Below are 144179 nucleotides of genomic sequence, written 5' to 3' on the forward strand. Positions count from 1 at the left end.
ATTGTCACAAGAAAACTCCTATCAGGGGCTATTACAAAACCACTTTATTTTTATGTGCAATGCAAAAAAAAGTGTTGGTTTTTTGTTACTGTGCTTTTTTGCAACATTTTTTTCATATTAGTCAGATTGGCTATCACAACTCATTTCCATATCCTACTGCCAAACTCATCAATTTCTGTTCCCAACCTTTAGACACTTGTTTTTCCACCTTTTCACTAAAAGAAACATCCCTTGTGCATTTGTGCATATTTTTTAATTTTTAGAATAACAGCAACAGAAAAATAAAGAACATGGATATGTCATTTCCCTTTTCTTTTTACTACTGCTTAGCCTTCTCTTCTGGTGGTGCCCTCCCAGACGAATATTGACAATCAGCTAGATGACCACTGTACAATGGATTCTAGCCCAGAACCATAATCTCATATGGGATTTCCTACTATACTCAAAACAGACTTACAAAGATAGAAACTTTTACTTTTCTATCTCCCCTCAAGGCAAATGTAATGTTATTCCTAACGCAACATTGCACACACACACACACACACACATATATATACACACACACACATATACACACACATATATTATATATATACACCCACAACCACAGATATTTGACTATTGTGTATCTGATATCTCTCTTTTAGGAGAATAAAGAGATAATTTAACGTGTCACTTCCATTTGATGCAATAGTGATACCTTATTTGATACGTAATGATTTCCCAATAACCTATTATCCAAACTGTGGGTGAGACAGCAATTTAATATTTATCTTTAATGAAAGATCATTGTGAGGGTTTATTGAATTTCAGAAGAAGAAAATACCTAAACCTCTTATGTGAATGTACTAGATGGCTGTATGTATTTCCTTTTGCCCTCAGGTCTCTAGTTATAGATCCTAGGAATTCAATGTTGGCCACATACCTCTCTCAACTCATAATATCCACAATGGAAAGGAGGAATATGATATGGGTGAAGTTTGAAAATGGGGACATCATGCCACCTTGATTATGAATGGTCAAGTGATCTGTAGCTGGTATGGGTCCCAGGGTGACCAGTGCTTGGCAAGTGCACAGTCCCCTGAGGTCTGTGAGGGCTCAACATAGAGGCTGTGGGAGCAGGTTGCTTATTCAGGCATGTAAGCCTAAAAGCATGGACCATGTATATTTAGACTAATGTATATTCAGTACCATTAGACACCTCATACCTGAGTCAAAGAGCTCAATAGACAGCTATTGAATGAATGAATGAAAAATGTCTTGGCATGTCTGACGAAATGGCGGAGCAGATGCCACAGAAATCTGAGTGGTTAAGATATTAAAGAAGCTTCTGGGAGCTAAGATGTGTTCAGAGAAGAGAGAAGACTGTTCCTCTGCCTGTTCTATTGACACATGCTAGAGAAAATTACATAATGATACAGAAGTAGTGTTACTATAGATTCCTGGTCTCCAGTATCAACAGAAACCCCAGTTCTACCGAAGTGTTAAGGATTCTGGGTCTGGGTTCACATACTCTCCAGTGGCTCTTTCAAACCTTCCCTACCTTCCTCAAGCCTTCTGCCCACCTCTTTCAGGTCACTTTGTACAGAAAGCCTTGCTGCAACATTATAGACAAAATGGACAGCATCTGAACAAAAGAAATAATCTGATATGCCTGATGTCCCGTGTAGAAATGTGTCAAATGGGAGAGTTATCTTTCTCTGTGCAAGTCTAATTTTAATGCTCTTCGTATTCCACCACTTCAAGGAATTGAGGCCTTCCATTATCTCTCTTTAAAAAATTTTTTTTTAAAGTTTTGTTGAAACTCTTTATTGAAACTTTTATTGTAATAATAAACTGTATATATTTAATATACATATTTAATATACATATTTTGACATATCTACACCTGTGAAACCATTACCACAATCAAGAAAGTAAACATATCCATCACCCTCAAACATTTTCTTGTTTTCTACTATGAACCCTCACCCCAACACCTGCCACAATGGGCAACCATTGATCTGCTTTCTGTCACTATAGATTAGTTTGCATTTTCTAGAGTTTTACATAATGATTATCATACAAGTATTCTTTTGGGGGAGCTGGCTTTATATATTTATCTATTGATGGGCATTTGTTTTCAGTTTTGGGCTATTACCAATAAAGATGCTATGAAAATACTTGTATAAGTCTGTGTGAGCATATATTTCTTTTATTTTGAGTAAATATCTAGGAGTAAAGGGAATGAATCATATTCACTATATGGTGTGTATGTTTAACTTTTAAAGAAACTACCCTGCTTTCTCCCAAAGTAGTTATACTATTTTACATTCTCATAAACAATGTAGTAGAGTTCCAGTTGCTACACATCCTTGCCAACACTTGGAATGGTCAGTCTTGTTATTTTTAGCCGTTCACACAGGTGTGTAATGATATCTCATTGTAGTTTTAATTTGCATTTTTCTAATGACTAACGAATATTTTTCCTATGTTTATTTGACATCATTGTATCTTTTTTGGTGAAGTCCCTGCTCATTCTCTTGTCCATTTTTATCAGGTTATTTACTTATTTCATTTTGAGAATTCTTTATATATTATGGATACAAGCCCTTTATCACTTGTGTGATTTGCAAATATTTTTTCCCAGCCTGGGATTGTCCTTTCATTTTCTTAACAGAGTCTTTCAAAGAACAAAAGTTCTTCATTTGGGGCCAGAAGCAGTGACTCACACTTGTAATCCTAGCACTCTTGGAGGCCGAGGTGGGAGAATTGCTTGAGCTCAGAAGTTCAAGACCAGTCTGAGTGAGAGTGAGACCCTGTCTCTACAAATAATAGAAAAATTAGCCTTGTGTGGTGGTGCGTGCCTGTAGTCCCACCTACTCAGGAGGCTGAGGCAGGAGGATTGCTTGAGCCCAGGAGTCTGAGGTTGCAGTGAGCTATGTCGATGACACTGCACTCTAGCCTAGGTGACAGAGTAAGACTCTATCTCAAAAAAAAAATTCTTAATTTTGATGATGTCCATTTTATCAATTTTTTTCTTTTATGGAATTTGGTTTTGGTGTCATATGTAAAAAATCTTTGCCTAACCCAAGCTTACAAAGATTGTCTCCTAAAAGTTTTTCAGATTATGTTTTAGGTTAGGTCTATGATTCATTTTGAGTTAACTTTTATAGATGAATCAAGTTTCAATTTTTTGCATATGGGTATTTAATTTTTCCAGTAGCATTTGCTGAAAAGACTATCCTTTCTCCTTTGAATAGTCTTTGCACTTTTGCTGAAAATTAATTGACCACCACATGTTTGTAGATTTACTTTTGAACCCTCTATTCCTTTTATTTGTCTATTTATCTATATTAATGCCAATACCACACTGTCTTGATCACTGTTTTCCATGCCAGTCATGTCACAGACCACTTGCCAACCTACGAATCAGTTTTCCTTGTATCAGTTACCCATATGTTGTCCAGTCAGCTACAGCTGAGAGCTGGGGTGAGTAGGCTTGCAGAGCACAAAGCAGGGCTGCTGAGGACTACTCCATGCAGGCTGACAGCGGGGAAGTTTCGTTTAACACACGCTATGGTTATGCAGGCACCAGCTCTATACTGACAACAGCCTACTGTTCTCTCTGTGTCCAGTTTTACCTTCTTCAGTACATTGGATATCTTTCTGAAATGCAAATTTGATCACATAATTTCCTTTTAAAAATCCATCACTAATTTCTCATTGCCTTTAGGATAAAGTCCAAGTTTCTTGTCCTTATCGATCCAACTTCTGCTTCTCCTTCCAGTTTCATTTCTTAGCACTCCCCACACACTTCTCCGTGCTATACTGTAGCCGTGTGAATTACTTACCGTTCCTCAAACATACCGTATTCTCTTGTTCTTATTAGACTTTTTTTATGTTTCTCCATCTGCAAAGAATTCCTTTCCCTCTTCTCTTTCGTCTCAGCTAGCTTTTAAAAGTCTTTTAGGTCTTGGCTTAGATATAACACCAATTCAATTCCACAAATGTTTACTAAGCAACTAAGATGATCTAAGAACAGCACTGTGAGTAAGGAACAACTGATGAACAAGACTAACATGGGCCTTGTTCTCAGGTAGTGTATAATCTAGAGGAGGAGGTGGACATTAAGCAAGTAATTACAGTAAAGTCCACATGTACAGTCATAGAAAATAGCATATAGTGAAATTATGTTCCTTGATAATATAAAACCAATCATAATACATCTGACCATCGATCCTGTCCTGGTTCCCATTTTCAAATGTGGTGGGCTAAAGTTCTTATCTTGGAGGGGAAGGCAAAGTGAAACAGAAGAAGTGGGACTCTGGATTCCCCAAATTCTCCCAACCCAATCTTCCTGGATTAGGCAGATTAAATGGGTGTCAAGAAACCTGGAGATTCCTGGAATGAGTGCTACCATTCTGGAATTTCCAGCTAGTCACAGAACCTGGAATCAGCCCCAGTCCATTCAAGTTGGAGAAGTCAAGCACCAGCAGACTGCTCCACACACTAGCTGAGACCAAGATCACTTCAGCCATTTCATTAGCCTCATAATAATGGGCTTTGTAATTTGTAAAATTGAATTTTTGGACCCCATTTGCTCAGTTATAGTGGGTTTACTGTACACATGGGGTGAATGTAACAAAAGGGGAAGCATAGAGTGCTACATGAATGTGAAGTGAGGGGGTGAAGGAAAGACTCTCTCAGGGAGGGATATTTAACTGCAACTTGAAGAGTGAGTAGGAATTAGCCCAGGTGAAGGAGTGGTAGGATGGTTCCAGGTAGAAAGAGCCTCTTCCAGGAGCCATCCCTAGTGCCCTAGACTGGGTTAGGTCCTACCCCTTGGTGTTCCCAAGGTCTTGCTGGGTGTTTACGCCTATCCTACACTTATCGCATGTATCACAATGATCTTTTTCTCTGTTTATCTCCTTCCATTAGACTGTAAGCTTGTTGAGGATAGGGACTGAGTACTTAGGGCCCAATAGTCAATCAATTCCCTCTGTGAGAAGTAGGGAAGAGAAATTAGAGAAAGATCCTCACTGGGCAGAGGAATTGAGAAAGGTAACCCTCTGTGCAGAAGAATTAGAAATAGGCTGATGCAGGCTCATGGGTACAAGGATTACTTCACAAGGAAGGGCACCTTTGTGGGAAGAAAATGGCACCCTCTCCTATGAATGGATTCAGCCTCCATTCACCTGCTTGCTACCTATATAAAATGCACAAATTCCACAACTGTATGTAGTGGCCTTATGGATTTTTTCACTGTAGTATCTGCTGTGACTAGGATAGGGTCTGACATGTAGTAAATATTTACAAAATAGCCCATAAAAATAGAAGCTTAGACTAGCAACCCCAGTAATGGCTTAGTACCATGTGTATTCCAGATTGTCAACTATGGATATAGAGGTGCCTGGCAAAATATGGTGGTCCCATGTGAGAGGCAGTTGTTTACAGCAGAAGGCTCACCCATAGCCATTGCAGATAGCTTGCCAGATCAAGGAAGGAACAAGGTAGCTAGTAGCATCTGTTCCTGAGTACAGATGCGAATCCCTTAAGAGACTGCCAGGCTTTTAAGGGTCCTACAGCAAAAAGTGGTGACAAAACCCAGTGAAGTCTGGGTTACTTCAGAAGCAAAGAATGCGCTTGTAGCTGAACTATCCTCCTACGTTCTATATCCCTTACTTAGCTCAATTACGATAGCCTGATCAGAGTATGAATTGAGGAGAGTAAACCTTGACAACATAATATGAGTAATGATGTAGTGAAGCAACTACTAAAGTTTATGAAAGTCAATTCACCAAAACAGGGTTGGGAGAGTTTTAAAAAATGTCAGGCTGTTATTGTATTCCATTGATTCTAAGATATCACTGAAAGGTGTGTCTTTATTTCATAAACCCCTAAGAAAGAAAAAACCGCCAATTACAAAGTATGATTTATAAGACACTACTTGATTTCAGAGATGTTACAACATTTTTTTAAAAGTGCCATAGAATTAATGAAATATCAATTACAAATACTTTTTTTTGTGGTATGTTATATATCTTTAAGGAAAATAAGTTATTTATTATCCTGATGAGAACAGACTAACAGTTCAAGTTCCCATGACAGGTACATCTTCATGGAAGAGTACAGTTTGCTATCAAAGTTTCATGACACCATCTGTTGAGATCATATTCATCTAATTCTATGCTCATCAAACAAGTAATTTATTTGGTGTTCCTACACCCTTCTCTACAGGGAGGGAATGTCTGCCTGAGTATTCCATTACGCTTGGCAGTGAAATTTACTGTAAATTAGTATGTTTGCATGTGATTTATCCATTAGTCTCTCATACATTTCATTGCTCTGAACTTGACCAACTCTGGTTCAATTGATTCTCAACCTGTGAAGCTAACAGCCAAACCCTGGAGGAAAATGACTCCAGATTATCATCATCACTAGGTGAGGAACTAGTTGAGCAATAAGCTGACTTTTCTTTGTCAACTATAATATACAAATGGCACATGTGACTTTTGATCTATTCCACTATGAGATATTTGAGAGCTGAGTGTGTTCTGTTTACCTTTGCATTCTCCAAGGGGCCCAGCACAATGATATGCTGATGAGTAGAACAGTAAATGTGTTCCTAAGTATTAGATATAATTTTTACTAAATATGTGTATACTAAACCTATTTTGTACCATGTATTATGTGTTTTTGTTTTAACTTTGATTTTGAGATCTGTATTATCTATTTCCTCATCTCCCCCGTTCCCTGGTAAATCGACGGTTGATTGTATATTTTTGTCTAGTTTGTTCATTGAACTACAAAGGCTCCTGATTCATTCAACACTATTTATTGAATATCTGCAAGGAACTGTCTTATTCATCTTGTTTCTGACAGTGCCTAGCACAGTGCCTTGCATAGAGTAAGCAATCAGTGAATGTTGATCGAATTGAATGGAATTATTTATTGCATACCTGCTATGTGTAAGGCTCTGTGTTGGGGTCAGGGTGGGAAAAGAATAAATATAAAACTTGATTTCTGTTTACTTCTTCATCTCTCTCTGCTTCAAACAGCCTCCCTACCCCCATTCCAATGAACAAACATATTGAACTACTTGCCAGTTCCACAAAAATGACCTGCCTTACAGTTTCGGTACCAAAAGGTGGGCCCAAAACTAGTGAGATCCTAAGCAAAATCCAAAACTTGATTGACTTCATTACTAGGATAGTAGATTAACTAATGTTTCTTTTTTTCTTTTTGCCTGGAATTAATAACATCAGAATGAGGAAAACTATTCATTTTTATTATTATTTAACAATGAATTCCATTTTTTGACTAGGTTGTTTGAGACCACAGCTTGCTTAATATCTTTTATTAGGTAATTCTATTCACTGGGACTAACTAATGGATTCAAACACTGTGCTAATATGGTCAGATTTTAACATCTTAACAGTAGCCATGTCTTGCTTTTCCTTCCTTTTCTTCTTTTAAAATATACTTCATCAGGTGTATTCATCAAAGCATCATTTTATTCACAGTGAGTAGATGTGCTTTGTGAATTTTCTCCCAGGGTCAAATTGTTCTCTGCATCTTGATTTTTATTCTCAACTGCAATTTCCTTTTAATGTCTTTGAATGTTTTGACATTGAGCCACATAACTGGTCCTTGGATTTTCCCAGTTGCCTGCATTTTTTTTTTCATCTTTTTGCATTACCTTTTTCAAGCTTTGTTACTGTTTTCTCCCACTCATGGACAGTTTTTGAAATCTATTTTGTTTATAAACAGTTTCATCAACTATTACTACTTCTACTATTATAACTGCTATTATTACTAATTCTACAGAATTACAGTTCAATTGCCAAGTTCTGGTGCACAAAACAGCTTCATTGGTGAGGCAAGTTCCCTATCACCGAGGCTGAGTTCTGAGTGATTCTATCTGCTTGGGGTATGATGTGTCTGCACATCAGTCAGCGGTGTACATTCACAACAGTTATTTGTCGGTAACTCTTTTTGTAGTGATATATATAATGTGAGAATTTCCACAGTGCACAATATTTTTATTTGTTCTGAGTCCAATCATAAACTGAGAACGTCAAATTTTAATGGATTCTGCAAAAGAAATGATCCAAAGGGGACCCCCCCATTGGCTGCAAATATATACACATTTATATTTTATTGTTTACCTGTTTGTGTAAACGAAGAAGGAAGATTTGCATTTTGAAAGATTCCAAAGAAATGTGTGACTTTAAGAGGTTTTACTCAATCACTCTTTGCCTCATTTAGGTTGTAATGAAATTGAATCAGTTGGAATAATGCCTAGTACATAGTAAGCACTCAAAAGTGTCAGCTATTATTATTAGGTAAGGAAGCAATTACTGTAAGTATTTAGTCAAATAACCGTTGCTTGGAACCCACATTTGGTGACGATGAAGGCACCATTTTACAAGAAAAAGAATGTTTCTCATTCTTGTCAAATAAATGCAATTATGGTGTATTCTTCTAAATGCCAATAACATCTTGAGGGTTTGGAGGAGCACAGTTTATGATAGTTGCTCAACTATTGAAAATTCTTTTATTTTTTTAATTTTTTGATGAGTAAACAGAGGTTCAGAGAAGCCAAAGAACTTATTGAGGCAGAACTAGTAGATTCCTCAGGAACTTTGGGTTCATCTTACACATGTCAGCAGCTTCTGGTGTGCTCAGTTCAAAAGCAAAAGGATTAGCCCCTAATCATAGTTTCGCTGCCCTCAGGATCCTGTGACGAATGCTTATTAAGAAAATTTCCAGAACCCTCTTGGGACCTATTGATTTGCTGAAGGGTTAACCAGCATCTCAATTGTTTCTTATATAACTTTAATTTGTAGAACCACGACATATTCAGTAATGCAGGGAGAAAGTATTCTCACAGAATCAAACTGGAGCAAACCCAGGTCACCTTTTAGGATAGGCTGTCCGAGTAATGGAGACGCCACATTTGATGCTTTCCCTGGCCATCAAGCATCTCCCAATAATTGGTCCCCTTAAGATCCTAAAGTCTTCTGCCATTACTCCACAGTTGTGACTGGTAAATATTGCATTTTTTAGCTGTTTTCCTCAACAGTTGGAATATAAAAGATTTTGGCACCCCAGTGATTGTGGAAATCCAACATGGGCCTGCTCCACCTTAAAGGGCCTAGGCATGTTTAGTGTTTGGGTCCTGCAGAGTTTGGGCACCACCATATTTGGAGCGTGCCTACTTTGGGGCGGGAACCTCCTTGGGAGAGATTAGGTCAGCGCTGGGGGAGGTGACCTTGTTTGGTTTCTGGCACCCGAGAACAGTGGAGCACTGTTTCCGCTGCCCCCGTTTGTTTAATACGCCCAGACGCGCCTCCAGCGCGAGGCTGCCCAAGACCTCCTCGCTGGCCACCCCACGGCCCGCGGTCCGGCGGAGGCGGGAAAGCAGCGCGCCTGCGCCGTGGGAACCGGGGCCGGAGGCGAAAAGCGGGGAGCGGAGGGGGGCTGTTGGAGCTGAGTAGCGTACAGAGCGGCGTGTGACGCGGGGACGCCGCGCACTCCCAACGTCGCCCCGGTTTGACGCACACGGCACCAAACTGTGAGTTTCGGGGGTAATTTGGTCGGATTTGCTGGTACCTGAGTGGGTTTCGGGCCTCTGGGCTGTGGCGGCGGCGGGACTGAGGGTGGCGTTAGAACTTGGGGGACCCGGCCTCCGGCGCTTGGGCCCGGGGAGCTACGCCCTAGGCTGGGTCCCAACCATCCAAAAGGACGCATTTTGCCGCACAGGCTAAGATGGCGGCGGCGGCCGAGGAGGCGGAGTTGGTGCTACACAAGGAGCCCGGGCCCCGGGTTCGGGGAGGCGGCGGCCGCGGCGGTCGCGGGGGGCCGCGGAGCCTGAGGTGAGCGGCGGCGGCCGCCGCGGGGCGGGACTCGGCGGGGGGACTGGGGAGGGGGGGCTTTCCGCCGCGGCGTCTGAGGATCCGGTGGCGGACACAAAGGGGCTGAGCTGGGCAGTCGACTTGGGGGTTTTGTTTAGTCACATGAAGCTGAGCAGCCACTTAGCAGTAGGGGGAAGGGGCCGAGATCAGGCGGCTTGGGGAGTCTGGCGGTCGCCATTGCAATGCACTGAGTAACGGGGCGGTCCGAGAGCAGTCACCAAGCCCTCTCGTCTAGGCTGCTCGGTCTCGGCGAGGAGCGCCGGCTCTGGCATGCACTGTACACACCCCTCCCCTTACTTGGGACAGGACCGCAGAACCCTCCCCTCCCCCTGTTCTGCAAGATCTTATACCGCTAGGTGCCTGCGAAGTAACCGCAAGAGGTAAAGCGCTGGAAGTGTTTGGGTTGCCAAGGGCTTGGTGGGTGTCCAGCTAAAGCTTTTTGCTTCTTCAGGTCCGATCCCTGGCCTTTGTGTCCCTGGGAGCTTAACCTCTGCCAGAGGAAAACAGGTGTGCTCCACTTCTCCCGTGAACCTGAAGATGCGTTGCCTCAGACCCTTCTCAGTGATTGGAAACTTAGGTGGTGGAGCTAAAGGTTTCTTGAGACTTCCACAGACGACTGTCTTGTTGGGATCCATCTATGGTTTAGCAGCGTTAGTGGAAAAGTTTTCTTGAACTGTTTAAGTACTATTGACTTAAATATAATTGTTACGAAACTTTAATATTTAGACTTAGGATTTTATGTGATCATGAAACTCAACAAGGGGATAAGCACAATTGGGAGCCTGAATGATGGTCCTGTTTTGTACACAAGTCAGTGATTTCACCAGAAATAACCAAAACACCTTCAGTCCTGACTAATGCCACGCTGTTGCATCTGGATGATAGACTAGATTTGCTTTAATCATGTATTCCCTCCCTGCAGTAGTTTGCTTTACACGTTTTGGTCCCACAAGAAGGAAAGCATTTCAAAAAATAGACAACTAAAGTTCCTCAAAGAAAACGAAATGCTGTTTGCCTTTAGTGCCGTTTGTAAGTATCCAGGGAACTTGATGGCAGCAACATTGCATTTTGGTAGGTTTGCCATGAAAAAAGTAATTTTTATAATGAGGTTATAATTTAGCTTAGACATTTTAATAGGTGAAATATGAAGGCTTCATTAGTATTAATGTAGTGGTATGTATATTGCTGTTAAAAATCATGGTGTGTTAGAATTTCTAACAATTTAAAGTTATGCTGCTGCACTTAACATCATACTTTGTGTTGGTATTAACTCAGTATACAAGATTTTGAAGCAGCTAGTATAAGATTTTGAAGCAGCTAATGTTTTGTGTTTGCCATTAACAGCGGAATTACTTGATTGAAGGGATATTCAGGTGCATTTAGATCACTCTATTTAGATCTCTGTGTTCGTCGAATTGGAATTTGAACTTTCCAACATTACTTAAAACTTTCATTTTCCTTGTTTCTTTTCACATATATATTTTCCCCCTTTTAGCTTCTAATAGAAAACAATCTTGTATTAATGAATAGGAGCTATATTAACATTAGCATACTGTATTCCTGGATCATACAGTTTCACAGTGGAAAGAATCTCGAAGAACAACTACCCTTAACCCGTCTTTTAAAATATTTGGAGGAAAAGATGATTAAGTTAGTGGCATAACGGAAAATTGTCTTTTAGCTTTTACTCCATTGCTGTTTTTATTTTTCATATTGCTAGGATGATGAGGTGAATATCGGCAATTAATAATGATTAAAAAAGGAAAACAAAGGAGTGTTATTGAGAATACTTGTTAATTAAATATTATTATATTCATGAGAGCATCTGTGACAGTAAGTTAAAAACTTTTGTTTAATGTTATATGGTGACTTAGTTTTTTTTTTTTTTTGAGACAGAGTCTTGGTCTGTTGCCCGGGCTAGAGTGAGTGCCGTGGTGTCAGCCTAGCTCACAGCAACCTCAAACTCCTGGGCTCAAGCAATTCTTCTGCCTCAGCCTCCCGACTAGCTGGGACTACAGCCATGTGCCACCATGCCCGGCTAATTTTTTCTATATTTATTTTTTTAGCTGTCCATATAGTTTTTTTCTATTTTTAGTAGAGACGGGGTCTCGCTCTTGCTCAGGCTGGTCTCGAACTCCTGAGCTCACACAATCCGCCCAACTCGGCCTCCCAAGTGCTAGGATTACAGGTGTGAGCCACCGCGCCTGGCTGGTGACTTAGTTTTTAAAGTGACTTTCAGTGAAACATTCATACACAAATACAGACATTTCAGATAATTTCAGAGCAGTGTTGCTTTTGAATTTTGAGATTTTTCCAAAAGCTATCTTTGACCCAGAAATTGAAAAGTTAAAAAAAACAACAAATAGATACTTGATAAACTTCTTGGAAAGTTTGAAATAACTGCCAATTATTGCCAGTTATTACATAAGAAAAGAAATGAGGTACATGCTGAAAACCAACAAGCTAGTGCCTTTTTTTTTGTAATAGTGTTTTGGTTGGGTAAATGAACATGCCACTCAGAATGTTTCTTTTGTTTAAAAGAACTTTTTAAGACTAACTACTACTACTACTAGGTAGATCTGTATATTCTATTAGGAAATTCAGTAAGTAGTAAAATCATTTATGGTGGGATCCTACCAGTGATCTTTAACTTCTTTGGATGTCAAATTTAGCAACAAGTTAAATGGTTTTAAGGTTTTAAAGTTTTTGTGGGTCATTTAAGGTGCTTTTAGATTATTGAATTTTCTAAGAAATTATAAGCTATTTCATAATTTTCAACACTATGTAGGTGAGTGGATTTAATTCACTTTAGTTTTGTGATAATTAGGGTTACTTTCAGGTTATTTGTAGTTATAAAGTGAGTCTGTCACTTGCATCCCTCAAACATTTTCCAGTTTTAATTTGTCATTCATGTTATAAGAGGGAGAGTTTGGTTGAATTGAGACTGTAATGGGTAGCAGGAGGGGAAAAGGAAAACTCAAGGAGAGTCGTAGAAGTGATAGGGATAACTGCAATTTAGAGAAAGGTCAAGTCCATCTTTCTGTCAATATGCTATTATTAATACTTGTTTAGGGTTACTTATTTAGACTCTTAGGATGTGATTTTGGAAGGAAAAGAGTGAATTTTATTCTTGTGGGAATGCTTTTTATTTAGATCTTTAGGCAGTTACAGCTTGCGGCAAATGTAGAAATTGCCTTGTTGAATTATCTAGCCCTAATTTTGCAAAGCACTAATTTTAGCAGTCCTTTAAAAAAAGTGTTTTTTACATTTTTTAAGTTGATAGATAGCCTTGCAAAATATGAGAATGAAGAATGGATGCTATAATACTTAAGATACATATTTAAATTAGTTTTAAGTGTTTTTCCATTTATTGGTTATTAATCCCTTTAGTATACAGAATGTTTTGTACATGGAGAATCTATAAATATTGAACAAAATTATGAGATATAGGATTGACTGAAGTAGGTCTAGAAGTGGTGTTTTTGTTGCAGATTTATTAGAGGGAAATAGCTGTTTTGATAGTGCAAGCTATTTACACCATTGAGTTTTGAGGGACTTGAGAATGATCAAACTGATTCTAGCACTAGCTCACCCTGCTGGTTGGCTAAAGTATTTCTCCTCTTCACACTCTTGGAGAAAAAAAAAAAACCAAACATAAAACCAAACATAAAGATCACATGAGACCTAGAAGGTAGTAGAACACCAAAAAATACAGTTAAGTTTTTCTTCAGGGAGATGGAGTTCCCATGAAAAAAGTGCTTTTCCTCTTCTCTAAGGTCTCAGTTGCTCCACCCTTTAATTTTTTCTTAGATCTGCCAAAGTTAACTGGAATTACCATCCTTTTGGAACTTAACTAGGATTTCTTACGTGATTATGGAGAGTTAGTATGTTTTTGTTCTTTTAAATTCAAGATAAGAAATCCTTTGGCAATTGAGAAATACTAGGAAGAAAAACAGAAAGTCCTGTGAGATAACTTTCCCAGAGGAAAAAATCAGAGGATATCAAGAGGAAGAGGAGGAAGAAACTGCCAGGGCAGAAGCTATAGCAGTGCACACTTCTCTTGGATGGGAGAAAATGAGACTGGATTAAGGTTAGCAGTTAAGAGATTTCCTTTCTACTTTCCCTCTACTGATCTTTGCTCTGCTACTTCTGTCTGCAAGATGTAGCCTTCTCATTTCATTTGAGATTCTTGGAACTGAGATCTTACAAATAAAGGTTTAGATAAGTGATTTTTTTCCCTTGAAATTTAATTCTGTTAGTCTAGATTGTGGAAGAATTGAAGTTGGTTAGAGTGATAAATACAGATTTTATATATTAAGCATTTTGGTATGTAGATCATTCATTTAAATTGAAAATACAGCTTTAAAAAAACTTTTTATACAGACTCTAGAAATGTAAATATGTTATGAGCCAAAGAGACAATTGAAAATTAAAACACCTAATAAAGTGTTATGATTAAAGTACTTTACAGTTTTCAAAGCATGTTTATCTGTAGTCTATCAATTATTTTCCTAATTTCTAAAAAAGATTAATATTTTAATCCTTTCTTGGTGTTTATCATTTTAATTGTAAGTATCTTTTTCATTAGTTTCATGATGAAGATGTTAAATATAGTCATGCGCTACATAATTAGGTCAACAATGGACTGCATATACAATGGTGGTCCCATGAGATTATAATACCATATTTTTACTGTACCTTTTCTATGTTTGGATGCCCAAATACTTACCATTGTGTTACAGTTTCCTATGCATTCAGTCCAGTAACATGCTGTACAGGAGCATGCTATAGCCTAGGAGCAGCAATAGGCTATACCATGTACCATACATGTATAGTAAGCTATACCATGTAGGTTTGTGTAAGTACATTCTATGATATTTGCACAACTACCATATCACCTAATGATGTTATTTCTCAGAATGTATCCCCATGGTTAAGTGATACTTGACTATATAACTTAACTATATATACTTTCAGAGCACTGTTTATTGGGGAGGGGAGTTGATCCCCAGTTTATTGTTTAATGGTTTTTGATGGTAGATAGAAGTCTTGACAAATTTGCATTTTGCTTCCTACTGACTCACTGAATATTTTACACATGTGTATATGTACACACACATAGAATTACAGTTGCATTTGTAATTATGCATATATAAAGAGGCAGGATAGGATAAGGTTTAAAAGTGTAAGCCTTCAAGTAAAACTGGCAGGGTTCTAATTTAGCTGTGTGAGCACCATGCAAGTAGATTTAATAATAATTACCATTTTCATAGAGGTTTAGGGTTTACATTACATAATTCACATAAAGTCTATAGCTTTCTGGCATACAGTGAATGCTGGGAAAGTGTTATCTGTTAGAATAAGAATACTTATTACCATTGTTTAATTCTTTCAATGATAACTTGAAATTTTCACCTGTGAGTGATTTGGAGTTGTATACTTTTGCTAATGTCCATTTTTAGGCCATGTTTATAAAAACAAGGTTGTTATGAAGGAAGTGAGAGGCAGTTATCAAAATGTACCTTCTCTTATTCTAGCAGCAAAACGTTATAACCAGGTTAAATATTTCAGGAATGCATTCCCTGTTACGACTGTCAGCTGATGAGTAGATGCACTTGGGAATGAGTGCATTTTGGTGAAGTTATTTCCCAACCAAGTGCGTTGGTTTGTCTTCATTACAATACCCTGAATTTCTTCACTCTCCTTTAAATTTTTGACTGTGAGGGTGATGTTGACCATTAGTAGAGAGAAGAGGGTAAGTGGCTATATGTATTTATATGTACTGTACATACAAATCCTAGATGAGAGTGAGAAGTGGCTATCATAGTAGCAAGGTTGAGGGGGAGAATGTGATCTTTTCCTTGGATGAGTCAGGGGAATTTCCCCAAACAGCATTTCCTTTTGCTGTTTTTCTCTCTACACTTTATTTTGTATATGTCTTTGCTGGTATAGTGTTAAAGTTATCATTTCCCTCTTTAATTTTCTTTTTACCACCTACTTCCTTCCACCACAAACACAAATTTTAAATGTTTAGACAAAATTGTAAAAGGCAGCTAGTAAAAATACTTTTAAGTTCACATGAGGAGGGGTGCTAGTGTGAAAATTAGAAGTTTTTCATTTATGCTTGAAAAGTATTTTCAGCAGTTTGAAAAATGAAGGGGAGGAAAGTCACCATAATCCTATCATCATTATATAATCATTGGTATTAAAGGGAAGGGAGATGACACTGATATTAATTAAGCATCTGTATGCCCCTTTTAATAATCCTGTGATGTATATATTCCCATTTTACATGTGAGGAAACAAACTGAGATTTAGGTCATATAGATTATATAGATAGTAAGTAATGGAACAGCCAGGTTTAAACCGTAGCATATCTTGAGAACAGTCTAGAGATGAGACCTTTCTATTCTGCCTTCCTGTCCTTCTTGTATGTGTTTCTTTTTACTTAGTTATAATTTTGTAAGTTTTATCTCCTGGTTTTAAAACTGAACATTATAAAAACATTTTTCTGCCTACCCTTATTTCAGGTGGTGTCTTATTACCCACATTGTCTATTCATACTACCATATAAAGGCTCTTTGTCTTGTCTGCTGGACATTGGTACAGTGCTATTGGTCAAAATGGAAGCCTTTTCTTTACTGAGTGACTAAGATGAAAAAAATCAAGCTCAATTGGAACTAATACTCTGTGGTTGCAGTCTCCAAACCCTGGGTGCAGATCAGTACCAGTCTGTGGCCTGTGAGAAACCGGGCCACACAATAGGAAGTGAGCAGCAGGCCAGTGAGTGAAGCTTCATCTGTATTTACAGCCGCTCCCTGTTGCTCACATCACCATATAAGCTCGGCCTCCTGTCAGATCAGCAGAGGGATTAGCTTCGCACAGGAGCACCAACGGCACATGCAAGGGATCTAGGTTGCATGCTCCTTATGAGAATCTAATGCCTGATCTGAAATGGAGCTGAGGTGGTAGTGCTAGCCCTGGCGAGCGGCTACAAATACAGATTATCATTAGCAGAGAGGTTTGACTGCACAACAAATGCAATGTGTTTGAATCATCCCAAAACTGCCTCCCCTCCCCCATGAAAGCAGTCCCTGGTGCCAAAAAGGTTGAGGACCACTGCTGTATGGGATTAGGATTGCTACAAGTTTAATTATGCCATCTATCCTTTCTGGTGGGACATTTAACACAAAATTGAATATAAGTAAAATGTAGATGACATTCAGTTTATGACCATCTGAAAATAACTTTTCCCATATTTTTATACTTTGAAATGCCTTAAGCTTCCTTATTAAAAATCTTAAAATGATATTAAAATTAAGTGGGCACTTAAATCCTAGTTACTATTAGTAATTTCTAATATAATATTTAATTTATAAAAGAAAAAAATCACTTAATATTGAATCCTTACACTCTCATTGGGAAGATGACATTTGTAAAGAGAATTTGTGGGACATAGTAACTATAGTTATTATTGTATACTTGAAAAGTATGAAGAATGTGTATTTTAAGTGTTCACAGCACAAAAAAATGATAAGTATGTGAGATAATACATATGTTAATTAGCTTGATTTAGCCATTTCACCGTGTATACACATTTTAAAACATGTTTTACATCATAAATGTATAGAGTTTTTATTTATCAATAAGAAAATAAAAAAGTAATTGGATGGCATTTATAGATTGTATAGATCAGCATTGCCCAGTAGAAATATAAGTTGAGCCACAAAGGTAATTTTAAATTTTCTGTAGCCACATCAAAAAAATAAATAGGTAAAATTTTATTAATATATTTTGTTTAACCCATTATATCCAAAAATTATTTCAGCGTGTGAACATGATTGAAATATTTTACATATTTCTTATTTTCCATACCAGAGTCTTCAAAATCTGGTAGTATTACATACTTAAATCACATCATAATTCAGACTAGCCAGACTTCAGGTACTGTGTAGCCACATATGGTTACTGTATAGGACAGTTGCAGGTATAGATAGTAAGTCCTGTAGGGGTATGGAGAAAGAATAAAGTAGAAATTGAACTGAACCTTAAAGGATGGCTGAGCAAAGAGAATGCTTGAGAAGGATATTCTTGTAAAGAAATGATGGGAATTACAGCAGGAGATATAATTTGAAACTAGGTGTTAATAATAGAGTGGCTGGAATCCACTTTAGGGAATTTGATTTATTGGGGTGGAGTAAGAGAGAGAGATTATATATTGGAGGATGACTAATTCATGTCTTGTATATGAGTACTTGATGAATATTGAATTTACAGGAGAATGAATATGACATAGAATACAAAAAAATGCTGGCAAAAATATACTAACAAAGCCTTATGGGTCTTCAAAGGTGAAAGAATTCCATTTAGGGAATATTAATGTTCTGTGATTAGCAATATGATGGAGATTGGTAAAAAAAGGATGAAAATTGAGAAAAGTTTTTTAGATTTGGCCATTATTGATGACTTGTTTTTAAACATTTTATTTAGGGATAATTTACATATAGTGAAGTGTACAAATCTTATGAAACTTGATGAATTTTAACACATAAGTACACCCAGGTAACTTCTATCCAGATCAAGATACAAAACATTTTCTGGACTGTAAAAGGTGCCTTGCGCCCTTCCTATTAATTCCCCCTTGCAGAAGTAACCACTGCTCTGACCTCTATCACCATAAATTAGTTTTGCTTGTTTTTGAACTTGCTTATGGCATATTTGTCCTCCTTTGCAAGGGCAGTGAGAATTGATGCTTGAATCTGTCTCTCTTTTCTGTCCTTGTTTGGCATTGTCCTATGAATTTGGAAGTAAATCAAATGATAGTTGGTACTGTGGTCCTTCTTGGTCCTTCTTTTTTGCAGTGTGGTTTATGCCAAGATCAGAGAGGTGCTTCTTAGTGTTCTTCATTAATAGTATCCCTTTAAAAGTTTTATGACTTGAAAATTTGTTGAGAATGCAGAGATTTGAATTGCCTTCACAGATAACATAGTTGTCTGGCTCGCTTTCATTACAGTATTCTCTAGGCATATACCCAAGAAGTAGGTGGAAGAGGTCTTGGATTGCATCCTTATATAGATGCCTTTGGAGCCTTTTTAATAGTAGCTTCCAGGCATTATGTAAGTTTAGCGGTCAGGCATTTCAGGTTGCTTAATACGGTATTTGGATATTTCTGATTGTGATTGTAGAGGTAGAAATAAATAGGTATACTTCTGTTTATAGGTATACTTCTGTATGCAGGTATTTACCTCTCAACCAGAAAGATTTTGATATTTGTTCATGTATACATAACTAGAATGTTACTTTATGGACAGTTGTACAAAAGTTTGGTGACTAAAGCCCATGAAGGAGACTTTATAAACTGAAACCTAAAATAGAATTATTGAGTATGATTTTTACTTCCAGTTGAATCAGTTTTTTTTCAAATGGAATTAATAGTTACTGCATTATTTTTCATGAGTACCTTATATAGTATAACAATATTAAATTGGCACTTTTGGGAGAAAGAATTTTTTTCTGAAATATGTACTATAATAAATTTGTAAAAAGTATGTAATAACAAAAATATGTGTCTTCACATTCTAGTATACCTAGTTTTGAGGAATGGATATGTTTTATAAATTGAAGACATGAAAAGACTTTCTCATTAACATTTAGATTTTGAATTCTTTTGAGTTTATGAATGAAAATATTTACTCTATATAGAGAAGTTTTATCTTTTGGGATTTGTGATAAGTTTGTCTAATATATTCTTGCTCCAAGGATTTTAATAGTTGTCTTGAATAATAAAATATAAATAATAAAAATTAAAAAATAATAAATCCTCATGTATGAACTTTGTTGTAGCTTTTGTGAGGTATACAAGGCTGAAACAAAATTGGTTAGATTAGGCATTGAAAAAGTATATGTTTATTAGCTCCAAAATATTAAGACTTACACATAGCTTTTTAGGCTAGATTTAGAAAATCAAAAGTATGAAACAATTAGAATGTTTTTAATTACAGCTTTAAGAACAGATTTCTGTGTGTAGAAAAAATACATTCAAGGGTATGTTCTGTGTATTTATGTTTTGGCAAAAATGAATGTTATATTTGAATTTAGTTTTGGGAGATTTGATTTTTTTCATTCAGAAAAATCTTATTTGTATGGTGGTATTTTTCCCAATCTTGTTTTGACTGGGTTAGTTATTATACAGCATTCACTTAATATCTCATTAGAGGTAGCAGTGCACATACAGAGAGCACAGGTTATGGTTCTTGCTCCAGAGAGCTCATGATCTAAGACACAATTTGAAGAGTACTTAATTATGAAATACTTGAGTTACTGAACTGACATAAAATATGGTCTATAATAAGGTTAGATTAATTAACAAAGCTTTTTGGCAACATAATTTTTTTACATAGATTTTTAAAGAAGTGTGTATAGATTGGTAGAAAGGGAAGGGAATATCAGCTAGGGAGAAGAGCGTGTCAGAATGAATAGAGATGGGAATTATGGAATGAAAGCATTTTCCTTATTTAAAGTAGAGTCTATTTTAAATGAATGGTATGATTGGAGAAGAGATTGAAGTGAGGAAGGCTAGTTAGAAGTATTGTCTTGGTAAGTGAGGCAAGGATATATTAAGAGTAAGGATGAGTAGTTTTATTTCATTTTAATTTTTTTATTTGTACAAATTTATGGGGTACATATGCAGTTTTGTTACATGCATAGATTGTGTAGTAGTCAAGTCAGGCCTTTTAGGGTATTTATCACCCAAATGATGTACATTGTGCTCACTAACTAATTTTTCATCGTCTATCCTCCTCCCACCCCCTCACCCTGCTGAGTCTCCATTGTCTATCATTCTACTCTCTATGTCCATATGTACTCATATTTTAGCACCCGCATATGAGTAAGAACATACAATATTTGACTTTCTCTGCTTGGCTTGTTTGACTTGATATAATGCTCGCTATCTCTATGTTGGTGCAAAAGACATGATTTCGTTCTTTTTATGGTTGAATAGTATTCCTTTGTGTATGTATACTGCGTTTCCTTTATCCATTCATCCATTAATGGACTTGTAGGTTGATTGCATATCTTTGCTATTGTGAATAGTGCTGCAATAAACATACAAGTATCTTTTTAACATGATATTGATTTCTTTTCCTTTGGGTAGATACCTAGTAGTAGGATTGCTGGATCTAATGGTAGTTCTATTTTTATCTTAGAAAAATCTCCATACTGTTTTCCATAGAGGTTGTACTAATTTACATTTTCACCAACAGTGTATAAGATTTCCCTTTTCTCCACATCGTTGCCAACATCTGTTATTGTTTGTCATTTTAGTAGTAGCCATTCTGACTGAGGTAAGATGATATCTTACTGTGGCTTTAACTCACATTTCTATGATATTTAATAATTTTGAGCATTTTTCATATATTTGTTGGCCATTTGTATGTCTTCTTTTGAGAAGTGTCTATTCATGTCCTTTGTTCACTTTCTAATGGGATTGTGGACTTTTTTATTGAATTGTTTGAGTTGCTTATATATTCTGGATATTAGTCAGTCCATTGTCTGATGAATAGTTTGTAAATATATTCTCCCATTCTATAGATTGTGCTTTTGAGGTATTACTCATAAATTCTTTGCCTAGACCAATGTCCAAACAAGTTTTCCCTGGGTTTTCTTATAGTTTTTTTATAGTTTCAGGCCTACATTTAAGTCTTTAATCCATCTTGAGTTTTTTTTTTTTTTTAAGAGACAGGGTCTTGCTGTTGCCTAGGCTTTGTCAAAGATCAGTTGGCTGTAAATATGTGGCTTTATTTTTGGGTTCTCTCTTCTGTTTCACTGATCTATGTGTCTGTTTTTATACCAGTACCATGCTGTTTTGGTTACTATAAACTTGTAATATAATATGAAGTCAGGTAATGTGATACCTCCAGCTTTGTTCCTTTTGCTTATGATTGATTGCTTTGGCTATTCAGGCTATTTTTTGGTTTCATTGTTTTTTAGGATTGTTTTTTCTAATTCTTTGAAAAATGACATTGGTATTTTGGTGGAGATTGAATCTGTATATTGCTTTGGGGTAGTATTTTCATTTTAATTACAATTCTTCTGATCCATGAGTATGGGATGTTTTTCCATTTGTATCATCTACAATTTCTTTCATTAGTGACTTACAGTTTTCTTTGTAGAGATCTTTTATATCCTTAGTTTAATTTATTCCTAAGTATTTTATTATTTTTTGTAGCTATTGTAAATGAGATTGCTTCTTGATTTCTTTCCCAGCTAGATTGTTATTGTTGTATAAACACACTACTAATTTTTGTACATTGATTTTTGCATCCTGCAGCCTGTACTGAATATATTTATCAAATCTAAGAGTTTTTTGATGGTATTGTTAGATTTTTCTAGGTATAAGATTATATCCTCAGTAAACAGGGATAATTTGACTTCTTCTTTTCCAATTGGATGACTTTTATTTATTTCTCTTGTCTGATTGCTCTATGTATGACTTCTGTTATGTTCAATAAGCGTGGTAGAAATGGGCATCCTTGTTTTAGTTCTTAGAGGAAAAGCTTTCAACTTTTCCTTATTCAGTATGATATGTTAGCTGTGGGTTTGTCTTGTATGGTCTTTATTATGTGGAGGTATGTTCCTTATGTGCCTAGTTTGTTGAGAGTTTTAATCATAAAGGGATGTTGAATTTTATCAGATATTTTTCTACATCTATTGAGATGATCGCGTGATTTTTGTCCTTCTGTTGATGTGTTGTATCACGTTTATTGATTTAAGAATGTTGAACCATCCTCGCATCCTTGGTATAAAACCCCCTTGATCATGGTGTATTATCTTTTTGAGTTGCTGTTGGATTTGGTTTGCTAGTACTTTGTTGAGGACTTTTATGTCTGTGCTCATCAGGGATCTTGGTCTGTAGTTTTCTTTTTTGTTGTGTCCTTTCCTGGTTTTGGTATCTGGGTGATGCTGGCCTCTTAGAATGAGTTAGGGAGAATTTCCTCCTCCTCTATTTTTTGTAACAGTTTCAGGAGGAATGGTATTAGAAATTCTTTGTATGTTTGGTAGAATTCAGCTGTAAATTCATCTGGTCTTGGGCTTTTTCTTTGTTGAAGACTTTATATTACTGATTCAATCTAGCTGCCTGTTATTGGTCTGTTAAGGTTTTTTACTTCTTCCCAATTCAATCACAGGAGGTTGTATGTTTCCAAGAATTTATTCATTTTGTCTAGTTTGGGTCTAGTTTATCCATTTTTGTCTAGTTTGTGGGTGTGTGGTTGTTTTTAATAGTTTCTGATGATGTTTTGTATTTCTGTGGTATTCATTCATTTCTAATTTTATTTGGATCTTCTCTCTTCTTGGTTACTCTAACTAGTGGTTTATCAATTTTATTTATCTTTTTCAAGAACCAACTTTTCATTGATCCTTTGTGTTGTTTTTAAATCTCTTTTCATTTATTAATAGTTCTACTCTGATCTTTGTTATTTCTTCTGTTAATTTTGGGTTTGGTTTGTTCTTGCTTTTCTAATTAATAGAAGTGTGTTGTTAGGTTGTTAATTTGTAATCTTTCTACTTTTTTTAGGTAGGCATGTAATGCTGTAAACTTCCCTCTTAGCATTGCTTTTGCTATATACCACAGGTTTTGATGTGTTTTCCATTTTCATTTATTTCAAAAGATTTTTTAATTTTTGTCTTAATTTCTTCATTGAGCCAGTGGTTATTCAAGAACATGTTGTTTAGTTTCCATGTATTTGTATAGTTTCCAGAGTTCCTCTTGATATTGATTTCTGGTTTTATTCCACTGTGGTCTGAGAAGACACTTGATAATTTCAGTTTCTAAAAATTTGCTGAGACTTGTTTTGTGGCCTAATATATGGTCTATCTTAGAGAATGTTCTGTGTGATGATGAAAAGAATGTATATTCTGCAGTTGGGTAGCATATTTTGTAAATGTCTGTTATATCCATTTGGTCTAAAATCCATTAAGCTCAGTGTTTCTTTGTTAATACTCTGTTCTGATGATCTGTTTATTGCTGTGAGGGGTGTTGAAGTCGCCCACTATTAGTGTATTACTGTTTATCTCTCTTTAGATCTATTAATATTTGTTTTATGAATCTGGGTGCTCCAGTGTTGATGCGTATATATATTTAGAATTGTTGTATCTTCTTGCTGAATTGATCCCTTTACATAATGAGCTTCTTTGTCTTTTTTTTATTTTAAACTATTTAGCTGTAAGTGTGGTTTGTCTCAGTATAGATACTCCTGCTGTACTTGCTTTTAGTTTCCATTTGCGTGGAATATCTTTTCAACTCCTTTACTTTGACTGTATTTGTCTTTAAAGGTAAGGTGAGTTCTTGTAAGCAGCATATAGTTGGGTCATGTTTTTTATCCATTCAGCCCATTTGTATCTTTTAAGTGGAGCATTTAATCCATTTACGTTCAAGGTTAATATTGATGTGTGAGGTTTTGTTCCTGTCATATTGTTAGTTGTTTTTATAGTTGTTTTATGAATTCTTTGTTTTTTTTTCTGTTTGTCTGTATGGTTTGGTGGAATTCTGTAGTGATGCAATTTGATTCCTTTTTCTTTTTCCTTTGTGAGATTGCTTTACCAGTGAATTTTATACTTTTATGTGCTCTAATGATGATGAATGTTATTCTTTTGCTTCCAAGTTTAGGACTCCTGGAGCATATCCTGTAGTGCCAGTCAAGTGGTGACTAATTCCCTTGGCATTTACTTGTCTGGGGAAAAAGTTTATTTCTCCTTCATGTATGAAGGGTAATATTGCTGGATATAATATTCTTTGCTGTCAATTCTTGTCTTTCAGCACTTTGACTATGTCATCCCATTCTCTTCTGTCTGTAAAATTTCTACTGAGAAGTCCACTGTTAGTCTGATGGGGTTTCAGACCCTTTTCTCTTGCTGATTTTACAATTCACTCTTCATTTTGACTTTAGATAGCCTGATTATAATGTGCCATGGTGAAGTCTTTTTTGCACTGTATTTGCCTGGGGATTAGTTAGCCTCCTGTGTCTGGATGTCTAACTCTCTTGGTAGACTTGGGAAGTTTTTATGTATTATTTCATTAAATAGGTTTTCTATACCCTTTGATCTCTTCTTACTCTTGAGAAGTTTGATAATTTATAAATTCAGTCACTTTATGTTGTCCCAAAAGTCTCTATGGTTTGTTCCTTCTTTTTAATTCTTTTTTTGTTTATTTTTATCTGACTGGATCATTTCAAAAGTCCTATCTTTAAGTTCTGAAATTTTTCCTTCTGCTTGGTCTAGTTTGTTGTTGAAATTTCCAAATGTATTTTGTAATTCATTGAATTTTTCAGTTCCAGAATTTGTGTATTTTTTAAAGATATCTATCTATCTATCTATCTCCTTGGCAAATTTCTTATTCATATCTTGATTTTCTGAGTTCTTTGTATTGGTTTTCAGATTTCTCTTGTATCTCACTGAGCTTCTTTAAAATCAATATTTTGAATTTTTTTATCTAGGATTTCAAGGATTTCTTTTAGGTTAAGGTCTATTGCTGGAGAATTAATGTGCTCCTTTGAGGGTGTCATATTACCTTGCCTTTTCATGGTTTCTGTGTGTTTACCTTGATTTCTGCACATGTGGTACAACTGTTGCTACTTTGTAGTTTTGAGTTTACCTTCCTTGTGTGAGGACTTTTTTCTAAAGATGTGACTATTACATTGATTGGGAAGGTCCCTTTGGCTTTGCTTCTGGGTGTGTGCAGTAATGAAGAATGCTGTATGATTTCTTTGGCTATAAACAGTGTTAGTGGTATCTGTGGTTCCCTCAGTGTGTTAAGGTGCTGTTATTGGTGGAGGCTGTGGTGAAGTTGTGCTGGGGCCTGGCATGTAATATGGGCCTGTCTTCAGGTTTGAGTGATAGCTTTGGTTGGCTAAGCATGTCTATACTTGTGCCCTGAGGCAGCATATGTTGGCACCTGTATTGGCAGTTCCAGGCAGGCCGATTCTTAGGCTTCTGCGTGGCATTCTCAAGTGCTGGTTATAGTAGCATGTCCCAGGCAGGTGAGTGGGCTCTTGAGCTCCTGAGCTGCAGGCGTGGCATGGGTAAAGAGGATAGCAGTGATAGTGAAATGCTCCTCTGGGTCCGAATCACTGTGTGCTTGTGTTGGCAGTGGTTGCAATGGTTTGTACATGCCAGCCTGTAGGCCAGTAGGTGGCACTTGCAGTTAGGAGCCAACTGAAGTGGTAGCTGTAGGGTGTTTGTGTCCACCTCAGCCCCCAGGAGGAGTACGTGGGTGTCCTGGGTGGCAAATTGGGTTGTGGAACCAAAGTGGATAGTTTTAAAATAAATTATGTCAAATATTGTGGCTCCTAAGTTTGTAGAACAGAGCTAAAATAAAATGAAACAATTTTATCTTCTGGTATTCAAAATAAATTTACTTGGATATCCAGTTTGTCTATGCATTATTAACACTAATTGAGGTACATCTGCCTTTATTAAAAAAACTGACTTGAGATTTTTACTGTTACATTTGGTTAGAAAACTACATAAAACCCAAGAAAGTTACGCTACACTAACTTTCCTAATTGCTGGTACTTCGGAGTAATTGCTGGTACTTCGAAGTAAAAAGTGTTTGAGATGAATGGTGAGAAGAGCTTATAATAGTAATGCTGAATTTTTAATTATAATAGTACTGTTTAGCCTTGGTTTAAGAAACATGCTAATTTGTATAGGTGCTGGTAGGAAGATAGGCGATAATAAAAATTAATAATCTGGACTACCAGTGTTTATATATTTTATACAAATACATTTGTATGAAGTTATTTGTTTTAAAATTTAGGAATATTTGGAAATACTCCACTTCTTTTTTTTTTTTTTTTTTTTTTTTTGAGACAGAGTCTCGCTTTGTTGCCCGGGCTAGAGTGAGTGCCGTGGCGTCAGCCTAGCTCACAGCAACCTCAAACTCCTGGGCTTAAGCGATCCTACTGCCTCAGCCTCCCGAGTAGCTGGGACTACAGGCATGTGCCATCATGCCCGGCTAATTTTTTTTTTTTCTATATATATTTTAGTTGGCCAGATCATTTCTTTCTATTTTTAGTAGAGACGGGGTCTCGCTCTTGCTGGTCTTGAACTCCTGACCTCGAGCGATCCACCCGCCTTGGCCTCCCAGAGTGCTAGGATTACAGGCGTGAGCCACCGCGCCCGGCCCAATACTCCACTTTTATAGGAGAAAAAATTCTTAAAATGTACTATCCTCTGGCAGTGTTATCTTTTGATATCTAAGGTGTAAGATGTTTGTCTTTAACTAGAGTTTTAAAGAGTTCATAAAGTAAATGTATATTATATTTTATAATTAATAAAGGTCATTTTTAAAACTAGAAGAATCAAAAATAGGAAGTAATACAGTTTTTAAAATACAGAAGTAATACAATTTTAAAAATCTTTCTGACTTTTTTAAGAGTTAGGACATAAAACAGAAGTTTTGGAGTTAATAGTTTTAAGATAATATATTTTAGTAGAACAAATTTACATTTTCACAGTTATGTAGGCTTAACTTCATTCACTAAAGACATTAATAGTGAGGTTTCTGGAAGCATGGTCAAATAGGGAGGTATATTTGACTGTGTGTAAGTTACTTGTTGAGGCATATCAGCTGAAGCAAAATAGAGTGGGTTGCTCCTTACTGTCACTGGGACCTAGAGATTTTATCTACATCTTTGAAATTTGGAGTTTCTGTATAAACAGTGTGAGCAAAAAGGGGAACGGTTCCTGATTATCCTGAAGAACAAGTGGTATGGGAATAGGAAGCTTTCCTAAAAACCCTGCCCTGAATCGCTTGCTTAAGTAGTCTCCTGTTTATACCTCTTTGTGGCTCCAGGGTTCTTGGAAATTGTCCTGTCCCCACCTGTTTGTAGATCAGAGAAAACTGAACCTTTCGCTGTCAGTGGAGAAGGCCTAGAATTAGTTTAGAATTGGTGCTTTAGAGCTCTGGAATGCTTCAGGAATTGGTGGCTAGGGATACTTGTGAAAGAGCTGTCTAAAAGTTTGTATAACAAGTAAGCGACACTCATGGAGCCAGGAAAGGGTCTGTTACCTTCATCCAAGTTTCTTCTCTGGCGTTCAACTGGAGGATCTCTGTACTTGAGGACAGTAGGCACAGCTCACATCAAGGGCATCATCCTGAAAAATCAGGAGAATTGAGTAAAAATCTACATGTTGAACTGGGAATCATCCCCAGCCTCTTTCCGCCTCTCAGTTCTGAGAATACTGGCTGGCAGGCTCTTGCCCCAAAATGTGAGATTAGAAGATTGATCCTGTGACAGCAAACTGATGAGATCAGGAAGAAAGACCAACCGATAATAACAGATGGGTTATCCACCAGGGAAATGGTCCAGATTGATCATCCTAGTGTGCTTACCCATTAACATAGAATTTTTAGATAAATTTAAAGTGCCTCAGTCTTAAATATGAGATTAGTGTTCACAAAACATTTGAGGGATAACCCTGATATGAAACAGAAGAAAATAGAAATACTTCAATAAGAGGGCTGAGGGCTGGGCGTGGTGGCTTACGATTATAGTCCTAGCACTCTGGGACGCTGAGGTGGGCGGATCATTTGAGCTCAGGAGTTGGAGACCAGCCTGAGCAAGAGCAAGAACCCGTTTCTGCTAAAAACGAAAAAAAAAAAAAAAAGAAAGAAAGAAATTAACTGGACAACTAAAAATATATGTAGAAGAAATTAGCCAGGCATGGTGGTGCATGCTTGTAGTCCCAGCTACTTGGGAGGCAGAGGCAGGAGGATTGCTTGAGCCCAGGAGTTTGAGGCTGCTATGAGCTAGGCTGACGCCACAGCACTCTAGACCCCAGGCAACAGAGTGAGACTCTGTCTCAAAAAAAAAAAAAAAAAAAAAAAAAAAAGGGCCGGGTGCAGTGGCTCATGCTTGTAATCCTAGTACTTTGGGTGGCCGAGGTGGGAGGATTGCTTGAGGTCAGGAGACCAGCCTGAGCAAGAGCAAGACCCCATCTCTACAAAAAATATTAACAGAAAAACTAACGGTGTGATGGCACATGCCTCTACTCCCAGCTACTCAGGAGGCTGAGGCAGAAAGATTGCTTCAGCCCAGGAGTTTGAGGTTGCAGTGAGCTATGATGACACCACTGCACTATAGCCTGGGTTACAGAGTAAGACCCTGTCTCAAGAAAAAAGAAAGAAAGAAATACTTAAAGAAGAAGACAACTTTTTCCAAAAGGTTACTGATTTGTTTGGAAGTAAGGGGGTATTATATCTTTGAAACAAGAAAGGATACTATGAAAAAGCAGTGCTCAAAAAACAAAGAAGAGCTCTTAGAAGTTTATAAACACTTAATAGAAGAGTTGGAAATTCAGAATATTACATTCTTAATAGAAGATTGGAAGATAAAGTTGAGAAAATCTCCCACAAAGCAGACAAAAGTAGATGTAAAGTAGGAGAAAAATAAGAAAATTTAGGGGATCACATTTTCAGGTTCAACGTATGAAAAACAAGAATTATTACAGAATGGGAGAAAATGGATGGAGGAAATTATTTAAGAGTAGTTGAGCAAAAAACTTGAGTTTTGACAGTGAAAGAGCTCATGAATGCTCAGCATAATGATTGAAAAAAAGAATTGCATCAAGGTTCATCATGGTGAAATTTCAGACACCAGAAATAAAGGGAAGATCCAGCAAGCTTTTAGGAATGGTGCTTATAAAAGGGATTAGGAATGAGTAGCATTGAAAAGTAATTGATAATTTAATAATGCCTTTGAAATCCTGAACGAAACTTGTTTCCAAGCTGTTCATTCTATGTCCTACCAAGCTGTCAAGTGTGGGAACAGTTGTGTCCTATCTCAGGAAGTTACTAGAATGCGCAGGCTCCATCAAAGTGATGGGGTAACTAAAAAGAGTAGTGATCCAGGAAATAGGATGCAGTACATGAGAGGGTGAAAGGAATTTCTAGGATGATGGTGAAGAGATATTCAAGGATGGTGGCTATATAGCAGGTCGGGAGAATAACCAGATTGGGACAGGAGGACAAAGAATTCTAGATGGTATGTCTTGAGAAAAAAGGAATAGAGGGTATTTCTGTGACTTAATTTCTAAGGGATATTTGTCTGTAGTTGTCTTGCTATGTCTTTGTCTGGTTTTGGTGTGAGGGTAATATTGGCCTCAGACTGAGTTAGGAAATGTTCCCTCTTCCTCTTCTTTTTTTTTTTTTAGAAGAGCTTGAGAAGAATTGATGTTAATTCTTGACACATTTGGTTTATATGTAGATTTAACCAGAGAAGCCTGCTCCTGGGCTTTTTATTTTGTGGAAAGTATTTTGCTTACTAACTCAATCTCTACTTGTTAGACATCTATTCAGATTTCCTGTGTCATCTTTACTCAGGTTCAGTAGTTTGTGTTTTTCTTTTTTTTTTTTTTTTTTATTTCAGCTCATCATGGGGGTACATAAGTTCAGGTAGTTTGTGTTTTTCTAGGAATTTGTGTATTTCATCTGTGTTATCTAATTTGTTGGCATACAGTTGTTCATAGTGTTCCTTTATAATCCTGTTTATTTCTTATTATAAGGTCAGTAGAAATGATCCCATTTTCATTCCTCATTGTAATTTAAATCTTCTTAGTTCAGTTGAAGATTGTCAATAGTGTTCTTTTCAAATACAACTTTTGGTTTCGTTAATTTTTCTCTATTTTTCTGTTCTCTGTTTCATTTATTTCTGCTATAATCTTTATTATTTTCTTCTTTCTGTCTGCTTTGAATTTAGTTTGTCTTTCTCTAATTTCTTACTGTGGAAGGTTAGGTTATGGATTTGAAATCTTTTTAAATGTAGGAATGTATGGCTATAAATTTTCCTCTGACCACTGTATTCACTTCATCCTGTAAGTTTTGGTATGTTGTGTTTTTGTTTTAATTTATCTCAAAATCTAATTTCACATGTGATTTCTTCTTTGGTTTACTTATTATTTAGAAATGTGTTGCTTAATTTCTACATATTGTTAATTTCCCAAATTTTCTTCTGTTATTGATTTATAGTTTCATTCCATTGTGGTCAGAGAACATACAGATTTCATTCCTTTTAAATTTGTTGAGACTTGTTTGATGGCCTAACGTATGGTCTGTACTGGAGAATATTCCTTGTTCACTTGAGAAGAATGTGTATTCTGCTGTTATATTAATAGGTGACATGTTCTATAAATTTCTGTTTGGTCTAGTTTATAGTGTTCAAGTCTTCTACTTCCTTGCAGATCTTCTGTCTGGTTCTATCCATTGCCGAAAGTGAGGTAATGAAGTTTCTAACTTTTTTTTTTTTTTTTTTTTTTTTGAGACAGAGTCTTGCTCTGTTGCCCGGGCTAGAGTGAGTGCCGTGGCGTCAGCCTAGCTCACAGAAACCTCAAACTCCTGGGCTTAAGCAATCCTTCTGCCTCAGCCTCCTGAGTAGCTGGGACTACAGGCATGCACCACCATGCCCGGCTAATTTTTTCTATATATATATACTTTTTTAGTTGGCCAGATAATTTCTTTCTATTTTTAGTAGAGACGAGGTCTCGCTCTTGCTCAGGCTGGTCTCGAACTCCTGACCTCGAGCGATCCACCCGCCTCGGCCTCCCAGAGTGCTAGGATTACAGGCGTGAGCTACCGTGCCCGGCCTTTTTTTTTTTTTTGAGACAGTGTGTCACTCTGTTGACTGGGCTAGAGTGCTGTGGCGTCCTCCTAGCTCACAGCAACCTCAAACTCCTGGGCTCAAGCAATCCTTCTGCCTCAGCCTCCCGAGTAGCTGGGACTACAGGCATGAGCCACCATGCCCGGCTAATTTTTTGATATATATTTTTAGCTGTCCATATAATTTCATTCTATTTTTAGTAGAGACGGGGTCTCGCTCTTGCTCAGGCTGGTCTCGAACTCCTGAGCTCAAGTGATCCGCCCGCCTTGGCCTCCCAGAGTGCTAGGCTTACAGGCGTGAGCCATCGTGCTTGGCCCCAACTGTTATTTTGAATTGTCTTTCTCTTTTCAGTTCTGTCAGTTTTTACTTCATATATTTTGAAGTTCTGTTGTTAGATGTGCATATGTTTATAACTGATATGTAATTTTGATGGGTTGACCTTTTTACTGTTATAAAACATCCTCTTTGTCTCTAGTAACAATTTTTGTCTTAATGTCTATTGTGTCTGACATGAGTATAGCCACTCTGGTTCTCTTTTGTTACTGTTTGCATGGTGCATCTTTTTCTATCCTTTTACTTTAAACTTATTTATACCTTTGAATCTCTAGTGTGTGTCTTGTAGACAACATATAGTTGATTATGTTTTTTTACCCATTCTGCCAATCTCTGCTTTTTGATTGGAGTGCTCAATGAATTTGAATTTAATATAATTACCAGTAAAGTGGAATTTATGTCTGTCATTTTGTTGTTTGTTTTCTGTATGTCTCAAGATTTTTTTTTAGTTGTTCCTTTATTCCTCTAGTTCCTTCCTTTTTGTTAAGTAGATATTTTCTAGTGTACCACTTAAATCCCTTGTTGATTTATATGGTATACGTTTTTCATTTTTGTAGTGGTCTTCCTGGGAATTACAATTAACAGCTTTGTTTCAGTCTAGTTCAAATTAGTATGAAGTTTTATTTCATTAATATACAAAAATTTTGCTCCTATATAGCTCCATTCTCTTCCTTTCCTTTGTGCTATTACTGCCATACAAATTACGTCCTTTTATATCTTTTAAATCAGATACAAAAAAAAAGTTACAAACAAAATTGTACTTTTATATTTATGTATGTAGTCACCTTAACCATTCTCATTATTCCTTCAGGTAGATTCAGGTTACTGTCTAAGATCCTTTCATTTAAGCCTGAAGGATATTCTTCAGTATTTGTTTATCTGTGAATATTTTAATTTCTTCTTCATTTTTGAAAAATAGTTATAGAATTCTTGGTTGACAGTCTTTTTCCTTTAGTACTTTGAAGATGTCTTCCCATTGCCATAAGGGTTCTGTGATTTCTCATGAAAAATTAGTTGTTAATGTTGTTCAGGATCTCTGTATGTGATAAGTTGCTTCTCTCTTGCCTTTTTTAGGATTCTCTTTCTTTTTTGACAGTTTTATTGTGATGCATCTAGGTATAGATTTCATTGAGTTTATTTTCCTTGTAGTTCTTGAGCCTTTTTTGGGTGTTTAGATTAATGTTTTTCATCAAATTTGGGGGGGGAGTTTTCAGTCCTATTTCTTCAAAATGTTCTTTCAGCCCCATTCTTTTCTCCCCTGTCTTCTGGAACACCTATTATGTTTATGTCGGTATATTTAATGTTGTCCCATAGGTCTCATAGGCCTTATGCATTTTTTTTCATTTTGTTTTTGTTTCTCAGACTAGATAATCTCAATTGATCTATTTTTTGGATTCACTGGTATTTTTCTTCTGCCTGTTCAGATCTACTGTTGAAACCCTCTAGTGAATTGTTCATTTAGGTTATTGTGCTTTTCAACTCCAGAATTTGTTTTTTTTCCTCATAATTTGTTTTTTATTGGTATTTTCTGTTTGTGAGTCATCCATCTCATAATTTCCTTTAGTTTAGACTTTGTTTTTTTTTTTTTTTTTTTGGTTCTTTGACTGTACTTAAAATAGCTGACTTTAAAAGTTTGTCTATTTAAGTTCAATGCCTGGGTTTCCTAAGGGATAGTTTCTGTTGACTGCTCCTCCCCCCTCTCCCGCCATGTATGAGTCATACGTCCTTGTTTATTTTAATGTCTTGTAATATTTTATTGAAAACTATACATTTTAGGTAATGTGGCAACTCTGATAATCTGATTCCCTCTCTGCCCCCACTCTGGTGTTGTTTGTTTTAGTGATTTTTCTGAGCTAATTCTATAAAATCTGTATTCTTTGCTATGTGTGGCCACTGAAATCTCTCTGCTAAGCTTAGTGGTCAGCTAATGATTGGGAAGATTTTCTTAAATGCCTAGAACCAATAAATCTCCCAGTTTTGTGTGTGTTGCGGCATGCCTTCAGCACTTAGCCAGGAAGTTTACAACTCTGCCTTACCCTTCTTGCTTGTGCAGAGCTTCAGGGTTAGCTAGAGATGAGCACTTAGGGCCTTCTCAGTTCTTTCCTGGGCAGGTACACAGACCTGTCCATACTTAAGGCCTTCTAGATTCTCAGGAATATGGTGGAGCTTTTCAAAGTTCCCAGCCTTTCTTTTTAAAGCTTTTTGGTTAGTCTATTGTTTGCCCCAACTGCTCTGCCTCAGCCAGCTGTAGTATGAAACAATTACCTCTTATTTTTGACAAATGTCCTGGGCATGTGGAAGGAAGCTTTTTATATTGGGTGAGTTCTGAGTCAGGTCAAATTAAAATAGCCTTGTAGTGGGGCCTTCCAGGAAACCACCAGACATGTTGAATAATGACAATTCTCTGGAAGTGCAGTATTAAAGGAACTCCGACCCTCTTCGACCCTCTTTTGGCTGCCAGACTGTTGGTTTACAAAGCTACTGCTGAGTTAGGGAGAGAGGATGGGAATAGGGTAAGATAAAATACCACAAAACTTGCTTGATCTTTCTTGAATAAACTCTCCCCAGATTGCTCCAATCCCTGGGTTGACGTCCTAGAGTTCACAAAATGTTGATTCTGACAGTTTTTACCAGTGTTCTTGTTGGTGTTATGGAGGAGATGATTTTTGAATATCGTTATTCTGATATTTTTGGTGATGATCTACTGTTAAGCTTTGAGAGTGTTTTATATTAATATTTTATATGTGAGTCTTGTCAAGTACGTAGTTTGCAAATGTTTTCTGCAAACTTATCACTTGTTTGTCATGCTCTTAATAGGGTCTTTTAGAGAGTAAAAGATGTTCATTTTGAAGTTAAATTTATCAAATTTTTTCTTACATAGATTGTGCTTTTGGTATTATTACTAAGAACTCTTCCTACCTCAAGGTCCTAATGATTTTCTCCTATATTTTCTTCTAAAAGTTTCATAGTTTTACGTTTTATATTTAAATTGTGATCCGTTTTAAGTTAATATAGGTATAGTGCTCTAATTTAGAAGAGTTTTTTTTTTCTCATATATAGTCACTTGTTCCAGCACCAGTTACTGAAAAGACTATTTTTTTCCATTGATTTGCTTTTGCAGCTTTTTCAGAAACCAGCCATCCTCGTGTGAGAGTATGGTAGTATTTTGGGGGGATTACAGAAGGTATATAAGAAAGTTGTCATTCTCTTGAGCAGGAGGCAATCAAATCCTAAGTGAAAAATCAAGATACCCGTTTAAGTATGTTGTTTAGAAATGTGGGGCTTTTTAGGGGAATGTTGGTGGGTAATGCTGTGTTTTGTAGAAAGCCTTTATTTGATTTATAAAACATGCATTTATGTAACTGATGAATTAAAATACAAATAGGAAATACTACAGTGTAAAGCCAGTGCCTTAGTTAGGGGAAAATTCAAAGTCTAAAACATCTATATTTTGAGTTCTGAAACATTTTTACTCTGGGAAAAAATATTTAAAATAGTGCATGAAGAAAAATGCTCAACTTAAGTATTGAAAAGCAAGCACCTGCTTAATCATCCCCTAGTCAGGAATTAAAACATTGCTAGATCTCCCACTCTGCCCTCCCCTGATCAAACCTCTCCCTCTTTCCTTAGGAGACTAGTCTCCTGTCTTTTATGGTAGTCACTTTTTTGCTTTGTTTTTTACCACCTAAAAAATATTTTTTTGAACTGCAATTTTTTCAGTTTTTAAAAATGAAACTTATGTAAATGGATCTTGGCTTCTTTTCCAGTTTTATGTTTGTGGGATTCCACTGTATTGTTGGGTGTAACTGCAGTTGTTTTATTTTCATTGTTGTATATTGTTTGAATGTCCCACAGTTTATGCATTCTATTATTGATGGAAATTTTGGTTGTTTTGTAGTACACACATTTATAGTTAGTAAAAACCTAGGAATTGAGCTGAGTTATAGAACGTATTTATGTTTGTTTTCAGAAGATATTCAAAACTTTTCTTCCCAAAGTGTTTGTAACAACTTATAATTGCATTGGCAGAGTTCCTTTTGTACTTCATCTTCTTCAATACTTTGTATTGTCAGTCTTTAATTTTAGCCATTCTAGAGGGTGTGTAGTGGTGTCTCATAATGATTTTATTTTATATTTCCCTGATTCCAAATGTGATTGAGTACCTTTTTATATGCTTATTGCCCAGGTTTTATAAATGTTTTGTTTATATATGAAAAGAATGTGTATTTTACAGTTTTTTGGGTACAGCATTGATATGTCATTATCTTAATTTGGGCTACTGTAACAAAGTATGATGGGTTTATAAACAACAGAAATTTATTCCTCACAATTCTGAAGGCTGGAAATCTAAGATTAGGATGCCAGCATGATCAGATTCTGATGAGGGCTCTTTTCTATATTTCAGAAAGCTGTCTTCTCATTATATCCTCACATGGGGGAAAGAAGGTCAGAGCTTTTTCGGGCTCCCTTTCATAAAGGCCCTAATCCCATTCCTGAGAGCTCCACCCTTGTGACCCAATTACTTTGCAAAGGCCCTGCCTTCTAATACCATCACGTTGGGGGTTAGGATTTCAACATGTGAATTTTGGGAGAGACATGACATTCAGTCCATTGCAGTCTGTTAAGCCAGTTTTGCCAATTATGTTCTAAACTTCTTTCTGTATCCCCACCGATTTAGTTTTTATGTGCTGATTCAATTAGAGATTTGTTAAAATCTTCTACTGCTATTATGGATTTGTTTGTCTTGTGTTACTGTTCATTTTTGCTTTACATATTTGAATTCATGTTATTTTAGGGCACACAAATCTAAAAATTTTGTGTTTCTGATGAGTTGAACCTTTTATCATTATTGTTTCCTGTTATGTTTGATGATATATTTTGCTTTGAAGTCTACCTTGATTGATAATAACATAACTGTACTAGCCTTATTGCAGCTAGTATTTGTGTGGTTTGCTTTTCCTCCTTAACCTTCTATTTTAATGTTTTCTGTGCCTTTATGTTTTAGAACTGTTTTGTGTATACACCAAATCATTATCATTTTTACTTTCAGTTAAAAGTAATACTCTTTATCTTTTATTGTAACACAAAGTTTATTTGGATTTCATATGATTACTGACATGGTTGGGCTTAAATATACCATTTTATTATGTGCTTTCTATTTATTCTGACTATTGTGTTCTTTTTTTTCACCTTTCTTGCCACCTTTTAGATTTAGTGTTTTTATTACTTTCCCTCCTCTCCCCCTTTTAAAACTCTGTTGGTTTTATCTGCTCACCACAAACTCAATTTTTGTTTGTCTGAAATTAACTTTTGTTATTTTTGAAGTATAATATCACTGAATATAGAAGGTACTGTTTCTGTGTGTCCATTTGTTCTGATGATAAATCAGTCATTAATTGTACTATCATTTCTCACATGTAACCAGTCTTTTTTCTCTGGCTGCTCTCAAGGTTTTCTCTTCAGCTTTCAGCAGCGTGACTATAATATATATGTAGAAGTGTTTTTTTGTGTTTATTCTGCTTGGGTTTGTTGAGATTCCTGGATCTGTAAGTTAAGGTTTTCTACCAAATTGAAGATGTTTTTGCCATTATTTCTTCAACAAAAACTTTTTTGTACTCTTTTCACTCTTCTGTCTTTCTGGGACTTGAGTTACACGTATGTTAGACTACCTGATATTGTCCTAGTGGTCTGTAAGGGTTTGTTTATTTTTCTTTAATCATTTTACTTTCTGTTCTTTGGATTGAACAGTTTTATTTCCTTGTCTTCAGACTCACTGATTCTTTCTTCTGCTATCTGTAATTTTCTGTTGAGCCCATCTGGTGAATTTTTTATTTTAGTTATTATATTTTTCAGCTTTTTCTTTTTCTATAGTTTCTGTGAATTGTTTGAATGTATTTTATTTTAATTTTCTTAACATATTTAGAATAGCCGCTTTGAATTTTTTGTATGTTAACTCCACATTCAGGTGTACTCAGAATCAATATCTATTATTGACTCCCCTTTTTTCTTGGGTATGGCTCGTATTTTCCTGTCTTTGCTTATTATACAATTTTTGCTTAAAACTGGACATTATGGTTATGTATTAGTGACTAAATTCAGTGAATGTTCTTCTTAGAATTGCTGGTCTTTGTTTTCGGTAAGTAGTTAACTTGCCTGGGTTTATTAGACTACAAACTTGTTCTCCCCTGGATTATGCAGCTGCTGCTATCTCTGCTCTCTTCTAGCTTCCAGTAGCCGCTTTTTTGGCCTGGCTTCTTGGGGGCAGGGTTCTCCCTGTGTCTGAATAAGTTGGTTGCCACCCAAAGATTTGGATGGAGTTGGATTTTACCCTGTGCTTTTTTTGTTTCTAGGGAGTTCACTAACATTTTACTAGCTGTTGTACTGGGCTTTGGCTCTGTCCTGACACTTCAACCTCGTAGGCTTGCCACCATTTAGACTACACAGTTGGGAAACTTACTCTGTTGAAAAAGCAGCAAACATAGTACAGGTGTATTTTTCAAGTGTAGCCTTCTCTCTGGCCTCTGCCTACTTTTTCCTTCAACTCCCTCAAGTCTCCTCTGTGCATATATAATTTATCAGTTATGCAGTGATTTGGGCAAAGTTAATGCTCAGAATTTTTGTTTCACCGCTTTTGTTCTCTGGCTGCCATGTTTTTTTATACTCAGAATTTTTATTTGACCCATTTGGTGCTCTAGCTGCCATACGTTTCCTATTTAAATTTCCAGCTGCTTTCCCAGGCCTAAATTCTGAGCCCTAGGGCAATGATATCTTTCTCTAGAGATAATTTTTGTTTACTTGTGCCAGACACCTAGGTCTGTAGCAGTCTGGGATTACCTACATTAAATTTTCGGGATTGAGACTTTTTTTATTTGGTCACCTAGATGTCTTCAAGTAGGACTGTGGTATGTGCAAAGACTCATTTACTTCTGGCTCACTAGAATTTAGTCCTTTGGGGTCTCAACTCAAATAGTGGGCAGCATTTAGTATGGTTCCTGCCATATATGAACTTTGGGCTCCCTCTCCCCCTTTTGGTATCCCTAGCTCTTATGTCAGAAATACTGCTCAATTTTTCAGCTGCCTCATCTGTATTGGGAAGCTACCCTACCCTACGGCAAAAGTATCCCCAGATGCTAGTTCACATCTGTAGGTTTCCATCTTCTCTTGAATCTTGGCCTGGTCATTTTTTATTGTTGTGTTAGCTTTCTGATACCCTCAAATCAATGATTTTTAACATTTTGTTTAGTTTCTCTTATATAGATCTTGATGGGAAGATTGATAAGCAACACCTATTTTTCTATTACTAAAATTATTTTAGACATGTTTGGATCAATGAGTTCATATGATATCAGTAGGATGATGTCTATATCTCTTGGATTTCTTATGTGGTGGCTTTGTTCCTAAACATGTTCTCTCCATGAAGTGGCAGAGATGGCCACTGGCTGCTCTGACCTACATCATTCTCATAGCTATTGTTTCCACTGAAGAGAGTGACACTTTCCCACTAGTTTTTGCAAATGTCCTGAGGATTCTAAATCTCCCACTTTGGGCTATATTCCCATCCATTAACAAATTACTGTGGCTAGGTGCAGGGTACTCTGACCAGCCTGAGAATCACTTGTTTATCCCTCTATCCAGGGGCCTAGGATTGACACCACTTTAGTAGTTGAGTAAGAATGTTTCCCTAAAAGAAAATCGGGGTGCTATTATTAAATAACAAAAATAGAGGGAATGTTAGAGATAGCAGATTATTCTATAACAGTTTTTATAGATTTTGGGGTATCCTAAAATTTTTTACTCTGGTTAGATCCAGTAAAGCTGTCTAGGAACAAAATTTCACAAACAATTATAATTGACATGTGACATTACTTACAAAATTTTTTTTGCTCAGTTTATATATCTGTAAACTGCTAATAAAAGAATAGAAGAGAGTTTTTTCCTCATCTTCAAAAGTTAAGATACCTAGATTAATTGTTAATCTAAAATAACTCCTAGAGATAAAAACTTACTATGATATATTGTTAAGATAGAGTTGCTGTATCAGTTAGCTATTAATCTATAACAAATTACTCTGAAACTTGGTGACTTAAAGCAATAAACATATTATTAGAGCAAGTCTGTGAGTCAGCTGTACAGTGCTTATGGTTTTGGCTGGGCTCATTTATGTGTCTGTATTTAGCAGCAGGTCAAGAAGGTGACTCTGCTTCTCTTGGCTGGGTTCTCTGACATGTTTGGGAGTTGGGCTATAGGCTGATTTTGAATGGCCTATGGTTAGCTGGCTGTCATCTAGTTTAGAGGAGATGGGACTTATGGGCTGCCCTCATCCTACTGATCAGAGTGAGCTTGTTCTCCTGGCAGTGGCAAGGTTCTGAAAGAGAGAACATAAGCATGCAAGGTCTCTTGAGGCCTAAGTTCAGAACTGGCAAAGGGTGACTGGTGTTCCTAATGAGATTAATCCTAGAGCTAAGAGGTCAGGGAAAGTACTCTACCACTTGATGGGAGAAACTACAGAACTTCATTGCCAAATACGTGAATAACAAGGGGTGATGTAGAATTGGGCTATTTTTGCAATTAGGCTTTTTGATTCAGTCTGTAAAATTAGAATAATTTTCATTGTTTAGTTCTGGTCGAATTATATTTCAGTAGGAATTGTGTTTAGATACAGAAGTTGGGGCAGTTGTAAATTATGTATACCAATTTGTGCAGAAGTCCAGATGATTCAGCTATATTTATTTCATAAAGCTTGTCTGATGAGATTTTGAAAGCATTATTTGTGCATTGAATTACCAATTGTAAGTAGGTAATTACCAGTTGTTGATAAATTACCAATTGTTGAAAGATGGTTCTATCTGTATCTTTACTGTTTTGGTTATAAATGACAGTGTTCTCTTGGTGTTCATTTATCATTATTCTAACTTTCTTAATTTAAGATTTGACTTTTTTCTCTGTTTATTCTTGGCATATTGTGAATTTTTAAAAGATTTCTGAAGTATAATTGACATAATAAATCACATGTTTAAACTGTACAATTTGAACATATTTGATATTTGTGTACACCCATGAAATCATCACCACAGTCAAGGTAATGAACGTATCCTTTACTTTCCAAAGTGTTCTTGTGCTCCTTGGTAATCCTTCCCTTTTACTCCTCCCCCTGTGCCCAGGCAATGACTGATCTGCTTTCTGTTAATTATAGTGTAGTTTGCATATGCCAAAATTTTATATGAATGAAACCATATAGTATGTACTCTTTTTGTCTGGAGTTTTTACTCAGCATAATTATTTTGAGATTCATTCATGTTGTATGGCTCACTAGTTCAGTGCTTATTCCATTGTAGAGACATGCATTCACATGTTGATGGACATTTTCTCCCCAGTTTCTGGCTATTACAGATAGAGATGGTATGTGCATTTTTGTATGGACATACACTTTCATTTGTTTGGATAAATACCTAGGAGGAGAATGACCAGATCATGTATTAGGTATATATTTGATATTTTAAGAAATGGTGAAACTGTTTTACAAAGTAATTGTACCATTTTATCTTCCCGTATGAATATATGAGAGTTTGAGTTCCTCCACTTATTCACCAACACTTGGTTTAGTTGGTCTTACTAATTTTAGCCATTCTTATAGTTGTGTAGTAATATCTCATTATGGCTCTATTTTGTACTTCCCTAGTAATAAAAGATACTAAGCATCTTTTCATGTGCTTATTTGTTTTTTTTAATATAGTTGGTGAAGTGCTGCTTCAAATCTTCTTCCTACTTTGTAATTGGATTGTTTCATTATTATTGAAGTATTAAAAGCAGATTTATTGAGGCATTTACATGCTATGAAGCACACATATTTAAAGTATATAATTTGACAGGTTTTGACATATGTTGTATATACTCAGGAAGCCATCATAACAAACAAGATAATGAATACATTCTTCACCCCCAAAAGTTTCCTGGTGTGTATTTTTTCCCCTTGATATTTATTTATTTATTTATTATTGTGGTAAATAAAACCCCGTAACATTAAATTTACCATGTTAACTGTTTTTAAGTATATAGTTCAGTAGTGTTAAATATATACACATTGTGTAATAGATCTGTAGAACTTTTTCATCTTAGAAAACTGAGACTATACCTCCATTAAGTACTTATTTCACCTCCCCTCTCCCCCAGACCTTGACAACCACCTTTCTACTTTTCTGTTTCTATAATTTTGAATACTTTAGATACTTCATATGAGTGGAATGGTACAGTATTTGCCCCTTTGTGATTAGCCTATTTCACTTAGCATAATGCCCTTGAGGTTCATCCATGTTGTAGCATGTGACACAATTTCTTTCCTTTTAAAGACTGCGTAATATTCATTGTACGTATATTCCACGTTTCCTTTATCCATTCATGGGTTGATAGTTGGGTTGCTTCCACCTTTTTAATATTGTGAATAATGATGCTGTGAACATGGGTATGCAAATCCTGCTTTGAATTCTTTTGCACATATGCCCAAAAGTGGGATTGCTGGATCATATGATAATTTTATTTTTAATTTTTTAAGAAACCAGGTTACTGTTTTCTATAATGGTTGAACCATTTTATATGTTCCAATTTCTCCACATTCTTACCAACAGTTATTATTTTCCAGGGTTTTTTGATAACAGCCTAGTGGGTGAGAGGTGATATTTTATTTGGTTTTGATTTGCATTTCTCTGATAATTGGTGATGTTGAGCATCTTTTCATATGCTAGTTCTGTGTGTCTTCTTTGGAGACTTGCCCATTCAGATCTTCTGCCCATTTTTAAATTTGGCATTTTATGTTGTTGTTCAGTTTGAGTTTCTTATATATTTTGGCTATTATCGGAATATGATTTGCTCATTTCTTTTCCTATTCTGTAGGTTATCTTTTCACTCTTGCTTGTTTCCTTTGATGTACAGAAGATTTTAAGTTTGATGTAGTCCCATTTGTTGATTTTTGCTTTTGTTGTCTGTGCTTTAGTGTCATATTCAGGAGTTGATTAGCTAAATCCAGTGTCCTGAAGCTTTCCCATGTGTTTTCTTCTAGGAGTTTTATAGTTTCAGGTCTTATGTTTTAGTCCTTATCCATTTTGAGTTAAATTTTGTTTATAGTATAAAGTAAGTGTCCAACTTTATTCTTTTGCATATGGATATTGGGTTTTCCCAATGCCATTTGTTGAAGAGACCATTCTCTCTCCATTGTGTAGCCTTGACACCCTTGTCAAAAACCATTTGACCATAAATGCACAGGTTTATTTCTGGACTGTCTATTTTGTTACATTGGTGTATATGTCTGTCTTTAAGCCAGTACCACCACTGTCTTGATTACAGTTGCTTTTTAATGCTTTAAAATCAGGAAGTATGAGACCTCCAACTTTGTTCTTTTTCCAGATTGTTTTGGCTCTTTGGGGTCCCTTGAGATTCCATGTAAGTTTAAGGATAGAGTTTTCTATTTTTGCCAAAAATGAAGGTGGGATTTTGACAGGGATTACACTGAATCTATAAATTGCTTTGAGTAGCATGGACATTTAATAATAAGTCTTCCGGTCTACAGATACAGGACATCTGTCCATTTATTTGTATAAGAGTTTCTTTTAGCAATGTTTTGTAGTTTTCAGTGTGCAAGTCTATTGCATCCTTGGTTAATCCTTAAGTATTTTATTCTTTTTGTTGGTATTGTGCATGGAATTATTTTCTTAATTTCCTTTTTGGATTGGTTATTGTTAATGAATAGAAATGCAACTGATTTTTTTGTGTGTTTTTTGTATGCTGCAGCTTTGCTGATATTTAACAGTTGGGATTTTTTTTCTTTTGTAAGAAATTTAGGGTTTTCTGCATATAAGGTCACATCATCTGAGAACAGGGATAATTTTATTTCTTCGTTTCCAATTTGAGTGAATTTTGTTTCTGTGTCTTGCCTAGTTGCTCTGGCTAGGGCTTTCACTACTGCACTGAATAGAAACAGTGAGAATGGGTGTCCTTGCCTTGTCCCTGATCTTTAAGGAAAAGCTTTCAGTCTTTCCTGGTAGAGTTCTCCAGTGAAGCCGTCTAGTCCTGGGCATTAATTGGAAAGTTTTTGATTACTGCAACCAGTTTCCTTTTACTATTTATAGACCATTCAGAATTTTTATCTTTCATGGTTTATTTTTGGTTGGTATATATTTTTAGGAATATATCCATTTCTTCTGGGTTATCCAATTTGTTGATATGTGTTCATAGTCTTTTCTTATAATCCTTTTGGCATCATTTGTAATATCCCCTTTTTCATTTCTGAATTTAATTATTTTAGTCGTCTCTCTTTCTTTCTTAGTCTAGCTAAGGGTTTGTCAATTTTATTGATCTTTAAAACTCCAGATTTTATACCCCACCCCCACTTTTTCCATTCTCTGTTTCATTTATCTGTGCTCTGATACTTAGCATTTTCTTCCTTCTGCTAATGATTGGTTTGGTTTGTTCTTCTTTTTCTAGTTCCTTGAGGTGTAAAGTTAGGTTGTTGATTTGAGATTTTTTTTTTTTTTAAAGACAGAGTCTTGCTTTGTCACCCTGGGTAGAGTACAATGGTGTCATCATAGCTCACTGCGACCTTAAACTCTGGGCTTAGGCGATCCTCCTGCCTCAGCCTTCCGAGTAGCTGGGACTACAGGTGCATATCACAACACCCAGCTAATTTTCTGGAGACTAAAAAGCTCGGGCTGGTCTTGAACTCCTGAGCTCAAGCAATCCTCCCACTTTGGCCTCCCAGAGTGCTAGGATTACAGGGGTGAGCCACACTGCACCTGGCTCTGAGATCTGTTTTGATGTAAGCTTTTGCTGCTACAAACTTCCTTCTTAGTATTGCTTTTGCTGCATCCCGTAAGTGATATGTTGTGTTTTTGTTTTCTCGTTTGTCTTCAGATGTTTTTTAAATTCCTTTATGATTTCTTCTTTTACCCATTGGTTAGTTCACAATAAGTTGCTGAATTTCTGTATGTGTAGATTTTTCTGTTTTTCTTCAGCTATTGGTTTTTAGTTTCATTCCATTGTTGTTGGGGAAGATACTTGCTGTTATTTCAGTCTTTGTAAATTGGTTGAGACTTGTTCTGTGACCTACCTTGTACATATTTTTGGTGTGTAACTGAACTTTGGATTTACTTCTGAGGGTTCTGAATTGTCAGTGTTTAATTTTCTAAAATATGTTCATGTTTCTTCAACATGTTTAAAATATGTTTGAAAATTAATAGACATTTTTCAGAGGTTCTGATTTAAAGACAATTTGAACAGGAGAGCATAGAGTGTTCCATATTCTCACCCCACCCCCACACCCATTTTCCCCTGTTGTTAACATCTTACATATAACTTGGTACATTTGTTACAATTAGTGAACTAATATCGGCACGTTACTGTTAACTAAAACCATAGTTTTTTCAGGTTTCCTGAGTTTTTACCTAATGTTCTTTTTCTGTTCCAAGATACATTACATTTAGTTGTCATGCTTAAGTTGTCTGCTTAGGTTCCTTAAGACTTTGTTTTTGATAACCTTAACAGTTTTGAGGAGTGTTGGTCAGATATACTATAGGATGTTCTTGTTTGGGAATTTGATGTTTTTCTCATGATTAGATTATGATTATGGGTTTTGGGGAAGATATATTTGACATTTTCATAATCAAGTATTCTCTTGAAATCCTGTTGAGGTAAACCCAGCTATACTAACTACTTTTAAGTATTTTCCTCTTTTCTGTACCTCCCCTAGCACTTACCTAAATATTATAATATTCCAATTATATTTTACCTTTTTTTTTTCAGACTGCAGTGGTTTCATATGTTTTACTTTTTAGGTATGGATTTAAAAGTATTTTCTATCAAACTTCCTTATAAAATCCTTTTAAAAACATGTTTAATTGCTATCATCAAAAAGATGAAAAATAACAAATATTGGCAACGATATGGAGAAAAGGAAACTCTTGTGTGTCTTGTTGGTGAGAATGTAAATTAATACAGCCATATGGAAAACAGTATGGAGGTTCCTTAGAAAACTAAACATAGAATTACCATAGGATCCAGCAAATCCCACTTCCTGGTATATATCTATAGGAATTGAAACCAATGTGCTAAGGAGATACCTGCATTCATGTTCATTGCAGTGTTATTAACAATAGCTAAGATATGGAAGCAACCTACATGTCCATCATTGGATGAATGGATAAAGAGAATGTGGTATGTATACATAATGGAATAGTATTCAGCCTTAAAAAAGAAGAAAATCCTGGCATTTGCAACAACATAGATGAACCTGGAGGATATTAGGCTAAGTGAAATAAACCAACTCAGAAAGTCAGATACCATATGATCTCACATGTAGATTCTAAAAAAGTTGAACTCATGGAAGTGGAGAGTAGAATGGTGTTTACCTGGGGTTGAGTAGCAGGGTAGATGGAAAAAGGGGAGATATTCATCAGATGGTACAAAATTTCAGATAGGAGGAATAAGACAGGAGGAATAAGCTTTAGTAATCTGTTGTACAGAATGGTGACTGTAATAAATATGGTAATAAAGCATTGTATATATCAAAGTTGCTAAATGAATAAATTTTAAATGTTTTCACCGCAAGAAAGTAAATATGTGAGATGATGGATTTAACTAGTGTGATTTAGTCATTCCACAATGTAAACACATCAACATCACATTGTACACCATAAGTAAAAAATATATACAATTGTTATTTGTCAGTTAAAAATAAAATTTTAAAAATAAATAAAAATTAAAATATGTCTAAAATGTGCTGGTTTTGTTTGTGGGGAACAAATACAGTTAAGAGTTTTTTTCAGATTTTAAGGTATTATTATAAGCAGAGCAAGATAAAAAGCTTAGACAGCTCAAGTCAGAGTTTGTGGCGTTTGCTTTTATTTTCTATTATAAAATATGCATAAAATAAATTGTACCATTTTAATTATTTTTAAGTGTACAGTTCTATGACATTAAATACATTTACATTGTTTGTCTATGTAGTTTTTTAAATAGTGTTGTCTGTTAGTGTTGTCATAATAAAATACCATGGACTGGGTGGCTTAAACAACAGAAATTTATTTTCTCACAGTTCTGGAGACTGGAAATTCAAGATCAGGGTGTTGGCAGGTTTTGTTTCTCCTGAGGCCTCTCTCCTTGCAGATAACCTATCCCATGTGTGTGCATGTCTGGTATCACTTCTTATAAGGACACCAGTCATAGTGGATGAGGCCCCATCCTTACAACCTTATTTAACTTAGTTATCTCCTGAAAGGTCTTAGCTCCAAATATAGTCATAATTGGGGTTAGGGCTTCAATATATGAATTTTAAGGGGGACACAGTTCAGTGCATTATACCTTCTATGTAGGGGTGTTTCCATTTTATCTCCTTGAGAACCTGTCATCTTCAGTATATTAGTATGTGTGGTTGCTTTAACAAATTACCACAAACTAGGTGGCTTAAGACAACAGAAATTTATTCTCTCTCAGTTCTGGAGGCCACAAGTCCAGAATCAGTATTACTGTGCCAAAATCAGTGTGATGGCGGGGCTCTGTTCCTTCTGGAGGGAGGCTCTAGAGGAGAATCTGTTCCTTACCTCTTCCTGATTCTGGTAGCTGCTGGCCTTCCTGGCTGTGGCCTATGTGTCCTTCCAGTCTTCAAGGCCAGCATTTTCAAATCTCTTGTCTGTCTTCCTTTCATCGCTTTCTGTGTGTGTAGTCAAATTTCTTCCTGCCTCCTTACAAGGATACATTTGATTGCGTTTAGGACCCACCCAGATAATCCAGGATAATCTCCCCCATCTCAAGGTGCTTAATTTAATCATATCTCCAAAGACTTTTTGGTGGCCATGTAACTTAATATTCACAGGTTTCAGGGGTTGGGGGTGGATACCTTTGGTAGGGCCATTTTTCAGTCTGTCACACTCAGCAATTTATAGTAGACTTTTAATGTTCTTGCTTTGATTTATAGTTTAGTTGGTAACAGGTGCCAGTGTCTCAGTTCTGGGTGGGTGGAGGTTGATGGTGGGTGTCAGAGAGAACATTCTCATCTCTTCCAGATACTATGCAGAAAATTCTAGGTCTGTGGTTCTCTGTGTGGTCATCATCACTTTAGGCATTTATTAGAAATGAAAATTCTCAGGCTCCAATCTAGACCTATTAAGTCAGAAACTCTGGGGGCAGGGCCTAGCACTCTGTGTACCATAAGCCCTCCAGGTGATTTTGATGCACACTAAAGTTTGAGATGTACTTTTCTAGGTTATTGATTTTATTAGTACTAGAACCATATTTGCCTTCCTCTCCAACCTGTTTCCACTTAAGGCTGATACTAAAGTAGTCTAGGATTTCTAGTCCACAAACTTTGTTTTCTGTAGGGATAGAAACATTTAGTACCCAAATCTTACTACTGATAATTAGTGAAATTAGTTAATTCACTCAATAAAAGATTGTACTGTACTGATATTTGTCAGTTGTATTTTTATTTAGATGTGGATATTTCATAAACTAATGTTACTGTATCTAGAAGTGATATAATTTTTTTCTCCTATTCTTGAAAATGTGAACTACACTCATTACCCTGAGTTTTACTTATCTTGTATTTCCCAAGTATACTTTGGGATGCAACACAAAATTTGAATCTCTTATTCAGCCCACATTGCTATACTTTTACTATGTGCCATCCAGTGAGAGGGCTAAAATGAAATAAATGAATTCTTATCCACAATGTGTCCACATTGTAGTTCAGAAAATACACAACAGAAAAAGGGTGACATAGAGTTTTCTGGAGTTGCTATAGCAATTGAGAAACACAGTTTTACACAGCTAAAGGAATTAAAAGGAAGAATCTGCCAGAGTGACTGAGCTAAATAATGAAGGACTGTAAAAAGGTGATAGCAAATTTAAAGAGAGGTAGAAAGTAGTTATAGGTAGATAGCTACAGTTCACCATGTGAAAAGGCATGAAAATTGAGAGAGAATGGGGGCCATTCTGGGAATTGAAGAGTTATAGTATGGTAGAAACATGGAGTGAATGGGAGAGTAGTGATTGCAAACAGGTAAAGCTGACATCATGGACAAGTACTATTACAGAACTTGTAGCATAGATGTGACATGTTTAGGATAGCCACTGTAAAATGATTACTCATACGGTTCTGGGAAGAACAAACTTGAGATGATAGTGAGTTGGAAATAGAACAGTTACAGTAATGTAGGTTAATAACGGAAGTAGCTATGGTGGTGCCAGTTTTTTAAGAATAGAGGATTCAGAAGCTGGTTTCAGGTTGGGAGAGGAGATGTGTAGAATTTAGGGTAGAACACATTAAGGTTTTTAGAACTTGTAAAATTTGGTAATATTAATAGTGGTAGGTAGATTTTTGGTAAGTACATGTTTCGTGGATTGTTAGGGTAGAAGTCACTTTATACTAAATGGAGGAATCAGGAGTGTATCAATACATGCTGTTCTCTAGAATAATGGTGCTTGGCATTTAGTAAAAGTATTTAATCAGCATTAGCTGTTAGTATAATTACTGTTAGTATATACTTTTATGCTTCCCGTGCTGTTGTTTTGTCTTCAGCTTTTTGATATATTTTTGGTATGTGTATAATTATTAGGTAAACACTGATCTAGAAAGAAGTGTGTACTTTATTAATAACTAATCATTTTAACTATTGCCATACTATTAAAGTTAATGAAAACAAGTTTTGTAGAAATTTTTTAAAAGGGATTAGAAAGTTTGGGTTCCTCATTTGACTAGATTATTATTCCTCAAACAAAACAAAACAAAACAAAACAAAACAGGTACTTAGCAGTAGTTTCCAGAAGGTTAAAATGATCATGTTTTAGTTGAACACTTTCAGATGGTATATCAAAAATAATTTGATTTGCAGTTTTTAATTTAAAAGAACAGTGTGTTGTAGATATAGTTACTCATACCTGAAATAAAAAACTAAACAACGGTCTTTACATGTATTCTTTCAGGTTTGATTTAATTTCGGATGAGATTGTTCTTGAAGCAAGATGTTAATAAGACAAAATCTAGGTAAGTAGAAGACTACTTTGTTAAGTGTTACATATCAAGGTAGGAATAATACAAAAAAAAGTGTCTTAAAAATGTGCCTTTGAGTCCAGAATCAAAGAGTTTTTAAATAATATTTTGAAATATGAAAAATTGACTTTTTAACACACTTAGTCCAATTGATTTAGTGGGAGTAAAAATACAGCTATCAAATTGTGGAAATAAATTTTTAGTTTTCACTTTTTTTGTGTTGAGGTTTGTAAGGCTGGTGGCAGGCACCCCTCCCTTCCCTAATGAAAAAGAAGCCCCTCCTGTTCCTCAATATCCACCCTAAAGCTAAAACAAAGAAATTCCTCACTCTTCCCGCCAAAACCTTCCCTCCAGAAAAACTCCCATCCCCCCAACCCTAAAAACCTATATAAGCCCACCCAGACTTCTGGGTGGGGCGACTTCTCTGGTTCCACTCGTGAGACCATAAGACTCGCCCGGGCCCCTCTCTTGGGACCTGTTACCCCCATGGACCCCTCTCTTAAGACCCATTACCCCCACCCGGGAGTGCCCCAATAAAGCCTCTTTATTTATCCCTTTCAACTCTACTCATCTTTCTTTCTCTGGCGCCAGCCACTTGAAAAAACCTTACATTTGATGCCAAAACCCGAGAAAATACTTTAACTTTCAGCTGTGCCACCCCCCTCCCGTGGACTCCGGTCTTAAAACCTTACAAGGTTAACTAAAGGATGCAAGTTGCCAGTGACTATTCTAACATGTTAGAAAATTAAGTTGATGTTTGGTTCATCCACTCTTACTGAACTCTTACCAGTTCAGTGAGAGATTTGTTGGATTGCTTCATTGTTCTTGGCTGAGTTGATAAAGAACATGAGTAGTCATTACTTTAGTGAATTTTACTTTGTTATTACTGCTAATGAAGCACTTTCACAAATTGATTAAATTTACCAAATTGTGATTTATTTCTGTTAAATAGTGTTCAGAGTTATAAATTATTATTTTAATAATATAAGCTATAGAAATGTTAAAAAATACATTTACTACCTATTGGTAAGTGAATATGGCTTCAGGATGTAAACAGTAAAAAGCATACTTTGATAAAATTGTAATTAACTTGCTCTTTGCCTAATCTAACCAGATGTTCTTCAGCTGTCAAAAATTTGCTGATCTCAACGTTTGTTTTTTTTTTAAAAAAAGAAGCCTATGATAAGAAGTGCTGTAGTTGAGTAATACGCACTTAAATAATGAAATCTCAGTCAGTAGTTCAGGCATACTTTGAAGCAAAGTTTCCTTTTTATTGCTATTATACATAATAATAGTAGTGGTAGTTTGAAGAATAAGTACTTAGTGTGCTCTAAATTCTATTAGTGCCTTATTAATCATTACAAAACCTGCTATGTTGTAGGTAATACTGTGTGGAAATGTTTTTTTTTTTTTTTTGGTTAATAGTGGGCTATTTCTTTTTCTTTAGGAAGAACAGTTTGTTCTTATAGCATTTATTATAAAGAACACTTTTCTATATCTCTTCCTGAAGTGGAGAAGAAGCCAGACTTTTGTACTTGATTTTGTCTGCTAGTTGAATATACAGTGTCTATTAGAACCTTTGTTCTGATTTTCTGTGAATACAGTATTGCTTGTGGAATGACACTTGATTAACTTATTCTGACTTTATAATACCATTTTATATATTTTTTTCTTTAGTATTACAGTATAATTTACATATAGCAATGTGTAAAATTTGAAGTATAGAGCTGAATGGCTTTTTACATATTATTCACACATGTAACCACTATCTAGAGGAAGATATAGAGCATTTTGTTATTCCAGAAAGTTCCTTGTGCTTTTCCCCTTTCCAATCCAATAGCCTTTCCCCTGAAGTAACCTTCTGACTTCTATCAGCATAGTTTAGTTTTACCTATTATTGGAGTTTATATACATAGAATTATATAGTATGTACTGTATAATACTATACAGTGAATGTGAAAGTCCTGTTGTTGGACTTCATATACATAGAATTATATAGTTTGTATCTGGCTTCTTTCATTCAACATAATGTTTTTGAGTTTCATTTGTGTTGTTGTGAGTGTATCATTAGTCCATTATTTTTTGTTGCTGAGTAATATTCTATTGTATGAACATACCACAAAGTGTTTATATGTTCTTTTTATCATTTTTGTTTATTGGATTCTCCAAGTCTCTGGCCAACTTCTACACTGCTTTCCTTCCTCTTACCTGTTGCTTTCATTGTTCCTCATCACCTGCAGGATAAAATATAGTAAGCCCATGGCATACAGTTATCTCACTGCAGCTTACCAAAATGTCTAGAATTATATGAATAAATTGAGTATAATGTTTTATATTTCTGGATCTAGGCATAAGTATATACTGTCACTCTCCCCCAACCCCATGCCTCCCCAATTGCCCTTTCTCCTGGTTGTCAGCTTATCTCCTGAAATAGTCTATCTCAAGAATTATCTCATCTTTTGAGCCAGGCCTGGCCATACTGCAGTAGTAGTTTGTTGTTTTTATTAGATGATGAGCTCTTTGAAGGTGGACACCCTAGCACAGTGCCCAGGATACTGTATGCACTCAGTGAATGTTTGTTAAACATAGATCAATGAAAAGAGTTCGTTTCTCTCAAACAAATAGGGATTTAGAATGTTGGCTCGAATGGGATGGGGCATTGACACTTCAGTTGCTCTTGGGCTATTGGAAGGAGCCAATGAGGGCAATCCAGAGGCAGCATTATAGGCATTTTGGAAAGAGAAATAAAATATCTTCCAAGTCTTCCTTCAATCCAGTTGGAATAAAATGACTAGTAATACTCTTAGTTCAGACCTTAAGTATGACTGTAGTTTTGGATTTTGATTAGTATTTCCAAATGAAGGCATTAATCCGTGTTGTAGAAATTGAAGTGTTTGTTACAAAGAGAGTATTCTCTTTGTGGGTTTATACTAGTTACTAATATTTCTTTAATTTAAAGATTTTTTAAAAAAATGTGTTAGACTAATAGGAAGACCAGTCACATGTATAAGAATTGAAGAAAACTTTTCCTCATTTCCCTGAAGGTAATAAACTGTTAGGATGAAGGAAGAAATTGAAGAATTGTATTCTGGAACTGTGATAACATTTTTGATTCCTGTAGCTTAGGAAGCTTGCTGTTTGCTGAAACGTACTTAAAATTTTTTTTGTTTCATTATCGTAGGTGTGTAATATAACATATGTAAACAATATGCTTTCTTAAGAAATAAAACATTTTTAAAATTTTAATGCGTTTTGACTAGTTTTTTTTCTTCTATATTTGAAATTTGGCTAGTTGGGTTGGCTATAGTAATCACCTGGGGATTTTTATGTCTGAAGCTTGATTGCCCTCTAGCAAGTCCAAAGTAAGGAGAGGTTCTTTCCCACTGGGATCAATTTGTTGCTTTCCCTGTCTGCACCTTAAGCCATAATGGTTGAACACAGAGTTGGACATTGACCCTATCTCATGCTGTTCCTTCTGTCTCCCTACAAAGATTCTTAGACATAGATTCTTACTGAATGTAGAATCTGTGGTTCGTTCTTTTTTTTTTTTTTTCCATCCTGAATGAGCAGTATGGTTAGTTTTCCTGTTAATAAGATTTGAGGATCCAGAGAAATTTAACCTTGAGATTGCCTTACTTAAAATAATATGTCTCTAAAAGGTGTTAGACTAGTTTTTCTTCTCAGAGGCTAATAGCTATATCTCAGTTTCAGATTCTTTCTCTTCATTTTGTGCATCAGTATTTCGCAAACTGCTCCTAAGGTTTTTCATTTTATAGAATCCCTGAATCCAAGGATATGAAATTCTTCATGGATGTTTATCTTATATTAATTTCCTTAATTTCTCAATTAACCTCCTCGTGCTTTAGTTTCTTTAGTAGCACTGTAGATGTGCTGTCCTTTGTTGTAGCCTGAAAAAGAAAACTTTTTAATTAATAAAATTCTTTGTTCTTCATTCTAGTTGAGATTGCACAATGTACATTTGACCTTTTCCAACTGTATTGGCCAGTAACATTTAGTATTTTCAAAATTTAATTGTTATATAAAAGTCACTTGTGTTTATATATATATATGAGCAAATAGTACAGAAATTTTAAAGCAAAAAGTAAAACTCCCCTTCCCCCCAGCAGTATACTCCCCACAAGTTACCAAAAATAGCTGGTATGTAATCTGCATCTTTTTCTTCCCGTTTACCAATATGTCTTGGACATTTTTCCATATATATTCCACATTTAGCTATTTCCTTGTTAATATTTCAGTAAATCTCAGGAGTTTTTGCTTCTACATAAGCACTATATACTCTTGATTATATCATTGGGAGTATGTGAGAGTGTCAGGATAATTTGTAACTGGGTCAAAGGATACATGCACTTTATGCAAGAATGTTTTGGGGCATATATAAAAGAAAATAAAAACAAAAAAAGAAGTAAGGATATGTGCACTTTAACTTCTGATAACTGTAAAATTTCAGTTAAGTCGTACCACTTGATATTGAGAACTTATGAAAATAGTTGTTTTCCCACATTCTTCTTAACATTAACCAATGTTTTAATCCTTCCTAGTCTAATAGACAAAAAGTGTTATTTATTGTACTGTGCATTTCTTTAGTTGTGAGATTCTTCAAAGGTTTGAAATGTCACCTTTATCATAACTTAAATCCTATTGGAAAACATATAATTTGCAAAGGTTTTTATCCTTTGCTATCAAGCCCATCAATTAATGTTTCTTTGTGTTTTATGTGTTACATTCAAAGTTATTTAATATTGAGTAATCAGATTATTTGCCTTCTTTTCCTCTTATTTATTTAGGACAAGTATCTCCTCATGATGAATTTCTTTATAGTTTGCTACAAACGAACATTAGCATAATCTATAAGTGAAAAAAAATAAAAGCCATTACTAAATATTAAGTAAGTCTAGATTAATAGAAAACTTCTCAAAATCTGTTATCTTTTGTAACTCAAGCATTAGAATACTTTACTTCTTTGTGGTTGTTTTTTTACTGTCTTTATTGTATATGAAAAACTACAATTAATAGTCTCAGTTTCTGCTTTAAAGTCAATGAATTAGTTTTTTCAAATTTTTAATTCTAGAAACTACTAAATTTAAGACCAGAAAGAAAAGAGAACTGAGAAAATGCTTAATATTATTATGATGATTTTCTCTGAGTTATTTTTAAGAATTAGGATACTGGCTTGTTTTGGGTTTATTTATTTATTTTTAGACAGTATTTTGTAGTGGGATGCCTTTAGTCTTGGACATGTCTACAGTCCTACACCTTATTATATAAGGGACTTAAGCATCTGCAGATTTTGGTATCTACAGGGTTCTGAAACCAATCTCCTGTGGATGGAGGGCCAACTGTATATCTTTTTTGGGCTACATCTCTTAAAATTCATCCTTGGTAAAGTGGTAGGTTACGTTGATCTCTTTTGAAGCTGAACTGTATTTTTCCAAAGAAAGTTTCATCCAGGCCTGTGTTTAGTATAAAAATTTCTATCCAAATCTAAAATGTTTTTCAATCTAATAATTAAAGGCTAAGTGGAAATTTTTATTCCAATATGTGAACAGGAAATGATAAAATTGCCCCCTCAGACCAAGGAATTTTGCCATTGTTATAGTTTAGCCTTCTATGGTAGACCTAACCTGTAAATAAAGGTGCTAAATAAAACAAGGCATTCAATAAGCCTTTATTAAAATCTAATGTTCTAGACACTATGCTGTATATCATGGATACATTGATAATTAGAATTCTCAGTGCCATATAGCTAAGTATACTACAAGTGACGAATAGAATTCTGTCAGGTCTGAATAGTGTAGTATAGTAGCATTGATGAGGGAATTTTAAAGGAAGAAATCAGGAAAGATGTCAGAGAGGGAGGGAGGGTGACATTTGAGTTGAAGGAAAGAATAGAACTTTGACCTTAGGAAGGTATGGGCATAGGGAGCATGAACTAAAGCTCTTATTTTATTTTCCAGAAACTATTTTGTAAAACAATTTCATTTAATTGGATGTCCATGTTGCCAAAGTTACTGACATTTTCTTGATGTACTAAAATATAAAGTTTATATTTTACTACAGCTTAAAATATAAAGTTTATATTTTACTACAACAATTCATTGTTGAACTGTTTCCTTATTCTGTTTTTCAGAATGTTTAAACAAGTTTGATTTTGAACCCACTAAGAAATACATTATATTATGAAAGTCTCTACTGATAATTAATTTAATTATTAAAATATTATGCTTAAGGGTATCAGATTCAGAAATAATACATATTAATAACTAGCTTGAGTTTAGGTAGATAATTGCAAGGACAGAATTAGAACCTATGTCTTGTGACCACTTACGTACTATTCCCTTGATATGACCCTTAAAGCAGATATTAAAACTTTTAGGATCTTCTAACTAGACTGGGGGGCCTACTGGTCACATAATTGGTGCTCAAAATATATGTTTAATGTTTTAGTGATTCATTTAATGTTTTATGAATTGGTTATTGTAGTTAAATTGGTTTTAGGTCATACTTGATACTAGTTACTAGTCTGATGACTAAATATGTAATTACAGTCAAGTGTGATTAGTGTTTTGCTAGTTTGTGTTCCTGGAACACAAGAGCCATGGCTGTTAATATATATTCAGTACTTTAATATAGGCAATACTTTATTCATAGTAGGCATTTAACAAATATTTGTTTAATGACTGAATGGAAATATGGCAAGGCCTCCCAGAAGAAGTGACACTTAAACTAAAACGTAGAGAAACTGTTGATGACTTATCTAGATAAAAAAAATTGTTAGCAGAAGAAATAGGATGTGCGAAGGATGAGAGGTAAAAGAAAGGGAAGATTGGTAGAGCTGAAAGAAATGTATATTTTAAGTATAGAGCTCAGTGTGGAGTAGAGATGAGTGGAGTGGCTAATGTCAAGAGATGAGATCAGAGAATAGGGTCAGGGCCATTTTATTGAGGCTCTTATAAACCATTTTTAAGGAGTTTGAATTAATAGATTAATGAGAAACCATTGAAGGAGTTTAAATGTGATTGTATCTGTGTTTTAGCAAATGAACCTAATTAAAATGTGGATAACTAATCACAGAGGAAGCTAGATTAGATTAAGGATGACCAGTTAGTATGGGGAGAATGCTAGCTTGACTTTAGAGTGGTAGATGTGGGGCTAGAAAGATATGGGTAAATTTGAGAGCGATTTAAACAACAAAATCAATTTTGGTGATTAATTGTAGTGGAGGTAGGGGTGGGGAGAGCAAGGAAGGAGTTAAGGATGAATGTTTCTACCCTGGGCAGTAGTGCTATATGCACTAGTAGGAACTGAAAAAGAAGAAGATTTGGAGAGAACAAGAGCTAAGTTTTAGATATATTGAGTGTGAAGTAGCTCAGGTCATCTGAGTAGAAATGTCAGATGGCAGTTAAATAGAGAGACCTGTAACTTAGAGAGAGATCTGGGAGTCTTCAGCACTACATCTTCATATCTCACATATTCATTTTTTGTTCTATCATCTTTCTGTAAGATACTGTAAAGCATGTTTATACATATTCAATTGACCAGAAGTTTGTAAGTCAATTGAATTGTTTAAAATTTAAACAATCTTTAAATTTCAGTAATTTCAAGATTGTTGAAAAATAACTTGCTCCATAGAGATTTATGAGCTACTGTTTTTATTAGAGATTTTGGCTGGGCAGGGTGGCTCACGCCCATAATCCTAGCACTTTGGGGAAGCTGAGGAGGGAGGATTGCTTGAGGCCAGGAGTTGGAGACTAGCCTGAGCTACATAGCAAGACTTTTATCTCTACAAAAAGTAAAAAAATTAGCCAGGTGTGTTGATGTGTACCTGTAGTCCCAGCTACTTGCGAGGCTGAGGTGCAGAAGGGTTGCGTGAGCCCAGGAGTTTGAGGTTGCAGTGAGCTATGATAACACCACTGCACTCTAGCCTGGGGAACAGAGCGAGACCCTGTCTCAAAAAACAAACCAAAAAAACCCATTTATTAGAGATTCTGGCCTCTGCTTATTCTTAATCAAACAAAATTTAATAACATTAGTTAATAAGTATACTACTGATGCACAGAGTCTTACCAAAAATACTTGAATAGCTAAGGGTGTATTAAAAGTGTTAAGTCTTGGATTTATATTAATAGTGTCTAATATATGGTAGCTGCATATAAATTCTGATAATATTTAATAACAAACATTTTCTACCCTGAATAACAAGTTTAGGTTAAAGTGATCCTGAATTCTTGAGGTTAATCATGATTTAACAAATCATTAGGATAAAAGGTATATGTGAGAACAGGATCTTGCCTACCTTGTTAACCAATGTATACTCACTATCTAGAGCAGTTCTTGGCACAGAATTCCTCAATAAATATTTGTGGAATAATCAATATTGAGACACTGGTTTGATAACTGATCCAATTTTTTTTGTCAGGTAACAGCAGTGGCAGACTGACTTTCTTGTTCCCTTTATTACACTTTTATTTGAGCCATATTTTCCCCCCTCAATTTACCCTTTAACAGTTCCTATTTATGTTACCTTCCTTCTATATATTTCCATTCCAACAAATAGACATGTTTCTCTTTGTAATCAAAAAATTTTTACTGACATTTATGAAACATGTCTTCTAATAAAAACAGTTTTGACATTTTCACTTGGATATTCTCACATGACCGTGTCTAAAACTGGATTAATCACCTTTGTTTTTAGAATCTGATCTTATTCTCTTTTAACTGAGGCCATAATTCTTCTGAATATTGACATTGCTTGATTTCTGTCTTAAAGATTTAAAAAGTTACTAGATCTTTGTACTTTGGCAATGTAGCATGTATTTTTTTTCTGTTCCTGTTACTATTAATTTTGCTCACATGTGTATTACATTAATCTGTGGGTGATCTATCTTTTTTCACTTTGTTTCATTTGTATAAGACCATTTGATTCAACTCTTTAGAAAGTTACCTTAATTATATTACTTGCTCAAAAAACATTAACAACTCCTTAAAGATAAATTTTAATTCTTAGGTCTTACATCCAAGAGCTTCCAAATTTGTATTCCAATCAACTTTAACAGTTTCATATCCTATTTTTTTTTAGTAAGCATTTTGTTGCACCTAATTGATTATCATTGTTCTTTGAAAATCCTCACACCTTCACCTTTACTCGTATCTTCCTCACCAGTCTCATCCCCAGTTCATCTCTACTCTTGAAATCTATTAATAACTCATCCAGGAAAGCTCAGCTCAAATCCTGCCACTGCCTTGAGGTAACATAGTCCTTGGTATATAGGAGAAAAGATTTCTTTCCTTACCCATCTCTAGGTGGAGACTCCTCTAACAAAAGGCGGATTAACAAGAGGAATACATACAAATTTATTCAAGAAAAGTTTTGCATCGCACGTGAGCTTTCAGAAATAAAGACCCAAAGAAACAGGGAAAGACTGTTATTATGGACTATTGTGCAGAAGTATGATTGTAGGGTCAAATGGTGTAATCTAATGGTAATAAACTAGGGGAAACTTAGCAAAGCCTGTTTGTTCATATTCTTCTTGGCATCTCTGTATGACCTTTCCTCTCTCCATATAGGGCAAGAAACCTATCACATGAGGGTCTTTAGGGGAGAAGGGAGAGAGGTCAAACAATGACCTAGGTTTTATGGTCTGCTTCAGGGGAGAACAGGAGGAGGTCAGAGAGACCTTCCTGCTTCTGCCGTTTTCTCATATGCCAGGTGCCATATTGCATGGTAGCATTTTCTGCATCTCATCACTAGGAATCACTTTCTCTCAATATCTATGAATTGAACCTCCTATTAATTGAATAATTTAAAAACATGGCAAGATAATAAGATACTAAATATTGACATCTCCAACAGTACCCTGTATAGTTGACAGACTGTTATATTTTTTGATTGATTAAAAACTAAAATCATGATAACCTTGAATTTTTTTTTTAAACAGAAGTCAATATAGTGTATACTCTTTGTACACTTGACAAGCTCTCAGACATTTTTTGCCTGGTTGATTTAAAAAAAAAAAACAAACCATGATAAACCCAGTCTTATTTTACTTAACATTTATATAGTTATATAGTGCTTACCATAGGCCAGGCATTGTAATAGTAAGTATTTTATAAATATTATCTCAGTCTTTATTTTACCAATAACAAAACTGAGATATGAGGATAACAGTGGGAAAACTAGGATTTGAACCGGTACTTTAGCTTGAGAGTCTTGAAGGCCTCTTAAAGACTGTTATACTGTTATCATCAGAGTGGTAAAATAATTTAGTAATTATTAAAATAATTTAGTGAAGTAATAGGAAATCATACATAGAAAAATACATAATCGTATATATACTCTTGTTTCATTTATACTCTCACCTATTTCTTCCTCCCCCTCAGGTTATTTTGGAGCAAACCCAGACATGTTATTGGTCCCCACCTCATCCCCATTGGTAATTTTTTTCCAATTTTTTATTGTGATAAAATACACATATGTTTACTATCTTAACCATTTTTAAGTGTACAGTTTAGTGTTACTAAATACATTTATAATGTGCAACCATCACCACCATCCATCTCCATAACCCTTTTCATCTTGTAAAACTGAAACTCTTTACCAATTAAACAGTAGTTCTGCATTTTCCCCTCCCCCCAGGCCCTGGAAACCACCATTTTTGTATCTGTCTTTGAATTTCACTTCTCTGAGTATCTCATATAGCAGAATCATGTAGTGTTTGTTTTTCTGTGACTGACTTATTTCACTTAGCATAATGTCTTCAAGGTTCATCCATATTGTAGCATTTTGCAGAATTTCATTCCATGTTAAAATTACATAGTATTCTGTTGTATGTCTTTACTACATTTTGTTTAACCATTTATTTATTGATGAACATCTGGGTTGCTTCCACTGTTTACCTATTGTGGGTAACACTGCAGTGAACATGGGTGTACTCTTTGTGACCCTGCTTTCAGTTCTTTTGGGCATATACCCAGAGTGGAATTGCTGGATCATATGGTAATTCTATTTTTAGATTTTTGAGGAACCACCATATTGTTTTCTGTAATGCTGAAAACATTTTACATTTCCACCAACAGTGCATAGATGTTCTTATTTCTCTGCATCCTCACCAACACTTGATATTTTCTGTTTTTTTGAATAGTAGCCATCTAATGGGTCTGAGGTGATATCATTTTTGTTTTGCTTTTAGTAATGTTAAGTATCATTTCACATGCTTTTCGGCCATTTGTATATCTTCTTTGGAGAAATGTCTATTCAAGTCTTTTGCCCATTTTTTTAATCAGGTGTCTTTTTCTGTTGAGTTTTAGGACTTCTCTATATATTCTGAATATTAATCTCTTATTGGATATATAATTTGCAGATATTTTCTCCCATTCCATGTGTTACCTTTTACTCTGTACGTCTTTGGTTGCACAAAATTTTAAATTTTCACAGAGTCTAATTTGTCTCTTTTTTTCCTTTGTTGCCTGTGCCTTTGGTGTCATATCCAAGAAATCATTGCCAGTGTCATGAAGTTTTTGCTGTATGTTTTCTTCTAGGAGTTTTATAGTTTTTAGGTCTTATGTTTTAGTCTTTATCCATTTTGAATTAATTTATGTATATGGTATTAGATAAAGGTCCACCATTTTTTTTTCACGTGTGGGTATTCAGTTTTCACAATAATACCATTTGTTTAAATGACTGTCCTTTCCCCATTGTGTGGTCCTGACACTCCTGTCAAAAACCATTTAACCATAAATGCACAGGTTTGTTTCTGGGCTATTTTTTTCCATTGGTTTATATATCTCTCTTTGTGCCAGTACCACCACTGTCTTGATTACTGTTGCTTTTTAATATGTTTTGACATCAGGAAGTGTGAGGCCTCCAACTTTGTTGTTGTTTTTCAAGATTGTTTTGGCTCCTTGGTGCACCATGAGATTCCACATGAATTTGAGGATGGGTTTTTCTATTTCTGCAAAAAATGCCATTGCAATTTTGACAGAGATTGCATTGAATTGGTAGATTTCCTTGGATACTATTGACATCTTAACAATATTAAATCTTTCAGTCCCTGAACATAGGGTACATTTCCATTTATTCACATCTTCTAAAATTTCTTTCAGTATGTTTTATAGTTTTCATTATACAAGTCTTTCACTTCCTTTATTTCCTTGGTTAAGTTAATTCCTAAGTATCTTATTCTTTTTGGTTCTATTGCAAATGAAATTGTTTTATGAATTTCCTTTTTGGATTGATCATTGTTAGTATATAGAAATGCAACTGATTTTTGTGTGTTGACCTTGTGTCTTGCTACTTTGCTCAATTCATTTGTTAGCTGTAACAGTTTTTTGTGGACTCCTTAGGGTTTTTTTCTGTATAAGATAATGTCATCTCCAAACAGAGATAATTTTATTTCTTTTTTTTCTCAATTGGATGCCTTTTATTCTTTTTTCTTGACTAATTGCTGTGGTTAGAACTTCCAGTACTATGTTGAATAGAAGTGGTGAAAGTGGTCATCACTGTCATATTCCTGATCTTAGAGGAAAAGCTTTCAGTCCTTTACCATTAAGATGTTTGTTGTGGGTTTTTTATACATGGCTTTTATGATATTGATGTAGTTTTCTTCTGTTCCTAATGGATGTCAGGTGATGTCTCATTGTGGTTTTAATTTGTATTTCTCTCGTAATTAGTGATGTTGAGCATCTTTTCATATCCTCCTTGGCCACTTGCACATCATCTTTGTCTGTTCAAGTCTTTGACCCACTTTATCAGTTTGTTTGGGTTTTTTAATTGTCATTCTTGAGTTGTAGGATTTCTTTATATATTCTGAATATTAACCTCTTACCAGAAACATGATTTACAAATATTTTCTTCCATTGTAAAGGTTGCCTTTTCATTTTGCTTTTTCCTTTGATGCACAGAAGTTTTTAAGTTTGATATAGTGTAATTTATCTATGTTTACTTTTGTCAACCTTTGCTTTTGTTGTCATATCCAAGAAATCATTGCCTTATCTTAATGTTGTGATGCTTTTCCTCTGTTTCTTCTAAGAGTTTTGTAGTTTTATCTCTTACATTTGAGTCTTTGACCCATTTTGAATTTTTGTATATATGGTATAAGTTGAGAGTCCAAATTCATTCTTTTACATGTGTTTATCCAGTTTTCTTAACACCATTTATTGAAAAGACTGTTCATACTCTATTGAATGGTCCTGACAAGGATGTTGAAAATCATTTGACCATATACAGGACGTGTATTTCTAGACTTTGTATTATATTTTCTTCTATTGGTCTGTATGTCTGTTTTCATGCCAGTACCACATTGTTTTGATTACTGTAGTTTTGTAGTTTTTAATGAGGAAGTGTGACACTTGAAACTTTGTTCTTTTTCAAGATTGTTTTTGCTCTTTGGGGTCTTTGGAATTCTTATGAATTTTAGAATGGATTTTCTATTTCTGCAAAAAAGTCATTGGGTTTCTGATAGAGATTGCATTGGGTCTGTAGATTGCTCTGTATAGTATTGATATCTTAATGATATTAAGTCTTACAGTCTGTACTTGGGATGTGTTTCCATTTATTTCTGTGTTCTTTAATTTCTTTCAGCAACATTTTCTAGTTTTCAGTGTACAGGCCTTTTGCCTCCTTGGTTAAATTTATTCCGAAGTATTTTATTCTTTTTGATGATATTATAATTGTTAATTTCCTTTTTGGTTTGGTCATTGTTAGTGTAGAAACACAGCTGATTTTTGTGTGTTGTGTATGCTGCATCTTTGCTGAATTCTTTTATTCTAACAGGTTTTTTTGTGGTGTTTTTAGGGTTTACTATGTATAAGATCCTATCACCTGGGGGCTGGCTGTGGTGGCTCACACCTGTAATCCTAGCAGTTTCGGAGGCTGAGCTTGGGGGGAGGTAAACACTTGAGGCCAGGAGTTCAAGACCAGCCTGGGCAACATAGCGAGACCTCATCTCTACAAAAAAAAAAAAAAATTAGCCAGATGTGGTGGCATGTGTCTGTAGTCCTAGCTACAATGGAGACTGAGGCAAGAGGATCAGAGGCTGTTGTGAACTATGATCTCACCACCACACTCCAGCCTGGGTGACAGAAGGAAACCCTGTCTCAAAAAAAAAAAAAAGAAAAAAAAGATTCTATCATCTGACAACAGAGATAATTTTAGTTTTTCCTTTCTCAATTGGATGCCCTTCCTTCCTCTCTCCCTTGTTGTGGGTAGGAAGTCCAGTACAATGTTAAATATTAAAAGAAGTCGCAAAAGTGGCACCCTTGTTTGTCTCTGATCTTTGTAAAAAAACATTCAGTCTTTTACTATTGAGTATGGTGTTAGCAGTGAGCTTTTAATATGTGGCTTTTATTATGTTGAAGTAGTTCTTTCTATTCCTAGTTTATTGAATGTGTTTATCATGAAAGACTATTGAATTTTATCAAAGGATTTTTCTGTGTTGATTGAGATGATGATGTGGTTTTTGTCTTTTTGCAAATGTGTATTACATTGATTTTTTTTTTAATGTTGAACCAACCAACCTTGCATTCCAGAATAAATCTTACTTGGTCACAGTGTGTAATCTTTGTTTGCTAGTATCTTGTTTGAGGTTCTCAATCTCTCTCTACCTGGATAAATAAAGGTACATGGATGACTTTCATAATAAAGCTATACTGTATACTATCTTTTACTCTGTCCTTTACTGCTAAGAAAAATATGTTCAATGTAATGTTAGTCATTTACATACCCCAATATTTGGTTGCATATATTTCACATTAATCACAACACATGATAATCACATGGTACCTAGATGCTAGACCGTTATTTTCAATTATGGCTGTATATTACAGTGCCAAAGAGGATATACATACAGACATACACCATTCCCGTGGTTACTTAAATTAGACTTTTTCAGAGGGGAACTGAGCATTAGTACTTTTTAAAAAGTCTGCAGGTGCAGACATACTCGAAAATTCTGTTCTGGATAATACTGGCTACACATTAGCATTATATAGGATACTTAAAGAAATCTACAAGGCTTAGTGAAATTGAAACAAATTCCAGGGAAAGAGTTGTACAATCTGTCTTTTTAAAAAGTTTGCCAAGTGTTTCTGAAGCACAGCTGGGTTTTTTAATACTAGCTTAGAATTTCCTCAGCCACAGAAAAGAATAGTTAGCAAATTATTTTAATAAAGGTAATTTGCAAGGGCCCCAAGTATGAGTTTTCTATTTTATGGGCTGAAAGGAGATCCGTATGTTTTATATATCAGGTTATATAGGAGCTAAGTTGTTTACTTCTGACCATAAGGAAATAATATGGGTGCCTCTACAGGTAGAGATCCATCTCATTGCTGTATAGGGTTGTAATAATATGGATAGGCAGGACCAAATTTTTTCTTAGGCAAATTTGGTCATATTTCCAAACATGTATTCTGTTTATATGCCAGTATTAGCATAAAGCATGGTAAAAGTGACCTTCATTTGGTGTTTTCAGGGTATAGAAATTACTAGTCATTCATTAAATCACAGTAGAACTTATATGCAGTATAATTTAAAACACTTCATTGATTCTCCAAGATGAATGTATTAGTCTGCTATAATTGCCATAAGAAAATACAGTAGTCATTCCTTATCTGTGGGGATATGTTCCAAGACCCTTCAGTGGGTTTCAGGAATGCCTGAAACTGCGGATAGTAATGAACTCTAATACACTGTTTTTTCCTGTATATGCATACTTATAATAAAGTTTAATTTATAAATTAGGCACAGTAAGAGATTAAAAACAATAACTAATAATAAAATAGAATAATGAAGAAAAATAAAGGTACTTAAACACAAACACTGTGATACCTAGACAGTTGATCTGGTAACTAAGATGGCTACTAAGTGACTAATGGGTGGGGAGTGTCCACAGTGTCGATATGTTAGACAAAGGGATGATTCATGACCTGGGTAGGATAGAACAGGACAGCATGAGATTTCATCATGCAACTCAGAGCAGCATGTAATTTAAAACTTAAGAACTGTTTATTTCTGGAATTTTCCACTTAATATTTTTGGGCAGTGGTTGACTATGGGTAATTGAAACCTCACAAATTGAAACCATGGATAGCCTAAATGATAGAAATTTATTTTCTTACATTTTTGGAGGCTGGAAGTCCAAAATCAAGATGTTGGCAGGTTTGGTTTCTGTAGAAGCCTCTCTCCTTGACTTCCAGATGGCTTTTGCACTGTGTCCTTACATGGCCTTTTCTCTGTGCATGCCCATCCTTGGGGTCTCTATGTCATAATCTCCTTTTCTTTCTTTTTTCTTTTTCTTTTATTGATTGATTGATTGATTGATTGGAGATAGGGTCTCACTCTGTTACCCAGGCTAGAGTGTAGTGGCATCATCATAGCTCACTGCAGCTTCAAACTCCTGGGCTCAAGTGATCCTCCTGCCTCAATCTCCAGAGTAGCTGGGACTACAGGCATGTGCCACCACAACTGGCTAATTTTTTAAATTTTTTCTAGAGACAGGGCCTGGCTATTGCCCAGGCTGGTCTTCAACTCCTGGCCTGAAACGATCCTCCAACCTCAGCCTCCCAAAATGCTAGGATTACAGATGTGAGCCACCACACCTGCCTGTAAATTCCTCTTCTTATAAAGATACCAGTTAGATTGGATTAGGACCTACCTTTATGGCTTCATTTTAACTTACTGGAATTAAAGCTTCAACATGAATTTTGGGGAACACAATTTAATCTGTAACAATGAATTCAAAATGTTCCCCTATATAATGAATTAACAGGTTGAATTAAATTATTTAGAATTATCAGATGCTGTTTACTGAAGAAATTCTACCAAAAATGATGACTTTGCTTTTTACAATGAATATTTAACCACCCCCTTAGAATGTAACAAATAACAAGGTATAATGCTTTGAGTCAGATGTATGGCTTTTGGTTTGCTTGGAGAGTAGATATGCATCTGATTATCAGTGTATCTGAAAGGTATACTTAAAGTTTTCAGGAAAAAGAGTCATAAATCTGGGAGGGAGTTGTAATATAGCTTATTTTATATCATTTGTGTTATAAATTTGTTTAAAAAATTTATTTTGGCCCCCTTTAAATATCATTATATTGTCATAAAGAAACAATAAAAGTTTACACTGTCAAAATCATGCAGTTTAATCTGGGGATAGTCATTATTAAGGTATTAGAAAGCTAATCATAGAACAATAAATGCTGCAGATTTTTTTTTTATTTCAGCTTATCATGGGGGTATAAAAATTCAGGTTATATATATTGCCCATGTCCCACCCATCCTCCCGAGTCAGAGCTTCAAGCGTGTCCATTCCCCAGACAGTGTGCATCGCACTCATCATGTAGCTATACTCCCATCATCCGCTCCCCCCACCCTGCAGAGATTTAAATTATCCTTATTTTCTCAATTCAGAGAAATAGTAATAGTATTAGAACCATTGTTGAAAGTCTGCTTGTTTCTCCTGCATCACTAAAAGGAGAAGCTTGCCTCCAAAACTACATTAGAGAGAAGGCTTATATAAAGTTTGAATGGACATTGATAAGATTTTAATTTGGGAAGAATAAATTGCCTTTTTTTAAAATGCAATACTGTATTTTGATATTATCCTTTGTAAATTGTATCTCATATATAGCCTTGTAAGTTTTCAATACATATCAGTCCATTTACCTTGAAATTTTGTAAATCATATGTTTATAACAAGTAACAAAATGGTGATCAGGCATGCGATAAAGTTATGACTTGTGTATATCACTAGTTGAGATAGGGCATATAATAATTCATATTACTTTTCATATACTTTTAAATTGATTGCATAATTGAATATTAAGATAAGCCTGTGTCTTTTGTGTACTCATTGGTGGCTAGGAAGAGGCTACCCAGAAAAAATGCAGTTTATCTGATAAAACCAGTTGAAATTAATAAAAGGAAATTTTGCTTTGTTTAAGTCCCGTAATTGACTGATTGCAGGGCCTTATTGTTCATTTATAATTAGCCTGTTTTGTCTGTGCCCCTTCATTTAAGCTGTCTATCACCTTTTAGTGCTTAAAACGCAGCATATACCACAGAAGACATGGTTCCAATTTTGTTAGAACCGTGGGGAGGGTTTTCCTTGGAACTTGGGTCTGTTGGGAGAGATATATTAACCAATAATTATTAATTGAATATTTAAAAAGCTCTGAAAGGAACAGTTCCATAAGAGCATATGACAAGGGAACTTGACACAGTGGGGTTGAGGAAGGCTTCCCAGAGTGAGTGACCTTGAGAGCTGTGATCTGAAGGGGGATTATGAGTTAAGGGTAACTGGATTTGTATGATGAAGAGCTGAGAAGAGACGAGAGGATTCTGGACCAAGGGAACTGCATATTCCAGAGGCCCTGTGGTGAGAAGGAATTTTGAGAGAAAATGTTTGGGGAATTTGAGAGAGGGCCATTGAGTTGGATGGATCACTGAGAACTGGTGGGAGGAAAGTGTTGAGACCAGAGTGGAGAGATAAGCGGGGCACAGCAAAGCCATTTCAGTTATATTAAGGATTTGGAACTCTGTCCTGAAAGAGAAAAAAACATGTTTCACAGATGAGTGATGAACTTGAAAAGGTTACTCAGCCTGTGATGTGGAGAATGATTAGAATGGGACCAGTAGATTCTGTCAGAGGTGCACTAACTTTTAAAGATTCTTTCTGCTGTGGTAATGCACAAAAAAGTAGTCACCAATTGTGTTCAGCATACTAGGTACTATTTTAGATGGCAGGGGCACATCCGTGAACAAAATATGTCTCTGCCCTCAAGAAGGTTATTGTGCAGTTGGGTAGAAAAAAACAGATAAATTTTATTTATATTATAATATAATATATCAGGTGTAATGAAGAAAAGTATCAGCAGAGAGGGCAATAGAGAGTTAGTGGGAGTGCAATTTTATTTAGGATGGTCTGGAAAGAACTAAGAAGGGGATAGGCACAAATGTGAAAGAACTTATCTATATGTATATTTAGAGGACGAACTCCAGGCAGAGAACATTAAGTGCAGAATATCTGGAGCATGGTAAAGGAATAGCAAGGAGGCCAATGTGAGTACAGTGAGAAAGAGAGTGGTAGGAGATGAGGTCTAGGACTAAGTGCATTATAATTGGGTTGGACATGAACTATATGACACATTACTTTGATATTTCATATGTATAATTTTATATTAAAATTTAGTGGTTTCTTTTGCCAATAATATTTGATGAAATTAAAATAGTATTCTATTATTTAGCAACTTTTAGGAGCTATTTTTTTGTCTGCTTTTTAAATAAAAAAAAAATAAAAAAATTCAAATACAGAAGGGTAGTGTTAGGGTTGAATTGTATTCCCCTCAGTCCTCACCAAATTCATATGTTGAAATCCTAATCCCCTTTAACTTAGTGTAACCTTATTTAGAGATAGAGTCTTTACTTAGGTAATCAAGTTAAAGTGAGTTCCTTAGGGTGGACCCTTATCCAATTATAACTAGTATTCTTATAAAAAGGGGAAATTTGGACACCAAGACACTCAGAGAGGGAAGACAATGTGAAGAAATATCGGAAGAAGATGGCTCTCTACAAGCCAGAGAGACTGGAAATAGATCCTTATCTCACAGCCCTCAGAAGGAACCAACCCTACTGACACTTTGGTCTTGAACTTCCAGCCTCCAGATCTGTGAGACAATAAATCTCTGGTTTAATCTGCAGTACTTTGTTATGACAGTCCTAGAAAACTAATACAGGTATTAACTAAAAAACAAAAGTTTGCCTCCTTTATTCCTACTCTCCTCACTCCTTCCCCATACTTTAACAAGGGTAACAGATTGTTTTGAAACCTTCCAGGTCTCCTACTGTGTGCATGTGTGGGGTATGTGCGTGTTTGTTTCATTAATTTCTAAAGCAACTTATATCTTTTAAGGAAAAGTGGAATTAAAGAACAATGAGCAACAAAAGTAAATGCTACAGCATTATATTCAGAGTTCCTTGCCTTCTAAGAAAATTTTAACTTTAAAACTAGACAAGGTCATGCAACTTTTTTCCCAAAAAATTGCCTCTTTTGTTTTTAAATTTTCATACCAAGATACTTCATAATCTTATTTATTTAAGTTTATTATAAGATTGATTTTTCCCTTCCAATATAATATTCCAGTATAACTTTTTCTATTGCTTCAGGGTAGCATTTTGGAAAAAAAATTTGCCACCACTTGGTGGCACTATGTGGCTTAAAATGAATCAGATTGTGTGCAGTTAACTGTATACTGTTCTACATAAATGATTAAATCCAGAGGGGATCTGTTTGATATTGAGCAACTTAATATTGTAAATGTTTGATTCTTGTTTTGTAGATAAAATAATAATTGATATTGTAAAATAGAATTTTATGAAAATGTCATCGAATATAAAAATATAACTCAGGGCTTAGTTTGATGGGTAGGGAAGCGTATACATTTTTGATAGAAACCTCATTTAGTTCAAGTGTCGTTTATTCTGTCTTAGTCCTCTTTGTCTAAATGTGAGAAAATGTATGTTTAATATTAGAAAGAAACATCTTCAACTTTAATTAACATTTTCTAAGATGTCTATTTTATTTTCTGTCATATAAAGCTAAGAAATTGGATTTTTTTCAGGTGATCAAGGTAAATAAAACTGGTAGGAAAACAGAAAAAACATATTTAATTACATCTTCCTGTAGTATGTTGAAAACTGAAATAGGTCCTTTTAAGATATTTTATTTGTTTTATTAATTAGACAAAGGGTCTTGAAGTATAAGAAGTGGAAAGTTACTGTGTTCCAGACATGATTTTTATTACCAAACAGTTGATATCTAATACCATAATAAAGTATTTGTGTATTGTTTTGTTTTAGGTTGTGTATACAGCATATAAAAGATAGTGCTCCATGTCTTTTAAAATTTAAATATAATCTATACAGGAAAATGCACGAAATATAAGTATACAGTTCAGTGAATCACCATAAAGTAAACACTCCTAGACCACCACAGATCAAGAATTAGAATACTGCCAGCAACCCAGGAGCCTCCTATGTTTCCTTTCCCAGTCACCATCCCTTTTTTCTTTCCCAGAGTAACTGCTTGCCTGACTTCAAAGAATATAACCTTTTTTTTTTTGGCCTGCTTTTGAACTTTTATATAAATAGAATTATACAGTAGTAGTATTTTGTCTCTAGCTTATTTTGCTCAACATGGTTGGGGGTTGGGAATGTTACCTGATGTAGCAATAGTTCACTTATATGATTTTATCATAATTTATCTTTTTACTGTAGGACATTTGGATTGAATAATGCTGTCATGAACATTATTGTACATATTTCTTAGTCTATATGTGCACATTTATGTTGACTTTATACCAAGAGTAGAATCTGGGTCATAGAGAATGTATGTTCAAATTTAGAAAATAACACAAGAATTGATTTCAAAATGGTTGTATTGATCTCATCAATAATATATAAGGATTCCTGTTGCTCTGTATCCTCACCAGCACTTGGTATTAATAGCGTCTTTAATTTCAGCCCTTCTGGAAGATACATTCCCCTGATTCCAAGTGAATTGAGTACCTTTTGATAAATATATTAACTATTTGAGTATCCTCTTTTGTAAAGTCGCTTTTCTCCCTCCCACCTCTTTTAAAAAAATTACTACTGTATTATGCTTTCTCTTTCTTTCTATCTTACTGATTTATAGGAGTTACGTATTTTATAGATGGGAGCCCATTTTTTCCCTTGTCTGGGGTTTCTTTCCTTTTTCCTTTTGTTTATGAGAGTTTTTATATGTTCTAGATACAAGCACTTTGTTAGAAAAATATATATGACCTTCATCCTCTTAATGTTATCTCTTGGTGAAAGGGAGGTCTTAATTTTAGTTAAATTTAGTGTAGTCCAATTTATCATTGTTTTCCCTTACAGTCAGTGCTACTTGTGTCCTGTTTAAGAAGTCTTTTTCTTGCTCCAAGGACATGAAGATATTCTCTTATGTTATATCCTAGAACTGTGGTTCTTAACTAGAGGCAGTTCCCACATCTCCCCCCGCCCCCCGGTGAGACATTTGGCAATGTTTAAAGACATTTTTATTTTTAGTTTTTATAACTGTGTGGATGGAGTACTCCTGGCATCTAGTGAGTTGGGCTAGGGATGCTGCTGAATGACCTGCGATGTTCAGAGTGCTAAGCATCCTACAGTGCACAAAACAGTTATTTAGCCAGAGTATCACTAGTGGTGAAGTTGAGAAATACTATCCTAGAAGCTTTCTTATTTAGTTTCCTACCTCATCTACGTAGAAGTGGTTATTGTGTTTTTTTTGTGTATTGTTTATTATGTATTAGGTCTGTTTTCTACCTAGAACTGATTTTTGTGTATTGTGTGAGGCATAGAGGTCACCTTTTTTTCATGTGAATCTACATTTTGTGAAGCCCCATTTAGTGAAAAAGATTTTCTCCCTATTGCTCTACATTATCACCTTTTCGTAAATAAAGTGACCATATACACATGGATCTGTTCCTGGACTCTTTTTCTCATTGGTCTACTTTGTCTGTCCAAAGCAACAACGGTATGGTATTTTAATTTACGTAATATTTTAATAAGTCTTTATAACCAAAAAGACAAATCTTTCCACCTTGTAGTTCTTGGCTGTTTCCATTTCCATATATTTTTAGTTATTTTGTCAGTTTTATAAAAATTGAATCTGTTCATTGAGATAGAGTTGATGTCTTTATGATATTGTCTTCTAATTTATGAATGTCATTATTATCCATTTATTTTAGGTTAGTCTCAAATTCTTTATTCTCAGGACTCCTTTAAACTCTTAAAAAGAACTTAAAGAAATTTTGGTTACATGGTTATATCAGTGTTTCTCAACCTTGGCACAATTGACATTTTGGGCCAGGTAATTTTTTGTTTTGTAGACTGTCTGTACATGTAGACTGTCTATGCATCATGTGATGCAGCATACATAGCCTCTACCCACTAGATGCCGGTTGTACTCACCCAGTGGGACAACCAAAAATGTCTCTAGACATTTCCAACTGTATCAGCCCCAGTTGAGAATGGTATTTACTGTATTTGAAATTACATGGAAACATTTAAATGTTTTTTAGTTTATTTTAAAACAATATCCCATTACATGTTAGCATAAATAACACAATTTTGTGAAAAATACCCTTTCCAGAACAAAATTTAGTGAGAATAGTAGCATTGTTTTGCATTTTAAAGAATCTCTTTAAAGTCTCACTTAATTGAAGACAGCTATGAGAACACCTGCTTCTGTTTTATTCTGATGGGATATCACAAGTTATATATACCTGGAAAACTCCATTGCACACTTGTGAGAGAATGAGAGTGAAAAGGCAAATAAAATATTAGTATTATTATGAAAACAGTTTTGATTTTTGAGGATCTCCTAACTAGTGCCTCATGGGTCCACAGATGACACTTTTGAGACCTCCTGTCCTGGAGATTACAACATGCATGAGTCTAACGACAATGCAAGGAACTTAAAACAATTTAATCCCATTTATTTCCCTTCTACATTCTACCCCTTAATTTATTTGCTATTATATTCATGTATTTTTAACCCCATATATATTTTAGTAACCATGAGACATAATCATTGTTTTATGTCATTTAGATTTACCCACAAGTTACCATTTTTATTGCTTTTTATTCCTTCCTGCATCTTCAGTTCTCCTTCTGTGATCATTTCCTATTTTTGAAGAACACCCTTTAGCATACCCTTTAGTGTAGGTGTAGTGAGAAATTCTCTCAGTTTTTGTTGTTTGATCATGTTCTGTATTTCACCTTCACTATTGAATGATTGTTTTTTACTGGCTAGGATTCTGACCTGGCAGTTATTTTCTTTTAACTAGGGTATTGTTCTTTTGTGTTGTGGCTTTTATTGTTTCTGTTGAGAAATTAGTTTTTGGTCTTGTTAATGCCCTCCAGCCAAAAATACTAACAACACCTATATGAGTTTTTTACTTGGTGCACTGAGGGAGACCACACACCATAGGGAACTTTGGGGTTCTTATTGAGAAGCTATTAGAAAGAACCTATTACAGGATTTGGGCTTTGGTTGAGTGATTTGGGGAAGGGTCTAGGAAGTGAAGGTTTGTTCTAGATTGGGTATTGTCAAGACATGGGGCATTTTATGATCAGCCATCTTTCTTTAAATTGAGATGAGACTCACATAATATACAATTAACCGTTTTTAGTGTATAATTTATTGGTATTTAGTGTACAGTAGCCCCCACTTAGCCATGGAGCTTGTGTTCCGAGACCCCTATGGGATGCCTGAAACTGATAATTACCAAAGCTGACTACCATCAATCAGAACATGTTTCTGTAGAAGACATTTCTACCTACATATTTAATGCCTTTTCCATTTTAACTAACCACTTATCACGCTCTGTGGCCATGATTTTTGCAGTTTAAAGTGTGACAGCAAAACTAGCATAAATTTCTTTTTCCTTCTTCACAATTTCACAGATAGAAGATTCATTCTTACTGTAGATCTTAGCAATCTCAGTGTATGATTTTTTTTTCTTTTGTTATTAAGTTGAGAACTTAAACTTTTTCACTTAAAGGAAGCAATTTATGACATCTCCTTGGCATATCTGAATTGCTGACATCACTACCCTTATGCTTTGGGGACATTATTAAGTAAAATATGGGTTACTTGAACTTGAGCACTGCAATACTGTGACAATTGATCTGATAACCAAGACAGTTAATTTAAGAGGCCAGGAGCGTATATAGCTTGACTATGCTGGACAAAGGGATGAGTCACATCTTGGGTAGGATGGAGTGGGACGGTGTGAGATTCATCAAGCTTCTCAGAACAGTGCATAATTTAAAACTTATGAATTGCTTATTTCTGGAATTTTCTATTTAATATTTTTGGACTGTGGTTGACCATGAGTAACTGAAACCCAGGAAAGTAAATCTACAAATAAAGGGGGACTACTGTGTTCACACTGTTGTGCAACCAGACCAGCTCTATAGTTTCTAAACTGTTCCATCACTCCATAAAAACACTCTGTATCTGTTAAGTAATCAGTTCCTATTTGCTCTTTTTCATCATCTGGTAACCTTCACTTTCTGTCCCCATAGATTTACCTATTCTGGATATTTCATACAAAAGGAACCATACAATATGTGACCTTTTGTGTCCAGCATCTTTCTCTTGGCATGGTCATCCAAGTCATAGCATGTACTTCATTTCTTCTTATGGCTGAATAGTACTCCACTATATGGATATACCACATATCCATTCATTTTTTGATGGACATTCAGATTATTTCTACCTTTTGGCTTTTATGAATAACAGATGTGAACATTTGTGTGCAAGTTTCTCTGTAGACATAAGTGTCATTTCTCCAGGGTTTAAATCTAGGAATTGAACAGCTGGATCATACGGTAATTCTGTTTTAGCCCTTTGAGGAACAACCACACTTACTTTACACAGTGGATTCACCATTTTACATTTCCACCAGCAATGTATGAGGGTCTCTACTTCTCCACATTCATGTCAACTCTTGTTATTTTTCTTTTTTGTTTGTTTATTAAAGCTGTTTAAATGGATGTGAAGTGGTATTATTGTAGTTTTGATTTGCATTTCCTTAATGACCATGATGTTCAACAGCTTTTATGAGCTTTTTGGCCATTTATATATCTTCTTTTGAGAAATGTTTAAAATCGGGTTTTTGTTATCAAAGCATTTATATATTCTGGATATTTGATCAAAAGTTTTTTATTTTGATGAAGTCCAGTTTCTTCATGTATTCTTTTGTTGTTTGTGCTTTTGGTGTCAAAGCTAAGAGTCCATTGCCAAATGAAATGTCATGAAGATTCACCCTATACCTTCTAAGTGCTTTACAGATTTAGCTCTTATATTCAGATCCATTTTGATTTAATTTCTGTGCCTGGTGTAAGGAAAGGTTCCAACTTCATTTTTTGTATGTGGTTATCCACTTCTTCCAGTCTTTGAAAAGACTGTTCTTACCCCACTGAATGGTCTTGGCACCTTTGGTAAAAATCAGTTGGGCATAGATGATTTATTTGGTTTATTTCTGAACTTTCACATCTATTCCATTGGTCTATATGTCTACGCTTCTGCCAGTATCATACTGATTACCATAGTTTTGTAGTAAGTTTTGAAATCAGGGAATGTGGGTCTTTCTACTTTTTCTTTTTCAGTAATGGTTTTACTCATCACAGTCCCCTGAAGTTCCACATGAATGTGAGGATCATCAGCTTTTATTTTTCTGCAAAAGGCCTTTAGAATTGTGATAGGGATTTCATTGATTCTGTAGATCACTTTGGGGGAGTTTTGCCATCTTAACAATATTAAGTCTTCAAATCCATGAACATGGGATGTCTTTACATTTATTTTAGGCCCTCTTTAAATTTATTTTGGCAATGTTTTGTAGTTTTCAGTGTATAACTCTTTTATTTCCTTGGTTATACTTATTCTTTTTTATTATTTTACTCTTTTGGATGCTACTGTAAATGGAATTGTTTTCTTAATTTCCTTTATGTATCATTCATTGCTGGTCTGTAGAAACATGACTGATTTTTGTGTGTTGATCTTGTACTTTCAAGTTTGTTCAATTTGTTTATTAGCTCTAGTAGTGTTTTTATGGATACCGTGGGATTTTTTTTTACATATAGATTCATGTTATCTGCAGTAGAGATAGTTTTACTTCTTCCTTTCCAATTTAGAAGCCTTTTATTTATTTTTCTTAGATAATTGCTCTGCGTATAACTTCAGTACAATGTTGAATGGTAGTGGTAAAAGAGTAGCCTTGTCTTATTACTGATCTTAGGGGGAAACTTTGTCTCTCGCTATTGAGCAAGATGTTTACTATGGATTTTTCATAGATGCCTTTTATTGTGTTGAGGACATTTCCTTCTATTGCTAGTTTACTGAGTGTTTTTAAATTATGAAACAATGTTGAATTTTGTCACTTTTTCTGCATCTATTGATAGGATCATGTAGAGATTTTCCTTTGATCTATTAATGTGATATATTACATTGGTTGTCTTATGTTGAACTACCCTTTATTCTTGGGATAAATTGCACTTGGTTATGGTATATGATACTTTTACTATTCTTTTGACTTCAGTTTGCTAGTATTTTATTGAAGATTTTGCATCTATATGTATAATAGATATGAGTCTGTGGTTTTCCTTTCATTATCTTTGGCTTTGGTATTAGGGTAATGCTGAGCTCATAGAATGTTAGGAAGTGTTCCCTCCCCTTCCATTTTTGAAAAAGTTTGAGGAGGATTGGTGTTAAGTGTTTCATAGAATTCATCAGTGATACTATCTAGTCCTAGAGTTTTCCTTTTGGGAAGGTTTTTTTTTTTTTTTTTTCTCTTGAATTTGTGTCTTAAGAGATGGGGAGGTTTTTGATTACCAATTTGATTTTTACTTGTTATAGGTCTGTTCAGATTTTCCATTTCTTCTTGAGTTACTTCTGATAGTTTATGTGTTTCTAAGAATTTTTCCATTTCACCTAGATTATCTAATTTGTTGGTATCCAGTTATTCATATTCTAATTTCTCTAAGGACATTATCAAAATGTCACCACTTTCATTTATGATTTGTTGCTTGCATTTTTTTTCTTTTGATTCCTTAGTCAATTTCTTTATCAATTTTGATGATCTTTTTAAAGAACTGACTTTTTTTTTAATTGGGAGAGAGAGTAAGGGGATGTCTTGTTTGTTTTTTGGTTTTGGTTTTGAAACAGGGTCTCACTATGTTGCCCAGGCTGTACTAGAACTCCTGGGCTCAAGTGATCCTCCTGCCTCAGCCTCCTGAGCAGCTGAGACTAAAAGGACCAACTTTTGATTTCACTGATTCTATTTTTTTTTTTTTTTTTTTGAGACAGAGTCTCACTTTGTTGCCTGGGCTAGAGTGAGTGCTGTGGCATCTGCCTAGCTCACAGCAACCTCAAACTCCTGGGCTTAAGCGATTCTACTGCCTCAGCCTCCCGAGTAGCTGGGACTACAGGCATGCGCCACCATGCCCGGCTAATTTTTTCTATATATATTTTTAGTTGTCCAGATAATTTATTTCTATTTTTAGTAGAGACGGGGTCTCACTCAGGCTGGTCTTGAACTCCTGACCTCGAGCGATCCACCCTCCTCGGCCTCCCAGAGTGCTAGGATTACAGGCGTGAGCCACTGGCCTGGCTCACTGATTCTATTTTTATATTCTCTTATCTCTGTTCTAAAATTTATTATTTCCTTCCTTCTGCTGGTTTTAGGTTTAGTTTGATCTTCTTTTTGTAATTATTAATACTTGAGGTATAAAGTTAGGTTGCTAATTTGACATATTTTTTTAATGTAGGTATTTACAGCTGTAAATTTTGCTCTGCATTTGCTGTATTCCATAAGTATATTGGTATTAATATTTTATGTTTTCATTTTCATTTGTCTCAAGATTGGCCACCTTACTAAATCTCATTTACAGAGAAGGCAGACTGAAGCTGGGATAAATTTATACAGGCATACCCTGTTTGTGCTTTACTTTGTTGTGCTTTGCAGATACTGTGGGTTTTTTTTTTTTTTTTTCAAATTAAAGTATTAAAGTATTGTGGCAACCTTGCCTCAAGCAAGTCTGTTAGTATGGTTTTTTCAACAGCATGTGTCACATTTTGGTAATTCTCACAGTATTTCAAACTTTTTCATTTTGTAATACATTACGGTGATATCTGATCCGTGATCTTTGATGTTACTGTTGTAATTGTTTTAGGGGTGCCATGAACTGTGCCCACTTAGGATAGTGAATTTGATCAATCAGTATTGTGTGTATTCTGGCTGCTCCAGAAATTGGCTCTTCCTATCTCTCTCCCTCTCTTTGGGCCTCCCTATTACCTGAGATACAACAATATTGAAATTAGGTCAGTTAATAACCCTACAGTGACCCCTAAAGTGTTCAAGTGAAAGGAAGACTTATAAGTCTCTCATTTTAAATCAAAAGCTAGAAATGATTAAGCTTAGTGAGGAAGACATGTCAAAAGCCAAAATAGGACAAAAGCTAAGCCTCTTGCACCACACAGTTAGCCGAGTTGTGAATGCAAAGGAAAGGTTCTTGAAGGAAGTTAAAAGTGCTACTCCAGTGAACACACAAATGATAAGAAAGCAAAACAGCCTTATTGCTGAAATGGAGAAAGTTTGGTCTGGATCAAACCAGCCACAATATTCCTTTATGCCAAAGCCTAATCCAGAGCAATGCCCTAACTCTCTTCAATTTTATGAAGGCTGAGAGAGGTATAGAAGCTGCAGAAAAGTTCCAAGGTAGCAGAGGTTGGTTCATGAAGTTTAAGGAAAGAAATTTTCTCTATAAGAAAAGTGCAAGGTGAAACAGCAAGTGATCTACAACTGCGGTCCCCAACCCTGACGCAGAGCTCCCCTACTCCCCGAAAAATTGTCTTCCATTAAACTAAGGAAGTGGGGGGAGCCACATAGCATGAGGTGAGCAGCGGGCAAACAAGCCAAGCTTCATCTTAATTTACAGCTACTCCCCTCCCCATCACTTGCATCACTGCTTGATCTACACCACCACTACCCCTGCCTCCCCAGTCAGTGGAAAAATTGTCTTCCATGAAACTGGTCCCCTGGTTCCTCGTGCCAAAAGAGTTGGGGACCGCTGACCTAGAAGATCTGGCTAGGATAATTGATGAAGGTGTCTATATAATACACCAAACAACAGACTTCCAGTGTAAACAAAACAGCCTTATATGAGATGATGCCATCTAGGACTTCTACAGCTAGAAAAGGAAAGCCAGTGCCTGGCTTCAAAGCTTCAAAGGATAGGCTCTCTTGTTAGGGGCTAATGCAGCTGGTGACTTTAAGTTGAAGTCAATGCTTATTTACCGTTCCAAAAATCCTAGGGCCTTTTAAGAATTAAACCATATCTACTTTGCCTGTGCTCTATAAATAGAACAGCAAAGGCTGATGACAGCACATCTGCTTATAGCATGGTTTACTAAATGCTTTAAGCCCACTGTTGAGAATAACTGCCCAGAATAAAATATTCCTTTCAAAATATTGCTGCTTATTGACAATGCGCCTAGTCATCCAAGATCTGTGAGGAAGATGTACAACGAGATATATATTGTTTTCATGCCCACTAATACAGCATCCATGCTGCAGCTCATGGATCAAGGAGTAATTTTGACTTTTAATTCTTATTACTTAAGAAATAAATTCTGTAAGTTTATAGGTGCCATAAATAGAGTGATTCCTCTGATGGATCTGGGCAAAGTAAATTGGAAACCTGCAAAAGATTCACCATTCTAAATGCCAGTAAGAACATTCATGATTCATGGGAGGAGGTCAAAATATCAACATCAATAGGAGTTTCGAAGACGTTGATTCCAACCCCTAGGGATGACTTTGAGGTATTTTAAGACTTTATTGAAAGTCATTGCAGATGCTGTGGAAATAGCAAGAGAACTAGAAGTAGAAGTGGAATCTGAAGATGTGACTGAATTGCTGCTCATGATTAAACTTTATAACAGATGAGAAATTGTTTCTTTCTTCTGTGTTTTTTTTGGAGACAGAGTCTCACTCTGTTGCCCAAGCTAGAGTACCGTTGGGTTAGCCTAGCTCACAGCAACCTCAAATTCCTGGGCTCAAGTGATCCTTTTGCCTCAGCCTCCGGAGTAGCTGGGACTACAGGTGTGCACCACCATGCCCGGCTAATTTTTTCTATATATTTTTAGTTGTCCAGCTAATTTCTTTCTATTTTTTAGTAGAAACGGGGTCTCACTGTTGCTCAGGGCTGATCTTGAAATCCTGACCTCAACTGATCCTCCTGCCTCGGCCTCCCAGAGTGCTAGGATTACAGGCATGAGCCACCATGTCCGGCTGAGGAATTGTTTCTTATGATGAGTACAGAAAGTGGTTTCTTGAGATGGAATCTATTCCTAGTAAAAATGCTATGAACATTGTTGAGATGACAACATGGGAATTAGAATATTGCGTAAACAAGTTAATAAAGCAGCAGTAGGGTTTGAGAGGATTAACTCCAATTTTGAAAGTTTTACTGTGGGTAAAATGCTATCAAACAGCATTGCATGCTATAAAGCAGCGGTTCCAATCCCTGGACCGTGCATCACCGCCTGAGCTCCCTCCCCACTCCCTGTCCATGGAAAGATTGTCTTCCATGAAACCAGTCCCTGGTGCCAAAAAGGTTGCTATAGAGAAGTCTTTCATGAAAGGAAGAGTCAGTGTTACAAACTTCATTGATGTCTTACTTTAAGAAATTGCCATAGCCACCCTAGCCTTCAGCGACCACCACCCTTAATCAGTCAGTAGCCATCAAAATCAAGGCAAGACCTTCCACCAGCAAAAAGATTATGACTCACTGAATGCCAGATTGTCATTAGCATTTTTAGCAATAAAGTATTTTAATTAAGGTATATACATTGTTTTTTTTAGACATAATGCTTTTGTGTACTTAATAGACCATGGTATAGTGTAAACATATATTAATAAAAGTACTGGGGGACCAAAAAGTTTTTATGACTTGCCTTATGGTGATATTCACTTTATTGCCATTGTTTGTAACTGAACCCACAGTATCTCCAGGGTATTCCTGTAACTGGTAAAGGAAGAAGTATGTTCGGTAGTTTGCATTGCACAATGCCCTTGTCTGATGTGGATGTTCTATGAGATATTCTTATGTCCAGTAGGGTCGGGGAGTGGGAGGTTGCTTGGTGGGTACAATATTTGCTGCTTCAGTGATGTATGCACCAAAGGCCCTGACTTCACCACAGTGCAATATATCAATGTAACAAATTTGTACTTGTACCCCCATGAATATATACAAATAAAAAGTAAATGCGAAGAAAAAGGAAAAAAGATAATGGTTGAACAAGGACTTGAACTGAGATGAGAGAATATTCCATGAGATTATGTGAGAAAAAGACATTCCGTTGGGGAATAATACATGCTATAGGAAGGAAGCCAGTGTGTCTAGAGTAGAACCAAGTGAGTTGGAGAAAGGAGTAGGAAATGAGGTAAAAAAGTTTCTAAGGAGTATTTCTGTAGTGCCTTATAGACTATTGTAAGGACTTTTTTGTTTTTTTCTCCGAGAAAAATAGGGAGCTATTGCAGGGTTTTGAGGGACATTATCTGTTTTAGGATTTGAAAGGATCACTTTGGTTGCTGTTTTGAGAATAGATGGTAAGTGGGCAAGGGTAGATGCACTAATACCACATTAGGCAGCTGTTGAAGTAATGCAGGGGAGAGAGAGAGAATAGTGGACCTGGGTGTAGCGCTGGTGAGAAGTGATTGGATTTTGGATGTATTTTGAAGGTAATGGCGGTAAGATTTCCTGATAGTTTGGATATGAAGGGTGAGAAAACAAGAATTATGAAGGTTGCTGCAAGGTTATTGGCCTGAATAGCTGATAATGAAGGAAAGCTGATGATGAGGAAAGGTATAGATTTGTATTTGGGAACCTTATTTTGTAAAGTGTTGGAAGGGTCCTCTTTAAAGGGGAAATGGGTAAGGAGAACTAGAATATTGCAAATATAACATACAGGTCAGTTTTAGAGAAAGAGTACATATAGAAGTTGAGGAACTGGAAATTGTTCCTCAGACCTGCATACTACTTGAGAAGTCTTCCATACTTTCAAGGAGTATACATAGCCTAGTTTGAAGACCACTGTTTAGATCAACCTTAGTAATTATGTGATTAAAATCCTCTATATTCTTATTTACTTTTTTAATCTGCTTGATTTGTTAACTTTTGGGAGAAATGTTTTAAAGCCCCCTTCTGTGGCTATCACTTTGTCAGTTTCTCCTTGTAAGTTTTTGACTTATATATTTTATAGCTATTTGTTGTGTGCAAAGAGATCGATGAATATTATATCTTCATGGTGGATTGTTTATTAATACATAATATTCTCCATTGGCAGGACTAGTACTTAATATCCTCAGATTCTATAAACCTAGTGTGTTTTAAATAAAGAAGCACAATCTGCTTTTGGGAGGAGGCTGACAGAGCACTTTGAAATTAAAAATTACTGACAATAACAACAGTAAAGCAATATTAGCCCTATTTTTTTAAATCAATAAATGAATAACAAAAAGGATTCAGGAACTGTGTTTGGTGGCATAAGCAAACATTTTTATAGCTGCATACTGAGAATCTTATCGATAAAAAACACAAAAGGTTAGCTGCAGACTGAAAAACAATTACATATATTCATCACTGGCTGTCTATGGGGCATTGGTTCCAGGACCCCCTTGGATACCAAACTCTAGGATGTTTAAGACCCATATATAAAATAGAGTTCTATTTGCATATAATCTACACACATCCTCCTGTATACTTTAAATCATCTCTAGATTACTTCTAATACCTAATATGATGTAAATGCCATGTAAGCAGTTGTTATACTGTATTTTTAAAATTTGTATTATCTCTTATTGTAATTTCATTTATTTATTGATTGATTGATCCACAGTTGGTTGAATCTGTGGGTGCAGAACCCATGGATGCAGGAAACCAACTGTTGTTTCTTTCTTTTAAGACAATAGTGTAGAAAGAAGCATACTAACACATTTTGTTTCAAGGAAAGCAAATGTCTTGTATTTGAATTTTTACCATCTTAAATTAAAATAATTGTGGAATAGTAATATTTTTCTTAGAAGATATGTGGATTTTTTTGCTGATTTCAGAAAAAATACACAAATTTAGTAAATGATAATGAGAGTTAACATTTAATAAAAATATTATTTTGTAGAAAGTAAAACTTCCAGTTTTTTTAGTTCTCAAAGAGAATGTCACACTTTACCATCTGAATATATATAAATTTGAATTTATGTAATAGGGTTTGAATATATATAATGCAGATGAAAGGTTAAATACTCATAGATTATTACAGAATTTCAGAAATTTTTTTACAATCTGAACCCTGCCCTTCAATAAAATTAAATTGTAAATCAATGAAATAATTCATTCTTTGGATGCCATAATGTTCAAATTCTGCTTCCCAGTAGACTATAAATAATTTTGTATTTCCTAATATGATTAACATGTGATCAAACAAATGAATTCATGGAATTTTTATAACGACAGATTATTAAAATCTATAGAAGTTTAAGAAATTTACACACGGTTGAAATTTTGAATTTGAAAAAGTTAGCTAATTTGTTGGGGTATTAGAAGGAAACTAGCATACATTTGTTAGGTTCCAGGCATCAGGCTAGACATACCATTCTACTTGCTGGTAAGTGTTCTGTTAGTCATCTTTTCCCAAAAATGAAATACAGTTGACCCTTGAACAACACGTTTGAACTGCACGGGTCCACTTATATGCAGATTTTTTTCAATAAATACAGTATCATTGGATTCTGAATCCACAACCAAACCAAACCACACACAGATCAAAAATATAGTCTTTGGGGGAATCTGAAACCCACATATAAGGAGGCCCAGCTTTGCTTATCCACAGGTTCTACCTACAGTGGGACTTGAGTATGTGTGAATTTTGGTGTCTGTGGAGGTCCTGGAACCAATCCTCCGCAGACTCTGAAGGATGATTGAAGTTTCATCTACACTGACAATCTGTTAAGGCACCAATCGTCTCTTCAGCTGTTTTAAGGAATTCCTTTGAAACCACAACGTCTGCATTTGTAGTCATGCTACCAGCTTTGATGTGCGTATTCTATTGTGCCTTGATCCTATGAAATCTACGTGGTTGGGGTAGAAGTTTCAGAAGCAGTACTTTGAACATTCTTTACTTTTAAGTTCTTGAACAAATTCCTAGCTTTTCCTGAATAAACATTAAGCAAATAGACATCTAACTGGATGCTGATTCTGTACTCAAAATCCCTTCCTTTGTCATATTCCCTTAATCTCTTGCTGATTATTGTCAAATGTATAGACATAGTAATTTTTTAATGGTGAGATTCTGTTTGCCCATTACAATTAATTCTATTTTGAAGGAATTCATTCCATTATGTATATATATATTTATCTCACCACTTTGAGTATCATTATCTCTATTTTGATTTATGTAATTAGATGGTCCTCAACTTATAATGGTTCAACTTTACAATGGTATGAAAGCAATATGCTTTCAGTAGAAACTATACTTCAAATTTTGATCTTTTATATTTTACGGTTTTTATTTTATTATAATAAAATAGGCTTTGTGGTAGATGATTTTGCCCAACTCTATACTTAATATGACTTAGCACCCTCCTTTGGTTACAACTATAATTTATTGCTTTCTTCCAATTGTAAACTTCTTCATTGGGAAATTAACCTTTGATTAGTGAATATCCATTTGGTTTTCTACTGCTGTTGATTCTCATTGTTACATAATATTGCTAGGTTGTTAAAGTTATGCCTTCATAGCCTTCTTCCACCTAATCATCCTTGCAGTTACCTGCTTCCCTTTACCATATGGCAGTTTCTTGAGATATGTGACTATTTGTAACATCTTCCTCTTAAATAAAAATAGAGGATGGTACATGGCATCAGGAATAAAACTGTTCAACAAGTTCAACTTAATTTGTGGTAAATGGTAAAATCACATATAGCTCATTAGTTTGTCATGGCAGTGCCATTTGCTGCTAACAATAAAATGTTATGTGCCTAATGTATTTTGTTTTACTTTTCTGTTTGTAATGTATATACTTTCTAGATGTTGAAACCTAGTGACTTTTTTTTTTTTTTTTTGGTATTGCCAATAGAAAAAACATCTCTGGCTATAATATAGAGTTTTCATCATACAAATAGCTCTGTGGCCTCAGTATGTTAGTCATTTAGTGCCATATTTTCATTGTTTAAGAATCAACATATTACATGTTAACTAAAGGATTATTTCAGGTAATTGTGACTTTAGAGACTATTTTAAGGTTCAGCAGTGTAATTCTTAAGCTTTTAGCTCATTATTTCAAATAATGTTAAATGTTAATGTAATAACTAAATATTAAACATTTATAGTACATATCAGAAGGGACCTTAGAAATCATCTTATCCAATCTCCAACCCCATATTTCCTTCTATAATGTTCCTGACAAGTAGTGTAGCCTGCTGAACCATTCCGGTTTACTGTTGCGTAAGACAACCCTTTGCAATGTTGAATGGTTCCTGTTTCTGGTTTTTCTTAATCTTGAGATGAAATCCACATCTTTATGAATTGAACACATTGATTGTGTATTGTGCCTTCTATACGCCAAACCTTCAAACACTTGAAAATTGTTAATTATGTGAGCTAATTGTTAGGTTAAACATACCAAGTTGTTTCTTCGTTTCATTATATGGCTTTGTTTTCAGAGTAGCCTCATGCTGCATACCTTTATAAAAGTTCTGGGTTTTTTTTTAATGTTTCTTCTCAATGTGACGTCCAGAATAGGATACTACCTGGATGGTATGATTATATAATAGTGTACTGTGTATTCTCTTGAATTTTGTACTGGGTGAGATTTAGGTATGTATGTTTGTACATTGTGTATAGTACATGTAGGCTTTAATACTACAGTAATTTTAGTTGTAATATTTCAGTTCATTAAGATTTGTTTTGTAATTGGAATGGCAGTCATGGATAGTTTTCTCTTCTTGACCCAGTCTCATATATTACTAACAGAAGTTGTCATGTGTGCTCAAGGATAATTTAAATGAACATAGGGTTTGCAAAAACCTGACAGATCCTAACTATAACTCAGATAGTGGGCAGCATTATAATTTATTTATAACTGTGTAATATAGTTATTAATGAACTAATGTAGAATGAGGGCAAATCATACTATATTTTTGTGTGAAATTATACTACATGACAAAGGTTGGCATTATATAATAAGTACCCACAAAATGTTAACCTACTTGCAATAAATACAATTAATAATGTACATAAAAGAATGAAATTAAGCTAATTTTCTATCAAAAAAGAATTATTCATGAACCGAAAGTGGACAGCATAGATTTGATGACAGGAAGGTTGTATCTAATCTGAATAACTGAGTGACCTAGGAAGCTTGCTCAGAGGGATTACAGAATAATTATGTTAATATGCAATTATCACCTCATTTCTTCTGTAGTAACCTCAAGATGTAGTGTAGTGAGGGTGTTATAGCAAGTGCTGATAGTTTGCAAAAATACTGATGTTTGAGATTTCTGAGACAATAAGTCTAGCTTGAGGCATATAAGTGATGATCTGTCATCTTGAAGACAGATCTGACCTTTGTACTTTTTTTTAATGCTCGCAGTATATAACTAGAGGCAGTTATAGCTGTGGAACTCATTATGATTTTCTAGAAACTGAAAAATGTTTTATGTAGATTTAAAATTCCATTTGCAGCTTTTTAAAAAAGTGTGTGAATTTTTTCAAGAACATTTTAAAATTCAATTAAAAGAAAAATTCTATGGTTATATGATTATATGGGGAAGTTCTTAGTAATGGTGTCTAAACATTGTTTTAAAAGATCTTAATTGATATAGCAAATTCATTGAATTCATTAAATTAAAATTTAGGTAGCCCAAACAACATAACATCAGTTTATTTATTTTAATTTATTAGCTTCCATTGTTAAAACTTAATGAATGATGCCTACCTTCAAATATGTCCCTATGTCCCTGCTTTGTTATAGTAGCATAAACTGGTATTGATGACTCTGTTATATATATTTGACTAGATAAAGGCAGTTGAAAAAGTATTCAAGACAGTGTAAAATTAGCTTCTAGGTCAAATGCTTTCTTGTCTGGATGCCACATAACCCAACATGAATGTAGGGAGATAATTTTTGATGTTTTTAAAATTCTAGGTCCATCATTCAGTGCAACAGATGTTGATGATCCATTGTTTTGCATTGCATCTCTATGCAACAGCTATGAGTCTTGAATACTGTTGCTAAGAAAAAGTGTATTTGGAACATTTTATAATTAGAATATATTCTGAAAATTAAACCTGGAATTACTGAGTAACCTAGGAAGCTTGTTGTGTGAGTCAATTTCTTATAGCACATTTTCTAACTGATAAAGTAGATTTTTATGTTAATGTGCTAAGAAAGTCTGTCTACTTGTCTGAAAAAGAATAACTTCTTTTATTTTTGAGTGGAGATAATTATTTGGAGGGGCAAGTAAGCCATATATTATTATGTATATGTAAAGGAAAACTTTGTTGGAGATCTCATTTTATATTTTAACAATATTTAATTTGATTTTTTTGCTAGATGTGTTTTGTAGATAAAATATCTGTTACACATATTTATTTTTTCTGTTTTTGAGCAAAACAGTTTGATTTCTTCAGAATGTGAACTTATGAAAAGCTCTTATAAAGCCATTCTGGTAATGAGGATGCAGTCTCTAAGCTGACACGATATTCTCATAGTTTGTCACCCTGCTGTTCAGGGGGTACCAATGAAGTTGCTTTAAATGGGAAGCGTCTGTTCCATCTCTGAACCTCTAACACCAGAACAGATGGGTAGAACATAGAACATGGAAGGTTTTACCTCTGAGGTGGTAACAGTGAAGTCACTCATTAACACTGAATTTACCACTTCGTTAGCAACGTTGCTTCCTGTTGAGAAAAGCTAATATAGGCTTTCAAATTGACTGAGCATATATTTGTCTACCTCTGTGATTATAATAAGTGGGAACAAAAAGTAACTGTCTTTCAAGCTAGTTTTTTGTAAAAGATTTTGTTTCAGATTTATGAGATTGTTGCTATTGAGGTATTTTACTTTGTCTTCCTTGTTTAATGAGAATTATCAGGAATGGGCAATAATATAGCATTAAGGCTTGCTTTTCTTTTCATTGACATTTGCACACTCCTTCCTAACACATGTTTATGTGCTGCCCATTTTGAACTTCTGTGTATGTGATCTAGAGACTCCTGCTGGGTGATGCATTAGCACCATTTTGGAGTGATATCATTGAATATGATCTTATTGGAAGTCTATTTTTATTACTCTGCAAGCTTGCCAATCTCAGAATTCTAAAACCTATGAGGGGTGGAAAAATGATTGTTGGTATAAATAACAATGCCCAAAAAAGTTATTTTTAATACTTGTTTGTTGTATCAACACATTTTATGGAAAGAATAATTTTAGATTTATAAGTGCCTATTTGAAGTTATGTAAAAAGTTATTAGAAATAATTTTTTATTCTTAAACTAGATTTAATGTTTTACAAAGCATGGAATTGATACCATAGTGGATAGTAGAAATACTGAACTTTATTAAGAATGTTTTAATTTTTAAATATTGTATTGTAGGGTCCTGTTGTCCTAAAATAATAGTAAAATAGTATTACTCATTATAGAAATTAAAAATACTATAAAAATGTGGCAGCTTTATTCTTTATCTGAGAGTAGAATCTGGTCTGTCTTGTTTACTATTGTATTCCTAATACTAGAGCAGTGCCTGGCACATACTAATTGCTCAGTAAATATTTGGAGAATGATTAAACTGGACTTATTGTGTATAAAAGGAAAAGAAATATGGAAGTTTATGCTAGTGCTTCAAATAGCTTGTACCTGGGATTGCCAAATAGCAGGTTCTTTAAATTGTACATGAAGATTATTGGATATTTTGAGGGCCTTGCTGAGTCAAGAAATCATAACCTGATGAAACTTGTATTTGAATGGGATATTCAAATTTTATAGGAAGAAAACTTTTTCTTCTTATACTTTAGGAACTTTTACTTTGATTTTACAATTGTGTTTTTATTCATTGAATACTTAGTCCTTTATTCAGCAAATATTGCCTGAGCCCCTATGCCAAGTGCTATGCTAGGTTCTAGAGATATGACAGTGACGAGGTTACAGTTCCTGCCCTTAAAAGAACTTAACATTCTTCAAGAAGACAGGCAATTCCAGTACAAGGTGGCCATTTCTAAAAGCAGGACAAGAACCAGGTGCAAAGGAACTCCTCACAGTCAGGGTAGTTATACAGCCATGATATGAATGTCTCCCAAACATTCACAAGTATTCTTTCCTTTTAAAATATTGTACTGTTTGCACAAAATGATTAAATATATTATCAAAAATGCCTAGAAAATTTTTATATGAAATGAATTAAAAACGTGTGTTTGTGCTGTTTCATTGTAAAATTATATTTGGCCATTGCGCTAGACTGTCAGATCATAAATGGGATAACTGCTTTTAGAGAATGCCTAGAATTTAGGGGACCAGGATATGAAAATTTAACATGAAACTTCCATTAATTTTAACTTTTCCAAAGTTAAAATTAAGATTAATTTGAATAAGGAATGAATGAAACCCTATCAATAAAGCATTTTACAATTGTTGGAATGTTAGGAGAACATTAAACATCTTGACAGTAAAGCAGTCTTAAATTTAAAAAAAAAATACCATTTCATATATAAGCCATTGATGTTTAATGAGTAAATATGCTCATTCAAATAAAGTTCTTTAATGAGTAGTGTTTTGTTACCTTCCTCCAGACATGAACCTTTAAGTGACAAAACATTTTATTTCTCTGCTACATTTGATAATTTAAATTATTCTCTAGCATAGAGTGACTGCTTCTAATAAACCTACTTAAGTGAAATAATTCTTTATATTAGCAATCTATATGCGAGGTATAAAGTTTTTCAGTCTGTAGCATATTTGCATTATTTATGTGTATGTGTGTGTGTACATGTAGCTTTCCCCTAGACATTTTGTATATATGATGAATTAGATTGTTGTTGCCTAGTATGAAGAACAATATTAATATTTGAGATGCTTTTAAAGTATTTTAATTTTCTTAAGTGTTTCTTCATTTTTGGGAAATTACTAGGATCTCAATAGAAACAGTAGAAAATTAAGCTAAAAAAATGTATACTTTCAGCTCTCCATGCGTTCTAATAGTATTTTTTTCTTTCATGCAAATCTAAATTTTTTTTTTCCATTTTCTAGACTAAATGTGTTAAGTGGGCTTGCCAACAATATGGATGATGTGAAGATAAACACCGATATTACTGGTGCTAAAGAAGAACTCATAGATGACAACAGTTTTATCTCAGAGAAAGAGAGTGGAGTTCATAAACCAAAAGATTGTCAAACATCATTTCAGAAAAACAATACATTGACTCTGCCTGAAGAACTGTCAAAGGACAAATCTGAAAAAGCCTTAAGTGGAGGCCAGTCTACTCTATTTATACATGCCGGTGCTCCTACTGTTCCTAGTGAAAACTTTATCTTGCCTAAAGGAGCTGCTGTTAATGGACCAGTTTCACACTCCTCCTTAACTAAGACTTCCAATATGAATAAAGGCAGTGTTTCATTAACCACTGGACAGCCTGTGGATCAGCCAACAACAGAATCTTGTTCAGCTTTAATGGTAGCATCTGATCTGCAGCTGTCTACACCACAGAAAGCAAGTCAACACCAAGTTTTATTTTTGTTATCAGATCCAGCACATGCTAAGAATCCAACCCATTCCATTAAAAAACTACCTACCTCTGCTTCAGTTGGTTGTGACATTCAGAATTCAGTAGGGAGTAATATAAAGTCAGATAGCACTTTAATAAATCAAGTAGAGGTGGGTGAGGATAGTGAAGATTTATTAATAAAAGATGATTGTGTCAATACGTTAACAGGAATTTCCTCAGGTACAGATGAATATAGGTCAGAAAATGATACAAACTGGGATCCTCAAAAAGAGTTCATTCAGTTTCTTATGACTAATGAGGAAACAGTAGATAAAGCTCCAGTTCACTCTAAAGTAGGTCTAGAAAAAAAGAGAAAGCGAAAAATGGATGTAAGCAAGATAACTCGTTATACTGAGGATTGCTTTAGTGATTCTAATTGTGTACCCAATAAATCAAAAATGCAAGAAGTAGACTTTCTGGAACAGAATGAAGAGCTACAAGCAATAGACTCACAGAAATATGCGTTATCAAAAGTAAAGCCTGAGACAACTGATGAAGACTTGGAATCTGTGGATACTTTTCAACATCTAATTTATAACCCAGATAAATGTGGAGAAGACAGTTCACCTGTTCATACTAGCACTTTTCTTTCAAATTCCTTAAAAAAGAAATGTGAAGAGAGTGATTCTGAGTCACCTGCTACTTTCAGTAATGAAGAGCCATCATTCTACCCCTGTACAAAGTGCAATGTGAATTTTAGGGAGAAAAAGCATCTCCACAGGCATATGATGTATCACTTAGATGGGAATAGTCACTTTCGCCATCTTAATGTCCCAAGGCCATATGCTTGTAGAGAATGTGGACGGACATTTCGAGATCGAAATTCACTTCTAAAACATATGATTATTCACCAAGAAAGACGACAGAAGTTGATGGAGGAAATTCGTGAATTGAAAGAACTTCAGGATGAAGGAAGAAGTGCACGATTACAGTGTCCTCAGTGTGTTTTTGGTACCAATTGCCCTAAAACATTTGTGCAACATGCTAAAACCCATGAAAAAGATAAAAGGTACTATTGCTGTGAAGAGTGTAACTTCATGGCAGTGACAGAAAATGAATTAGAATGCCATCGAGGCATTGCCCATGGGGCAGTGGTAAAATGCCCTGTGGATAATTCTGATATAGCCCAGAGAAAAACACAAAAAAAGACCTTCATGAAAGACTCTGTTGTGGGATCATCAAAAAAATCAGCTACCTACATATGTAAGATGTGTCCTTTTACTACTTCAGCCAGAAGCATTTTAAAAAAGCACATGGAGTACTTGCATTCATCATCATGTGTTGATTCATTTGGTAGTCCTCTTGGACTTGATAAGAGAAAAAGTGACATCCTTGAAGAATCTATAGATATTGATAGCACTAAACCATTAAATAAACAGCAGTCAACCACATTTCCAAAGAACTCTGCTTTAAAACAAGATGTGAAGCGAACATTTGGATCAACTTCACAATCAAGTAATTTTTCAAAATTTCATAAGCGGCCACACAGAATACAAAAAGCTCGGAAAAGCATCACCCAGTCAGGTGTAAACATGTGCAATCAAAACAATTCTGCTCACAAGGCTGTTATTAAAAGCAGCATTGATCAAAAACCTAAGTATTTCCATCAAACAGCAAAAGAAAAATCTAATGCCAAGGCAAATAACAACTATTTATATAGACACAAATATGAAAACTACAGGATGATCAAAAAATCAGGTGAATCATATCCTTTTCATTTCAAAAAAGAAGAAGCTAGTTCATTAAATTCTTTACATCTCTTTTCATCATCAAGTAATTCTCACAACAACAGTTTTATTTCAGACCCTCATAAGCCTGACAACAAAAGTCCAGAAAGCTTCAAAGACCACAGGCGTGTAGCTGTAAAGAGAGTAGTTAGGGAATCTAAGAAGGAAAGTTCTGTTGGAGGAGAAGACTTGGATGGCTATCCAGATTTTTTGCATAAAATGACAGTTGTTGTTTTGCAAAAACTTAACTCTGCTGAAAAGAAAGATAGTTATGAAACAGAAGATGAAAGTTCATGGGATAATGTTGAGCTAGGAGACTACACTACACAGGCCATAGAAGATGAATCCTATAACGATATTAATCAAGAACATGTAAACTTATTCCCTCTATTTAAAAGCAAGGTGGAAGGTCAAGAATCTGGAGAAAATGCTACCCTTAGCTATGATCAAAATGATGGCTTTTATTTTGAATATTATGAAGATACTGGCACTAACAATTTTTTGCATGAGATACATGATCCTCAGCATTTAGAAAATACAGAAACTTCATTGTCAAAGCATAGTTCTGTTTTTCATTGGACTGATTTGTCTCTTGAGAAGAAATCGTGTCCTTACTGCCCAGCAACATTTGAAACAGGTGTTGGGTTATCAAATCACGTCCGGGGACATCTTCACAGAGCAGGATTAAGTTATGAAGCTCGTCATGTTGTATCACCAGAACAAATAGCCACAAGTGACAAAATGCAACATTTCAAAAGAACTGGCACAGGGACCCCTGTTAAGCGAGTTAGAAAAGGTAAGTTCTCATGTGGATAATTTGAGCTAATAGGTCTTTGTTCAAATTCAGAGGATTTGAACGTTTAGTCTTTTTTAGAATCACATAATTTCGTATTTCAGAATTAATTCATTTTAGGGTAGTCAATTTATTTAAAAAATTCTGATATTTACTCTTAAAAAATTTTTTTTAGCTATAGAGAAGTCTGAAACCACTTCTGAACACACTTGTCAGCTCTGTGGTGGTTGGTTTGATACTAAAATTGGATTATCAAATCATGTTAGAGGCCACCTGAAAAGACTTGGAAAGACCAAATGGGATGCTCACAAATCTCCTATCTGTGTTCTGAATGAGATGATGCAGAATGAAGAAAAATATGAAAAAATCTTAAAGGCATTGAACAGTCGTCGTATTATTCCCAGACCATTTGTAGCTCAGAAACTTGCATCAAGTGATGACTTTATATCTCAAAATGTTATACCTCTTGAAGCATACCGTAATGGCCTAAAGACTGAAGCTCTGTCAGTGTCTGCATCAGAGGAAGAAGGGCTGAATTTCTTAAATGAATATGATGAAACTAAACCAGAACTGCCCAGTGGAAAAAAGAATCAGTCTCTTACACTGATAGAACTTCTTAAAAATAAAAGGATGGGAGAAGAAAGGAATTCTGCTATTTCTCCTCAAAAGATCCATAATCAGACAGCAAGAAAGAGATTTGTTCAGAAATGTGTTCTTCCATTAAATGAAGACAGTCCATTGATGTATCATCCACAAAAAATGGACTTCACTATGCACTCAGGTAAGAGGACATTTATGACTGTCTTATCATATATAATTTAAACAGTTCGTTTATGCCTCCTTTAATGGAATATTTGTGGACTTTCTCAGAATCTTCTTAGTTAAGCTGCTTTTTTTTACATAGCAAATTGGTTATTCTACTGTCATTTCTATATAACTCATCAGTTGATGCTCATCAGTACTGAGTTCTCTGTGCCTCATGTCTTGATCTGAATGTAAGGTGAAAACAAAAGCAAAAGAAAACCACAAGAAAACAAACAAAAAGCTGATCTGTAAAAATAAAATTTGCTTGGTTGAAGGATGGTTGTGGATGGGAAGTTGACGTTCAAAAGCTGAAAGGGCATACCTCTGTCATATTTTTGCCTGTGCTCCAAAGTGATAACGTTTTCAAGATTTAGCTGTTGGCTTTTCTGCTGCTTAGGTAAAACAAAACAGACTCTTTAAACTGAATGGATTGGTGTCTGTTGTATGTTGTGATTAACCCAAAGAAACTTCTTCCTCTCCAATTACTCAGTCTATTGTGGGATAGTTTGGTTTTGGAGAACAGTTGTGAGCATAAAACATATTTGTTTGGCATTTTAGATTTTAAGATAGTGCTCTAATGGAACAGATTACTTAGTTTAGTGCTTGCGCACCAATAGCCTTTTCTTTTCAAAGGAATATTTTGTATGTATTGGCAAATGATAGCCAAATTTTATTGGTATTGCTATATTGCTGAGTCTGGCTTGTACTTGTAGATTTGAAAAATAAATGTCTTTATTGATTTCTTTTGGTGATTAAGAATGTTGAAGTTTTACTTAGGTGGTCTTGTAATTAGAGCCCTAAGTTGAGTGTGCCTGAGGTAATAATAGTTGGCTAATGGATTAATAATGAATAAAATTACTGTAGGGTAATGTTGTTTTTTTTACTTTGGGTAGACACTGGGATATCCCAAATACTTGTAATGCAGTTTTGATATAAGGAAATATTACCTTGTATTGTAAGTGATCTGAAAAACAATTTATCTTATATGGGCTTCTGGTTAATAGGGCTTTTTCTTTCATACAAAGAGTCTTCCAAAGTCAGTAGTGTTCATTATTTTTTCAGAAGGATAAAATGCAGGGAAGATGTGTTAGCTGTGTTGACTAAGGTGTGGTGTACTTCAGAGATGGAAAGCATACTTGTGGCTATCACAATAATGTTTTAGAAACCAGTTGTAACGTGTTGGGGGAGTAAGGGTTGAACTCTAAGAAGTTAGGAGTTTCTTATTGTTTCAACATGTTTTCTTTCCTGTGATGATTAAGATGTTAGCTTGTTGATCATTTATTTAGCACAAAGATTTTAGCAAAAAACTTCAAATCATTAACTTTCATTATTGATTGCGCATTCAAAGTAATGAACATAAAATGCCCTGAATAAAATGTTGTGTCTAACAGCTGTTCAGTGGTGTGTTTTACCACCTTTTCTCCCAGCCTTCATCAGAAAGCTAATTTAGTATTGAGACTTTTACGGTTTTGTGGGTAAAACACTTTAATTACCACTTTAAACTAGACTTTTTAATTCTTTTTATTGGTAATGTTGTAAGCTTTGAAACTCCTCAACAGAACTGTGCTGTTCAAATCACAGGATCATATTTTAGTAGGTTTAAGAAATGATCTGCGTAACACAGAAATCTGCAAGAAAGTAATAATAGGTGTTAAATCCAGAGGAGCTCAAAGGTTTAAGTCACTCCATTTCCACCTTTCCAAAGAGCATGGGTTGGCCTAAATACTAACTACAAGCTAATAACAGTTAATCCCCCTCTTTATTTTAAGTTACGCTAATTCAATGAACGTTTTTTAAACCATCTTTATTGTGGTACTTTTCTACACACTTTAAGCTAAGAAAATTTCACTTTTTGAAGTGAGAACTGGATTATAGTTTTCTTTTGAATGATAGGTATGCCTGTGAAGCTTAGAACATGTGTGCATTGCAATACGACGTTTACAAGTGCTGTTAGCCTGTCCAACCACTTACGCGCTTATGCACGAAAGAAGAGTGCTGGACTTTTGACTGGTACAGGTATGTTTGAACAGATAACACAGCAAGTCTGTTTGATACAATACACTTTTTTCTCACCATACTGGTGCTAATTCAGATGATATCTTAGCTTTCTTTGGTAAGCTTCAGTTGAGTCTGAATACACATTAAATTTCAGCAACTTGTAAACTGTTAGCTATAGTTTTAAGCAAGTTTTCATTTGACTCTTATTGACTTGATTTGGGGAAAAAAATAACCCAATAGAGGTGTGGAACTTTTTAGTCTACATTAATCCTGTTGATTTTTAAATTTTACTAAATTTTTAAATTTATTTTTGTTAGTAGATTCCAGTAAGACACCTCTCTTTGGTAAAAAAAAAAAAAAAAAAAGATTACAATTCTAGCCCAGCACAATTGCACATGCCTATAGTCCCAGCTACTTGGGAGGCTGAGGCAGGAGGATCACTTGAGCTTAGGAGTTTGAGGCTACAGTGAACTACTATGATTGCACCTGTGAATAGCCACTGCTCTCCAGCCTGGGCAACATAGCATTAAAAAAGATTGTAGTTACAGTTTAGAGAAATGCTTTATTAGAAAAGGAAAGTATAGTGCAACTTCAAAAATGCAGACTTGATCAGAAAATTAAGCAAACGAATGAGTTTTCATTAGTCTATAGATCAAATCTTTGAAGGTGCAAGCCTTAATAATGGCTTGTATTGACAACTGAATAGATTTTTCCTTTAATGCCCCTAATCCATATTTAGGATTAGTAAGTTTAGCTATGCACATAAGTGTTAACGTGCACATTTCTGTGTTATTTTTGGTTGGTTAGCCCAACCTTGCAGATACGTCTTCATACTGCTCATCTGTGAAAATTTTATTAGCTTACTCATAAGTAGTATGCTTCTTATACCCTGCAAAATGCTTTGCTCTTTTCGTTTGTAGTCTTTTAAGCTACCCTGCTTCAGCAAATCCCATTTTTCTCACATCTTAAACTATACTCTCTTTCCTAAATAGGTCTACATAAATCCCTTTGCCCACAGTTCTCTTCAATCCTTTTATTTCCCTTGCTCTTTTAGGTTACTGCCTTCTGCTTTCTTCTAGTTGTTGTTTTCCCGGCTTTTTTGTTCTTCTTCATGTCGTATGACTTACATCCAATATGTTCTTGCTGCCGAAGAAACTACTTGTATTTGTACTGGTGTCTTTCTTTCTTCTTCTTTATTCCTTGACTTGATATATGAATGACCAGGTATGACCATTAACCATTTATATTAAAAGGAGGGGTACTGGATTAGGCCTCCTACTGTGAGGTTATAATTTTTGTATATCCCCACTTTTATCAGGCATGAAAAGTGATTGTAGACATTGGCGATGGAGGGCAATGAAAATAAGAGACTGTGGAAGTGGGAAGTCATCATTATTTATTACCATACTCCCTAACATCTATTGAACGCCTACTGTGTCAGGCACTGTGCTATTACAATTTACATGCATAACATTTAATCTTTGTAACAACCATACGAGCTATAGGTACTATAATTCTGTCCATTTTACAGGAAACTAGGGCTTAGAGAACTTAATTTGCCTAAACTTACACAGTTAATAAATAGCAACATTAAAATTTAAATCAAGATTATCTTACCCTAGATCTTTGGGGTTTGTTTTTTTTATTTTTTTAAGATCTTTGTTTTTAATCACTACTCTCTACCACTGTTTTCTACCACATACAGGAGGCCCTTTTCTTGGATTTCTTATTTTAAAATGAAAGCAATTGAAAATTTTAAAATAAAGTTGGGTTTAAGATGGGGAGTATTCTGGAGAAGATTGAGTAAATAAGAGTCTAATTAGAAAGAACAGGAACCCAAGAAATGGTTAAGCCTATGTTAGACCAGGGAGGACTTCAGAAAATGTTCCATTCTGACTGTTGAAGCAGATTATGCAAATATCCAATGAGACAAGATCTCCCTAGCCCAGATTTTGTTAGTCCATTTAAAATAATTCTTTTACCTCATCTGAAAGCCCTTCAAAACATAGGATTAATTGCTTATAAATAATTGGTAGTAAGCCTCCATTGACCTAGGGTGTATTCTGAGGAACATTATCTTAAAAACCTCATTTTCACAGAGAAAAGTAATGTGGGATAAATGGTGGTATATTCAGGCCATGAAGAAAAAAAGAGTATATTGTTTTTAAAATATCATTAATTCAATACTAAGCAAAATGTCAGAAGTACTAGGAAATATAAAGTATGTGTTTGGCAGTCCTAGGCAAAGAGAAGGGAACTGAAAAGCTGAAGAAGGTCTAGGGTGGTATTTTCCACACCCAGTACACACTTTTGAGAAACTTAAAAAGCATATGCTTCCTTTCCTTGGAAATTCTGAAACATTTTCCCCTGATTTTTAAAATCTTCCTGACCAGTAGAGCTATACAGAAGATGTTTTTGCTGCTTATTCGTGCCAACTAAGAAGTTTTTATTCAGCTTTTTGAATGATTTTTGTCTTCCAAATGGAGAATTCTGTATTATTTTTATAAACTCCATATACCTGTTCTCTTCCCCCATATCAGTATCATTGGTATAAAGCAGTCCTAATGACCTAATACCCTAGAAGGCTCTCCTGTCTTACAAGGGATTCATCAATTCATGTGAATAACCAAGCATCACTTTTTGAGAATATGTAAATGCTCTTTTTGATGAATAAAATACAAATTCATTTTTATAAAACCTTACCTTAATATGAATATATCATAAACTGGGACAATGTAAAGGGCAAATAGGTAGGAATAAAGTCTCCATAAGGATGTCTGATATCTGTGTTTCTAGTTCAAGCAGTTTTCATTCATGTGGATTTCAAGCTGTGTGGTCCACTCTTAGAAGAAGCAGCTTAGATGCCCCAGACTAAATGATAAAAGGCCTGTTTGGTAACTGGTGGTGGAATAAACTTTCAAGTCTTCTTAGAAGCCCCCAGCTCATGACCTCTTCTGTGGAAACTGGTGGCCTTTGGCAGGGAGGGAGCAAAAATACTCAGACTTAGACCTCTCCAGCTAGCCTGAATAAACTGAAAAGACTACTCCTCTGCTTCCTCAAATATCTATTTACTATTGACTCAAATACTTCTACCATGATATTTCTCAATCTTTTTTTTGGTCACTGACCTCTTTGAAAATTTTATGGAAGCTGTGGGTACCATCCCAGAAACATGCACTTACTCATTGTCAGATAAAACTTTTTCTATACATAGTCTTTGCATATCTCCTGAAGGCTGTCATTCATGGACCTTGCCTGGTGGAAACTTGAGAAAGGAGAGATGTCAAAATAAAAATGAAGTATTTAATAGAACACAGAACTAGGAATCAGGAGCCCTAAGAAATTTTCTTTTTTTTTTTAAGAGCAGAAGATGCTTAAGATACAAGAACTGTGTAACATCAAAACTATTAAATGATCTGTGAATACTTCTTCCCTAATAGTAGTAATAGAAATTTATGGAGAAAGTAGGAAAGCTTTGGAATTGAAGACATGGAAGAGGTAGCCATAATTGAGACAGTTGAATTGTTGAAAAACAATAAATATCATAGATTAAAATTTTGCTCAGAACTGTCCCAGTTTATCTTCCATTGGGTAGGTTCAAATAAATTGTTTAATAATTTTCATGTGTCTTCAGTTGTAGATAATTTGTGAAGTTATTTTCCTTTTTTTCCCCATGGATCTTTCTCTAAAGAGACTAGTATCAACAGATTTACTTTATATCCCATATTGTAAATTCAAAGCAGACTTGTTATTCAAGAATTTATTCCAATTAGCATAGACTGTACTGATAGTAGGCTAAGGTTTTGTTTTATTTAGATTAATGTTTTACACACTCTTACAGATTTTTTTCTAGTGAATTTCCTATACAGTCTAGTAAGAACATTATATAATTTTCATTAAAAATCAGAAATTTTATGATATAGTTCAGATTAAATACTTTTGGAGTTTTTATTTTAACTGTTGGCTTTTTTGTGCTTAATATTTTAACTAAATATATTTTTTATGCTGGCAACATTAAGAGCACAGTATTATTAAGTTATTAATAGAGTGACTATATATACAGGTTTAGCTTTATTGTCTCACCTGAATACTAGGGCCTCTTTTACTGTCACAAGTGTTCTGGATTGGATGATAAATTATATGGTCACCCTGGTTGTTAAAATTTCTAAAACATTTAAAATTAAGGTAAAGTATATTCTACCAATCTAATCTGCAACTGAGAACAAAAAACTATCTTGAGGTCAAAATAAGAGTGAATTTCAACAGTTGTTGAAAGAGAAATAATTAAAGCTAGAGTAGAGAGAATGTTGTAAAAGGAAATATATCTGTAAGATGAATGCATGTTTGCATAATGCTTCTTTGTGGTACGTAGCATTCTGTCATCTCTTGAAAAGAAGAAAGAACAATGGTGACGTTAAGCTTTTTTATTGGGATTCCCATTTTACATCTTTTTTTTTTTTTTTTTTTTAAGACAGAGTCTAGCTTTGTTGCCCGGGCTAGAGTGAGTACCGTGGTGTCAGCCTAGCTCACAGCAACCTCAAACTCCTGGGCTTAAGTGATCCTACTGCCTCAGCCTCCCGAGTAGCTGGGACTACAGGCATGCGCCACCATGCCCGGCTAATTTTTTTTTCTATATATATTTTTAGTTGGCCAGATAATTTCTTTCTATTTTTAGTAGAGATGGGGGTCTCACTCAGGCTGGTCTCGAACTCCTGACCTCGAGCGATCCACTGGCCTCAGCCTCCCAGGGTGCTAGGATTACAGGCGTGAGCCACCGTGCCCGGCCCCCATTTTACATCTTGACCCTGTATACAAACTCACATTACTACACAGGTATAATCCCTTGTTCACTCATTTGCTCGCCTGAGTTGAGTGTGATACACTTTAATATTTGCTTTTTTATTTTATTCTTTTTTATTAAAAATTAATGCTGATATGACACAGTAAATTGATTTACTACCCACTACAAAGTCACTACCCATAGATTAAAAATACTGCCCTAGGTGCCTCTTTCTCTTAGGGTCTAGTGCTGACTAGAACCAACAGTAGTAATATCTTAGAAATCATAACACTTCTTGGCAGCAGGTGAATTTTCTTTACTCATTTTATTCAAGTTTTTATCTATAGCTCACATTTTTTTAATCAAATGCTGACCTTCAAGATATAAAGAAAATTGGAAATTTCTGATTACTTATTTTAAATGAATGCAAGAAAAATATTTTTATAAATGTAAATATATTTGGGAGTGGCTTCATTTCGTTATCTTCAGAACACTTCCTTGATAACATTTTGGAAGTAATATGCAATTGTTGCTATTCTACAACAACAAATGGCTCATCCATCATAATTAAAGAATGACTTTTCCAGTGAGAAAAAAATAGCTTAAAAAATTGATAGTAGTCAATACCACTAGTACAATATATTTGTCTTTTTTTAATAAAATCAATGTTTTATTTTTTATGCCATCCACTTTTAAGTGTAAGAGTATATTACATAAATAGGTTCTTCTGCCTGTTTTCAGCTTTAGTGACATAATTGGCTATAGAGGCCTGTAACAGCAACAGTAAGTGCTAATGAACACATAACACAGTGCCAGGTGCTGACTGGGTTTGTAAGCCACTAGAAAAGTCATTCTTATCTTGTGGAAAGTGCTATAGGAGCACTTTCTGCCGTGATAGAAAGAAAAAAATAATAATATTGTGAAAGCATCCCAATGTACATTAAATAACTTAGTCTTTCATAAGTGTTTCTGCAGGGTTTTTTAAAAAATATTATAATATTGCATGTTCAAGGAATTGCATGTTTTTATAGTGATTCATTCAGCCTGAAAGAGTACAAGTAGACAATTTTGATCTTATTATTAAGATTAAACTCTAAAAGAGCAAACCAGCTTCTACTTAAAGCAAATACCTTGATAAGAATTCTCCAGACTGGGCTGTGTGGGGGATAATGTAAGAAGTATGAGACATGTCCCCATCATCAGAGAATTTATGAAAGGATTATTGGCAACACATATAAAACAATCGAAATTAGAGAACTGCGCAAGATAGTGTATGATTAAATGGCATATTGCCTATAAATGCAGTAGGAGTTCAAGTTGTTTACTTTAGTCTAGGCCTCCTTTTAAGGGGAACTGGGAATTAAGTGGGGCTCCTCTTTTCCTGCTGCCTTTATTACTTGTCTCACTCTTAGCTGTCTCCTGTAAAAGAGAAGAAATGAACAAAATAAAATAGGTCATGCTGGTATGTTTCTTGTCATTCTTTTTTAAAAGAGAGAGAAAGAGGAAACTACTAGTCACAGAAAAGTTTGATTTCTTGTACCAGGACTGTGCTCAACTCTGAGCCAATAAAGACCCTGCACTCCAGCTGCATAAACATAATCATAACCCAGAGGGATAAGTAGAAGTATACTATTACAGAAAACTTTGTAAGGTTTCAGCCAGACCTTGAACTTGAAGAATGAGTAGTTTTAGAAAGAGGAGAAGAAGTAGAAAATTTCAAGCAGAGAGAAGAACATAGTGTGGACACAAAGGGATAAAATTTGGAGTTCAAGAAGTGTCAGGAAATTTGATTATAGGTGTTCGGGAAGATGGTGATGCCAGAAAGGTGGGGTTAGTGCTTTTAATGCTTGGTGGAAAAAAATTTAGGAAGTCATTGAAGGATTTTTTTAAAATAAAGGAATGGCATGGTCAAACTTGTATTTTAAAAAGCTATTCATGAGACAATGAAAGCGGTGTTTCTATATTTTTTTAGCTATAACTTATCTCTGTAGTACTATTCTTCATTAAGAACATATATCTGTATGTATTTATCTGCACAGTAACACATTATTTACAAAGGATTAGCAAGATAATAAATTGTCTAAGTAAATTTTAAATGTCAAAACTTGATTTTTTTTCCTAACCTTTTTGATGGTAATCTCTTTAAAATGTTATTATTTCAGCCTACATAATCTTTATAGATATGGTATTAATTGTTTTATTATGCCAACAAGAATTAGGCAATTTGCCCACTGTACTAAAAGATGATTGGCTGATTTATTCACTAATTCAACAAGCATTTTTTCACCTTCTACTGTGGTTTATGCAATGTGCTAGGTATGCAGAAATAAATTGGGTGTACATACATGCATATGTATATATGCATATACATACATAACTGCACATATATACATAACTGTAATACAAGACAAATTGGTAAGTGCCATTGGAGAGGTATGTGTGAAATACTGTAGAAGTTTAGAGGAAGAGGAAGCTAGTCTAGCACCCCAAGAGGCTTTTAGAATTAGCGTTTAAATGGATCCTGAAGATAGCTAACTGAAATGGAAAAGGGAGTAAGAAGTGGAGAGGGAGCATACCTGAAGTAGGGAGTAATATTGGGACAATGTGGGAAGTATACTGAAAATACTAGGAAGTAGGAGTTGAGTTGAATTGGTAAAGTGAGTCAGGTAGAGGACATAGAATGCTAGTCTAAAATGTTGGAATTAATTTTTTAGTGAGAAGTTTTGAATTTTTTAGAAGAATTCCATAATGCTTTTGAAACTGCCTTTAAAATAAAAGTTAAAGGACTTGGTAGAGAGGTGATGAAATTGTAGGTGAGGTCATTTTAAGATGCTGTACCTGATCAATGACAATAAGAATGTAAAGGAGGGATAATAGATGTACAGATAATACTATGGAAGTAAAGTAAGGAGGATTTGGCAGATTAGTTAAAGATAGAAGTAGAGGAAAGAGACTGAGATGGCTCAAGGTTTTAAATCTTATTACTGGGAGGATGGTTACAACAGTACAGTTAGTGAATCTGCTACCATGCTGTCTGGTAGAGGGGCGGGCTTCATTACTTCTCTGTCATTTTTCTGGCAACACCTCATCACCCAGCTATCCGCTATAACAAAGCAAATAACCACACTTACTAAATCAGTAAGTTTCTTTTTAGGAGAATAGAGGCTAAGAGTTTTATACCATTATAGCATAAAATATTTAAATTTTTGCCTATTTTTGCTGGTCATTGGTTACAAAATTTAGTTCCCTTTGGTTATCTTTTTTGACTAACATTTTGTTTTTCATAAAAGTCTTATCTGGCATTCCTGTGAGTTTTGTTACTTATTTTCTGGGTTTTGCTTTTATGTGTTTGGACTTTTTAAACATGTCTGATATCTTTATATCCTTAGTTAGAGTGTTTGTGTTTGCTGTCATTTCTATTCTGTCAACCTTAATAAATAATGAGATTCAGAAAATATGATTAAGTATAGAGTTTATTCCAGCCCAAAGTTCAAGGATGGCCACCTTGGAGCATAGATCGAGGTTGCCTTGAATATACACTGTTAGCAGTAGGTACAAGTGGGTTCTTAAGAAAAAAAGAAGAGGCAGTTTCTAAGTTGTTTACCAAGAATTTATATCAAAATAACAAGCTGTTGTTTGGCTGAACATTGTTCTTTTTATCACAAAGTCCAGGAATGAACATGAAGATAATGGGCAAGGCAGTTAGTCAGGAACAAAATGCCTTTAAGCAATTGCCCGAGGGCAAAGGCGGGAAGGGGGTGAGCGGTGGGGTGGTGGTGACTGAAGTCCCATACTCTGGTCCTTCTGGGCTTGATAAATTTTACATACCTTACATAGCTCAGACTGCTCCGAGCCATTTTTCTTTTATCAATTCTAACATAAATTTCTTGAATGGTGTTTACAATCTGGATTAAGATACATTTGAAATTATAAAGATACATTTAAGATTATAATAATAAGGCATGTTGCTGACCAGAGCTAAATTTTAGGTAATCTGTTTTAATTGACTTTATGGAAATAATAAAATAATACACAGATTTTCTCTTCTGGAGGTTAGGGCAAAAGGATGACTTGTTGGAGATTAGTAGTTTTTCACTTATCCAATGAAGTAGAAAAGTGGAATTTACTACCTCTTTAATGTGTCTAGGGTTTTGAGGATCAAGGTTAATTTTTGCTATCCAGTGTTTAAAATATATATTTAATTGTAGCCTTAGCTGGAAGTAAGCTAAAACAGCAAACACCTGGTCAGCACCATGTTTGTTATAGTTTGGATTTTGGCTGGAATGTGTAAACTCTTGAAGATTATTAAAAAGCCAAATCAGATCCATTGGGACCATGGATTTGTGACATTTAGAATTACTGTTATATTATTGTGTGCCCTATCCAAGATGAATATGATTATATTGAAGATAATTTAAAGGAAATGCTAAAGGTGATTTCCTTACTTGGCTAATTTTATGATCAAGAACAATTTAATTATTCTTACTACGTCTAAAATGATGTTTTAGAAATACTGAGACTTTAGAGGGAAGGGAGTGTGATTATATTTAGGTAATTCTAAACAAAAGTGACCTAAAGCATAGTTGTCATTATGTACTTTAATGTTTATTCTAATTTTATATGTGTCTTAGTCTTAGAAAAGTATTTGATATTGATAATAAATGCCTATTTTGCTTAATAAAACGGCATCCAGTTCCAACCTACCTTGAAAATAAAATTCTAAATGTTTTTTTCCTTACCATTACCATAAAGAAGTAGTACATTTGCTATCCTGTTAACGCTTAACTAACCAGTAAGCCACTTGTAGCTGGGGTATTGTTAGCTGTTTTAGCTTTCAGCAAGCTGGTAAAACTAACTAGTCTGCCTCTAATTTCTCAGTTTATGAAAATGTGTGATGAAGTATCATTTCTGTATAGCTTTTCTATTTACATCTTGAGAATACTTGCTCAAAATATTTTTACTAATCATCCCCTGGACTTTAAATAGCACCTGTTTCTACAAATTGTATTTTTCTTCTCCCAAATAGACTCAAGTTTAAATAAAGGACTACTTTCATTTCCTTTAACTCTTTCTCTGAACTAAGTTTATAAGGCTGTTACTTCCCTTAATATAACCTACTAAGCTACCTGTCTCTTGTAGACTAATACTTGCTAAACCGCAAACCTAATCCTTAAAGCAAAGGACATCAGCTTTGCAGATATTTTACACTTCATCCTTTTCAAGGTAAAATGTTAAAACATGTAGGATCTAGTTAACTTTGCCACTGATTGCTATGTGATTCTGAGTTAATTGGTTTTTAGTCATTGGGAATGGAAACTAAAACTTAATGGAAGTTACTTAGGGTACTGAAAAAATACCCAGTTTTAGAGTGAAAATATCAACGGAAAATAATGGTGAAAATAAGTACTTCTGCGGTTACTAATTGTATATCTTTATGTTTAATTCCTGGTTAGAAAAGGAACATTGCTTTTTGTAACAATAAACTACTTAAATTGCTCATTTTGGGAATAATAATTGGTTTGATTATGGTGGTATAGCTAGGAGCAAAGAACTGATGTTGGTAGGAGTTAGGGGAGTCTTTTCCAATTTTAATATTCTGTAGAGATATAACAGTTTTTGTCTTGGTAGTTACTTTTTTTTTTAATGGGCCAAGAGATTAAGGAGTGGAATTGAATGCAGCTTTTCTTATTTAGGTTAGTAGGTACTCAGGGCCCAGGACTATGTAATTTGCAGGGTCCAGTGCATAATGAATATGTGATGCTCTTTGTTCAAAAATTATTAAGAATTTGAAGACTTTGGTAGCATTAAACTGAGCCTGGGGCCCTCCCTGTGCTACGGCACAGGTCACACACTTGTGAAGCTGGTTTTGTAGACACTTTGTACAGAAAGAAAAGAATAAGCTAAGGAAATAACGAGTTTGACCTCTCAACAAATGGCTCCCCGTACTCCCACCCCAACCCTATTTTATACAAGCTAACCTGATTTTTCTTTAAAAAAAAAAGAAAAGAAACGCAGCTGCCCTGATTCTTTTTCATTTGGGGCTGAGGTAAAAAAAATGCTATTTGCACAGCCTTTTATATGCTTGGGACATATGAACCTTTGAAAGATTAGTGACAGCAATTAGAATTGAGTTTATATATCTATACTTTTATATCCCTTGAGACATGTGCATCCTCTCCCCACCTCACCACTGCCACTACAGCCTCCATCACCAGCTTTTTAATGGTAGTGGAATGATGGTTTACCTGTTTGTATCATTTTTATCCCTGTTGTCTTCCTGAATGAGCTCATAGCTGCTATTGCCTAACCAACTTTTACAGGCCAACTAGATAGAGAAGAAATTTTCTTCCCTCTAGTAGGGAAGAAAAATACCATGCCCCCTATTTTGGGTATATATAACCTGGCTGTTATGTTAGGTTTCACTTTACCCCAAAGATGCCAACAACCAATTAGAAAAGAAACAGATGGGGGAGAGCTTTTAAATAATTGAACAGGGGAGAGTGATTGCAAATAACGTTTTGGTGGTGAATGTTGATTTAGTTATGGTGTGCTTTATCATAGAAGCTTTAGGTGTTTTATGAAATAAACCCTCATTTTCTGAAGTCATTTGTATAGTGAAGGAAAAAGAAAATGAAATTTATTGAAGCAATTATTGTGTGTAATGGCCAGAAAGGTGGAAAAGGCAAAAGATTTCATTTAATAATGTCAGCCAAGAGTAAATTCTTTTTCCTCTATGTATAAAATGAAATAATGGCTCAGAAAACAGACTTGAATTTATATATCTCATTATTATTATCTATTATCTATTGATTTGCTTTTCATTGATGTGGTTTAGTGCTTTGGATATGTCGTCGTCATCATCGTCATCACCGTCGTCGTCACTGTGTTGTATTCATAGCATAGCAGTATGGTGTTCTTTTGGAGGACTCATAAGTCTATTGTATTTCTCTTATATTTGTTTGGCCAAAATAGCTGTTTTACTGAAAGGTATATTCTAAAATTTTTTGCATATAGCCTTACACCTAGCTCAATTTGTTCTTTTTACAAGTAAAATATCCTTAGTAGCAACTGAGATCCTTTATAAATCAGATAACTGCAAAGATTTTTGACAGTCCTCTGGTTGAAATTGATCACTTTTAACCAATGTCTGCCTCCCTGAATAGGAATCTTAAGAAGATTTGAGTGACCAGATTTGTTTCTTTCTAAAGAAGCAATTATACTCAAGGAGAAGAAAATTCTAAAAATAATCTAATATTTTAATATATTTCAAGCATAGAAGCAATGTTACATTTTAAATACTTTGGAAAGGGAAAAAGGTGTGTGGATTTTTTGGTTTTTAGTTTTGAGGGGTGTTTTGGTCACTAACAAGTACAAATAAAATCCTATTACAAAAAAGCCTTTGTGTGACAAAGTTATCTATTTGGCAGATTATCTATATAAACAACTTTGTTAAACCCTTGGCTTTTTATTAAAAATATTGATGAGCTGATTATACTAAAACTGTGAATGTATTAGTGATGTTCTATGTTTAATCTTCTAGTGACTCCTGGTACAGTCCCTCTAAATATAATGAAACCTGTTATATGAGAATATTGGTATAATAGACATGTTTGTACCTCATCTTTTTCATTTAGTGGAACATTTTGTGTAAATCATCTTTTTATGTAGAAGATGCCATTTTAATGTCCCCTTTGTGTGCATATTAGTATGTTAAATACTCAATTTTTAACAGATTTTTCAAAATGAATGGGCAGTATTACATGGGTGAAGTTGGATGTTAGTATTGGAAAAAGCCATTTCTATAAAATGCATTCATGTTTTTTCACCTGCTAAAAAAGATACCATTTCAGGGCATAAGAAATTTAGAATTGATAATGAAGATATTAAAACACTTCAATTACCAAATGTCCCAGATTTTTAACCTTAACCTTATGGTTAAGTTTCCAAGGATTCTCAGTGCCTCAGGTTCTTTAACCTTAACTTGGAGTCCTATGTACTGGACATTATCAGTCATATGCTGGCAAGAGTTGTCCTGCTTTCCAAATACTACTTAAGACAAAAACAATGACATTCTCATTTAAAGTTTAAATCTGATCATTCATAAAACAGCCTAAACTTCAGAGTTTCTAGAGTCCATAAAGCATCAAAACTCAGAAAATATTCTTTTTTCCCCCTTCTATTAAAGAAAAAGTCAAAAATATTTCTTTTTCTGAGTAAACATGTCTAGTTCCATTTTTAAGGTATCACAACATCTAAATATAACTTAAATGCCTTGTAATTGATAAAACATTCTTTCGCATACTTCTCCACCATCCTCTGCCCTTCTCTCTCAGTTTACTTTATACCCCTAACATTAACATTCTGTGAACAAATTTTTTAAGGATTGTTATAATGTATTCTATTTGTATCCTACAGTAATTTATTTGCATTTTAAAAGGAGTTTGAGTACAGTGTGGCAATTTTGACAACCAGCAAGCCCATCAAAGTAAGATTCTACCTATAATCTCATGATATACCAAATGCTTGCTCTGTTCTATGTAACGAGACAGAGATTGTGTGTAGTTTACCTTGTAGACGGAAAGAGTAGCTGACATCTAGTAGCACTTAGCCTTTGAATTTCCTGAACTTCCAGTGTCTGAATCACTTAAAATCCACTTAAATTCAGATTGCTCACCAAAGTAACTAGGAAAAAGAAGGTACTGGTTATGAAGTAAGTACATGATACTTCACTCTTTGTACTAGTCATGAAGAACCTAGCTTCTACACATAAGCTGGGCTGGTCATTGCTTTTTATCCAGGATAATGAAGAATATGTGACTGCAACAACATATTTGAACAAATGATGCAGAGGTGTTGTACAGGAATGTTACCTATAAATGGCGGTAGAACACATATTCATTCATATGCCATCTAAATGTCAATGGTTAAATTACTGGGTTTTGCTTTATTTTTTACTACAGAAGTATTTGTCCCATTGTGTGTCAGGCTCTTGACTGAGAGAACTAATGAGAACTTTATAAGATTTTTCTATCCCACATTTTGACTGTTTAGCTTGGATTTACACATTCTTTAAAACTTGACTTCCAGTAGTTCTTTATTAGACTCTTCTAAGGATAAACAGAAAAAGTCTGTGGGTCCTAGGTTTTACTTTTGAATAGGCAGGTGACAGGAGGTTGAAACCAGTGGCTTGAGTGAGATTTAGGCTTCTCATGATTTTGAATTTTCTGTGTGACATTTCTGTTAGCATTGCCACTTGACTACTATAAGGAACTATGTTTACTGGTTTTTTAATAGTAGCATCTATTCTTTTGGAATCTGGACTTTGAACAACTCATTTCACGGAATCATTGACTAGCCAGTTCCGATTCTCTCTTACTTAGAATTTTTCCAGGGGATTTCACATGGCAAGATAATAGAAGAGAAACTATTTGGGTAACTCTTCTGTTACATTTGTGTCCCTCCCCCCTTGGATCCCTAGAAATAAACTCTTACCTTCTCTTCCTGCTAATTTACCAGCAGCACCCTGGATTGCTATCATCCTTTTGTCCAAAGGAATTGTGTAGCTGTATTCAAAGACCTATAAAATGTTATGTCCTATCTACTTCTACCTATAAAAGATATCTTTTTTTCCCCCTGTATTAAATCAGATTGTTTTAGAGTAAATGATTGAAGAAAAAGTCAAGTAATGGAAAAATTTCAAGAACAGTTAGCACTGAAATTTTGGTCTACTTTAAAATAAAAATCTTTTTTTTCCCTTTTTAATCACATTTTTAAAATAAGCTATTGGAGAAAATGTAAAATGAAAAAATGTAAAAAAATAGTTAACATTAAACGTCAGATCCAGTTTTAACCTATGTGAGATAGTATGGATTTATGTTTTTTCTAGTAAAATAAAAATTATGATTGCATGATTGTATATGCAATACAAGTTGAGTTCAAAAATGAAAGTTGAGCTTTGTTTTGCCTTTCAAATGTAGGGCCAGCATGCAACTTTAAGAGCTATTTATTATTACAGAATTCAAAGTGAACCACTATGAAAAGTGATTTTTCATTGAGCCTTTCGTTACATTGTTAATAATGTTCCCTTATAAGTTTTCAAAACATGTGAAACCTACTTAATGGAGTAGTAATCAAATGCAAATTAGCAAGATTTAACCAGATGTTAAAATTATGTATGATCATAAGAGTAAAGATATCATTATTGTAATACTTGACCAATTTAGTAGTTTCAAATTATTCATTTCCATTTTCTCAGTTCTAGTTTGGTATCATAAAGCATTATTTGAAAAAACTAGTGCAGGCAGAGTGTATGCAGATAATATTACTGCTATTAGAGAATCAGCTGCAAGTTAGTGCATGCTTCAGGGAAAAGGGAAATGAATGCAAACTTTTTCTAACTTGATTTGGATGGTCTAACCTCTCTAGAAATATGTATATGTGTATATTTTGAAATATATAAGGAATGTTAAGTCTTTCTCTTCCCTTTTTTAGCCTTAGATTGTAAGCAAAAGAAATCAAGGTCAAGATCTGGAAGCAAGAAGAAAATGCTGACGTTACCTCATGGTGCTGACGAGGTTTACATTCTCCGATGCAGGTATATGCCTATCTCATCAGTTTCTTCAGATGCTGCTATGAGATATATTAACTATTTTATTTGGGATTTTTAATTTGTATCAGAGGGTGCTTTCTTAGCAATGAAGTTACAAATACACTTTTCAAGACAGGTTTAAAATCTTATTTAGTTCATAATATACTACAACAACTAGTGAATCAAGTTAGCTAAGAGCCTCTGTGATACTGTGATTTATAAAAGTGGCTATTTAATTGTTGCATTTTATTTACTTGGTTTGGTTGGTTTAATTTGGCTTGGTATGATTTTTTTGCTGTCTTGAGTTCCTGCTTATTGGGAATGCATTTTTTCTTCCCTCATACTCACACCTCCTTCCATACTCACACACACAACACTCATGAATATACGTAGACATGACAGGGAAGGGTATTCCCTAAAGAATGACACGTTTTGGAGTAATAGTTGTTGTTTTGAATGAATTAAGATGTCTAGGTATTAAGACTGTTTAGTTAATTTTAACCTAATAATAATGCTCGTATCTCTGCTGAGATTATTGGGGTTTATTATAGCTGTTAATAAACATGAATTGAGAGTGTTGCTATTGTATTACATCATTTTTACTTTATTTAGAAACTATTTATTATGTGCTATCTTTAAAATATGGTAAAGTTTATTCCCTATATTTGTGAATTTTATGTGAATTGGTTTTTTTAAAAGGTGAATTGGTCATGTTAAGAGAACTGTTTGTTATCAACTCTTTCTGTAGGTTTTGTGGCCTAGTCTTTAGAGGACCATTGTCTGTTCAGGAAGACTGGATTAAGCACTTACAACGACACATTGTAAACGCTAATCTTCCACGGACTGGAGCTGGCATGGTGGAAGTCACATCACTACTTAAAAAGCCTGCCTCTATTACAGAAACTTCATTTTCTCTACTAATGGCAGAAGCAGCTTCATAGAACCGGGAAATCTTTTAAATAGCAAATTTGAATTGGATGTAAATTTGAAATTCTTTCTTGTTTTTTTTTAAAGCCACATTAAATTATCCGTTTATAAATACTAAAGCAGAAAAATGGGGAAAAGTGAATTATAGTGAAATCAGAGCAAATTGAATACTTAAAACAGTAAGTAGTCTACTATATTTTATATAGGGTGGAAGACATGTTTACTAAGTTTTGTTGGTTAACTGTGTTCACTCAATAAAAGATCAGTACGTAAGCAGCCATTTATAAACTGTTGCTCATGAATACTTAGAGACAGACATGGATACTTAGAGACAGACTTATTGGAAAATTATGTTTTCTGCAGTGTTACCACAATCAAGGCTCTGTTTATTCCCCACAAGACTTGCATAGAAAAATAAGATATTATATTTTGTTTGTATGTATTTAGTGTTTTGTATAATACCAGGAACTGCTAACTAAATTTACTCAATTTAGGGCATTAAATATCATGTACTTCATAGTTTGAGACTGTTCACTCAAATAGGGCAGAGTACTATTCTATCTAGATGTGTAAGTGTTTTTTTTAAATCACACGGAACGGTTTTTTTTATACTAAAAAGTGGAGGGAGATTTGTTTAAACAGGTATTTCTAAAAGAAATATGTACATAGTCCTGGAAATTATTTGTGGTAAGGAAATATTCTTTACTCCAGTTGCATTTCTCAGACAATAAAGTGGTGCATCCATGCTACCTCCTACTTTGTCAACAAAGATGCTATTTACCCTTTACATTTTTGTATCATAATAGATGAAAAAAATCTAATGTTCTTTATTGCAAGACATTCTTTTGTTAACAGATTTTTTTTTTTTAATGTTTTACCTAAAATTTGACATGCTTACAGGACAGGTTTGCCTCTTACTTTATTTAACATTGTAGAAATGTAATTAATAAACAATGCTCACTACACAATTTAGAATAGGCGTTCTCATTTATACTATCTTCCAAATTTGATCAGTTAGCAAAACTTAATACACCAATTAAAATATTTCTACATATGATGAGAATGTTTACAATTTAAATTTTAGAACTTGTTTTGGATGTGATTATATGTACGAAAATCGTGTAACACTATGCTCATGCTAAGAACCGACATAATGGAATTACTGAAATAAATGTGCTGTGAGGAATGGAAAATATGGTGCAGGTGTCTTGGTCATGATAAATTGTGATTCTTCTTTTAAACTCTTTCCACAAACAAATTACTTCTTTTAATCTGAAATCAGATTCCTTTACAAATAACAATTTTTGTATGCAAGCACCATTTCATTTTATTTCATGTAGTATGGCTAATACTATATAGTTGAACCAAGGATATGCATTGATTCTTTGCTTTGTCTGTAAATAAAGTTAAAAACAGTTAAAATAAGGAGTATTTTAGTAGAGTATATACATACCTCACTGCCAGTGAAATTGCTTTCCTATGGTATATCTCCTTACCAGAAAAATCTCTAAATAAAAAAAGACTTAAAGAAAATTATAATGTGTATAATGGTGAAACATTTCTTTTAACATTGGTGGAAATAGTCCACTTAAGGTTGTGTTTCATTTGATTTAAAATTGTTTATATTTACCAGGTTACTTTGTTCACAGGATGTAGTTTTTCTTCTCAGTTTTTCCCCCTTTCATGGTAAATCAAACCTCTAAATTCAGAAACATCTTACATGCAGAATTAGAAGTTTGGACTAGATGAATCATTCCCAACCAAGGTTTCCTGATCCCTGAGGAAGTCAATAAGGGGAAAGTTCTTACAAGTTATTTTCAGTATTACAAAAGGCCTGATAGAAACTGTGCGTTTTTCTATAATGAGACTAAGTAAAACATCAAATTTCTTTACTTTTGACTGAAAATCTACTAAGTCTGAGTATACTGGTTATCTCTTATTGAGCAAATTTCATTGATAGTTATATGTCTTTGAATATTTTTTTTAACTGGCAGACATACTACATAGGAAGTAGAGTTCAGTAGTTAAAAAAAAAAGAAAGAAAGAAAAAACATCATAACAGGATTCCTGGTGGGAAGACTAGCAATCACTAGAGCCCCTTTCAGCTCTAATTCTTACAGTTCTTTGATTTTGTCTTATTAGGCCAATTAGTTTGACCATAAGTTTCAGGATCAAACCTACATTAAATTTTTTATGTGTTGAACTATATTTGAAAACAAACAATTATTTCTGCTTCTAGATGTACTAAAAATTCAGTTATCAAAACAGAATATTTCAAATTAGAAACAGTACTAGAGGGACTCCTGAAAAGTCAATGTTGTTAAACAAAGAACATTTTTCATAGTAAAGATACTTGGGTTACAAAATTTAAAGAATTCTTAGGAAGCAAAGTTCATCTTTTATTTGGCAAGTAGAAATTTAATAATATATTTTCATTTGGCTCCCACTAGAAAATTATAAAATATTGTTTCAAGTTATGTGATAGGTTTTCATGTCAGAATTTGGCCTGATTTATTACTCATTATTGACTATTTTTTTAAATTCTTTTATCATTGCCTGAAATATGTGAGCTCCTTTTGCACTAGGGATTTAAAAAATAAAATCCAGTCAGAAGTGTCAATTTATTTAATAGAACCAAGACAAAAACATTTTCTCCATGAGTAATATTTTCCACTATGCTTCTTTGGAGTACATCAGAACTGTGGCATAGCTTATACCTCTAGTTTAGATTTCACTTGCTTAATCATGGGTTGGGTAGATAATGGTTTTTCAGTAGTAATTTACTAGACAAACTTTTTGTAAGGACATACACATAACTTCTCAAGGACTGTACACTTAGAACATATTAGTCCAAAGGATACTCTGGTTTTTTCCTCACTAAGAAAATGTAATATATTCCCATTTAAAAATATTAGAAAAACAAAAAAGTAAAAAATGGGGGAAATTACCTGTTGTGTCATCACTCAAAGATACCTACTTTTTGTTTTCCTGAAATAATGCAAGTAAAAGATACCTACTTTTTATAGCTTGAAACATTTCTTTCTCTTATTGTTTCAATATAGTTATGACCAGAATGTATTATAATGTATCTTGTTTTCCCAAGTTAATTTTAAATTTGAGTGCTTTATTGTATGGACTAACCTTGGAGTATTACATAATTTATCTTAACACTTGAATGTGACAAAGGCCAGTCAGCATTAGTGATATTTTGAATCAGGGCCTAGAATCATCTTTCACACCTGCCACAGAAGATAGCTGTCATATTTATTTCAATAGTGGGAACTTGTTTTCTTATTGTGAGGGCTGGCTAATTTCAGTTATAGTTCTTCCATCAATGCCCCATACCTTTCATACAACCTTTATTATCACAACCTCTTGATTATCCCAAAATATTGAATAATACCTTTAATTGTTTAGGCAAACAACAGTAATAACAAAATTTATAGAATTGATACCTCACACTGCATTGTTCTTAGATTAATCCCAGCACTTTGGCACATATTAATCCCAGCACTTTGGTAGGCTGAGGCAGGAGGATCACTTGAGACCAGGAGTTGTAGACCAGCCTGGGCAACATAGCGAGACTCCATCACTACAAAAATTTTTTTTTTTAATAAGTTAGGTGTGGTGGTGTGTGCTTGTAGTTCCAGCTACGCAGGAGGCTAACATGGGAGGATCAACCCCAGGAGTTTGAGGTTGCAGCAAGCTATGATTGCACCACTGCATTTCAGCCCAGGTGACAAACAAGACCCTGTCTAAAAAAAAAAAAAAGAGAAAAATACATGGAATTCTCCCACATTGAAGATTTGTCATATACCTATTTTTCTGTTTATGGACTTTTTTGCTTTGTAAAAAAAAAAAAAACCATGAGAACATGCTTTGTAGAAATTGGCCCTTTATTTTCTTATTGGTAGATCCATGAGCATTTTCATACCATTAAATATTCTTCTTAAAAAAATGTACTTTAAATTTTTGTGTCACATTCTAATATACCATACATTATTTACTCCTCCATTATTGATCATTTTATGTTATCTCCAGGATTTTGGCATCATAAAGAATGCTTTTGATGAACATTCTTGCCGTAAATTGTACACATCCAGAATTTTTTCCTTAGGATAGATTTCTAGTAGTAGAATTGGTAGATCAAAGAGTTGGATATTGCTCACACAGGTGAGGCTTTATATATGAATTGCCAAATTGTTATTCAGAAAGGACATATAATTGTGTACTCTCTTACCTTCAATGTATGAGAATGGCTTACAGTTCCTCTCATCCATTTCAGTATATTCTTTCAAATAACAAAACTTTGCTTATTTAATTAGGTAAAGAGTGGTATCTTGTTTGTTTTTAAGTGACAAAGGAAAACAAAATATGTGAACTTTTGATCTTAAAGGCATTGGTTTTCTGATTAAAAATAATAAATATAACACATATAATTATGTTTTGCAGGGTGATGTGTCTAAAATAACTTCAGCTCTGATTTCATAATTGGCCACTGGGACAATAGAGAGTATAAGTGTCCTTAACCTGTAGTCTTTTTAAAAGATCTTTGTCATATTAATTCCAAAATTTTGTGTGTGCATCTGTGTCCATTTTTCTGGGAGTTCCATAGCATTTGTCATATACTCAATTGGTCTGTGACCCTGTGCCCCCCCCCAAAAAAAGTAAAGAATAATTTGAAAGTAATATATGTCACCATATCAACTGTTGAGTGGTTTATGTTTTTGAGTATAATCCTAGACAAATTTTGATTAAAATTAACCCTCAAAATCTTCTGGCATAGGTTTTTTTGTTTGTTTGTATTTGGTGGGGTAACAAGATAGCATTAAATATGAATTGTTTTATATCTTCTGAACAAGTTGGTAGAAAAAGATTATAAGGTCAGACTCTGGAATTTTATGTTTGTCTTGATGAATTTAGCAAATTTCAGCAAATACTTTTAGGTAATGAGCTTTTAGATAATGTTTAGTTGTGTTAACAACCCAATTAAACTTTTGAAAACATTTTAAACTGCATTTTTAAATTCAATGTACCCAGTTTCTGTTTTCAGAACCTAAATTCCCTGATTTAAAACCTTTTCAAGTACATAAATATCTTATAAATATAGTAAATTAAATTCTTTTTTTTTTTTTTTTTGAGACAGAGTGTCCCTTTGTTGCCCTGGCTAGAGTGAGTGCCGTGGCGTCAGTCTAGCTCACAGCAACCTCAAACTCCTGGGCTTAAGCCATCCTACTGCCTCAGCCTCCCAAGTAGCTGGGACTACAGGCATGCGCTACCATGCCCGGCTAATTTTTTCTATATATATTTTAGTTGGCCAGATAATTTCTTTCTATTTTTAGTAGAGACGGGGTCTCGCTGTTGCCCAGGCTGGTCTCGAATTCCTGACCTCAAGCGATCCACCCGCCTCAGCCTCCCAGAGTGCTAGGATTACAGGCGTGAGCCACCACGCCTGGCCTTAAATTCTTGACAAATATGTAGAACCTTGAAATCTCTTGGATATTTCAGTGCCTCATATAACTTAGTAGGATTTCTACTTTAGAATCAGAAGTTGAAGCTGATTACTTATTTATACATTTTAAGTTGGATTTAGAAGGCTGAACTGTTAGTCTGATCGGCCAGATACTCTTAAATAATATAAGTACTAAAAATTTTAAAAGTATGCACAAATTGCCTCTTACTAAATTTGCTTTTTTGTGAGTTAAAGTACATATTACTATTTAAAGAAATATTTTAATTACTATAAAAACATTGCCAGCACCCTCAGCTAAATTCTCCTCTTCCCATTACCATTATTCTGACTTTTTAAATAATCATTTGTTTGCTATTCTTAACAGTTTGACCTCCTATGAATGCATATAGTTTACTTTTACCTGTTTTTGTATTTTATAGAACTGAAATGATATCACATGTATTCTTTTGTGACTTGCTGCTTTTGCTTAATATTGTCTATGAAGTTCATCTCTGTTTTTATCTGTAGTTTATTCATTATCATTGTTGGATATTATTACATAGATATGCCATTATTTAATTTTTTATTTTTATTGTTAATAGACATTTGAGTTGTTTTCAGTTTATGGCTTTTGAGAGTTATGGAGCTATGCACATCCTTCTTATGTTTCATGATGAACATCTAGTAAGTTTCTCTAGGGTACATGCCAAGGAGTGGAATTTTTTGTCATACAGTATATGTTTCTTAGTTAAAGCCAAACTGCTAAAACGATTGTACGTGTTCGTACTCCCAAAAGGAGTGCGTAAAAGTTCTTATTCCTCTGTATCCTCACTAATACTGTCAGGCTTTTAAATTTTTGCTATTTAGTGGGTATAAATGGCATTTCATTGTGAATTTAGTTTACATGTCCCTGATTACAGTGAGATTGATTATCCTTTCTCATGTTTACTGGCCACTTGGGTTTCTCTTTTGAGAAATGCCTTTACAAATTGCCCATTTTTTCAATTGGCCTGCTTTTTTCATACTGACTCTTAGGAATTCAGCTAATCCTTAAAACTTATGTGTTGCAGATATCTTCAACTTTGTCGCTGTGTTTTTCACTTGCTTTATGGTGACTTTTGATGATCAGTTCTTAATTCTAATGTAGTAAAATTAATCCTTTCAAATTTCTTAAAGTTATTTTGTGGAATAAGTTCTTGGTTTTTTGTTTGTCTGATGACAACTTTATTCACTTAAGCTTTTTTTTTTTTTCATTGTTCAAGGATTATTTGGTGTTTTCATTGCCATGAATATTCACCTTAATTCTTGAATGGTTTTTTCTATATTGACAGTTATCTTCCCCCAACATATTGAGGTTGTTATTCCATCATTTTTTGCCTTGTTTTTTCAAGTCAGCTGTTGCTTATTTTAAAATAAGCTGCTCTGTATTTTCTGGCTGCTTTTAAGATATTTATCTTTAGGTCTAGTTTTCTAAAGTTTTACTGTAATATGTCTATGTGGGGGTTTTCTTTTTTAATTTTTAAATTTGGGATCTCTGTTGGGATTCTGAAAATTTCCTAGCTGTTATCTCTCAACTGTTTTTGTTCCATTTCTCTCTCTCGTTCTTTTGGAACTCTGATTAAATATGTTAAATCCTTCTCACTGTGTTCTTTAGGTTTTTCACCTTCTCTTCTGTGTTTTCTATTTCTTTGTCTCTTTGTGCTGCATTCTGGTTTCTTATCCCTGGCTTGGCTTTTATTTCTTTGAATATGGTTCATGTAGTTATTTTTATATTCTACATCTGATACTTCCAGAATCTAAAATAATTGTGGGTCTGATTCTGTTGATAGTTGCTTTTTTTGCTTCTTTTTCCTAGTAGCTTGTTTTCTTGTGTGCCCATATGTTTGACTATATGCTGGACATTATTATTTGTAAACTATTATAGAACTATTTTGAGGCCTTAGGATAGTATCTTCCCCACAGGATTTTTATTACTTCTGCCAGGTGTCTAGGAGTATTACTAGTCAGAACACCTTAATCTAAGTTCAAGTTTTAAGTTTGCCTGGTCTATTCACATGACCCAAAGTCAAACTATAAAAGCTAGATCACAGGTAGGCTGGTTTACATTTGGTTCACTTTTTACCTTGTGAGTATAGTTTTGTTGTCTTAACCCTGTGAGGCCATTGAAAGTGCAACTTAGTTTCATAGCTCTTTCTTCTAGAAAAGATTATTTCCTCAGGGCAAAAATAAAGGGTTTCAGTACTGGATGGCCTCACTGGGTTTCTTTTCTTTTAGATTTTTTGACTCAGTAATTCTTCACTGACTTGTTAGGTCCTTGGTGCTTATATGAAATTTTATTTTTATTAATTCATCATTTTAAGAAATCCTTATATAAATTTTCTGAGATCAGTGATTTCATATATTTTGTTCACTTCTGTTTTCCTGGAGGAGGTCTGGTATATCGTATGCATCCAGTAAAATATTTACCAAATTATTGAGTAAATGAGCTATTTTAAGGCAAATTTAAGTGGGGTACAAAATTTATTTCCCCCTTATTTTTCTTATTAAAAATAAAATTTGGCTATTTTTGAGCATTTTTCTCTTCAACATATATTTTAGAATTAGTTTGTCAAATCCCTTTATGACATCCTGACTTAGGTAAGATCTCCAAGATATCTTATCACATATATGCATATATATTCCAAAATCTGAAACATTCTGGTCCCAAGCATTTCAGATAAGGGATTCTTAACCAGTATTTGACTGAGGAATTTTTTCATATGTGTTTATAAGTAATATTGGCCTTTACTTCTCTTGGATTCTGCTTTACTTGTCTGGATTTTGTGTCTAAGTTGTGCTGGCCTCATAAAATGAGTTGGGAAGTTTAAATTTGTGCTCTGAAAAAGTTTTCATATCATGGACAATATTGCTTTCTCTTTTTATTTTTAATATTTTTTTCATTTAATTTAATTATTTTTTGAGACAACGTTTAGTTTTGTTGCCCAGGCGGGACAGCAGTGGCATCATCATAACTTCCTACAGCCTCTAACTCCTGGGCTCCAGCTATCCTCCTTCCTAAGCCTCCTAAGTAGCTGTGACTACAGGCACGCATCACCATGTCCAGCCAATTTTTCTATTTTTTTGTAGAGATGGGTTCTTGCTCCTGCTCAGGCTGATCAAGTCCTGGCCTCAACCAGTCCTCCCACCTCAGCTTCCCAAAGTGCTAGGATTACAGGCATTCAGCCACAGCACCCAGCCTAATATTGCTTTCTTAAAGATTTGATAATATTCATCCATAAACTTATCTAAGTTTATTACCTTTTGAGAGATCTTTTGGTTATTTTTACTATTCTGTAATCATAGTTTGTTAGGATTTTTTCCCTCTTTTTGAGCCAATTTTGGTTATATTTTTCTAGAAGATTATTTATTCTAGATTTCCCAAAATTTTAGTATAATGTCTAGATAGCATCCTCTTACAAGTTATTTAACGTATATCGTTTCTTCACTTACTAATATTTATTACTTTTTTTTTTCCTTAAAGTTACTGAAGGTTTTATCTGTTTTTGTTAGTCTTTCCAAGAACCTGCTCGTGGTATTTTATTCATTAACCCAACTCTTCTACTGTCTAGAACCTAAAGTTTATTTATTGCTTTTCTGGTTTTCTGGTAATTACATGTAAGGCAACATGTTTTTCTACACATATCAATTTCACTATATCCCACAGGTTTAGATACATTAGAGCTATTGTCATTATTTATTTTTTATATTACATTTCCACTTTGATTTCCTTTTTAACCGATTTCTACCTTTTGGGAATTTGTTGAAATTTCCTGAATGGTCTAAGACATGTAGTTACTTGTTATGTCTAATGTGTTTGAAAACAGCATGTAATCTGTTTTTTGGGTTTATATATGTTTTCAGAGTTTTATATATGTGATATATAGTTTATATTCATATATTTTTATATATGATTTATACCAAATATATTTAAGATTTAAATGCTGCTATTTAAATTATCACTGTCTTACTCATATATTCCCTACTTATCAGATTCTGTGAAAAAGAGGATCTCAGTGTGATTGCTATTGTGTCAATTTCTTCTCATCCTCAGATTTTGCTTTCTGAATTTCCAAACAATTGTTTTTAAGTATATAGAGGCTCATGACTATTGTGTCTACTTGGTAGATTGTTCAGTTTTTCAAATAAAAATAAAAGGGGATGCATATCTTTTTTCCTTCCTTTTTAATGTCATTTTAGGTTTGACTTTTGTCAATGACATAGAGCTAGGTTTCTTATTATTTCACACAATTTGAGATGAATTGGTGAATAAAACCATTCATATATTCATATTTTGGTGAGTATATATTTGTACTTACTTTCACAGTATTATTTTATGTTTTGTATGTATTGTGCTTTTTTTTTTTTTGAGATGGGGTCTTACTCCATTGCCCACTAGAGTGCCATGGCGTCATCATAGCTCACTGCAGCCTCAAACTTCTGGGCTCAAGCGATCCTCCTGCCTCAGCCTCCCTAGGAGCTGGAACAACAGACATGCACCACCACGCCCAGCTAATTTTTCTATTTTTTGTAGAGATGGGGTTTCACTCTTCCTCAAGCTGGTCTCAAACTCCTGGCCTCAAGCAAACCTTCCACCTCGGCCTCCCAAAGTGCTAGAATTATAGGTGTGCACTACAACACTGGCCTATGTATTTTTTTTATTGATACATAATAATTGTACATATTCATGGAGTACATGTTATATTTTGATACAAGCATACAACATACAATGATCAAATCAGGGCAATTGGGACATGATTCACCTGAAACATTTATCATTGCCCCATGCTAGGAGCATTTGAAAACTTCTAGCTATTCTGAAATATAACAAATCATTGCCAACTATAGTTGCCCCATTGCACTATTGAATACTAGAACTTTTTCCTTCTATTTAACAGAATTACCCCTTCACCAACACCTTTTCATTACCCCTTCCCACCACCCTTACCAATCTCTAGTAGCCACCATTCTATTCACTACCTCCTTGAGGTCAATTTTTTTTTAGGTCCCATATATGAGTGTGAAAATCCAATATTTGTTTTTCCGTGCCTGGTTTATTTCACTTAAAATAATGTCCTCCAGATCTATCCATGTTTCTTGGCCTATATATTGTGTTTACTTAATGTTTCTTTTCCTTCCCCATCTTTTATTGGATTGATTGGGGATGTTTTTTAACTTTTTATACATATATTTGTACAGGATCTTATAAAGCAAAGAGAAATATCTTTCCTTTTCTTGATTTTCTTGTAATTTTTTAAAAAATTGTCTTTAATCCATTTGAAATTGATTTTAGCTTGTGGTATAGCATAGGAGTTCATTTCTCTCTTCCTTCAACATGGGTACCGGCACCATTCATTAAATAGTTTATCCAACAGACTTGAACAACAGCTTTGTTACATATCAAATTCTCGTGTAACCTGGGATTTGCATCTGGAATCTCTGTTCTGTTCAACTGTTCCTTTTCTCTTTTTGTAAATCAATGTCATGTTTATTTGATTACAGGGATTTTTTCATACTATATTCTGATAAACTAGCAGAGCAAGTTTCCTTGCCTTCTATAGAATGTACTTTCTCCTTCAGAGTTTTCACGAACTCTTCAGAATGATTTTACTACCTATCTTTTCTGTTTCAAAAGTTTTGAGTCCATATTTTCATAATCCTAAGAAATCTGTTCCTTCCCCATTTAAACTTGGTTTTGCATGGCTCTTTCCTTTTTTTCTTATTCCATCTTGAGGTCTCTTTTCTAGTTTGTTGTTGTTTTACTTTTGCCCTAAAAGCTGAATAATAAGTAGACCAGGTAAAGTATTGTTGTCGGCAGTCCTTTTCTCTCAGAATACATAGATGTTATTTGTCTCAGGGTGGATAGGCTGCCTGTTTCATTGCCAGTCTGACTTTTTTTCCTTATAAGTAACTTGTTCTTTCTGCCTGAATATATATAAAATTATCTGTTTAAGAGTTCAGGAACCTGCATTATTAAAAAAAAAAGTTCAGGAACTTTACCAAGCATGCCTAAATGTGTGTTTTTTTCATCAGTCCAGCTTGAAACTTAATAAGCAGGCTCCAGTCTTTCTCTAACTCAGGTAAAATTTTCTGCTACTACCTGCTGAAAAATTCTGTTTTTTCCATTTGTTCCTTTTTCTCCTTCCAGAATTCCCAGTTATCTGCATGACAGATTGCTTTGAGCTGTTCTTCAACTCTTTCCCTTCATGATTTCTATTTATATATGTTTGCTTTGTACTTTGAGGTATTTCTTGCACTTACAGTGACCATCCTCTTTTTAAAGTTATTTAAAGTTCTATTTCAAAAATAATGTTACCAAGCTTTTGTAAGTGGTGTGTGCTGCTGTACTTTAATCTCCTTAAATGCTTTTATTTGTTCTTATTCGTGTTTTCATCTTTCTTCTCTAGCATTTCTGTTTTACTAAGGACATTTTCTGATTATTCTTCTGATTTTCCTCTTTCTTATTGCTGGGCTTCCTTAAATGGATTATTTTTCTTTTGCAGCTCATTGGGATCTTGTCTGTTTGTTGGGATGACCTCAATGTTAGTAATCCTCCAAGCAATAAAAAGTGAAGTGGCAGTACCTGAAGAGTATCTCTGGTCCTTGAGCTTTCTGTAGTTTCTCATTCTCAAGGAAAGAACAAATAGGACTCAGTCTACCCATTCAACACTTTGAGTTTCAGAAAGACAGTACACTTACATGGGAGCCAGAATTGATCGCCCCTGGAGTCCACATATACCTAATAGTTACATACTCCCAGGACTCACCTCCTTCTGGTCCTTACCACTAAACTTCAATACATGAAGGAGAAAGTCCCATATTGGTTCCCTTTTCTGTCAGGACCCCAACAAAGACCCAACCCTCATTTACACCTACGCCAATTGCCTATAAGTCCCAGCAGCCATCTGGCTTAGGAGAAGCAAAGGTTTAGTGCTGGGAGTGGAGGAAAGAGCACCTTTGTTGAAATCACTCCTGCTTCCATAATTTTCTCACCCTTAAAACTTCTAAGAAATATTAACTTAATTTTTAGTTAGCATCCTACTTCAGTCAGTATCTGTCTTTTCCCTGTAGTGACATGAGAACCTTAGTATGCTCCCATTCAGCAGCCTCACCTTTTTTTTTTTATCATTTGAAATTTGGCTTCCATATCATTTCTTATAATTTATTAATTTCATGAAGTCTGGATCTTTCATTACTTAATATTCCTTGTGAAGAAATGAGAAAAACACATAAAGCATTTCTGCTTCTTACTGAGCTATGGTGGTTGTCTCAGAGGAAAACATACATGCAATTGTTTTGAGTTCCAGGCTGAATTAGTCACTTCTTTCGTGGAACATTTTTGTATGTTGAAGTGAAATTGATAGAACATAAGATCAGCCATTTTGAAGTAAACAGTCTAATGGCATTTAGAGCATTCAAAATGTTTTGTGTCAGCCACCTCTACCTAGTTCCAAAATGTTTCATTTCCCCAAAAAGAAACCTTATACACAGTAAGCCCTGAGTCCCCATTTTCCTCTACCCAAGCACTGGCAACCACCAATCTACATTTTGTCTCAATTGGGTATACCTATTCTGCTTCTGTATTATTTTTTAATCAATACTTTGTATTTTAACACTTAAACTTTTATTGTTTTTTTTTTTTCACCGTTAGTGATTCTATATACATATCTTACTCTTGGAATAAGATATCTTTTGTTGGAATACATCCTCAAGGAACTTTTCTCAGGAAAGGCTGATGGGTAATAAGCTCTCTGAGTCATCGTACATCTGAAGACGTATTTATTTCCATCTTTACTAGGGGTATAATAGATTTTCCCTTAGACCTCTGAAAATATCGTTCCGTTGTCCTCTTATATTCAGTATTATGGACAGTCTGGTGCCAATCTGATCTAATTCTTTCGTCAATTTTTCTCCCCGCACCCCCTGCAAGCGTGGAAATTTTAAGATTATCTTTTCCTCCTTAATATTCTGAAAGTTCACCAAGATGTGTCTTTTTCTTCATTCTGTTTAACACTTTGTGAGTACTCTCAATTTGAGGACTTATAACTCTTTTCACTTCTGGGATATTTACTTTCATTATTTCTTTGCTTATTTTCTTCAATTCTGTCTGTTCTCTCCTTGTGACACCACTTTTGATGGTTATTACAACTCTTAAATTTATTGTCCATGTCTCCTGTTACTTTTGTTTGTTTGTTTGTTTTTGCACTGTGCCCTGGGAGAATCCTTTAACTCAGGCTTCCAACACACTGTTGACTCCTGAGCTATGTTCATTCTGCTAGTCAGCCTATCTGATGTCTCTTCACGATGTTGATTGTTTCTTTTGCTGTGTGGAAGCTTTTTGGTTTAATTAAATCCCACTTGTCTTTTTGTTTTTGTTGTCTGTGCTTTTGAAATCTTAGCCATAAAATAATTGCCAAATGTCCTGAAGAGTTTTTCCTGTGTTTTCTCCTAGTAGTTTTGGGTCTTTTTATTACTGATAAAAAGTTTCAAAAGAATTTTATTACTAATTCAATCTTGGTACTCAGAATGTTCTATTCAGATTTTCTGTTTCTTCCTGATTCAGTGTTGGAAGGTTGTATGTTTCCAAGAATTTATCCATTTCCTCTAGGTTTCCCAGTTTGTTAGCATATAGTTGTTTATCCATTATAATGTCTCCTTTTTCATTTCTGATTTTTTTTTATTTGACTCTTTTCACTTCTTGGTTATTCTAACTAGAAGTTTATCAGTTTTGTTTATCTTTTTGAAGAACCAATTCTTCATTTCATTGATCCTGTGTATTGTTTTTTTCAGTCTCTATTTTGTTTAGTTCTGCCCTGATCTGTATTATTTCTTTTCTCTTGCTAATTTGGGATTTAGTTTGTTCTTTTCTAGTTCCTTGAGGTGCATGGTTAGATTATTTATTTGAAATCTTTTTACTTTTTTGATGTATGCATTTATTGCTATATCTGTCTTAGGACTGCCTTTGCTGTATCCCACAAGTTTGGTATGTTGTGTTTCCATTTTCATTTGTTTCTAGAAATTTTTTTATTTTCATCATAATTTCTTCATTGACCCAGTGGTTGTTCAGAAGCATGTTGTTTAATTCCTATGTATTTGTTTGGTTTCCAAAGTTCCTCTTGGTATTGGTTTCTGGTTTTATTCCATTGTGATTTGAGAAGGTACTTGATATGATTTTGATTTTTAAAAATTGGTTGAGATTTGTTTTATGGCCTAACATATGGTTTGCCTTGGAGAATGTTCTATGTGCTGATGAGAAGAATGTGTATTCTGCAGTTGTTGGATAAAATATTATGAAAATGTCTGTTAGATCCATTTGATCTAAAGTCCAGTTTTAAGTCCAATGTTTCTTTTTTGATTTTATGTCTAGGTAATCTGTCTAATGCTGAGAATGGGGTGTTGAAGTCCCCCACTATTATTGAATTAGAGTCTCTCGCTTTAGATCTAATAATATTTGCTTTGTGAATCTGAGTACTCCAGTATTGGGTGTACTTATTTAGAACTGTTTGGTGTATATATTTAGAATTGTTATGTCCTCTTGGCAGATCAATTTCTTTATCATTATATGATGATATTTTTGTCCTTTTTTACTGTTTTTGAGTTAAAGTCTGTTTTATCTGCTATACATATAGCTATTCCTGCTCACTTTAGGTTTCTGCTTGAGTGGATTAGCTTTTTCCATCCCTTTACTTTTAATCTATGTTTGTCTTTACAGGTAAAGTGCATTTCTTGTAGGTAGAATATAGTTGGATCAGGGTATTTTTTAGCCAGTCTATATCTTTTTAAAGTGCATTTCTTACAGGTAGCATATAGTTGAATCAGGTTTTTTTTTTTTTTTCAGCCAGTCTATATCTTTTTAAGTGGAGAATTTAATTCATTTACATTCATGGTTATTATTGATGTGTGAGGTTTTGTTCCTGTCATTACATGTTTTCTGTTTGTTTTGAATATTCTTCACTTCTTTCTTTTTCTCTTATTGTTTGTCCTTGTGGTTTGGTGGTTTTCTATAGTGGTACCATTTGATTCCTTTCTCCTCCTCATTTGTTTGCTTTACCAGTGAGTTTTATTACTCTTCTATGTTTTCATGATGATAAATGTCATTCTTTTAACTACAGGTTCAGGACTGCCTTGAGCATTTCTTGTAGGACTGTTCTAATGATGATGAATTCCTTAAGCTATTGATTGCCTGATGTCCTTTGTTTATGAAGGATAATTTTGCTGGGTATAATATCCTTGGCTGATAGATTTTTCTTTCAGTTTTTGACTGTCTAATCCCATTCTCTCCTGCCCTTTAAAAAGGTTTGTATTTAGGGATCTTTGGGGCTTCTATATCTGGGACTCCTATATCCTATATCTCAATTTCTCACTAGACTTGAGAAACAATCATCTCTTATTTTGTTAAATAGATTTTTCTAACCCTTTTGTTCCCTCTTCACCTTCTGGGACCTTGGTGACCTGAATATATGGTCTCCTTCTGGTGTCCCATATGTCACAAAGACTTGGCCTTCTTTTTTATTATTTTTTCTTTGTTTTTATCTGACTGGGTAATTTTGAAAGAACTGTCTTCAAATTCTGAGATTCTTTCTTCTGCTTGATCTAGTCTATTGTTGAAGCTTTCAAATGTGTGTTGTATTTCATTTAATAAATTCTTTAGTTCCAGAATTTCTGTTTGGTTCTTTTTTATGATACCTATCTTTTTGGTAGATTTCTCATTTATATCCTGAATTGTTTTTCTGATTTCTTTGTATTGTTTTTCAGAATCTTTAGTATCTCACTGAGCTTCTTTAGAATCAATAATTTTAATTCCTTTTTTTTTTTTTTTTTTTGAGACAGAGTCTCGCTCTGTTGCCCGGGCTAGAGTGAGTGCTGTGGCGTCAGCCTAGCTCACAGCAACCTCAAACTCCTGGGCTTAAGCGATCCTGCTGCCTCGGCCTCCCAAGTAGCTGGGACTACAGGCATGTGCCACCATGCCCAGCTAATTTTTTCTATATATATATTTTAGTTGGCCAGATAATTTCTTTCTATTTTTAGTAGAGACAGGGTCTCGCTTTTGCTCAGGCTGGTCTTGAACTCCTGACCCGAGCAATCCACCCACTTTGGCCTCCCAGAGTGCTAGGATTACAGGCGTGAGCCACCACACCCGGCCAATAATTTTAATTCTTTTTCCAGGATTTCTTGAATTTCTTTTTGATTGAGATCTGTTTCTGGAGAATTACTGTATTCCTTTGAAGTTGTCATGTTTCCTTGCTTTTTTCATGTTTCCTGTGTCCTCACTTTGATATCTGTGCATCTGGTTTAATAGTTACTTCTTCCCATTTTTTGAATTCGCTTTTGTAGCAGAGGACTTTTTCTTGAAGATGTTTCTATGGTGTTAGTTAGGCAGGGCACTTTGGCTTTGATTCTGGGTGCATGCAGTAGTGTAGTCCCTGTATGAGTTCTTCAGCTATAAACAGCATCAGTGGTATCTGGGATTTCCTTGGTGGCTTAGGGTGCAGTTATTAGTTGAGGCTGTTTTGAAGTTTTCCTGGGGACTGGGATGCCAGGTGGACCCCAGTGGTGGCAACAGTGGGCTGAGCATGCCTGTCCTTGGTCCCCAGGGCAGTGTACACTGGCACATGTGTTACCAGATGCAAGGGGGCCAATTCTTGGGTCTTCAGGTGGGTTACTTGGATGCTGGTACTGGCAGCAGTGGGTCAAGCAGGTGGGCAGGTTTTCAGGCCCCTGGGCAGCCAGTATGGTGTGGGAGATGGCAATAGCAGTGGTAGAATGACCCTCTGAGTCCCAAGTGGTGTGTGCTGGTGTTGGCAGTAGCTGTGATGTGCTGGGTATACCAGTCTCTAGGCCTACAGGTGGCATGTGCAGGTAGGTGCCACCTGTGGTGGTTGCAGCAGAGTGGGTAGGCCCAACCTCAGGCCCCCAGGAGGAGTGCTCAGGTGCCAAAGGTGGTAGACTGGGCTGGGCAACCCCTATCCCCCAGACTGCATGCCCTGGCATGTCAGGGAAAGCAAAGCCAGGCTGGGCAGGCTTGTCCTCAGGCCTCCTGATAGTGAATGCAGCCACCAGCCATGGTAGGCAGGGGCAGAGCAATCCCTAGGTCCCCATCAAAGAGCTTGGGTGGGGATTGGCAGCAGACGCACTGTGGCCCTGACGCTAGGGAGGACTGGACTGCCTTCAGTGGAGGCAGCCTAGGCCAGTGGGTGGGGAACACACACCTCACTCACACCTCACCTCTGGCACCACTTGGGGCCAGGGCTCGAAAATGTCCCTTGGGTGTAGCTCCTCAGGTCTCAGGAGTGTGTGGGACCTAGCACGAACTCCCTTCCTGGAGCAGTGCTATTGCACCATCTGCTGGCAGCTCCTTAGGTGAGCATTCAGATTCTGCGGGAGTCCATGGTGGGCATGTGTACTGCTGGGGGCATCCCACTTACCCTTTTTCACACTGGGGAGTCTCTCTTCACTCTCCCCGATCCTGGCTTAGGCTGCTTCATTTCCCTCTCCTTCCTTGCTTTAGGTGTTTCCTGTCACTTTTCTGTTGAATTCTAGTGTTCTCTCTTGGGTGATCTATTAGAAGCGTGATTATCTACTCACTGTTTTGGTTCTTAGTGTAGGAGCTGAGTAAGGGGATACCTGTAGTCAGCCATCTTGAAGCCCTCCCTCAACACTTTATATTTCTAAGATCTTTAATTGTTCTTAAGAGCCCATTTTGTTTCATGGATGTCATTTCCTCTTGTCCCTCTCAAGAATTAGTTATACATGTTTTTAAGTTTTTTTTCTCTATTGTTTTCCCAGGGTTAGCTCTGTTTGTTATTTGCCTTTCTTTCATGATATAAAATATTTGTTGATTCTTGCTTGTTTGCTCATCTTATGCTTTAGATTCCTTGTGAGCCTTTCTGCAAATGTTTTATTAATTATACCTATTTCTAGTGATTGAAGGGAAGGAGTACAACATGTAAACATCAAGTCTTCTAGACATGGAGCCCTTTTTTTTTCTTTTTGATATTGTAGAGCAATATCATGCCCCTCCCATGCCTGAACTACAAGCACCCCAGCCTCCAGAACCCTTCTCACTCACCTGTTGTAGCAGTGTTCCCATGCATAGTTTGGGTTAAAGTTTCCTCTTTTAAGCAGATTTTGTTTTCCTTCTGTTTTTTCAGGGATTACTTAAAATTTCTGATTTGCCAAAATACACTTATTCCTTTTCCAACATTGTGACTTTTTAAATTTTTCTGTGTCAATTTTTAGGAATTAGAGGATCCTGCAATATAGTCTTTATTTGGTTGATAGAATGGTTCATGTAAATTGTAGTGATACATTGTTTCCCTAAAGCATTATGACATTACGTTATAAGACGTAGTAGTTATGCTTCAAAGTACTAGTCTTTTTTAGATGCCTCAAATCCTCTATTTTTTTCTGCATATAACTTTTAAGTTAGTCCTTTTAGAGTGTCAGAACAGTGCTTTCTTTCTACTCTCTGCAGCCACTAGATATATATATTTCATGAGTGATAGAAATTGGTAAGAAGTGAAAGTGACATCTATTATGTTATTTTGGAACTGAAACATTAGTGAACATAAGTGAAATATTGTGTAATTATGGTTTTTCCAGACCTACTAATATTTTTTATCATATATTCAACCCTTTGGGAGGTCCACAGATCGTATTTTTATAAGATCACTTCTCACCCAGAAGGCCAATACAGTGAGGACTTAGAGCCATTCCCTAGGAAGATGTAAGAAACTTGTATTCTCTTATATATAATGTTAAAGATCCATTTTCTCTATTAGACATCTGCTACTGTTGTGTTTCCTCTTCTGACACAGCAGGCAGATGCCCTTCTCTCTAAGACTAAAACTAATGTGCCTGTTTGAATTGATGCTTGGGAACTCTAGTGGAGAATACAATCTTACAGTGTCGTGTGGGTTCACACAGTTCAAAAGGAAATCACTTCCCCACGTAGTTACTGCTAAAACCAAAGGGCTCTAAATGTTAATGCTGACACAACAGTAAATATTTTTGTTCTCATAAGAGGGAAGAAAGGTCAGATACTATTTCTTCTTCATTGTAACTTCTATACTCATCTTCCTCCCTCCTCTCTAAAAATCCTCAGCTTTGAACCTCATGCTTCCAGACTATACCACTCACAACTCCTTGTTGAAGTTATCTAACACTTCCCCTGTGTGCCAAAGCCTTGAACATTTTTAGCTCCTGGTTACTCTGTACAACACTACCAACATCCTAAATGTTGAGATTTCATCATTCTTGAAAAAGTGACATTACAGCAAAAGAAGGTGAGGGAGTTAGCAGTGTAATTATCTTGACGAAAAGTGTAATGGGCTGAAGGATGTAAAGTGCAGAGGCAGAAATGGGAACATGCTTGGTGTGCGGAAGGAACAGCGAGAAGACCATTGTGGCTAGAGAAAAGCAAGGGGGAAAGCGGGAGATAAAGTCAGAGGAGTAATGTGGAGCTGGTCATGTAGGGCCTCTATGCCATTGTAAGGAATGTAATTTCATAAGATGTCTCTAACTCCACCCTACCTCGTTCTCTTACTCTCATGATCATGTTCTAAATCTTGTTGGTGTCCACAACTTCAGCCCCACCTTTTTTCTCAGTTTCAATATTCCTACTCTTAATTACCACTTCCTATCCTTCCAGTTTTATTCTCTCTTACCTTGACTCCAGGGATTCTTCAACCCCACCAGGGCCTACAATCCATTGATCTTAACCACCTTTTCACTGACTGTCAGCCACCAGCCCCACCATGTTCTCCCTCACTCCCTTACCCGAATTAAATTCATCATTCCTTCGTCAAGATCACTCCCTTATAATTACTCATCCCTGGTCTCGCTCTCACTGTCTGTGCTCTGAGAGTAAAATCCCAATCCCAGTTAGTACCACCTCTCCACACTTAGATTTTTTCCCCTATCTTAAAACAAAAAACTTCTTCTTACTCCCATTATCTTCTCCAGTTACCACTCATTTTTGTTTTTCCTTTTAAAGCAAAACTCCTCCTTATAGACAGATAGAATAATTATGATATCATAGCATTTATAATGATAGGTAATATGTATTGAGCACTTGCTATATGCCAGGCACTATTCCAAATATTTTACATATATTAATCTTACTTTGTTTCTCATAGCAATCCAGTGAAACAGAAAATATTCAATAGCATTATTGCAATGAGAAAAATAAGGCATGAAGACCAGCTTTTCCAACAACTGGTAAATAGTGAAGCTGGAATTCAAACCCAGGTTGTTTGGCATCAGAGCCTATGCTTTTAACTATTAAGACCCCAAGCAAAGTGTTCTAAATCTCATTCCTCTTGCAGACACGTTAACAGCACACTGCAGTTTCCAAGAGTGAGTGTACCTTTCCCCAGTTCTGTTCCTCATGAGGAGCAGCACTGTTAGGTTCTGGCTATTGGCCAAGTGTTATGAGGTAGAGTTTTTCCTGTTAACAGAGGATAAAAGTGATTGCTTCTAGGCTGAGGGCGCTTTCTCTCTCTCTTGTAATCTTTTGACCTTGGCACTTTTTGGTTTCCTGTGCTCTGCATTTGTCTTACCTTTTATTTATGTTCATTGGTAAAGGGCTGCTTCTCTTTGTGGAAGCATAAAATCTGCCACCTCCTATCCTTACCGTATAGTAGGCCAACCAGGAACCAGAGTAGGGGCCCAGGAAAAGCAGTTATAAAGAAGACTCTGCATCCTGATCTCTAGTCCAGAAAAAAAGAATCCCTGAACTATTAATAAATCACATTGGTAATAAACAAGGTTTCTTTGTCTGAGTTGCCCCTTTTGCAGTGGCTACTTTGGAATCTGTGAAGGCAGTACGTGGTAGGTTTTTTAAGAATCAGGGACCTTGGACTTTGTATCAAAGGGTTGCCCCCCTATAATAACATACTTTAAAGTCCCCTCATTGGATTTATTTTCTTTAGACTCTAATCTGATATATCCCTAGAGAATTTACTTAAAATAATTGCCTGAATCTGTTATTTATTTGTCACTTTCTTATATTTATCTTATACTCTTTGTTACATTCATCCTTTTGGGAGAAGGGAAATTCAATTAAACATTTAGTATGGATATTTTGTAACTACTGATTTAGAAAATTTCAAATAGTAAATCCTCAAAATCAGTGAAGTTTTTTTAAGTTTTAGAAACAAGAAAAAATTGGAATAACTCTAGCTGACCTCCCACGATGTTGTGGGCAGACATCGCCCTCCCTAAACAGTCCCTGGCAAGTAGAAGGGATTACTGTGATCGTCTTAACCCTTTCCTGGGTGAAACAGGTTGTGGATTTTACCACCATACCTAGAGAAGAGTTTGTTAGTGTTTATTGTTTTTTGTTTGGTTGATTTTTTTGTTGTTCATTTTTGAAAGTTATTTTCACATAGAGATAATTAAAATTCACATTATAAAGAGCAGGCAAGCTTCTTCCAGCCATAGTGTCTCCCCTTCCTTGGCCCCCACTGCACCCCATACAGTTCTACCCTCCTATACTCCTGCTTGTCTTAATTATATTTAATTTGCAAAAATATTGAAACTGTGTTGTTCACAAAGGTCCTGTCTGTCCAGAAGGAAATTACCAAAAGAGAATAAAAAAGAATTGACCTACAAAACTACCATAATGGAATGAAAATCTAACCATTTCCCAAGTGATTACTTTCCACTCCAGAGGTTTTATTTTTTAGCAAAGATAAAGCTGAATAATTCTGTCAAACTGGCCTAAATTTGATGAACAAACTCCACTGGTCCTTTAGGAATAATATATGAAATACTTATCTCTTTGATTCTAAAGCAAATATATAACTTTGTTGGTAGAGTTGGATTTAAGAGTTGTAAATTCTATATGCTTTTATAGGTGAGTTGATCCCTTTTACTAGACATCTGTCTGCCTTAAGGCTTGGGCCTAATCACTTTTAGTAAATATTTTCACGTTGATGGCTTAAAGAAGAGCAATATAGCCTCACCGTGGCTCATACCTATACTCCCAGCACTTTGGGAGGCCAAGGTGGGAAGAGCACTTGAGGCCAGGAGTTCAAGACTAGCCTGAGCAATGTAACAAGGCCCCATCTCTACAAAAATTTAAAAAAAAAATTAGCCAGCTATGGTGGCACACACCTGTAGTTCTGACTACTCAGGAGGCTGAGACAAGAAGATCACATGAGCCCAGGAGTTCGAGGTTGCAGTGGAATGTAACTGTGATCGTGCTGCTGCACTCCAGCCTGGGTGACACAGTGAAACTCTGTTTCTAAAAATGAAAAGTAAAATATTATCAAGGATTGTGAAAACTAAGATTATATTATAATTTAAGAATCTGGTCTTGTGATGAATCAAGTCTTACTGTGAATCTGGTCTTATTGTGATGAATCCAGTTGTACCTGTGTTGGATGTTGCCACTTCCTACTGCAGGAAAGGCATTTTATATCTGTTAGAGGTAAATATTAACCCTTATAACAGGTCCTTCAGTTTGATGCCAGTAGTATGGATGAGAACAAAATATAAGTCAACAACTAAGAAAGATGCCAGAAGGATTATACATTGAGTAGGAGCTGTGGAGAACACGGTAAGTTTGACAAGCTAGGTAGGTTGAAAAGAATCTAATTTCTGAAAATGGACATCAAAGATACTAGAACCTGCACCAGGAGCTGTTAGGAAGAAATTTCAAACTCAACCCAGTGGTTATGCTTGAAGAGCCAGCCTGGGGGAAAAAAACAAAACAAAACTTTGTTTCCTTACAGAACAGTGCTGAAGAAGAGGGAGGTGTTCCAGAAAACATTTGTTAAAACCGATGAAGGAAGGAAGAGGGCTTCTGCTTTGAGAGCAGCTCTGCCTGTCTTTCATTGCCACAGATTTTCACACAGCTACTTTCTCTGATACTACGACACAGAGACACCCAGATGATAAAGCCATAGTTGGCTTTTCCTTTTACTAAATAAATACAATTTCCCCCTGACCATAAGAAAGAATAAAATTATTCAAATAGAAGATCTTGGTTTTTCAAAAAAGAAATGGCATTTCCCACTGTGGTCAGTTGATGGTGTTGGTATGATGACAGTGACAATGATGAAAGCGACTTTCAAGTCTAGTGGTGGTTGTTGGAAGAAAGCTAGGGAGTAGTGGAAAGAGCACTAAACCAAGTATCATAACTTGATTTCTAGACCTGGGTTGTGCCCTGCTTTAGCCAAATACAGGACCCTAAATTCACAATTGATTTTAGTTTCCCTATCACTAGGGATTGAGCTAAACGATCTCTTGTCTTTCGAGCTCTAAAATTCTGTAATTACAACAGAAAGTGCCCACACTAACAGTAATAAAATTGGCCTGAACAGTATGAAGAATATGAAAAATAGCATATAAAGAGTAAAATGTCCTTTTAATTTTAAGTTAGTGCTTAATTATAATTGATTTATGTAAGAATTTTTTTCCTGGATACTCTACCTCTGAAAGGGATACAGAGTTCATTTTGGCAAAGGTAGAATACAGAACTGGAGCACGTCATATTGCCACATGGAGGCTAGCAATTAGACATTAAGCCAGACAAAATCACAAGGAGAGCCATAAATAAAAGAGAGTCTTAATGTGATTTAAGTACCGTGACTGAGTTGCATTCAGTGTCTGCCTGGTCACCAAGTCCAATGTGATGTCATCCGCTATAGAAATGTATTCTAGCAAAAGACTTCTGCATCCACCATCTGGCCCCTGACTCAGAGCACATCTCACTGAATGACACATAACCCAGTGGGATGCACCAAATTTGCTTAAACATGAGCACATCATCTTCTCATAACAAAGACTGAATATGACCCTAATTTTGTATTCTGTAAACTATGTTGCAGAAATTATAAAACAACTGTCTTCTGGGTAGGCCTATAAACATTCACTGGTCTTATTTCTTCTGTCAAAGCCACAATTTAAAAAAAATACTGTAAATTTCAGTGTAAATTGAGACGCCAATTAAATATACTTTAAAAATTCATCCTTTAGTAAAATATAGAAGTAATAAAACTTTTTAGTTCTGTAAAACTAAAGTACTGTTTCTGACTAAGTAATCTGACCTTCCAAATACAGGAATTTGAGCAGAGAGTTCCCAAAATTAAGACTTTCTATTCTCTGTCATAATCTCCTGGGGAAGAATGTGCCAAATGAGCACTGCTCAGGAGAAATTTTTCTAAAGTTTTGACCTTTTAGTCTTTACCATAAACTGTGATTTCAGGCACGTTGCAGAATAAAGGTAGTTATATCCAGTCTTTCTAGTCTCTGAGATGATATTTGGAAATATTTTACACTTCAGGAGTAAGAGTATGATTTGTCTAAATAGAAAGTATTTTTTCTTTTAGTACTTCTTTGGCATTCCTCAGGCTGCTAAATAGTTTGTTGGCTATTGGGAGGGAAGGAAACTATATTATCTTTTCTATTATATCAAAAGCACTCCAAATCTACAGGTAATGCTAAGAAAATGTTTTGATGGTCTGTATACTGTTTCTGACAAAGACAGATGCTAAAGAAGGAACATTTTGTGGCCATTGGAATACAATTAAAAATAACCGTTTTTCTTCACAAAGTTCTATGAAACTGTAACACTTTATTGGAATAAAATGAGAAAACCTTATTCAAGAGCTAAGCTGCAATTAATAGAAGTAAAAGGAAATATAAATAGCATTCTTTAGACACAGCAGATTCAAAGAGGAAGAAAAATAGTCTTATAAATGAAAAGCAAAAAGTTCAAAATGATATGAGAAAGCAAGAAATACTAATAAATTTTAATGCCAATTTATTTCATGTAAACTATTTATTAGAATTCAGAATGGAAATGGAGCATGTGACTAATAAGGTAAGAAATAATACAATATTCTGGGGAAAGCTTATTTAAGCTGGACGTCTGCAGGGCCATAGGCATTGATAACATGCCTCATACGATGTTTCAAGAATTGGCTAGAATTATTGTGGAGCCAAATGATAGTGAAGGGTGGTGAGGTGAAGGAAGACCACGAAAGAGCATAATAATGCTGACATTTTCAAATGTCTAGTCACTTGGACTTCCTAGCCTGGAAAACCACTGAAATCGGTCTAGGGGGAAAAAAAATCATAAACTCATTTAAAAGAGCAGTGGGATAGATAGGTAATAGTAATTTTAACATTTTTAAAGAACAAAGCCTATTCAGCCAGTCTAATAGTGAGCCATAAGCTTCTGTCTTTAATGTAATCTCCACCCAAATACGAATATGAAGGGCCATTATGTGGAAGATGGTGACCAGCTGTTCCCTATCTCCCCTGAGCTCCAAACAATAAATGGACATAAGCTTCAGTGTGAGAGATCTGGGCAAAGAATGAGATAGAATATTGTTAATTGAAGTGGGTTACTGAGTGACTCTCATTCTATGAAAGTCTTTTCAAAACTTATTACTATCCCCTAGAACATTTATTGTCTGTCTGTGACATGGGTAGCCCTGTAGTAAGAAATGTGATGAGTAACATAAGAATTAGACAGTCTCTGACCTAGGGAACAATCAGTACAAACACCAAATAACAAGATAGAAGCACAAAAATACATAACCATAAAAGTGAGAGAGAGACGTATATAACAACATAATGACAGCATTTAGCTAATTAAACTCTGGAAATGTTCTAACTGCTTTTGGATAGCAAGGGAGTCTTCATTTTTAGCTTTGTCAGTTGACACAATTTTGAGTTAAGCTCAATTCTTATTGGCATCTCTGATCTGTATACAGTTTCTGGAACAGCCTTCTGGAGAGAATTTTCAAACAAACATTTGGCATCAATGGACTACTTTTTTCTCAAACTATCAGAACACCCTTTGACTTCCAGAAAATCCAAGCTGTCTTAGAGACTCTGACAACCCTAGGGCATTAGACCAATGCCAGATATGTTATGCTTGAAGGCTTGGATCCTGGGGAACTAGGATCCTGAGAACTAGGATATCTCACTCTGAACTGTTTCTGCTGGCATAAATCCAGGAAGATATTAGTGATATTTTATATTAAAGGTTTCAGACTTCATTCAAACCAGCTGTTAATAACCATATCCTCTTGTACCTTAAGAATCACCGACTCAACATCAGTAAGAATAATATTCAAGAAGTTTTAGTCCTAGGCAGTGGAATGCTAGAAAATGTTTGACATCTGGTTTTCCAGGCAAGAGTGGGAGGTGGCTGTGTGCACAGGTGCCTAATTTGTAGCATTTGCCAATTTCCATGATGTAAATGATCCCACTATGGCTGACTGCAGGCTACCAAAATGATGTCACAACAGCAGGGTTGAGAAGAGACATGCAGTTACTTCTTGCTTCAGCACACCAGTGGTTCTGTGTCAGGTGTACATAGAGACCAAAGTGCAGAAGCATCATTTTGACTGTCATTCAATGACAGCCACCATTGTCATTACCAAGTAGAAGTTCTCCCTCCCACCTTGTGACAAACTCTATAAAAGCAAACCAAACATGGCTTTTCTGAGAGCTCTGCTTTTTCAATCCTAAACACTACTATTTAGCAGAAGATTTCCCCATGATACTGGTCTTTGTAGTAATGTCACCCCAGGCCTTTATGTGTTCTGATTGCTATAAACAGAAAATGAAATCAATTTACTTAACCAGTCAACAGAAGAACTGATTCTTAGGAGCAGTGAGCACAACCCTCAGAGGAAAAAAAAAGTTTGGAAGCATGTTTTGTTTTGGGTTTTAGTATTTTGATGTTGAAAGGACTCATAACACTGAGAAACACTACTTACTATAAAAGCCTGACAGGAAACATTTCACGACATTTCCAGAATATTATTTATTTGCTTATTTTTTGAAACAGTAGAACTGTTACTTTAACATGTCAGTTTATGACCCACCTCCTGTTTTCATTCTTGGACTTGCACATATCTTTGTTACTCTAGGAATAGCGTATCTCGTATCTTCAGTCTTGATAATTTTTCCTGTTTTTAGTAGAGACGGGGTCTTGCTCCTGCTCAGGCTGGTCTCAAACGCATGGCCTCCTGCCTCGGCCTTCCAGATTGCTAGGATTACAGGCATGAGCCACTGTGCCAGGGCTTATAGGATACTTTCTAAAACATCTAAGCTCAATGATTAAGAAGGAAATGAAAGAACAACTGCTTACTTCCAATGGTGGATATAGCTTTTTCAGGCTTGGAAAATGCTGTGATTTGGTGACACTTCTGGAACTAATGTAGTTACAAACCATATTTCCAGGAAAGATTGAAATAATATTTAAGCTATCATGGGGTAAGGTGGGGCAAAGGGCAAGGAGATTTTAATAAAAATTAAATATTAAGTTGAGAAGGACCAAGGAAAAGCATCAGAAGGTAAGTAGAAATACAGAAGTAAATTGGATGTTTCCACCAAAATACTAACGCATTTATCTAAGGAAAGAACATGACTTCTTATTCATCATGCAATTAGGTAGAACCATATGAAGTTGCTGATATACAACCATCTTTGACCTACGGAAATGTTCATGGAATGTGATTCAACTTAATTAAACTAGAAAGTATTGGAAACGAGAAATTTGTAAAATATGTAAAAAGCACACTAAACTAGCCCTTGGCTTACTAATAGCAGAAAACGATAATCAAAAATAAATTATTTTAGAAAGATAAAAATCCAAGCTCCTATGGATTTTTAATCTAAAGGATTCTCCAAATGCCCAGGGATGTTTTGAGAAAACAGCAAGTTTGGAGAGAAAGCAAGTTAATTAAACTGGCATTTTCTATTAACGTTAAAGAAATTTAACACCAAGTTGCGTTTTTCATTTTTAAGAATCTAGAAGAAGATAACTTTAGAAAATCAAGAACAGTCACATGATGTTGAGTATAATTCAGTTTTCCTGTATAGATGGTGCGGAACCTCTGCAGCTGTAGAGTCTCCTACCCACAATGTAACCTTGACCTGCGATAGCATCCACCGCCCTCCACCATCTGTAGTCAATGGGTATCCGTGAGCAAAGCAGGTGGTGTTGGACCTGGCTGTGTCACCCTTACTCTGGCCTGTTCCTGGCACAGACTGGATGTGTGGACATGGTTTGTTGGTCATGCGAGACCAACTTGCAGTGTTTGCAAGGTCTTAAAAGGCCATAGAAAGTAATAAAAAGAGAGTATTTTTTGGTTATAAACACAGGAGGAAATCAGGCTAGGTATTTGAAAGGAATATTGAATAAAAATATACTGCTTTTCTATATATTTAAGAATAATCTGATACATAAAGGAGGAGGCAGAATTATATCTTTATAGCATTTTTATGGGGTAAGAAGCTAAAGAGAAACTATCAAATTTTCCCAAAATTATAAGAAAGTACTAGAGAGAGAAACCAATTCCTTAGCATAGTTTTGATAAATAAGTAATATAGGGTACTTGACAGTTTACAATGCCTTTTCATACACAACCATCCTCATGGAACTCTAGATATGGATGTCATTTTCCTGATCTTACAGAATAAGGAACTGAGACCTGTTCCTAGAGGTTTCACAACCTCTCCAGAGTCATAATTAGTAAGCCAAAGAGGCAAGTTTCAAATGCAGGTTTTACTGAAGTTTATTGCGTGGCAGAAGGAAAAGATCTGTGCTTTGGCCTCATACATATCCGGGTTTGATGCCTGGTACTGTTTCTTACTGTGTTGCCTCATTTCTTAACTTATTCTCAAGTTAACCACTCTGACCTTCAGTTTCGTCATTTGTGAAATGATAACCCCTCCTTGAGAAAATTGTGAAGATTAAAGATAATATATAGAAAGTCTATAGAACATTGTACATACTCAAAGGATAAATTTTACTTTATCAAAATTTAAAACATCTGCTCTTCTAAAGTCAACATTAAGAAAACACAAAGGCAAGCCACAGACTGGGAGAATACAATACACACATTTTTAAAAAGGACTTGAATCCAGAATAATAACTCTTACAAGTAACAACAAGATAAATTGTGGCCAATTGCTGTGTGAAAAGATACTGAACATCATTAGTCATCAGGAAAATGGAAATTAAAACCACCACTTTATTCCAATTATCTATTGTGTGACAAACCAGCCCAAAATGTAGTGGCTTAAAAACAATGACATTTATTTTACCAACTCATCTACAAACTGGGAGGGCTTTAGCAGGGGCAGTTCACCTCTGCTTCATTGGGCATTAGCTGAGTTCTCTTGGAAAACACAAACTAAAAGCAAAAAGAGAACTACTTTACACCCACTAGGATGGCTGCAATAAAAAAGACAATAAAAATGTTGGCAAGGATGTTGAGAAATTGGAACCTTCATATATTGCTGATGGGACTGTAAACTAGTGCAGCCACTTTGGAAAATAGTTTGGCATATCCTCAAAAAGGAAGAGTTGAAACGTATTCACACAAAAATTTGCACATGAATGTTCACAATAGCATTACTCAGAATAGCAAATAAGTAGAAACAACCCCATATACATCAATTGATGAACGAATAAACAACATGTAGTATATCTGTACAATGAAATAATATCCATAAGAAGAAACCAAAATCCTGCACTCAGGTGATCCTGGGGTGGAGTTGGGGTGCTTTGGCTGCAAAGCACGAGGGAACTTTTTTGGGTGATGAAATGTTCTGTACCTTGATTGTGGTAATGGTACACAAATTTGTCAAAACACATAGAAATGCACACTTAAATAGGTACATTTTATTGTGTATAAATTACATCTCCATAAAGTTAAGGGAAAAAATACATCCAGAATCCAACCCCTTCTTACCATCTCCACTGTTTCCATCCTGATCAAAGTCACCATCATTTATCACCTAATTTATTGTAATAAATTTCTAACTGTTCTCTATTCTTGCCTTCTTCCAGGCTGTTCTCAACACAGTGTTCAGGTGATTCTGTTAAAACACAAGTCATATCATTCATCTGCTCAAAATCCTCCAATGACTTCCAATCTCACTTCAACCAAGAGCCAAATTAAACCAACTTACAATAACCCATAAGTCTTTATGTGATCTGCCTCTACCCTTCACCCCTGCTTCTGCCTGACTCCTCTTCCACTAATTCCGCTTGCTTATTCTGGTCCTGCCATTCTGGTGAACATACCAGGTGCCCTCTGTTAAAAGGTAAACTGAAGGCTGGACATGATGGCTCATGCCTGTAAACCTAGCACCTTGGGAGGCCAAGGCAGGAAGATTGCTTGAGGCCAGGAGCAAACACCCATGCCTGAATCAAGAAGCATCAACCAAAGATGGTTTCAGGCTCCATTAAGAGACTGCAAGGGGAAATCTTTTATAGGGCAAACAGAAGTAAACAAAGCCTGAGCAACATAGTGAGACTCCATCTCTACAAAAAAATAGGAAAATTAGCTGGGGATGGTGGTGTGCACCTGTAGTCCCAGCTACTCGGGAGGTTGAGGCAGGAGGATCACTTGAGTGCAGGAGTTCGAGGCTGCAGTGAGCTATGATTGTGCCACTTTAGTCCAGGCAACAGAATCCTGTCTTGAAGGTAAACTGAGGCACAATTTTTTTTAAGTCTGTTTGAGCAAACAGCCAGGTCTGAATTAAGAAGCACCAAACCAGAGATGGTATCAGGCTCCATGAAGAGAATGCAAAGGGAAATCTTTTATAGGGCAAACACAGAAGTAAACAAAGAAAATATTTGATTGGTTACAGTTATACAATTGCCTTATTTGGTCTATCCTGCTGGAAAGTCCCTATTTATTGAACTATGTTAGCTGGCAGCTTCTGATTGGCTAGCCTTAAGTTTTGTT

General features: G+C 35.1%; 1 protein-coding gene across 6 annotated transcripts; it reads left to right on the forward strand.

Moving 5' to 3' along the window:
* The first annotated feature begins 9276 nt into the window (after positions 1-9276).
* On the forward strand, positions 9277-114494 carry ZNF644 (zinc finger protein 644). 6 transcript variants are annotated; one of them, XM_045547555.1, is made up of 7 exons: positions 9277-9559; positions 13811-13989; positions 49853-49913; positions 90830-93867; positions 94040-94645; positions 111938-112040; positions 112783-114494. In XM_045547555.1, the coding sequence occupies exons 3-7, from the start codon at positions 49870-49872 to the stop codon at positions 112973-112975; spliced, it is 3984 nt and encodes a 1327-aa protein (XP_045403511.1). In that variant the 5' UTR covers positions 9277-9559; positions 13811-13989; positions 49853-49869; the 3' UTR covers positions 112976-114494. The 6 variants fall into 6 exon arrangements, with proteins under 6 accessions (XP_045403511.1, XP_045403509.1, XP_045403513.1 ...); XM_045547553.1 differs by lacking the exon at positions 13811-13989; XM_045547554.1 differs by lacking the exon at positions 13811-13989 and having other exon boundaries at positions 9547-9860.
* The last annotated feature ends 29685 nt before the right edge of the window (positions 114495-144179 follow it).

This window comes from Lemur catta, chromosome 3 (genome assembly GCF_020740605.2).
Source record: "Lemur catta isolate mLemCat1 chromosome 3, mLemCat1.pri, whole genome shotgun sequence".
NCBI classification, from domain to species: Eukaryota; Metazoa; Chordata; class Mammalia; order Primates; family Lemuridae; genus Lemur; species Lemur catta.

Coding starts and splice junctions, on each gene's coding strand:
- ZNF644 (XM_045547555.1), top strand. CDS start 49,870: ATGAGATTGTTCTTGAAGCAAGATGTTAATAAGACAAAATCTAG. Junction 49,914..90,829: donor GTTAATAAGACAAAATCTAG/GTAAGTAGAAGA, acceptor TCCATTTTCTAG/ACTAAATGTGTTAAGTGGGC. Junction 93,868..94,039: donor TGTTAAGCGAGTTAGAAAAG/GTAAGTTCTCAT, acceptor AATTTTTTTTAG/CTATAGAGAAGTCTGAAACC.